We start from the raw sequence: 144,179 nt of genomic DNA, 5'->3' as shown, positions 1-144,179 counted from the left end.
CAGGGCTACTAGAGAAGCGCCAGGTTTGTCTGGAGGCAGAAGGAGCCAGGGGAAGGCATGACCAGAGCCCATATTGTGGTTCCCAGGGGAAAAAATGGGAGAGGCATGTAGGCAAGCTTAGGATAGGATTGTTTGAATAATTTCAGCAAGCTCTGGACTATGCTGGTGGTCTCTAGTTGCCTGGTACCTGGTCCTGGGGTGATTTAGGGCCTGTGAGTTAGATAAAGGAAGCACTTTGGATTGTTGAGTTTGCGTATTAAAGGCACACTTGCAGACAAACGGTTTCCAGTCTCTAAGATGAGAAGGGCAGTCTCCCCCAGGCCAACAAAGCATCAGAAGATCATAAAATACTGAAAATAAAAAACATAACTAATACAGGAGCCTTACGGGGTGCGGATAAGCTTCTCTACACATGTAGAAAGATTCATTGTAAAGATCTGCTAAATACTGTTACTGAACCAAACTTGGGTCTTCTCACCCCCAAGCAGTAAAGCCAATCTACTGACACCAGGTTGTGGTGAAGAAAGTGCAGCATTTTATTGCAAGTGCCAAACAAAGAGTCTGGGTGGCAAATACTCAAAAGACCAGAACTTCCTGATGGCTTTCAGGGAAAGATTTTTAAAGATGGGGTTTAGGGAATGGGTTGTGAGATATGTGATCAGCTCATAGACATTCTTCACTTTGGTTTGATATGAAGTAATCAGGAGTCAACATCAACCTTCTGGTTCCAACTGGTCTGGGGCCCATGCGCTTGTGGGCAGCATACAGTTAACTTCTTCCACCTGATGGGGATTCAGTAGCTGCAAAACAGCTCAAAGAACAGCATGGCTCAGAATATTATCTATAGCCTTTGAGAAGGAGCTAAAGGTCCTTGACTTGATTTAATGGCTAAACCAATATTATTTTGTCTTGCTTGACTGTTTTCCTTTGTTTCTGCCTTTTCTCACTTCTCTGATTAAATTTGTTCTTTGGAACTTGGGCAAGGCCTAGGAGGCTAACGTTTTTCTATGAACAAGAGGCAGGTGGAGGACACAGGGGCAGGGGGAGGGGTCTGTCCCAGGAAGGCCCAACAGGGTTCTGCTTGGTCACAATGTCAGTGCGCTTTATGCATTTTGTCATGATACCTCAATTTTCTAAGAATTCAATTGGAAGAAACACAAAGACAAGGAAACTCATTAACTCTCATGCCTCACCACTCAGACCCCCCTCCGTGCTCTTTCCAGGAGCAGAATCCTCTTCCTCATGCCCAGACTTTAGTCCCAGGGGTCCAGGCACAGTTCCATCCGCTTCTAGGCTCAAGCAGATTGGCGCATTCATGAGAGCACTTCAGCCTCTCTCCAGCTGCCAGGTTAGAACTTAGAAAATTCTCTCTTTGACTTACAATTTCTCCTGAACCTTTCTGTGAGCAAAGCGAAAAAGAGGGAAAGTGCACTCTAGGGTGCCACCCGCTGCCACCTTCCCCAGTCACTGTCCCCCTTCCAACCCTTCTAGGATGCCAGGGGGCTCCATCACCCCTTCCCAGAAACTACTCACTTAGCAGCATGGATTTTTTTATCCCATTACTAGAAATGAGGCTAGAAGCGCTCACTAAGCACACAGGGACTGCAGCTCTGCTTCGACCCCTAGCCTGGGAATCTCCATATGCTGCAGGTGAAGCCCCAAAAAGAAAAGGAAAAAAAAAAAGCACACAGGGACTACTCTTGAGGTGAGGAGGGGGCAGAAGTCAAGCCAGGACAGCCATGATTAAACCAAGCCTGAAGGCGGCCTGGGTCAGAGAAGTGTGGCTCAGCACTCCCCACACAGGAAGGGACCTCTGGGGGATGCCGCCTCTACTCTGGACCAGGCATGACCTGCTCAAGTCAGACGCTGGACTCCCTAGGCCCCTGACCTCCTCTAGCAATCATGTTCTCACATGCGGGCGCCAGTGTCCCATGAGGCTAGAGCCCCTCACCTCTCTTCCTGGAGCCAGCACAGAACCTGCTTAGTGCAGAGGAGTGGGCTGGAACCATTGTGGGTTGAAGCAGTGGTTGGGTTTGGGGTTAGTATGGAGACCATCAGAGTGACATCTGAGAGATGAGGGCACTTTCTCTGGGGTATCACCCCTGCCATTACCAGCTAAGCACTGCCCAGGGCTGATTTTTCCAGGGGATCCCTTCCATGACACCATATTACAGGATTCCAGTGCTTCCAGCCCGGAACAAGCTCAACAAAGTGGTCAGCTTGACTTTGCAATATTACTACGAAATGCCTAGTTTGGTAGTGGCCAAGCCCTCCGCAGCCAAGGACAGTCTGGGAGAGGCAGGGCCAGCCCAGACAGCACACACAGATGGGCACACAGGTGAGACAGCCCGCAGCCAGGGGAGCCGGCTCTGGCCCGCTGCAGAGAGCCCTGGTCCAGGGGCTGTGTCAAGAGCCTGCTCGGACAGTCCTTCCTCGAACCTGGAAGGGAACAGCCTAATTATAACAACTTCTGGCCGCCCAGCTCTCAGCCTAGAGGAAGTCTGGTCTGCCAGATGGGCTGGCTCATTAAGTTGGGGAGTGTGGTATTTCTTATGCAAATGAGGGCAAATAAATCCATCAGAGAAATGTGAACAACAAACATGAACAGGAGCAGTGGACTTTGTAGGTGCTGGCTGAGAGAGGGGAGGGAAAGGTCACCAGGGAGACCCCCGGTGTGGCCCTGGGCACCCCCGGCCCAGGTGCTCTGGATTTGCCCACCCAGGCTGCCCAAGGCACCACCCCCACCCCCGGGGGCCCCGTCCAAGGCCAGACCCAAGGGTGGCGGCTGGGCCTGGCCTGGGCCACAGCTGAGTGCAGGAATAGGCTGGGGGGCACCTGGAGTTGACAGGCACGAAACCAGGCCCACCTCTTGCAGCTCGAGTGACCCCACCTATAGAAGGATGCTAGCCAGACACAGCCAGCTGCCGAGACGCGAGGGAAAGGACCCCAGACCCAGTCCATGGGACCGGCCCCACAGGAGGCAGGGCCTGTCCAGACCTCCTGGGCATCTCCAAGACACTACAGCCCAACATACTCAGGATGGGAGTTCCCTGCTTCATCTCAGCCCACCTGACAAACAGTCCAGACCTAAGAGTCATCTCAAACGTCTCTCACCCTCCTCCCAGGTGTCCTGCTCATCACGCAGTCCTGCTAGCTCCAGCTCCTAATAATGCTCAGCAAACTCACCAGCTTTTCCATCTCTACCGTCTCCACCCCCCACCCCCATGTTCCCATAACAGACCTCACTGGCTCACCTACCTAGTGCCTGCAATGTACCTTCTCAATGAGGCCTTACCTGACCACCCTTTCTAATGACAAAAAACTGCCTCTTCACCCCGCTTACCCTACCCTTCTTTGCTGTTCCATAGCACTGATCATATTCTAGCATGTTAGATAATTTCCTCATTGATTTTGTCCAGTGTTTATTTCCTGCCTTCCCCACTAAGATGTGAGCTCCTCGAGGGTAGGGATCATTCATTGTCCGGTTTGACCCTTGATGTATCCCAAAGGCTTGAACAGTACTTATACACAGTAGGTGCTCAACACTTATTATTGAACTGAGTAAACACAAACTGCCCCGTTGAAGAGCAGGTGAGGACAGCTCTGGGTCTAACTAACTTCCCAAGCTTGACTTAAGACAGAGATGAATAGGGTGGAAATGTTTCAAGTGTCTCCTCGTTGCAAGTGAAGAACTTAAGATGACATAGCCAAAAAAGGTTCATGCAGCTTTAAAATCTAAGAGTAACTGGCTGCAGGTGTGGGGCTGTAGCCTGATAAGCGAATGATGCAGGAATAACTTGGTGTCATCATTGCTGGTTTGAGCCTCAGGAAGGTGGTTCTTCATGGGTGACCCCAGCAGTTTCAGGGCAACTCCTTCCCCAACCCAGGTCCACAAGGCAGAAATGTTCTCATTAAAAAAAAAGAGTCCCAAAATTAGCTTTCCTGGGCCTGGCTTGAATTGGGTGCAAACCCAAACTCCTGCCCCAAACCAACTGCCATTCCCAGGAAATGGAATATGGTGACTGGCCAGACCTGGAGTACTAGAGTCAGCCTCAACCACATGGACTCAGGGGGTGAGGGGAGGAGTGAGTTCTGCTACCAAAGTAGGGGTCACCGATGCAGAGCAAGCGGGAGCAGCTGTCCACCCCTGATGCCTCTGCCAGGGGTGCAGGAATAGTTCCCAGATGGCCTGTGAATCCCAATGCTGACAGCAGTTGACCTGAGGAATAGCCTGCCTTGCCCAGAAAACCTAAACTGTCTTCTCATCACCCCAGACTCCATCCAGATGAGAAGTAACTCGGAAAGGCCAAGATGTCAATTACCCCTTTAGGCAGAGTCTGGCCTCAACAGCAATGCTGTTTTCCACATATTCTCCTGACTCCCCGCTCCACCAGCCCCCAAAACCAGAAACCAGGACTGAGAACAATGACCACCACGATCACCATCATGTAATATTGTTCTAGAACAATAAGATCATGCAGTAAGACATGAGAACAAAATATGAAGTTTAAATATTCGGAAGGAGTTGGCAATAGTCTCATTATTTGTAGATGATACATTTACAAACCTGAAAAGCTCAAGGGAACTGACTGAAAGGTATTAAAAATAATAAGGTAATTCAGTGAGTTATAAAATCTAAATCCAAAACAAGATTGATTTCCTATAGTTCGTTTTAGGAAACAGAAACAATATCAGCTAGGTTATGTAACTGAAGAAGCTATGTCGTTCACCAAAAGGACAAAAAAAAATGTTTAACTGGGACTAAACTGTATGAAAAAAATATTAAATGAAGTAAAAGAAGACTCAAATAAATAGACGTCTTGTTCTTGAAGGCAGTATTGTTACAAATTTTAAAGGTGTCCTACAAGAGTTCTCTTATGAAACAGCAGGTTAAGGATCCAGCATTGTCACCGCAGTGGCCCCGGTCGCTTCTGTGCATGGGTTCAATCCCTAGCCCAGGAACTATTATATTCCACAGGTGTACCTCCAATAAATAAATAAAAATTAGACAAATATAGATGTTCTACTGGATTTGTCCTCCCAAAATGCATGTCCTTCCCGAACCCTCAAACTGTGACGCTGTTAGGAAATAGGGTCATTGAAGATATAATTAGTTAGGAAGAGGTCATACTGGAGTTGTGTGTGTCCTTAATCTAAAATGACTGGTGTCATAAGAAAAGGGCAAGACACAGAGAGACACTGGCAGAGGCAGAGATTGGAGTCATGTGTATACAAGCTAAGAAATGCCAAGAACTGGGAGTTCCCATTGTGGCTCTGCAGGTTAAGAACTCAACTAGTATCCACAAGGATACAGATTCAATCCCTGGCCCTGCTCAATGGGTTAAGGATCTGAGCTGTGGTGTAGGTCGCAGACACAGCTCAGATCTGGCATTGTTGTGGCTGTGGTGTAGGCCAGCTGGCTACAGCTCAGGTTCGACCCCTAGCCTGGGAACCTCCACATGCCATGGATGCAGCCCTAAAAAGACAAAAAAATAGTAACATTATCAAAAAATAAAAGCCAACTTATGGAAGGATTGGGAGTTTGGGATTCGCAGAGGCAAATTAGCATATACTTTTTTTTTCCTTTTTATGGCCACACTTGTGGTATATGGAAGTTTCCAGGCTAAGAGTTGAAAAGGAGCTGAAACTGCAATCTACACCACAACCACAACAACATTGGACCTGAGCCGCATCTGCACCCTACGCTGCAGCTTGCAGTAATGCTGGATCCTTAACCCACTGAGTGAGGCCAGGGATAGAACCTGCATCCTCATGGAGACTATGTTCTTAATCCACTAAGCCACAATGGGAACTCCCAAACTAGTGTACAATAGGATGGGTAAACAACAAAGGTCTTACTGTATAGCACAGGGAACTATATTTAATATTGTATGATATTTTGATATCATAAAGTAAAAGAATATGAAAAAGTATATATGTATGTATAGTTGAATTACTTTGCTGTGCAGCAAAAGCTAACACATTATAAATCAATTATACTTCAATAAAATTTTTTAAATAGTTGCCCAAAAATGTAAATACATGCAATGCCACTGAAGAGTATGCTTAAAAATGGCAAAAATGGTCAATTTTCATATTAGGTATATTTTATCACAACACAAAATATTAAAAGGTATAATAAAAGATAAAATTTTACATATAGCATGATTTAAATTATGTAGAATAAAAAAATTTGAATCCTAGGGGGAAAACTCCCCCCCAAAATTTTGAAAAAGCCAGTCAATCAGAAAGGAAATAAAGTTATACCTGGGAAATTTCCAAAAAGCAAAAGTAACAGAGCAGAACCAGGACTCTCTTGGAATGATGAACCCATCTGGTACCGCTGCCAAGAAGGAGAAATGGGGGCAGACAAGGAAATCCAGAAATAGTCTGAGTACAAGTGAGGATTTGATTTGTGATAGAGAAGAACCATCAAATCAGTGGGCCAACGGAGCTCTTTCAATACACCGAGGCAACTGGAAAGTTAACCAGTTAAAAATAATAGTAAAGGAGTTCTCGCTGTGGCACAATGGAATCGGCAGGGTCTCTGGAGGGATAGGTGGAAGGTTTGATCCCCAGCCTGGCACAGTGGTTAAGGATCCAGTGTTGCCCAGCTGTGGCATAGGTCAAAACTGTGGCTCGAATATGAGCCCTGGCCCAGGAACTCCATATACTGTGGGGTGGCCAAAATAAATAAATAAAATAATAATAATAATAATAATAATAGGATTTGGCATTGCTGTGAGCTGTGGTGTAGGTTACAGATATGACTCAGATCTGGCATTGCTGTGGCTGTCTCGTAGACCAGCAGATACAGCTCGATGCAACCCCTAGCCTGGGAACTGCGATATGCCATGGGTACAGCCCTGAAACAAAGACAACATAATAATAACAGTAATAATAATAAAATTAATGCCAGGTCACAGCCATACTCCCTTCACTAAAATAAAATCCTCATGGATCAAATATGTAAAGCTAAGTGAGTCAAACAGAGATGGCCAATTCGGTATGGTGAGTCATATTCATATCATACCTCCTACTTCCAAAATAGCTAAGAAATGGCATGAGAAAACAGCATTTTCAACTGAATAAGTGCCCCCAACAATATGGGGACAAAAGAATGCTACTCTTCAGGGACAACACATTATGAGGAATTTCTGGAGAATACAAAAAGCAAATGAGATCTGGAGTTCCTGTCGTGGCGCAGTGGTTGACGAATCCAACTGGGAACCATGAGGTTGTGGGATCAATCCCTGCCCTTGCTCAGTGGGCTAGTGATCTGGCGTTGCCACGAGCTGTGGTGTGGGTTGCAGACGTGGCTCGGATCCTGTGTTGCTGTGGCTCTGGCGTGGGCTGGCGGCTGCAGCTCTGATTGGACCTCTAGCCTGGGAGCCTCCATATGCCGCGGGAACAGTCCTGGAAATGGCAAAAAGACAAAAAAAAAAAAAAAAAAGGAAATGAGATCTGACTTACAAGAGAAACCAGAGCAGAGGGAGTTTCATTTAGGGTGAGGATTCATTCTTCACCCCAAACCTCTTTGGCTTCTTGCAATGGGATCCCAACGCCCAAACTCACCTGAAACTCAGGGTGTGTGCCCATGCAGTTACACTTTAGAAAGATCCTCAGAGATGAAACCCAGCATTGTAATAAAGAAAGATCCAGAGTTCCTGTTGTGGCTCAGTAGTTAGTGAACCCAACTAGCATCCATGAAGATGTGAGTTTGATCCCTGGCCTCACTCAGTGGGTTAAGGATCCGGTGTTGCCGTGATCTGTCATGTAGATCAGCTCAGATCCCAGTTGCTGTGGCTGTAGTGAAGGCTGGCAGCTACAGATCCAATTGGACCCCTAGCCTAGGAGACTCCATATGCCACAGGTGCATCCCTAAAAAGACCTCCCCAAAAAAGGAAGAAGAAGAAGATCCTATTAGTCAGACAGAATGTTCTATTCATCTTATAACCATTTATCATTTGCGAAGATTTTTGAAGACTGAAGCAAACTCCAGAATTCCTGAAATCTTATTCAAGTAAACCAAGATATAAGCGACACTGTCTAAAACACTATGTAAACCAACACACACGTCACTGATTTATACGCCTGCCACACCAACCCCCCCCTGCCATGTTTCACAGCTCTGTTCAAAAGAGGGAAATAACTAAGGGCACAGCTGCTGCACAGACACCCCACAAAAGAAGGGACACAAAGGACACTGGATTCAAGCAAAGCCCAAATTCCTTTCTCCTTCTCTCCGCCTACATAAATGCCTTTCAGAGAGTTCTGAGGCTTTTTGTAAGCTATCCTCCAAAGACCTTCCCCCGCGAGGACTGCATCTGCTGAAATGGAATCATTCTCCTGACAGTGTCGCTGAGCTTGGCCGAGTCCTGCTGATGTTCCAGCACTCGAGTGTGTCCTTTGAGTTGGTTCCAGAAGTCGTGATGGATTTTCACTTACCACTTTCTCGGCCCCTCTAGGGCAGCCTGCAGACACAGAGCTGGCCCCGTGGCAGGAGCAGAACACACTGGCCTTTGCCGCACAGCTGGAGTTGTGCTCTGTATGTTCTTGAGAAAAGCACCAACCACGTGGAGGCCAGGCCCTGTGCCCCAGTCCTTTGGTAGAGTCTGAAAGTAGCCCCATGGGCAGCATGGGATAAACACAGGCATCGCCACGTGAGAAAGAGCCCGCACAAACAAATCCATAGATGTTTTCATCCCTTGTTATTAAAATTAAAGCAATACTGGTGTTCCCTGGTGGCTGAGTGCATCACTGCTGCAGCTTGGGTCACTGCTGTGGCGCAGGTTCTATCCCTGGCCTGTGAACTTCTGCATGCTGTGGGTGCAGCCAAAAAGAAAAAAAATAAAATAAAGCAACATTGGGGTTTCATGTTACACCCTTTCAATTAACCAAGAATAAGAAAGTTACCTGCATGCTGGCAAGAGCACAACAAAATCATGCACTGGTACACGTGGGGCTGCTGGGCCTGGCCCTTCCCCCAGGAGGCCTAGGGACCCATTTCCCTCAGCTACTCAAGTCATCTTGGTCACCTGCAACCAAAGAGTCCTGACTGAAACCAGGACTAAACACAGAGAGGCTTAGAGCATCTTTGCAAAATTAGAGACAATCTCAGTCTACCACACCAGGTTTATTGAAAAGCACCAATGACACGTCGACACAATAGAATGGGATGCAGTCTTGAAATGGTATAAAGACTAAGAAGCACATATATCAACTGTACACCTAAAACTCATACAATGTCACATGTCGAATATATCTCAGTAAAAACAATAATAGGGAGTTCCCCTTGTGGCTCATGGGAAACAAATCTGACTAGTATCCATGAGGATGCATGTTCAATTCCTGGCCTCTCTCAGTGGGTTAACCATCTGGCGTTGCCATGGCTGTGGTGTAGGCCGGCAGCTGCAGCTCTGATTCAGTCCCTAGCCAGGGAACCTCCATATGGGGCAGGCACAGCAGTAAAAAGAAAAAAGACAAAGTAAATAAAATAGATCATATAGGGAGTTTTTTAACAGCCCTAAAAACTAATATGTTTTTGGCCATGCCTGCGGCATGCATAAGTTCCTGGGTGAGGAATTGAAGTTGAACCACAGTGGCAACAATGCCAAATCCGTAACCACTAGGCAACCAGGAAACTCTCTAAAAACTAAATTACCAGATAGAACTAAGACAAAACACACTTGTCACAGGGTCTAGTACCCAGATTAAACACACAATCAAAAATGTTGCAAAAAGCAAGATCCCACTCCATGTTATGTACAAGAGATATCACTAAAACAGTAACTTGAAAGATAAAACATAAAAGTATGAACTTATATCAGGGAAATGCAGCAGAAAGCATATAAAGGAGGTTGGAATCATAGCAAAAAACTTTAATTAATATAAAGAATAACCCCTTTGTTCCAGCCAAAGATGAAATTCTGAGTGTAGATATCGATATCTAAATCACAAATAATATACCTCAATTTTCATAAAGCAAAACTTACAGAAGATATAAAGAATCATAGTCACACAGAGTTCCCATTGTGGCTTAGTGGGTTAAGGATTAACTTTTTCTCAGTGAGGATGTGGGTTCAATCCTGGCCTCATTTAGTGTGTTAAAGATCTGGCATTGCCACAAGCCGCAGCGAGGTTCACAGCTGCGACTCCAATCCAGTGTTGCTGTGGCTGCAGTGTGGGCTCCAGCTGCAGCTCCTATTGAACTCTTGTCCCAGGAAGTTCCATATGCTGTAGGTGCAGCCATAAAAGGAAAAAAAATTACAGATGTATGGATATGAAAAGCATCAGCTCACATCTCTTTTCCATGACAGAGCAGGAGACAAATTTAAGGATTAATTAATTAATTAAAAATAAATTTTAAAAAGCTTAAAGTACATAAATAATCCCTTTTGTGCCTCTTCCCACTAAAAATAAATAAACAAATAAATAAATTTCATGATTTCTTTCACTTAACACAATGTTTTCAAGATTTATCCATATTGGCGCATATTTCAGTAATTTATTCCTTTTTATTGCTAAATACTATCCTATTGCATGAGTATACCGTATTTTGTTCTATTGATGGATTTGGGTGTTGTTTGCACATTGGGTCTATTATGGATACAGCTGCTATGAATATTCATGTAAAGGCAGATCTTGTTTTATTGCACTTGGCTTTATCACCTTCACAAATAGTGCAATTTTTAACCAGTTGAAGGTTTGCGGCAATCCTGTGCTAAGCAAGTCTGTTGATGTAATTTTCTCAATTCACTTCATGTCTCTATGTCACAGTTGGGTAATTCTCCCAATATTTCAAAACTTTTCATTATTATGTTTGTCATGGTGGCCTGTGATCTGTGATCTTTGGTGTTACTACTGCAAAAAGATTACGACACTGAAGGTTGATGATGATTAACATTTTTTAGCAATAAAGTGTTTTTCAGTTAAGGTGTGTACCTTGCTTTTTTAAACCTTAGGCTATTACGCACTTAACAGACTACAGTAGAGTGTAAATATAACTTTTATATGCACTGGGAAACCAAAACATTCATGTGACTCGATATATTGTGATATTCAGAAACCAAACCCACAATACCTCCTGGGTATGCCTGTACAAGTTTTGGGGGTGAACAAGGATTTATTTTTGTGGGGTGTATACCTAGGAGCAGAACTGCTGGGTCATACTGTAACTCCATGTTTCATCTTTCAAGGAATTATTGACGTATTGTCCTCCCAAATGACTGCAGTGGCTTATGTTCCCACCAGCCGTGTATGAGGGTTCCAGTTTCTCCACATTCTCACCAGCCCTTGTTGTTGTATAGAGTCTTTATTTGAGCCAAGCTACTGAGTATGAAGTGGTTCTTCCTGTGGTTTTAATTTACATTTCCATGATAGCTAATGATGTGGAGCCTCTTTTTGTGTGTTAATTAGCCACTTCTTTGAAAAAAATGTATGTTCTGATCATTTTTCCCATTTTTAATTGGGTTGTCTTTTCTTAGTAAAATGTAAGAGTTCTTCATATATTCTAAATACAAGTCCCTTATCATAGATGCAAATATTTTTGCATAGTTGATGATGTCCGTAACAACATAAAAGTTCTTAATTTTGACCAAGTCCAATTTACCTATTTTTCCTTTGCTTTTGGTATCAATCTGCTTATGTGCCATAGGTCTATTCTGATTTTCAATTTCCTCCTGAGTCAGTTTTAGCAGTTGGTCTCCTAGAATTTGTTCATTTCATCTAAGTTATCTAATTTATTGACAAATAGTTGTTCATAGGATTCCTTTATAATCTTTTTAATTCTGTAACACCAATAGCAATAGCCCCTCTCTTGCCTAGGAAAGTTTTATTCATCTTCTAAAATCCAGCTAGGACTTGGTGAACCCCCCGCCTTCCCAACACACACACTCACACACCTTCCTGAGTGTTTCTCTGTGTTCACTGCCTACCTCAGTCATGCTGTACCTGGGCACTTTGTCACTTACTGTCACAACCAGCTTGCTTACATAAGGAGGCTGTGAGCTCTTCAAAGATCAAGACCTCCCCACTCATCTCTGAGTACCGAGTTACCAGGGCAGGGCTGGCTGGACTGTCACTGGATGCCACCATGCGCTGGCATCAAAGAAGGGGCTGTCCTTGGCTTTCTCCAGCAGTGCCAAGGAGGCAAGGAGTAAGAGTAGAGAAAGAAGGCGTGAAGGAAGGTGAGATGAGAACTGGTAAAGGGACTCCTTCCCAAATGTGAATGGCTCCCCGAGCCCTCAAAAAAGCAAATGCTTTCTAGACCATATAAATTAACTGCTAAGGAAGCACAGTAAGTGGAAGGCCCTGGGGGCAACACTACACTATTAGCTATTCATAAAGTGCTCTTATGCAGCCTTCTTTCTTTCTCCAGAGGTATTTGGCATAGGGGACCTGACAGATAAGGTTTGAAAGTTAAAACCAGTTCCCACTAAAGTAGCTCTGAGGTCCTTCGGACACTATCTCCAACCATCTGAGTCTGTAATAAACACCAGGGCTGAACAAACCCTGGCAGAGCTGTTTCGTCAAAGCTGGGGAGGTTTTATGGGATCCCTTTGCTAATTAAAATGCACTCTTCCAGACAGCTGTGATCTTTGGTGTCTTATGCACCTGAAAAATATATCTTGACATTTAAACCACACTCACTGGGATGGTGTTGGTAGCAGTAATAAGCCACAAAATGAAAATGCTAAATCCTATGTTGGGGCTTGATTTGAAGGGCAAGAACACCCAAACTCCTAAGGTTTGTCATTAATCCTTCACCACCCAGAGGAACAATCCCTCCCCCTGTCCTTAGAATGACAAAGCCAACAATCTAAGGCTGTTGCCCACTCCTGAAATTTAAAGGCTACAATAACAACAAACCACCTTTTCGGTCTGGATGATTTGGGATGTTGTTATGGGGCAATTGGCATATAGTTCAGAAATTTGCTGGGCTATGCGAGGTCCAGTAGGCCGAGTAAACAGAGTCCCCAGCCTTGCTCGAGCCTCAGCCCCAAGCCCACTGTGGCAAATAGCCATCACCTCTGCCAAGATCCCACAGTCCCAAACAGGATTCAAGAGACTGGGGAGCAGAGGGCTCCTGGCTTTCTGCCAGATCTCTGCTCCCAGGCTTTCCTATCTTGGGACCCTGACCTTTTAGCCACCCACGTAGGCCTCCTCCCCAGGCCCCCTCCAAGTTCCGCAGGAGGGAGCCCACATGGGGAGGAAGTGCTCTGTGAATGCAGTGGGGCCCACCACGCATTCCTGACCAGGGTAGCTTTGAACCCTGTCTGAAATATGGGCCCCAGCACACTTGCCCTTCATGCTTTTGCAGGTGATGCTGCAGAGAATGCCCCTCCCCATCTGCCCCTAGATGGGGACTGTACCCTCATGGTGGCTTCCCTCCCTTGCACCTTACCAACCAAGGAAGATCAACCACCTCCCTTCTGGGCTCCCCCATGTCTCTGGTGCAGATAACCTAATGGGTCATCATGCTCCCATGGTCAGCCATTGCCCAACCACTCACGCACGGAAGCAGAGAGGTCCCATGGGGTGGGACTGGGGTTGGGAGCACAATGGGAGATCGGCCCTGGAGCTTAGGTAGATCCACCACTGCTCATCAGGTGCAGGGAATCAGGGGAACCAGGCTGTATTCTCAGGTGGGAAGGCTGTTCAAGGAAATACTATCTTTTTTTTTTTTTCTTTTCTTTTCTCTTTTTTTTTTAATACAGCTGCACCTGCGGCATATGGAAGTTCTCAGGCAAGGCATCAAATCAAATCTGCAGCTGCCAGCCTACACCACAGCCACAGCAATGCCAGATCCAAGCCCCATCTGCTTGCTGCAACACCAGACCCTTAACCCATTAAGTGAGGCCAGGGATTCAACCGGCATCCACACAGAGACAACATCAGGTTCTTAACCCACTGAGCCACAGCAGGAACTCCAGAAAATGCTATCTTTGTTCTTCTTGCTTCCCCTAGGAGGTTACCAGAGAATGTAGTTTTTACAGGAGACAGGGTCAAATGATAAAGGGAAGAGTGAGGGAACAAGGCAATTACTTCAAAGGAAAAGGATGCTGGGACAGGAGTTCTGAGACAGCCAGTGATGCTTAGTCCAAACAAGTTGCCTCCTAATCCAAGCTTGGGGCCCCATCTGCGACCTGCCACCAAGGTTTTGGGTTTGATTTGGCTTGGTTTGATAATATAAATGTATTACTTATCCACAAAATTAAATGCATCTTAAAAATATATGTGAAAGCATGAGGCCAGAACATACTAGGCTGGCTGCCAAAGCCCATTTTCACTCTTGGACTTGGCAGTCATGTCTGGCGAGGGTGAATGGTCCAAGTGTGATCAGACCTGCCGGGTCAATGCCACCAGCTGCAACTAGGGGAAGGCAGGCTGAAGTGGTCCGGCTTTTAGGATAGTTGCTGCTGGGCAGCTTCCTACAACCTCTACTTAGTATTCTCTATAACTCAAGATATTCTGACCCCATCTTGGAGGCTGATACAGCAAAATCCCCCCAGCAGGAGGCTGTGTGGTTGGTCTGAGGCTCCAGCCCCAGGCTCCACCTCTGTTGCCATGCCTGGGTTAGACCCAAGCCTGTTGGGACTGTGACAATTGCAAGTCCCTTGCAATATAGTTGGTGGCTTTATTGTTAGGCACCGCATACTTTTTTGTTGCTTTGTTAAATTTACTTTCATTGGTTTTTTTTTTTTTTTGGAGCACGCAAAGGCAATTGATTTTTGTTTATTGATTATATATCTAGCAGGTTGCTAAACTACCTTAATAATTCTAGATTTCTGTCTGTAAATGGAGGGGAGGGGTTATTTATACAAGCATATCATCAGACAATAATTACTATTTCGTTTCCTTTTTTCTTATCCTGATAGGCTGAATTTCTACTTCTTCTTTGTCTGTGCTGTCTGGGACCTCCAGGACAATACTGGATGGAAACACTTGTATCCAATCTTATTCCTGATTGGCTAAGAACTACCACCAGCATTTCACCCTGAAGAGTAATGCTTGCCATATAGATTGTTAGTATATAGCCTCTTCTCTTTTTCACTTGCCAAGCTTTTTTCATCGTGAGTAGCTTTTGAATTTTATCAAATTCTTGGTCTGCACCTATTGAGAATGTCATTCGTTATTTTCTCCCTCAGCCTATTAATGTGTTGAATCCACTAGTAAACTTTCTAATGTTAAGTCTGCATTGAGTTTCTAGAATATTACAACCTTGATATGCTTGTATTTTTATATGTATTGCTCTGATTCTGTTTGCTGATATCTTACCTAGAATGTTTTTGTACCCATGTTCAGGAGTAGATTGGCCTATCATTTTCTTTTCTCCTAATTTTGTCCAGTTTTAGTATGTAGGTTATTTTAGCATTAAAAAACGAATTGACAGGTATTTTTTTTCAGAAGATTTTTATATAAGACTGAAGTGATCTTCTCCTTCAAAGTTTTCTTAAATTTACCTCAGTCTGGTGTTTCATTTATGAAGGATTGTTTACAGATGGTTGAGTTTCTTTAAATATTAGACTATTCATTCAGGTTTTTTTCTTTCTTCTTGAGCCAGCGTTGTATAACTGTGTTCTCTAGATGTTTTTTGAAAGTTCTGGATATAAGTCATCCATGTTCTTTTGAAAGTACGGGCAATAAGTCATCCATGTTCTTTTTCCATCGTCATTTTAATCTTGAGGCTATCTTCTCTTCACTCCTGAAATCTTGTGTGTATGTGTGTCCCTTTTTTTCCAACTTTATCTAGACATATTTCACATGCCATAAAATTCACCCATTTAACGTGTGGAGTTCAGTGGTTTTTAGCATATTCATAGAGTTGTACAACCATCAACCACCACCTAACTTCAGAACATTTTCAGATCCTTAAAAGAAACCCTACCCACATCAATAGTCATCCCCCATTCCCACCTGAATTGCTTTATAATATGTTGTATTTTACTTGGCTCAAAAATCAAAAGGGGGAGTTCCCGCTGTGGCTCAATGATAATGAACCTGACTAGTAACCATGAGGACGAGGGTTCAATCCCTAGCCTGGCTCAGTGGGATAAGGATCTGGCATTGCCGTGGGCTGTGGTGTAGGTTGAAGATGCAGCTTGGATCCCAAGTTGCTGTGGCTATGGCATAGGCTGGCAACTGCAGCTCCCATTTGACCCTTAGCCTAGGTAATTCCATCTGCCACGGGGGTGGCCCTAAAAAGACCAAAAAAATAAAAAAGTCCAAAGGACATCAAGTGGTATAAAATAGGTATAAAAAATATACACAGGATGGAGTTCCCGTCGTGGCGCAGTGGTTAACGAATCCGACTAGGAACCATGAGGTTGCGGGTTCGGTCCCTGGCCTTGCTCAGTGGGTTAACGATCCGGCGTTGCCGTGAGCTGTGGTGTAGGTTGCAGACGCGGCTCGGATCCCGCGTTGCTGTGGCTCTGGCGTGGGCTGGTGGCCACAGCTCCGATTAGACCCCTAGCGTGGGAACCTCCATATGCCGCAGGAGCGGCCCAAGAAATAGCAAAAAGACAAAAAAATAAATAAATAAAAATAATAAAAAATATATATATATACACAGGAGTTCCCTTCGTGGCGCAGTGGTTAACGAATCCGACTAGGAACCATGAGGTTGCGGGTTCGGTCCCTGCCCTTGCTCAGTGGGTTAACGATCCGGCGTTGCCTTGAGCTGTGGTGTAGGTTGCAGACACGGCTCGGATCCCGCGTTGCTGTGGCTCTGGCATAGGCCGGTGGCTACAGCTCCGATTCGACCCCTAGCCTGGGAACCTCCATATGCCGCGGGAGCGGCCCAAGAAATAGCAAAAAAAAATAAAATAAAATAAAAAATAATAAAAAAATATATATATATATACACAGAGAATTCTAATTCGCACTTTCTCCTTACAGGTAACAATTTCATTTTTTTTCTATTGATTTTTTCTGCATTTCTTTATGCAAATGTAATGCTTTCCATCTTTTCCTTACAGAAAGATAACATAATTTACACACTATTCTGCACCTTCCTTGCTTTATTTACTATAACCTACAGCACATCCTCATTCTTTCCTACAGAGTGGTTCATATTTATTTATGCAGTTCCTTCTTGACAGACCTTTTGACAGTTCCTTTCCAGTCTTTTGCCATCACAAACAATGCCATAGTGAAACTGACAGAACAAAGAAAATCAATTATCACAGAAAAATATTAAAACCTAAAAAAATAAAATAAAAAACAAACAATGCCATAGTTCATAGGTCATGCCATACCTAAGCATTTCTCTCTTGTAGAATAGATTCCAGAGGTGGGATGGCTGGGTCAGAGAATAAATGCACTTGAATTTTTTATAAGCAATGCCAACTGCTCTCCATCAGAGTTGTACAATTTTGCATTCTCCACCACCAAATCTATTTCTTTATAGCCACACCAACTATGACCTTTTAAATTTTGGATTTTTGCCCATCTGATATATGAGAAAAGGTGTCTAAGTGGAATTTGTTTGTTTTTCTTTTTAGGGCCACACCTGTGGAATATGGAAGCTCCCAGGCCAGGGGTCAAATCAGAGCTGCAGCTGTCAGCCTATACCACAGCCAGAGCAACTCAGGATCCAAACCACATCTGTGACCTACAGTTAGGTAGGTCAAGTAGTTATGGCAACGCTGGATCCTTAACCCACTGTGCAAGGTCAGGGATGGAACCTGTGTCCTAAGGGACACTGTGTCAGGTTCATTACCATTGAGCCACAACGGAAACTCCTAAGTGAAGATTAATTTGTATTTCTCTTATGAGTGAGGTTGACCATCTCTTAATGTTTAAGGATTATTTGTATTTCTTTTTCTATGAACTATTTTTCCCTTTGCCATTTTTCTATTGGGTTCTTGGTCTTCATACAAAAGAAAACGTTCTATTTAAATTATCTATTACTGTGTATGACATTACAATTTATAATGAAAATATATATATATTTGGTCTTCAACCCCTTTTCTAGCACACCTCCTAAAACCCTTGGAATTCCTAAATAATGAGAGTTAACAAAGACTGTGTTAATGAGGTGACTTTAGGACCCCACCCTAGGATGGGGGCTGATTGCCAGGAGAACCAAACCTGTGTGTGAATATGTGTGTGTGAAAATGAGTCAAAGAGCATGTGTGAGAATGAGTGTGTATGTGAGAGCATGTGTGAGAATTTTCACTTCCAATTCCCAGGACTAGAGGTTGAGGGTTCAATTCCTTACCTTGTTCAGTGGTTAAGGATCCAGTGTTGCCCTGAGCTATGGTGTAGGTTGCAGACGCTGTGGCTCTGGTGTAGGCGGGTGGCTACAGCTCCAATTAGACCTCTAGCCTAGGAACCTCCATATGCCGTGGGTGCAGCCCTAAAAAGGCAAAAAGACACACACAAAAAAAGTGAACTTTTAATTTTTAATTTGAAAATGGTTCTTAGTAATAATAGAGCTAAATAAATTAACTACTTCATATTGAGTGAGTGTGGAATTTGTGTCTTCAGTGAAGCAGTCCATTTTATGTGAGTTGTCAAATGTCTGTGTGCACAGTTGTTCATACAACTTTCCTAATCCCCTTTCATTCTTTCAGTATCTGCAGGATCTGCCTTATTCCTGATCTTAGTAATAAGTGTCTTCACTCTTTTTTCTTTGTTGGCCTTGCCAATTCTTTGTCAATTTTATTGATCATTTCAAAAAATTAGCTTTCTGTTCACCGATTTTCTCTATTCTTTTTCCATTTTCAATTTCACTAAATTTGGATCTGATCTTTATTATTTCCTTCTTTCTGCTTGCTTTGGATTATTTTTCACTTCTTTTTCTAGGTTATTGAGTGAAAATTTAGACTATTCCCCTCTTTTCTAATGTAAGCATTTAGTGCTCCAATTTCCTTTTCAGTATAGCTTTAGCAGCATCCCAGAAATATTGAAACTGTATTTTCATTTTCAATGTATTTTTTACATTTGCTTTAAGATTTCCTCTTTAGGAGTTCCCGTCGTGGCGCAGTGGTTAACGAATCCGACTAGGAACCATGAGGTTGCGGGTTCGGTCCCTGCCCTTGCTCAGTGGGTTAACGATCCGGCGTTGCCGTGAGCTGTGGTGTAGGTTGCAGACGCGGCTCGGATCCCGAGTTGCTGTGGCTCTGGCGTAGGCCAGTGGCTGCGGCTCCAATTCAACCCCTAGCCTGGGAACCTCCATATGCCATGGGAGCGGCCCAAGAAATGGCAAAAAGACAAAAAAAAAAAAAAGATTTCCTCTTTAATCCATGGATTATTTAGAAATGTGTTTAGTTTCTGAGTGTTTGGAGATTTTCCTGTTACTGATTTCTAGTTTGCAGCATAGTTGGAAAACATACTCTGTGTGATTTTGGTTATTTTACATTTGTTGAGGTTTATCTTATCACACAGGATATGGTCTATTTTGGTATGTAATCTGTGAATGCTAGAAAAGAATGTGTATTCTGTTGTTGTTGGGTGGAATTGTATAAATGTCAGTTAGATCTTGTTGGTTGATGGTATTATTGAATTCTTTTATATCATTATGATGTAATGTCCTAGTAATGTAATGTCCTAATTGTCCTAGTAGTTGTTGAGGAGGGGTGTTAACGTCTTCAACTATAATTGTGGAGTTGTCTATTTCTTCTTTCAGTTTTTTCGGGGTTTGCTATGTATGTTTTACAGCTCTGTTTTTGTTTTTTTGTTTTTTGTTTTTTGTTTTTTTTCTTTTTGCCATTTCTTGGGCCACTCCTGCGGCACATGGAGGTTCCCAGGCTAGGGGTCGAATCGGAGCTGTAGCCACCGGCCTATGCCAGAGCCACAGCAACATGGGATCCGAGCCGCGTCTGTGACCTACATCACAGCTCACAGCAAGGCCGGATCCTTAACCCACTGAGCAAGGGCAGGGACCAAACCCGCAACCTCATGGTTCCTAGTCGGATTCGTTAACCACTGAGCCACGACGGGAACTCCTACAGCTCTGCTGTTTGAAGCATACTCACTTGGGACTGATAAGTCTTCTTGACAGACTGGTCCTCTCCTTTGGTGGATTGGCTTTTCTATCACTATGTGATTTCTCTGTCCTTGGTAATTTTATGGGTAATTTTATTTGCTCTGATGAATACTTTATCTAATATAAATATAGCCACTCTCGCTCACTTTTTTTTGTCTTTTGTCTTTTTTGTTGTTGTTGCTATTTCTTGGGCCGCTCCCCGGCATATGGAGGTTCCCAGGCTAGGGGTCGAATCGGAGCTATAGCCACCGGCCTATGCCAGAGCCACAGCAACGCTGGATCCGAGCCGCGTCTGCAACCTACACCACAGCTCACAGCAACGCCGGATCGTTAACCCACTGAGCAAGGCCAGGGACCGAACCCACAACCTCATGGTTCCTAGTCGGATTCGTTAACCACTGCGCCACGACGGGAACTCCTCTTGCTCACTTTTAATTAATGTTTGTATGGTATATCTTTTTCTACCCTTTTGCTTTCAACTACATCATTATAGTTGAGGTGAGTTTCTTGTAAACAGCATGCTTACAAGCACCATGCTTAAAAGTAGTTGGGGCATGCTTTTATAATCCACTTTACCAATTTTTGCCTTGTAGTTGGTATATTTTAAACCATTTATATTTGATGTAGTGGTTTATATGTTAGGGCTTAAGTCTGTCATTTTACTTTTTCTGTTTGTTCTCTGGTTTTCATTTCTGTTTTCTTATTCCCACTTTCCTCTGAGTTACTAGAACTTTTTTTTTTTAGAATTCCATTTTAATATATCTTTGGTGCTTTTGAATGTTCTTTTTGTATAGCCCTTTGGTGGTTTATGTATTATATTATACATACATAATTTACCACAAACTAATGGTTTTGCCAATTTATCTACCACCATTTATAACTGTCTTAAACATTATCTGTATATGCATTGAGACCCACATTAGACAGTGTTATAATTTTTACTTCAACCATTAACATAATTTGGAAAAAATAATTTGGTAAACTTGAGAAAGTCTATTGTATTTATCTATATTTTTGTTCTTTCCTTTGTCTTTTTTAGGATGTTCCAAGATTCCATCTTTTGTTATTTGCTTTCTGTTTAAGAAACTTCCTTAGCCATTTTTTAGGGTAAGTCAGCTGGCAACAAATTCTTAGTTTTCCTTCGTCTGAGAATGTCTTGATTTTCCATTTATTCTGGAAGCATATTTTCATTGGACATAGAATTCTGGGTTTGCAGTTGTTTTTTTTTCAGCACTTGAAAAATATTGTACCACTTCCTTTTAGTCTCCATGGTTTCAGTGAGAAATCTGCTGTTATTTAAATTGTTTTCCCCATAGGTAATACACTGCTTCTCTCTGGCTGCTTTCAAGATTTTTTTCTTTATTTTTAGTCTTCAGATGTTTAACTACGATGTGTACTGTCAAGGATTTCTTCAGGTTTATCCTATCTAGAGTTCACTTGGTTTCTTACATCTAGGTTATGAGGAGGGTGTCAAATTTGGGGATTTTCCCCCCCTTATTTCTTCAAACACTTTGCAGTTTCATTCCTTCTCCCCTCCTGGAAATCTGATGACATAAATGTTATATTTTTGTTTCAGTCCCACATGTCCTGAAGCTCTGTTCTTTTTTCCTCAGTTTCTCTCTATGGTTTAAATTGGATACTATATATAATTCTATCTTTAAGTTAACAGATTTAACTGATTCTTCCCCATTTCCTCTCCATTCTGTTGTTAAGCCCATTCACTGAGGCTTTTGTCATTGTTGTTATTGTATATTTTGCTTATAAAATTCTCCACTTAGTTCTTTTATTTCTTTGCTGAGACTTCCTATTTTCTCATTTGTTTCAAACATATTCATAATTTGCCTGCTTTAAGATTTTTGTCAGATAATTCTAATATTTATGTCATCTTGGTGTCCGTTGTCTTTTCTCATTCATGTTGAGATCTTCTTGTTTTTTGTTGTGATGAATTTCTCTTGTAACCTGGATATTTTGGTTATTATGTTAAAGGACTCTGGATCTTTTTTAAAATTTTATTCAAGTATGGTTGACTTACAATGTTGTGTTAGTTTCAGGTGTACAGCAAACTGAATCAGTTATACATATACTCATTCTTTTTCAGATTCTTTTCCCATATAGGTTATTTCAGAGTTTTGAGTAAATTTCCCTGTGCTATACAGTAGATCCTTAAAAATTTCCCTGTACTATATGGTAGGTCCTAATTAATCATCTATTTTATATATAGTAGTACGTATATCTTAATCCCAAGCTCCTAATTTATCCTTCTTCCCCAGTATTTCCCCTTTGGTAACCATAAGTTTTATATCAAAATCTGTGGGTCTGTTTCCATGTCATAAATAAATTATTTTGCATCACTTTTATTAGATTCCACATGTAAGTGATATACGATATTTGTCTTTGTCTGACTTACCTCATTTAGTATGATAATCTCTAGGTCCATCCATGTTGCTGCAAGTGGCATTATTTTGTCCTTTTTTATAGTTGAGTATTATTCCATTGTATATATGTACCATATCTTCTTTATCCATTCCTCTGTCAATAGACATTTAGGTTGCTTTCACGTCTTGGCTACTGTAAATAGTACTGCTATGAGCATTAGGGTGCATGTATCTTTTCAAATTGTGCTTTTCTCCAGATATATGCCCTGGAGTGCAATTTCTGGATCACATGGTAATTCTATATTTTGTTTTTTAAAGAATCTCCATACTTTTCTCCATAGTGGTTGTACCAATTTACATTCCCACAAACAGTGTAGGAGGGTTCCCTTTTCTTCACACCCTCTTCAGTCTTTATTTTTTGTCGACTTTTTGATGATGGTCATTCTGACCAGTGCAAGTTTTGATTTGCATTTCTCTAACAATTAGTGGTGTTAAGCATCTTTTCACGTGCTTTTTTGGACAAATGTCTATTTAGATATTTTGTTCATTTTTTTGAGTTTTTTTAATAGAGCTGCATGAGATGTTTGTATATTTTGGAGACTAATCCTTCATTGGTGACTTCATTTCCAAAGATTTCCTCCCACTCTGTTGGGTTGTCTTTTCATTTTTTTTATGGTTTCTTTTGCTGTGCAAAACTTCTCAGTTCAATTAGGTTCCATTTGTTTATCTTTATTTTCATTACTCTAGAAGTGGATCAAAAAATATATTTCTGCAATTTATATCAAATAGTGTTCTGCTTATGTTTTCTTCTAAGAGTTTTACAGTATCTGGCCTTATGTTTAGACCTTTAATCAATTTTGAAGGGTTTTGTGTGTGTGGTGTTAAAGAATGTTCTAATTTCACCCTTTTACATGTAGCTTTCCAGTTTTCCCAGCACCAGTATTGAAAAGACTGTCTTTTCTCTATTGTATATTCTTTTTTTTTTTTTTTGTCTTTTTGCTATTTCTTGGGCCGCTCCCACGGCATATGGAGGTTCCCAGGCTAGGGGTCAAATCGGAGCTGTAGCCACCAGCCCACGCCAGAGCCACAGCAACGCAGGATCCGAGCCGCGTCTGCAACCTACACCACAGCTCACGGCAACGCCAGATCCTTAACCCACTGAGCAAGGGCAGGGACCGAACCCGCAACTTCATGGTTCCTAGTCGGATTCGTTAACCACTGCGCCACGATGGGAACTCCTCTATTGTATATTCTTACCTCCTTTGTCATAGACTAATTGACCATAGGTACCTAGGTTCGTCTCTGCTTTATAGCCTGTTCCACTGACCTATATTTCTATTTTTGTGCCAGCACTAAACTGTTTTGATTAATTTTGCTTTGTAGTATAGTCTGAAGTCAGGAAGGTTTGTGAAACATTCCATATTTTCACAAGCAAAAGCTAAGAGAATTTAGCACCACAAAACCAGTTTTACAATAATGCTAAAGGAACTTCTCTAGGCATAAAAGAAAAAGTCACAACTATAAACAAGGAAATTATGGATAAGAAAGCTCACTAGTAATGGCAAACATAAAGGTAAGAAATCATCCATGGACATATATGATATCAAAATCATCAATCTTGAGAAGAGCAGAGTACAAATGAAGGATATTGAAAATGCATTTGGAATTAAGAGACCAGCAGCTTAAAACAATCATGTATATATATCGACTGCTATATCAAGTCCTCTTGGGAACCACAAACCAAAAGCTACAATAGATACACACAACACTAGACAGTCATCAATTCACAAGTGAACAAACAATCCAATCACAACACTAGATAGTCATCAATTCACAAGTGAACAAACAAGGAAGGAAAGGAAAAAGACCTACAAAAATAATCCAAAACAATTAAGAAAATGGCAATAAGTATATACATATCAATAATAATCTTTTTTTTTGTCTTTTGTCTTTTTTGTTGTCGTTGTTGTTGCTATTTATTGGGCCGCTCCCGCGGCATATGGAGGTTCCCAGGCTAGGGGTCGAATCAGAGCTGTAGCCACTGGCCTATGCCAGAGCCACAGCAACGCAGGATCCGAGCCGCGTCTGCAACCTACACCACAGCTCACGGCAACGCCGGATCGTTAACCCACTGAGCAAAGGCAGGGACCGGAACCCGCAACCTCATGGTTCCTAGTCGGATTCGTTAACCACTGCACCACGACGGGAACTCTCAATAATAATCTTGAATGTAAATGGATTAAATGCTCCAACCAAAAGACAAAGACTGGCTGAAGAGATACAAAAACAAGAATCATATATATGTTCTCTACAAAAGACCCACTTCAGAGCTAGGAACATAGACATACTGCAAGTGAGGGGATGGAAAAAGGTATTCCATGCAAATGGAAATTTTAGAAAGCTAGATCTTATTTAAATCTTGTATTTTAGCAGATCACCCCTGACATTGCTCCAGGAGGGAAGGGAATGCTGTCTCATTGATACCAAGTGGGATAAAAGTTCAGGTTCTCCACTCAGCCTCCATTGACACCCAGGTGGGATAAGGGGTTCCCTGTTACAGCTGGGCAAGGATGAGAATTCAGGCTCTTTGTTAAACCTCCAATGAACCACCTTGCCTGGAGGGCAAGAAGTGCCTCACTGCTGCAATCCACATCTGGCTCCTTGAGGAGGTGGCCTCATTACTGCTGAGTAGTGGTTAAATTGCTAACCCTCCCTCAGGCCTCCTCTGACCTCTGACAACACCCCAACAAGGAAACAAAGTAGTGCCCTGTCACTGTCGTAGTGGAGGTGGAAGTCCAAGCACCCCATGTGGTCTCCACTGACACACCAGGGTGTTGGGGTAGCAATGCTTTGTTTTCACCCAAGGATAGAAGTCCTGCCTCCTCACTTGGCCTCTCTGCCACCACTCTAGTGATGGGGACATGGACTGAGATACCTTATTACAGCATGAAAGTCTAAGCTTTCCTCACAGCCTTTGCTGATGGAGGTGGGGGTGGAGTAGGGCCACCATTATTTTCTGTAGAGTTTGGCTGAAGTAGAGTGATTATTGTCTAAAAGTTTTCTGTCTTGCTAGGCTGTCTCTTTCTGGTCCTTTGGCCACAGAGAACAGGCTTTGTTGAGGTTTTTAGTCAATCTGCTTTTATCTCTTGTTCTGTTGTCTTCTTATGTCTGTTTTAAAACTTCCAGGAGTTTTAGTTGACTTACCAGGAGGCATAGACAAAAGTACATCTACTCCATCTTTTCAGAAGCAGAGTGGAAGATTCCTTTTAATATAGTCACATGCATTACCTATCTTATGGCTTTTAATTTTGAATGATAGAAGAGATGTCTCCACTTCAAGGTTGTAAAGAAATTTGTCTTGTGTTGTTCTAGTGATTTTATAATTTCATTTTTAAAATTTAATCCTTTGACTCATTTGAAACATCATTATGAGCACTGTGAGGTGTGAATCCAACTTTATATTTTTCCAAATGGTTAGTACCCAATTTTTCAATAATTTCTGCTATTTGGTATGTAAATATTCATAATGATTATATCTTTGTTGTGAATTTTGGCCTTCAGCATTATAAAATGCCTTTCTTTGGCTCAATTAATACTTTTTACCTAAATTCTATCTTTTCTAATATTGAGTACAACTTTTTTTTTCATTTAGCTGGTATGCCTTTGCCTATTCTTTTATTTTTAACTTTTCTGAATCTTTGTTTTCAGTCCCTCTAGTAAGCAACATAGAGTAGATTTTACTTTGTGATCTAATCTGAAAATCTCTTTTAAAAGATGAGTTCAGCACATTTATATTTATTGATATGAGATATATTTATTCTTAGTTCTGTTATAATATGTTGTACTTACTTTTCACATATATTTTAAATTATTTCAGTATATAGTCTGTTCTCTTTGCTCATTTTATTACTATTCTAATTTTGGCAAGGCTCATATTTTTATTTTAGTGGTTACTAAAGTTATGCATGAGATTACACGTTAAATCTTTATGTAACTCTTCCTCCTTCTTCTTAAAGATGGTATTCATTACTTCCCTACTATGAACAGTTAAAGGAAAAAAAGTGCTTCTAGCTTCGCCCTTCCCATTCCCTCCCTCTCTACATCTCAGTTTCTGACATTAGCATTCTCTTTCTCTACCCATCTTTTTAGGGCCACACCCAAGGCACATGGAAGCTCCCAAGCTAGGGGTCAAACTGGAGCTAGAGCTGCCAGCCTACACCACAGCCATAGCAACATGGGTCCCGAGATGTGTCTTCAACCTACACTACAGCTCGCAGCAACACAAGATCCTTAACCCACCAAGTGAGGCTGGGGATCAAACACACATCCTCATGGATACTAGACAGGTTTGTAACCCACTGAGCCACAACAGAAACTCCTTTTTGTTTACTTTTTGACCTCTTAAATATGCTTAAAATTCTACCACTTGATTTGTTAGTTTTAAAAATATCTTTTAACTCTACTTCATAGGAGCCAATCACAAAACTTATTCTATTTTCTACTTTCTACTTTCTTTTTATTTATTAATTTATTTATTCTATACTTTTTTATTTCCATTTTCTCATTTTCTCCCATTTTTAAATTGATTATATCTACTTGTCAGGACATAAGACACTAACATTCTACTCTGTTGTCCCTTGTGCCCAACTTTTAGTATTAGCTCTACAGTTACTCATACCCACTGCTCACCATTGGACCTTTTGCTGATGTTAACCTCCTGTCATCTCTTGCTTAGTTAACTTTGTCCTCTAATAGATTTCTCAGCAAGTGCCCATGAGAACCCTATGGTTGATCTTCCTGAACATTTAAAACTTGCCTGTAGCTTTCATACAGTTTAGCTTGGCTAGAAAAGCCTTACCTCACATTTTCTTTTATTGACTATCTTATGACTGTTCCTCCACTGTCTTCTGACTTTATGTGTTGATGTGGAGAAGTGTGATGCTAACCTGATCTTCTTTCCCTCAAGTAATATTTTTGCTTGACTATGCAAAAGTCTTCATCTTTACAGTCCAGTCATTTTCTAGGATATGTGTCCATGTTGGCTTTCTATGTCAATTTTCATTGGAATATAGTGAGTTCTCCCAATATATAGACTAAAGCCTTTTTTTTCAGGAAAGCTTTCATAAATTATCCATATATATTTTTAATTTTTGCCACAGCATGCAACAGCTCGATATAGATCTCAATTCCCAGACCAGGGATTGAACCTGGGCTACAGAAGTGAAGATGTCAGGAACTATTTTAAAGTTTGCTTGGAAGCACAAAAGACACAGAATAGCCAAAGCCATCCTGAGAAAGAAAAATGGAAATGGAGGAATCAGGCTCCCTGACTTCAGAGTATACTACAAAGCTACAGTCATCAAAACAGTATGATACTGGCACAAAAACTGAAATATACATCAGTGGAACAGGGTAGAAAGCCCAGAATTAAACCCAGGCATCTATGGTCAACTAATCTACAAAAAAGAAGACAAGAATATACAATGGAGAAAAGAAAGTCCCTTCAATAAGTGGTCCAGGGAACACTGAGGAGCTACATGTAAAAGAATGAAATTAAAACACTCCTAACACCATACACAAAAATAAACTCAAAATGGATTAAAGACCTAAATATAAAACCGGATACTATAAAACACTTGGAGGAAAACAAGCCAAACACATTCTGACATAAACCCCATAAACCATATCTTCTCAGATCCACCTCCTAGATTAATGACAATAAAAACAAAAACAAACAAATGTGACCTAAACTTATATGTTTTTGCACAGCAAAGGAAACCATAAACAAAATGAAAAGACTACCCACAGAATGAGAAAAAAAAATTTGTAAATGAAGCAACTGACAAGAGATTAATTTCCAAAATATATAAACACCCCCTGTAGCTCAATACCAAAAAAAAAAAAAACCACCATCAAAAAATGGGCAAAAGGAGTTCCTGTTGTGGTGCAGTGGTTAACGAATCCGACTAGGAACCATGAGGTTGCGGGTTCAGTCCCTGGCCTTGCTCAGTGGGTTAATGATCCGGCGTTGCCGTGAGCTGTGGTGCAGGTTGCAGACGTGGCTCAAATCCCTCTTTGCTGTGGCTCTGGTGTAGGCCGGTAACTACAGCTCCGATTCGACCCCTAGCCTGGGAACCTCCATATGCCGTGGGAAGCAGCCCTCGAAAAGGCAAAAAGACAAAAAAAAAAAAAAAAGGGCAAAAGATCTAAACAGACAATTCTCCAAAGAAGACATACAGATGGCCAAAATACACATGAAAAAAGACGTTCAACATCACTCATTATTAGAGAAATGCAAATCAAAACTACTATGAGGTACCACCTTATACCAGCCAGAATGGCCGTCATCAAAAAGTCTACAAACAATAAATGCCGGAGAGGGTGTGGAGAAAAGGGAATACTATTACACTGTTGGTGGGAATGTAAATTGGTACAACCACTATGGAAAACAGTATGGAGATTCCTCAAAAAACTAAAAATAGGAGTTCCCGTCGTGACGCAGTGGTTAACGAATCCGACTAGGAACCATGAAGTTGCGGGTTCGGTCCCTGCCCTTGCTCAGTGGGTTAACGATCCGGCGTTGCCGTGAGCTGTGCTGTAGGTTGCAGACGCGGCTCGGATCCCGCGTTGCTGTGGCTCTGGCGTAGGCCGGCAGCTACAGCTCCGATTCGACCCCTAGCCTGGGAACCTCCATATGCCGCGGGAGCGGCCCAATAAATAGCAACAACAACAACAACAACAAAAAGACAAAAGACAAAAAATAAAAAAAATTAAAAAAAAACAAAACTAAAAATAGAATTACCATTTGATCCAGCAATCCCACTCCTGGACATCATCTATCCAGAGAAAACCATGACTTGAAAAGATACATGTACCCCAATTTCATTGCAGCACTATATACAATAGCCAAGACATGGAAGCAACCTAAATGTCCGTCTTAGAGGAGTGGATAAAGAAGATGTTATACATATACACAATGAAATATTACTCAGCCATAAAAAGGAATGAAATAATGGCATTTGCAGCAACATGGATAGACTTAGAAACCATCATGCTAAGTGAAGTTAGACAGTGAGACACAAATGTCATATGCTATCATTTATATGTGGAATCAAAAAAAGGATACAGTGGGAACTCCCATCACGGTTCAGCAGAAAAGAATCTGACTAGTGTCCATGAGGATGTGGGTTCAATTCCTGGCCTCACTCAGTGGTTGCCATGAGCTGTGGTGTAGGCTGACAGCTATAGCTCCAATTTCACCCCCTAGCCTGGGAATATCCACATGCCAAGCCTTGCAGTCCTCAAAAGCAAAAATAAATAAATAAATAATTAAAAATAAAAGCTATAAAAAAAAAGAGCTGTCAAGGCTGAGTCACTTGGCTGTACAGCAGAAATTGGCACAACATTGTAAATCAACTATACTTTAATTTTTAAAAGTTTTAATTTAAAAACCACTGTCAAGGGACTTATTCCTCTCGGCTCAGAAGAATAGGCAATTCCAAGTCCAGGAAATAGGCTGGTCATTAGAAGAAAACATTCCTCCCACTTGAAGCCCTCTAAGAAAGCAGTGGACTAGCATGTAAGCCAGTAGCTGCCATCCCTGACAGCATCCTGGGCTCCATGTGATAGGGATCTTGGAAAGACCCTGCTTCAGTAAAGGAACCAGGTGATAAGGATCACGGCAACTCACAGGGGCTCAGCACAGATTCCAGACCTCAACACACACTCAGCAAACACTCTGTCAGTCTGTGCTAACTGCTGGTTTTGGAGCAATGGGGGAGCCTACCGTACAACAGGATGCAGCATCACAATTGCATTGTCGGAGTTCCTGCTGTGGCACAGTAAGTTAAGAATCCAACTGCACCAGCTAGGGTCACTGTAGAGGCATGGGTTCAATCCCTGGCAGGGGGTTAAAGGATCTGGCACGGCTGCAACTGCAGTGTAGGTTGCAGCTGTGGCTCAGATTCAGTCCCCACCCTGGGAACTTCCATATACTGCAGGTGCGGCCATTTATGTTTTTTTAATTGCATTGTCTGCAAAAGCCCCTCTGAGAAGAGCTCCCTGGCCATTTATCCTACTGACGCCTCCTCTTGCCAGGAGCTGTGTCTACTCCTCTCTTCTTCTCCTGCAGCACCAGCCTCTTATCCTCAAATTCCTGTATACAACCTCAAATGAGGCTCCAGGACAACCTCCGCTCAACTAAGAACCCACCCTGATAACCTGGATGGGCCTCATCCAATCAGATGAAAGGCTTTAGAGTAAAACAGGTTTCCCCGAGGAAGCAACTCCACCTGTGGATGCAGTGTCTGTTCCTCCTTGATGGCTCCAGCCTGCCTTCTTCACAGCCTGCCCGACAGATTGCAGACAATGTAAGCCTTGCAATAAATCAGTCTCTCTCTTTAGTATCTTGCTGATTCTGTTTGTCCAGCAGAGCCCTGACTGATACACTGCCGAATACCATTAATTAAACTCAAACTCATCATTCTCCCTCCCTCTGCCCCACCATCACACCATCTAGGCGCCCTGCCAGGGTCCTATCCTGATGGGCTGTGTGGCCTGCCTTGCAGTTGCCTGAGGCAGAAGACTTCAGGTGTGACCTCACTCCTCCCTTCCCTCCCACTCTTCCCCTACCCAGCCGGCCCTCAGGAAGCAGTGTGTCTATGGTCCTCTTGAGTCTGTGCACAGCCCTCCACCCCTACCCCTACCTCTTCTCCCTCTGGCTCTGACAATAGCCGTCTCACTGGACTCCCTGTTCCCACGACAGCCTCACTCCCCTAGCCACAGCGATCTCTGAGAAACCCACCCATTTAAAGCCTTTCCCATGTGCAGCATGGAGGCCACACCCCAAGCCTGCAGCCTCTGCCCGTCTCTCACCACAGCTCTCACTCCAGCCGCTGCCCACCTCAGTTCTATGCCTGGAATGGGACCCACTCTTTCACTTCCACACTTTTTTTTATTCTTTTTTTTTCTTCTTTTTAAGGCCACACCTACGGCATGTGGAAGTTCCCAGACTACGGGTCAAATCAGAGCTGCAGCAGCCCCAGCCATAGCAACACCAGATCTGAGCCACATCTTTGACCTACCCCAAGCTCACAGCTACGTGGCAACACTGGATCCTTAACCCAGTGAGCAAGGCCAGGGATCATGCCTGATCCTCACAGACACTTTGTCGAGTTCTTAACCTGCTGAGCCACAAGAGGAACTCCACTTCTGCACTTTTTTCAACTTTCCCACCTCCCCACCAGCTCCACCTGTCCAAGGCCAGGTCATCAGGGCTCCAGCTATCACCTAGTTAGCTGCTTGCTTTCCTGAATCCCCAGCAAACTCAGCTCCTGGTGGCAAGGATTTGGGCTGGTTTCACTCAGTTCCTACTTCAGAGCCAAGAAACACGGTAAGTGCTCAAAAAATATTTACCCAAGGAGTCAGCAAATAGACTAATTTACCCACGCTTCCCTTCTCCCCTTTTCCTTTCACTGGTCATGACACGGAACCAAAGAAATGCATTTAATTAGCTGAGGGGGTTACCAAAGGGAATTTCATTGTCTCTGTTCACGACTTAACTGCAGATGATTAGGACAAAGAATATTTCTCCCCTGAAGAAAATGAAATAAATTTGCTTTGACTCTTATATAGGCTTAAATTGAGTTTTAGCTTCTGTTTCCCAGTGGCACTTAATACTAAAATATGTTCCACTCTGTTTAGTGATTTTTCACCATGTCCAAGGAGAGTATGTGGCTTCAGAACCAAGTCTTTGGGGTCTTAAGCAATTGAGAAGAGTTTTGTTCTGCTCTATGTCCCTGTGGGCCCTGCCATTTGCACCATCATGATTGTTTTGGATGAAGCCCACCCCAAGCATCTTCACTTCCAAAACCAGTTCTTGTCCCTTACCCCAAGCCTTTTTTCATCCCCATAAAGGAATTCTTCTAAGCATTAATTTGTCAGATAAAGCCTGGTCCACCAGAACTCTCCCCAAGGGCAAAGCCCCAAGCTTGGTGTTCTTGCTGGGTGGAGCCCAAAGGGTCCCCTGCCTGTGGAGCTGGCGGGTTCAAATGCCACAGGGCTGCCAGTATATCAGCGGCAGAGTGCTGGCATGGAAATCAGAAGTACTTGCTGAAAAAGCACAGGTGAAATTGAACCTGACTTTGACATCCTTCTCCATGTGAAAGCTTTCATTTCCCTTCCATGACTGAATTCCTAGTAATCCTGTGATAGTATGTCCTCACTAGAAAATTATGGACAATGATTAGACTGACATTTCTGGGCCGCAGCAAGTAACTGCAATACAGTCTACTGAAGTTAATTAAATGAAGAGATCAGATGAAACAATGATGTCCAGACCCTGAATTCTAACAGCCGAGCTCCAGTGACATCTGTGAAGAGCATCCCGTGGCCTTTGTGGGGGGCGGAGGGGGGGGTGACCCTCTCTTCCCTCTTTGCAAAGCGTCCTCCCGCCGCCCCTCTGCAGGAAGCTCGACTCTCGGAATCTGCCTCACCTCCGGATTCTACCTCCTTTCAGAGAGATGTGCCATCTCCCGGTACTTTTCCACCCTCGCATTCTGAATTCCTGCCTTTCAATCGCTTAGAGATAAAGTCGCCCTTTTTATAAGCTCAGAACTTTAAGGTTCTCTCACAGAGATCAGACTAATAAAGGGAGTAACAAAGGAAATCCTAAAGCTCTAGGATCGAAGAGGAGCGCAGCGGGTGGCTGCCAACTGCAAAGCAGGTGAGCAAGTGCCTCGGAGCAAGCGAGCCACCTGGCCGGTCCCCGCGGGTGCCCGCCGCCCACTGCCATGGAAACCGCACACAACATCGCGCTTCCTCGCACCCTCACCGAGCAGGCTACAGTGTTTGGCAAGGCCACTCGGTGGATAGCAAACAGCCGATCGAAACCTGGGGAGGCTGGCTTTCTTTTCTTGGATCTGACATCTGCTCTTCTTCTGTCTAGAACGAGGGGTTGCCCCATCCGGACCGTCCCTCCCTCAAGAACAGGAAAATAACATCACATGTCTAGAGAATAAGAAACCTTGGTTCAAAGGCACCAGCTGCTCTGTTAGCTTAAAGGAACTCAGTGTTTTGATTACTGTGCATTGAATGACAATGATGAAGACAACTCTGAGGGGCCAAGTGGGAAAGTGGCCCCTCCCCCTTCCAGTCAGAAAGCATGAGAGAGAAATTACCCCTCCTGGCTAAGGCATTCTCCTCCCACCCCAACGCCTTCATGAGATGCAACAGACAACTGCTAAATAGCAATACTATACAAGTCTTACCATAGCAAGCCACAGCAGGTACCTGTAAGAATTAAAAATTGCAGTCTTTAGTTTCTTCCCCATCCTGAGACCTCAGAATTAAAATCTGCCTTGACATGAATCTAACCACCTCCTCCCTCTACTGTGAAACCAGTGGCTGCCCCGTTGCCTGCAGGAAAAATCCGAAGCTCTTGATGTATGGCAGCTCAAGTTCTCCACAATCTGTCCCGGATTTTCCCTCCCACTGCTCAGCAGCTTGAACCTGGACCCCAGCCACCCCACACTCCACATCATCCCTAAAATATTCTGGGTTCCCTTCAACGATTCCTCATCTGGTGCACCACAAAGCAAATATAACACAGAATCTACTTATGAATGGTGTACTTGTGCTAAAAAACACTTGGATGATACTGGAGAACAAAGACAACATTGGGGGGAAATGGTGCAGAAGTATTATTTGGTAGTAAATAACAAGAAATGATTAGAAATATTCTCACCCAGGAGAAAGAGGTGCTCTCAGACATTGCTGGGGGAGGGGAAGGTGGCTCAACCCCTGTAAAGGGAGAGTTGGCAAAACCGACCTGTACTGATGCAAATACCATTTGATGCACCAGTGCCACTTCTGGAAATCAACTCTGCAAATACCCCTTCATGCACACAAATTTCAGACACAAAATTATTCTTAGGGGGGTTCATTATAATGACAAAAGGTTGGAACCATCTCAGTAGGGGGCTGGTTTGAGTTCCCTTGTGGCTCAATGGGTTAAGGACCTGGTGCTGTCACTGCCGTAATTCAGGTCACTGCTGTAATGCAGGTTGGATCCCTGGCAGGGGAACTTCCGAATGCTGCAGGTGCAGCAAAAAAAAAAAAAACAGGGAGCTGGTTAATGTAATATGTACATCCACCAAGGAGACTAAGATTTGTGAATAACAATGAAGGAGCTCTGTGTGGACCCATATGAAAAGATCTCCAGGATATACCGATAAGTCTATTGCATGTCACCCTTGTTAGGAAGGGAAAATTAAAATATGTATCCATATATAACATGTAAGGAAACACCAGAAGTAGAAATAAGAATCTAATAAAAATGGTTAACTAGAGAAGGAAAGAGTGGATGTGGATAACTTTTCATGTCATTTTGATTTTTGAATCCTGTTAAGTCTCTCCTGTTTGAAAATTAAACAAAATTTTTATTTTATTTTTTGAACATAATTTTTAAAGGATTATACCTACACAAATAAAATTTTTAAAATTCAAAAAAAATAAATAAATAAAATTCAGTAATCACAAAAACATATCAGATTGGGCTCCACTTGCCGGATGATCAATGGAACCTATGGATTTTGCCTTTTCTTTCCTTGAGGAAAAGCATTTTGTCCTATTGACTTTTTTTGTCTCTAGGACTGAGCACATAGTAGGCATTCAACACGTATTCATTGATTCAATGGCTGTTGTTTTGTGGAAACTAACAGCCACAGAGAAAATGCCAAATAAGGTGCATTTGATCGAGACTGTTCACTTTATTTAACAAGAATCACCATAGTGATGAGAGACAAGTGAGAGAAATGGCTTTGCGGTTGCTAACAGCAGCAGCCTGAGGCTGGTGGGCCCTCTGAGGCAAAACCTGGACTAGATCCAAATGAGGGGTTCATCACTGCCTAGAACTTTATGCTTTGGGGGACGGGGGTATCTTATTGTAAAGCTTTATTCATTTTAACAGCAAATGCTGAAAATGTTTAAATATGTATTATCCCTTAAAATGCATAGCTAAAATATAGGAGATTTGGTTTTCTTGCCATTTTTCCTTAGCTGATTAAAAAAAAAAAAAAAACAGGAAATGAAATCTGGTTTATATATAATTTGTCACACATGTAATATATCCAACTTTGTAAGCACTCCAAGTTTTCATTAACTCTGCTGAAATATATTTACATTAAGAAATCTCTCAGTCCTAATGTCGTTAGTTTCAAACTTCCAAACTTGGTTGTTTTGCTAAAAATGCAGATCAGAGCCAGATGGAGGACCAAGCACCCCCATTTGACCTCCCTCCTAATCAAAATCCCATAAATGACAGAAAAGACTTGTTTAATTGGAAGAACCAAAAAAAAAAAAAAAAAAGGGAACGAAAAGGAAAGGAAAAAGAAATCCATAATGGCAGCCAAGAATCTCTAAATATTGCAGAAAAATCAACACCATGATTAAAAAAAAAGAGCTCAAACATAACAGAAGAATCAATAGAGAAAGACATTATAAGAACCATAATTTCTACCTTCAGAGGGATAATAGAGGATATTTCATCCACAAAAATTAATTGAAAATAGTAAAAACTGAAGATTAACTTCAAAAACTTGGGTGTTCCCAAAATAACACAGCTCAGAGGAAATTAGTGACATGAAAGATCAAACCAAGAAATTCTCCTAACGTTAAGTTTGAAGGACAAAGAAATAGAAAATACGGATTAAAAGTCAAGAGATATGAAGGATAGAGCAAGAAATTCCAGTAACTGAATAACAGAAGTTCCAAGAGGAGAAAATAGGTTAAATGAAGTGAAGAAATACTCAAAGAAATAACAGGGTGATGGGTGGCAATTCCAGAGCTGAAGACATCAGCCTTCAGACTAATGGGGCTCATTGAGTAATAAGCAGAGTGAATGAAAAGCAAAATAGAATTTCATACGCTAGGGAGTTCCCTGGTGGTCTAGCAGGTTAAGGATCCAGCATTGCCACTGCTGTGGCTCAGGTTCAATCCCTGGCCCAGGAACTTCCCTATGCCACAGATATGGGGTAAAAAATCAAAAATATAGACATATTGTGGTAAAATTCTGAAGACAAAGGGTGAAAGGAAAATCCTACTAGCTTCCAAAGAGAGAAAATAGGTTATCCCAATAGAACGAAAAATCGGCTTGGCATCAGGCATCTCCATTATCAACTCTGAATGCTGGAAGATAGTACGGCATTTTCCCTAATAATCTGAAGGAAAAATCATTTTTAACCTAGAATATGATATCCAGCCAAATTGGCATTCAAGTGGGGATGCAAAATAAAGACATCTTCAAGCATGGGTAGCTTCATACTGTCTAAAGCGCCCCCAAAGAACCAAGAAGGTGGAAGATTGAGAATCCAATAAATAATGGAGGGGGAAATACAGTGAAAATTAAGAGTTGGTGCACTAGGCTTAACAAAAAGTTAAATTTCAATCTGAAATTATGATCTCGAATGAGCTCACTGTGGCAGGGAACTGGAGTGCAGGGTTAATGGAAGGGGCTGGGAGGGAAAGACGTGAAATTAAGCTCAAAGTGCATACACTACTGTCCAACTGCAAGAACAAATCTTTTTGACAAAGTGTCCAATTATATAACTGTCCTACTTCTAAAAATAATCAATTTGGGATTTTTTTAATAAATTGCACTGATTCAGTAAATAATTGGACAAGTAAACCAGTTTTCCTTTTTTAAGCTAATGAAAGTATGTATAAATTGCGTCCTTGAACTCACTCAAGGGCAGGAATAGGGAGGAGAGCACATCTAAGAGATGTTGAGGTGTATTTCCTCTATGCCCACTTTCTGGAGAGTTTTTATCATAAATGGGACGTTGAATTTTGTCAAAAGCTTTTTCTGCATCTACTGAGATGATCACATGGTTTTTATTCTTCAACTTGTTAATGTAGTGTATCACATTGATTGATTTATGGATATTGAAAAATCCTCACATCCATGGAAATACCTAGGATTAAACCTACCTAGGGAGCTAAAAGGCCTATACTCAGAAGACTATAAAACACTGATGAAACAAACAAAAGATGACACAAAGAGGTGGGAAGATAGATTAATTCTTCTTGGATTAGAAGAATTCATATTGTTAAATGACCACCAAGGCAAGACACATATTCAGTACAATTCCTATCAAAATACCAATGGCATTTTTCACAGAACTAGAGGAAATAATTTTTAAATTTGAATAGAAACACAAAAGACCCTGAATAGCTAAAACATCTTGAGAAAAGAACAGCGCTGGAGGAATCACCCTCCCTGACATCAGACTGTACTAGAAAGCTACAGTAATCAAAAGAGTACGGCACTGGCACAAAAAAACAGATGCATAGATCAATGCAACAGAATAGAGACCCAAGAAATAAATCCATGAATTTATGTTCAACTAATCTACAACAAAAGAGGCAAGAACATACAGCAGGAAAAAAATAGTCTCTTCAGTAAGTAGTCCTTACTGAACTGGACAGCTACATGTAAAAGAATAAAATTAGAACATTCTCCAACACTATATTCAAAAAGGAACTCAAAGTGGATTAAAGACCTAAGCATAAGACTGGATACTATAGGAGTTCCTGTCGTGGCACAGGGCAAACGAATCTGACTAGGAACCATGAGGTTGCCAGTTCAATCCCTGGCCTTGCTCAGTGGGTTAAGGATCTGACGCTGCCATGAGCTGTGGTGTAGGTCGCAGACACAGCTCAGATCCCGGGTTGCTGTGGCTGTGGCATAGGCCAGCGGCCACAGATCAGGTTAGATCCTTAGCCTGGGAACCTCCATATGCCGAAGGTGTGACCCTAAAAGGACAAAAAAAAAAAAAAAAGACTGGATACTATAAAATTCCTAGAGGAAAACAAAGGCAGAACTCTTTGACATAAATAATAGCAATACTTTTTTTGATCCATCTCAATGTAAAGGAAATAAAAGCAAAAATAAATGAATTTAAAAGATTTTGCACAGAAAGGAAACCATAGACAAAATGAAAATACAACCTACTGACTTGAAGAAAATATTTGCAAATGATATGACTGGATGAGGGGTTAATAGCCAACATATATAAACAGCTCATACAATTCAACATCAAAAAAACAAACAACCCGATTTTTTAAATGGGCAGAAGAACTGACTAGGCATTTTTCCAAAGAGGAAATACAGATGGCCAACAGGCATATGAAAAGATGCTCAGCATCACTAAGAATCAGGGAAATACAAATCAAAACCACAATAAGATATCACCTCACACCTATTAGAATGGCTATCATCAAAAAGAACACAAATAACAAATGCTGGCAAGGCTGTGGAGAAAAGGGAGCCCCTATACGTCACTGGTAGGAATGTAAATTGGTGTATCCACTATGGAAAACAGTATGGAAGTTTCTCAAAAAGCTAAAACTAGAACTACCATATGACCCAGTAATTCCACTGATGGGGATATAGCCAAAAAAAAATGAAAAACACTAATTCGAAAAGATACATGCATCCCAATGTTCATAGTAGCATTATTTACAATAGCCAAGGAATGGAAGCAACCTAAGTGTCCATTAGGAGATAAACGGACAAAGAAGATGTGGTATATATACAATGGAATATTAGCCATAAAAAGAATGAAATTTTGCCATTTGCAGCAACATGGATAAACTCGGAAGGTATCATGGCAAATGAAATAAGTCAGACAGAGAAAGACTAATATTGTATGATATCACTTATACATGGAATCTAAAAAATACAACAAACTGGTGAATATAACAAAAAAGAAGCATATTCACAGAGAGAACAAATTAGTGGCTACCAGTGGGGAGAGAGAAGCTGGGGAGAGGAGTAAGGGATTATTTTAAAAATACACAGTCATTTTTAAAAATATTTGAAAGCACATCGATATAAAGCAATATAGAAAAAATATAGAAAGAAAATTAACTCCCTAAAATCCTTAGAATAAGGCAGAATTTAAATATATCAATACATAAAAATAAAATAAATGTATAAAATCAAACATATGTGCAATTTAAACTATATTACTATACATATACCAAGATGCTCACATTAAAATGATGTATAAATTGATACAAGCATTGTGGAGAATTGACAGCTTCTTACACTGTTAGACATTATCTTACCTTATGACCCCATAATTCCAACCAAGAGAAATTAAAACATGTGTCCATATAAGTACTTATACAAGAATATTGATTGCGGAGCTCCCGTTGTGGCACATCGGAAATGAATCCAACTAGTATCCATGAGGATGCAGGTTTGATCCCTGCCTCTTTCAGTGGATTGGGGATCTTGTGTAGCTGTGTAGCTGTGAGCTGCAGTGTAGGTTGAAGATGTGGCTTAGATCCCACGTTCCTGTGGCTGTGGTGTAGGCCAGCAGCTGCAGCTCTGATTGGACCCCTAGCCCGGGAACCTCGATATGCCGCAGGTGAGGCCCAAAAAAAGGCAAAAAAAAAGAATGTTGATTGCAACTTTAGTCATTTTTTGTGTCTGCATTTTTTTTTTGTCTTTTCTAGGGCCACACCCATGGCATGTGGAGGTTCCCAGGCTAGGGGTCGAATCAGCGCTATAGCTGCCGGTCTACACCTCAGCCACAGCAATGCGGGATCCGAGCCACATCTGCGACCTACACCACAGCTCACAGCAAGCAAGGCCAGGGATCGAACCCTCAACCTCATGGTTCCTAGTCGGGTTCATTAACCACTGAGCCACAATGGGAACTCCGCAAATTTATTCATAGAAAAAACTGAAACACCTCAAATGCTCATCAACAAGAAAATGGATAAATGTGATAAATTCATACAATGAAATACTACTCAACGATTTCAAAAAGGAATGGCTTCCTGATACAAGGAAGCAATTTAAAAGCAGTATTTTCAGCTAAAGGAGCCAGATACAAAAGAGCATATATTTTATGGTACATTAATATGAAACTCAAAACCAGAAGAAAAAAAAAACTAACTTTTGGAATAGAAATCAAAATAGTGGTTGCTTGGGGAGTGGGGGTGGGGGTAGAGGGTGGATAGACTAGAAAGGGACAGGCAGGAATGCTCTATATCTTTTTTGTTTTTTTAATGGCCACTGCCACAGCATATGGAAGTTCCCGGGCCAGGCATCAGATCTGAGCTGCAGTTGCAACCTATGCTGCAGCTGTAGCAATGCCAGAGCCTTTAACCCACTGTGCCACACCAAGGGATCAAACCCATGTCCTGGTGCTGCAGAGACGCCACTGATCCCCTTGTGCCACAGCAGGAACACCCAAGCAATGTTCCATATTGCTATACAAATAATTGGCTATACAAATAAATATTTGTCCAATATCAATGAACTACACTCTCAAGATCTGTGCATTTGACTGAACTATACCTCAGTTTTTTTAAACGTACATGTGTGGAGTTGAATATGGTGTCTGGCTTAAGCTGAGGGGCAGATAGGGCCATCTGTGGAATTGGACAGCCCACAAGAATCAGTGGGCTCTGGGCAGACAAAGCTCAGCTCTCTCATGAAGAGTCTGAAACACTTTTCCTGGAGCTCAGGATCTGGTCACCTCTTTAGGTTTTCTAAGGGCCCAGACAAATCATGGGGAAGAACTTCAATTGGGCCCACAATCACTATTTTTTTCTTTTTAGGGACACACCTGCAGCATATGGAAGTTCCCAGGCTAGGGGTCAGATCAGAGCTGCAGCTGCCGGCCTATACCACAGTCACAGCAACACCAGATCCTTAACCCAATGAGTGATGCAGGGATCAAAACCACATCCTCACGGACACTAGTCGGGCTCTTAACCTGCTGAGCCACAACGGGAACTCCCTACAATCTCATTTAAACGTGTCTGCTGCATGGTAGGGAAGGAGGCCCAAGAAGGCAGGTGAGCAGAGGGAACCACAGGGCATGTGCTGGTGAGCAGAAGCAGCAGGAAACTGGCCCTGAACCCTCCTGGGCAGCCCTTCCTGGAGTCCCAGGGGCCCTGGGGAGGCAGGGTGGAGCCCCCTTCCCTGGCCACTCTGCTCAAGGACTCTCTTTCCCACCTTGGCTGCCAGAGTCTTATGGAGCTCTGCAGTTTCAGCTATCCATCCCCTCTGAGAGGTAAACATGGACCAGGCAGTGTTTCTCAGCTCTGTCACAGGAGAGAGCTGCATGGGAGGTCCTGGGAGCTGGCCCTGCTACGGATGCCAAGGAAATGGACACCGTAGGGCCCACAGGGTACCTGAAAAATAACGTCAGCAAGACAGCAGGTTTGAGCAGGGGCCCTTACCCCGGAGGGCAGAGCAAACCGAGGTCAGAAGAGCAGGAACAGGGCCCCGAAAAGGCCATGGCCCCCTCACAGGATAGGAGGCGACACCCTCCACACCCCACGGAGGCCAGGAGGGACCAAGGCTGCTGCCCTCACCTGGGGGGACACACCTTAGCCAGTAACCACAGGTAACAACCTAGAGGTGACTGGGGTTACTCAAGTAAGACCCCTCAAAGCCCACAAAAATACAGAGGAGGTGTCCTGCCCAGGAGTCTGGGCTGCAGCATGAGCAAGTAAGGACACCAAGCCACCACACGCTCACATCAATATCAACAAGATGGGCGTGGCTGGTGCAACCCAGGGCTCTGAGCTCACACCCACAACACAGCAACTGTGCAAAAATACAACTGGAACAAAACAGGGCAAAACATCAAAAGCGATCCTCTCTGGTTTCTTGGCCACACCCTGGAACTGGCTCATCCCTGTGCCTCTTCCCATGTACAGGAGACCTTCAAATGACCTCCAAATGGGCAGACAAGTCACAGCCACTGTGGCAAATAACTCGTGTTTATTTTGCATAAGAACTTAATCTGTACATTTTTGTGATTTATTTCAGCATGTATGAGTTTGACTCTCAGGGAGTTTTGTGTTACAACCCTTGTCTTTTGTCCCAAAACAATGATTATATTTGCTAGAAATACATGAAATTTATTTATGATTGATAATAAAAGTGAAATACATTTGTTTTTTTCTTTTTCAGCTGCCCCGGTAGGGCCGGGGAGCAAATGCATTCCACAGCTGCTGGATGCTTAAGCCACTGCACTGGGATAGGGATTGAACCCACCTCCAGAGAGGCAAGCCAGATCATTAACCCACTGTGCCACAGAGGGAACTCAAAAATGAAATACATATTTTCTAAAAGTGATTTTCCCCTTCTCTGAAATGTGTTGGTTCTTTATAAGTTTACAATAAGAGAAAAACTTTGAAATGTATCTGCGGACATGTGATTACATATAGAAGAGAGCTGTCAGACATTTTTCCCTCAGGATAATTTTATACTTTTAAAAATATATATTGCAGACACCCTACATAACTTTTGTTTATGTGACTTATATCTATCGATTTTAACTGTATTAGTAAAATTGAGGAAATTTTGAAATATTTATTTTTAAGTAGCAATAATAAACCCATTGCATGTTAATATAAATAACGTTTTTATGAAAAAATAACTATATCTTCTAAAAACTTAGTGAAAGGGTAGCATTGTTTTACATTTACAAGTCTCTTTAATGTCTGGCTTAGCAGAAGACAGCTGAATTCTGAGCTATGCTTCAGCCTTCAATCTACTGCAATGCCACACATCATGTGGTCTCTGGAAAATTCCACTGTATACTCCTGGGAGAAAGAGTGGGAAAAAAGCAAATGATATCTTAGTATTATTATGAAAATATCTCTGGCTACACTTTGAGAACTACTAACAGAAAGTATAATCACAACTATATAAAAATAGGCAAGTGAAAATTCCTGAATAGAAGTTTCATGATGCCACTTGGTGGCATCTCTAATTATTGCAATTCCCAGTTATCACACTTGTGTGTGTGTGCGTGGAGTATATGGAGTGTTATGTACATGTGTGGCAAGGTATGTGCATGTGTGTGTTCACAGGGGTGTGTGATGTGGTATATTGTGTGTGTATGTGACACAAGTGTGGGGGGGCAGTATGTGGTATATGTGAGGGACGGGGCATATGTGCGTGTGCTGCATGTGTGTGGTGTTATGTGCATGTATTGTATGTCTAGGTGTCTGTGTGTGCATGCATGTATGTGGTGTCTGTGTACGTGCATGCACTGTGTGTGGTGTGTGCATGTGTGTGTGTGTACCGAGTCTTATGTGGTATGTGTGCACGTAGGGTATGTGTGTGTGTGTTTGTGTAATATTTGTACATGGAAGAACAGAATTACTTTCAGCATCTTCTGATTATGTGCCTGGCCCTGTGCCAGCTGCTTTACTGTTTAGAAAATACCTATAATCGGGAGGTTGGGATTAGCATATACACGCTACTGTATACAAAATCAATAAGTAACAAGGACCTGCTGTATAGCACAGGGAAATAGCACAGGGAAATCTACTCAATACTGTCAATACTCTGTGATAGCCTAAATATGAAAAGAATCTGAAAAAGAATAGATATGTGTATACAAACACATACACACACACACACATATACACACATATATAACTGAATCACTTTTCTGTATGCCTGAAATAAACACAACATTGTAAGTCAACTATACTCCAATAAAATTAAAAAGAAAACACTTTTTTTTTTGTCTTTTTGCTATTTCTTGGGCCGCTCCCGCGGCATATGGAGGTTCCCAGGCTAGGAGTCGAATCGGAGCTGTAGCCACCGGCCTACGCCAGAGCCACAGCAACGCGGGATCCGAGCGGCGTCTGCAACCTACACCACAGCTCACGGCAACGCCGGATCGTCAACCCACTGAGCAAGGGCAGGGACTGAACCCACAACCTCATGGTTCCTAGTCGGATTCGTTAACCACTGTGCCATGACGGGAACTCCCAGAAAACACTTAAATTGTCCAGCACAGCTCCAGGCACAAATATGTCAAGAACATTTCCTTGCTCTCCACCAGCTTCATGAATCAAGCATTATCTTCATGGACAAGGAAGGCCCTTGGAGGTAACATACTTGCTCAAGTTTCCACATCTAGTGAGTTGGGGAGCCCAGGATCCAGACCTGGATCTCCTGATCAAAGAGGAAAATAGTCTCCTGTGCTAATGATTATCTCTAAGTTATAAAAACCATCTATATGGTATGATCCAAAATGTGTAAAAAGGCAAACAAATTTCTGAATGAAAATGGTATGACAGCATCACCTGGGCATTTTCTCTGCTCCATTACTCTTTACACTGGCATGTGTGCACATATCTAGGCTACATGCATAATTGGAAAAACATCAGGAGTTCCCATCATGGCTCAGTGATTAACGAATTCGACTAGGAACCATGGGGTTGCAGGTTCAATCCCTGGCCTTGCTCAGTGGGTTAAGGATCCATCGTTGCCATGAGCTATGGTGTGGGTCGCAGACGCGGCTCAGATCCCACATTGCTGTGGCTGTGGTGTAGGCCGGCAGCTACAGCTCCGATTCGACCCCTAGCCTGGGAACCTCCATGTGCCACAGGTGAGGCCCTAGAAAAGACAAAAAGACAAAAAAAAAAAGAAAATATAAGACATCAACCAGCACCTACAGGACACCAGCTATATGCCAAGCCCTGTGTAAGACACTTCCACATTCAAGTATAAACATAACAAGGACTCAGTCTCAAAGTCACATGCTCAAAACCTGACTCTATTTTTCAGATATAATTTGAATTTCTTTTTTTTATTATAGTTGATTTACAATGTTCTGTCAATTTCTGCTGTACAGAAAAGTGACTCAGTCATACAAATATATACATTTTTTTTCTCACATTATCCTCCATTATGTTCCATCACAAGTGACTAGATAAAATTCCCCATGCTATACAGCAGGATCTCATTGTTTACCCACTCCAAATGCAATAGTTTGCATCTACAGACCCCAAACTCCCAGTCCATCCCACTCCCTCCCCCTCCCCTTCTGCCTTAGCAAACACAAGTCTGTTCTTCATGTCCAGGAGTCTGTTTCTTTTCTGTAGACAGGTTCATTTGTGCCATATATTAGATTCCAGATATGTGCTATCATATGGTATTTGTCTTTCTCTTTCTGACTTACTTCACTTGTATGAGTCTCTAGTTCCATCCATGTTGCCTCACATGGCATTATTTTGCTCTTTTGTATGACTGAGTAGTATTTCATTGTGACAATGTGAATTTCTTTTTTTTTTTTTTTGGTCTTTTTAGGGCTGCACTCATGGCATATAGAGGTTCCCAGTCTAGGGGTCGAATCAGATTTGCAGCTGCCACCATATGCCACAGCCACAGCAACTCAGGATCTAAGCTGCATCTGTGATCTACACCACAGCCCATGGCAATGCCGGATCCTTAACCCACTAAGCAAGGCCAGGGATCGAACCTGAGTCCTCATGGACATCAGTCAGGTTCGTTAACCACTGAGCCACGATGGGAACTCTGACAATTTGAATTTCTGAGTCCAGTTTATATACACCTCATCTAATCCCTTGAAGGAACACTCCATCCCATCCATGGTCACTCAGGCACTTCAGGCAGATTCCCCGACCCCCTTTCCTCATATCCTCATTTCCCCAGCATCTTCCCAGGAAGCACGTGATGGGCTGGCTCTATACCCACCAGCGTCCACTGAAGCCCCCAGCCATGGCCACCTGCTGGAAGGGGAAGCAGCAGGGGAAACCCAAGAAGTGGGGAGCCAGATTTTTGTGGGTCAGCTCTCCCACCACGCTCTTCCCCCAACACCCCTAAGGAAAGCAGGACTTGCTTCCATGCCTCGTGCCAGTCCCTGGTACAAACTGGCCCAGAGCCCCCAGTCCTCAGCAGTGCAGGTCTGGAGAGGCCCAGTTCCCTGACCCGAGTAGAATCCCTGGGGAGCTAGTGAATATGCCCATTCTGGGATCCCACCCCTAGAGATTTGACTCAAGTGGCCTGGGCCAGAGCCTGAGCATCTGCCTTCCCAACAAGCTCCCAAAGTATGCTGATGCCCTGGTCCAGGACCACACTGAGCAGTACTGGTGCAAAGGACCCAGGGGCTGAGGGAAGGGGACAGAGGCCAGCCACCAGAGCAGGTGGCTCTGGGAGAGGCAGATTTCAAATAGGAAACAAAAACAGCATTGAGAGAAACACTGTAATGAGAACACTTAAGGAAATTGATATATCAATGTAGATAGAGATTAGATATAGATTTAGAAGATATATATTCTAAAATCTTGGGTTTTTTCTTATTGTTTCTTTGTAAAATCTTCTTGACTCTCCTCAAGAGTTCTCACTGTAATTATTTTTTAGGAGTTCTCCTGTGGCTCAGCAGGTTAAGGATCGGGCATTGTCACGGCTGTGGCATTTGCGGCCTATGAAAAGTTCCCAGGCTAAGAGTCAAATCAGAGCTGTAGCTGCCGGCCTACACCACAGCCACAGCAACGTGGGATCCTAGCTACATCTGCAACTTACACCACAGCTCAAATCAACACCGGATCCTTAACCCACTGAGTGAGGCCAGGGATGGAAACTGCATCCTCATGGATGGGTTCATTTCCTCTGCACCACAACAAGAACTGTTTTTTGTTTAATTTTTATTTTTTTCCCTTGTCTTGAAACCTACTTCCCCCGCCAGCATCTACCCCATTATACTTGTCTCAAAGTCCTCCCTACTCACCATCTCTCTTTAACTCACTTCAACCAGGCTCTGACAAATTGCTCTCCTCAAGGTTACAGGTCATTTCCACCTAGGTCCCATGGCCTGTCCCCATCTTACTGCCCCATCCAGATCACTCCCTCCTTCTTGTAACATTTTCCTCCTTGGGTCTCAGGATACCATCTCCTGCTCCTCCTTCCATCTCTCTGAACATTTCTTCTCTGTCTCCTTTGCTGGCCCCTCCTCTTCTCCATGACCTTCTTTCCCCCCCTCTATCTACCTGGTTTCCTTGGTGACCTCGTTCACCCATATCTCCTCCCACCCCTTCCCGGCAAGGAGAAGACCATATGTGACCAGCTCTGGTCAACAGGCTGTGCGCAGAAGAGACGGGTCACTTCCCAGCAAAGCCTGGCACACAGCTCACCAGCTGTCTTTTCTCCTGCTGCTGCTATTTGGAGAAATCCTCATGTTGATGTGCAGGACCAAAAACCCAAGCAGCCTGATTGCTGAGTCACTCTATGAAAGACAGATGTCCTGGAAATGAGCCCAGACCTGCCTCAAGCTTCATATGATTGAGCAATAAACTTCTGTGTCTCCAGCTACTGGGATTTGGGAGATCTTTGTTACTGAGGCAGAAGCATGGCCTACCTGACCAATACAGTTACCTCGTCCAGTTTTATGGCTTCAAATAATATCTTATACCAGTAACGCCCAAATTTCTAGATGCAGCCAAATTTGTCTCCTGGAATCCAGACTCAAATATCCAATTACTCACTCAACATCTCCATGTCTATGATGTTAGACATATCAATATTAACATATCCAAAAACAAATTCTGGATTTTACCCCAAGGGCATTTCTCATTTCAACTCTGCCAACCACCATAATATACTGCTACCAACCTCCACTGCTACCACCCTGATCCCAGCCACCAACACCAACAGCTAAAGAAGCACTGCCTATTAGATCTCCTGCTTCGAATATATTCTTTAGAATATATTCCCATGCAATCTATACTATACCCGTATCGTTTGTGCCTAATAGGTGAGCCAGAGAGATCCTTTTAGAATAAGTCAGATCACATTACCCTTCTGTCTCAAAACCCTACCATGGCCTCCCATTTTAGGCAAAGTAAATCCAAAATCTTTACAGTGGCCTACAAGATCCTACGAGAGCTAGATTTGCTATCCATCAGAACGCCCTTACCCACTCTGTACCCGTCACACCAGCATCCGTGCTCTTCAACCAACACACAAGGACACTCCCTTCTTAGCTGCATTCTAGAATTTTCCTCCATCAGGTCCTACAAGTCTCACTCCCTCACCTTGTTTTCTTAAATCTCACCTTTTCAAGAGGCCTACATGAACACTCCATTTAAAATTGTAGACTAAATAAATAAATAAACAAATAAAAATAAAATAAAATCGGAGATTATCCCCATATCACCACTCCTAACTCTCCTGACTCTACCCTAATTGTCTCTTTCTTCCTAGTTCCCATCCTCTTCAAATATATTATAGAATCTACCTCTTTATTTATCATCTATCTCTTCCCACCAAAATGTAAGTCCCGCGGAGATAGGGCTCTTTGTACTTTTCATTGATATAACCCAAGTGCCTGAATTTGGGCACAGAGGAGGTGATCAAAAATGTCTGTTAAATAAATACAAAAATAAAGAATTCATTCATGGGGGGAGAAAAAGCAACATGGAGAACAACCAATGAACGATAGCTCTGAAATGAAAGAATGGAATGGCAGAGAATAGTAAGATACAATACATGAAAACTTCCCAATCTGAAATAAAACCTTGAATTTTCCTACTGAAAATGCCAAGATAATTACCAGGCAGAGTTAGATTCTAAAGTCATAAGTATAGACATTTCCTATAATTTTTTTTTCTTTTTTGCTTTTTTAGGGCCACACCCAAGGCATATGGAGGTTCCCAGGCTAGGAGTCCAATCAGAGCCACAGCTACTGGCCTACACCACAGCCACAGGAATGCCAGATCCTTAACCCACTGAGCAAAGCCAGGGATCAAACCCGCAACCTCATGATTACTAGTCAGATCTGTTTCCACTGAGTTTTTGAACTACAATGATCCAAAGAAAATCCTATGAGCTTCCAAAAAGAAAAAAATAGGATACTAACCAAAGAAAATCATACTTTTAACATATTTCTCACAAAATTCACCATAAATATGTCCCTTCTGAGGAAATAATTCAAGGATTATTCTCATAAACATGAAAATTAAATCAGAACAATGACCTCAAGATAGAAGACAAAGTGTGCAAGAAATACCAGTGAATGATAAATCTCATAAAAATATAATCTGGGAGTTCCCATCACAGCTCAGTGGTAATGAACCCAACTAGTACCCATGACGACATGGGTTCAATCTCTGGCCTCGCTCAGTGGGTTAAGGATCCGGTGTTGCTGTAGTTGTAGTATAGGTCACAGTCACGGCTCGGATCCTCAGTTGCTGTGGCTGTGGCATATGCCGGTGGCTACAGCTCTGATTAAACCCCTAGCCTGGGAACCTCCATATGCCTCGGGTGCGGCCCTAAAAAAAAAAAGACAAAAAAATAAAAATATAACCTGCTTTATGAAATAATTATAACAAACTGCCCATTAGGAACTAGGTGCTATCTGACCCACCAAATCATAAAACTGGGGGGGGGGGGGTGCCAGGAGCATTCTATTATAACATAGAGGTGGTACATTGTAGATGGGTCTGAGTGGATCCAGACAACTCCAATAAACTACCTGTGAGTCAGATCCTACAGGACCTGCCCCTACTGGTTTGCTGCCATGTCTGCAGCCAAACTATGGTCTCATGGGGATCCCCTATGACCATGAAGCAAAGAAGAAAAAAGCACAACATGCCAACACCAGCCCAGTGTGGACAGACACTCAGGGAAGACCCTGAAAGACAGTAATGAGAGGAGATGTTCCCCAAAGACAGAACTTCAGATTATGCATCTGGTGGTCCACATTGCATGGAAGAAAAGATGGCTTGTGATATGGATCTACAGTGATTTATAGGTAATGGCTAACAGACTGACCACCTAGTCAGGGACTTAGAAAGAAGCTGACTACCCGGAAGACAGTGTCCATCCCCTGCGGAGAATGCTCTTGTAACCTTCTGTGGATGTCAGCTAGCCTCTTCCCCAGCTGCCCAATGCTTGTTATTTAGGTCTGGTGCAAAGCTGCCATGGCATATGGACTTTCCTTCATAAAGGCTGCCCTGGGCACAACCACTCCCAATTGCCCACCCTGCAAAAGACAGATGCAATGGTGGCACCACTTCCTGAGGAGACAACTTAGTCCACTCCAGGTGACTACAGTGGGCACTGCTCTTGTGGAGGGGACAGCAATTTGTCCTCACAGAGACAGACATATTTGGGGTTGAATATGAATTCGCCTTCCCTGACCACAATATGCTTGGAGGCTGCCATAATCATAACACCCAATCTAGATAAACAAGGACTTGTTTTTTAAAAGAAAGAAAGGATTTCCCTGGTGGCTCAGCAGGTTAAAGACCTGACATCATCACTGTGTGGTGCGAGTTCGATCCCTGGCCCAGGAAACTCTGCATGCCGCAAGTGTGGCCAAAAATAAAAATAAATAAATAAAAGGGAAGAAAGATGGAAGGAGGGAAGGAAGGGAAGGAGGGAAAATATCCCTACAAACACAAAAGCAAATTTTCTAAATAAAATATTAGTAAATAGAAGACAGCGTTCTACTAAAAAAATAATAGTTACCAAGCAGAATTTATTTCAAGAATAGAAGGATAGAGGATATATCAGATATTAAACTGATACGAACAGATACTACACCTGATCTTAGCCAAAAGGCCAATGTGATAAAAAGAATATGTGTGTGTGTGTGTGTGTGTGTGTGTGTGTGTGTGTGTATAAAACTGGGTCACTTTGCTGTACAACAGAAATTGACAGGACACTGTAAATCAATAATAATAAAAAAAATTTTAAATAAAGTAGAAAAAAGAATATAGTTTAAGAGTAGAAAATCTCCACTAAAAAAAAAAAGAGTAGAAAAATCTCTTCTTTCCACATTAACAGATCAGTGAAAAAAGATTTTATTTTCTTGACTACAGGTTTCTCCCTTTATCCAAAAGTGGAGCAATCCTATGAAATCTTTCAGAAACGCAAAAAATATGGTCATAAAACCAAAAAGCAATTACACATCTTGCTAGTGGATGCACAAAGTAATCGCGATAGAGCACAGATGCTCACAGACACGGTTCACAGCTATGGCAGCTCAATATTGAGGTGTTGAGTGTCATTCCTGGGAAAAGATCTTGGCGGGGCCATTCTCACAGCTGGGGGCACCTCTGCTTCTACAAAGCAAACACTGAACCCTATTTTTGCCTTTTTTGTGAAAGCAAAAATCCTCTTGAGTTTCTTCAGTTCAAAGCAAAAACACTAATGTTTTAATGTAATAATGTAGATCTTTGTAAAAATGAAGTGGTGTAAAGAGAGGAATATCTCTCTACATTTTATAATGTTTGATCTCATTCCTGATTTTATTTTCAACTTGAAGAATAGAAAGACGCTTGCTTAACTTCATAAAATTAAAAAACTTCTCCCAAAAACCTATAGCAAGAAACAAGTGCCATAGCCAGAAGTATGCAACCAGTAACAAGAGAAGCAAAAGATACAGATATAAATGTTGGAAAAGAAAAAAAAGACAATATTTTGCAAAAGATGTAATTGTTTGCCTAGAAAATTCAAGAGAATCAGTTGATAAATAAAGAATTAATAAAAGAATAAAGTGGAGAGGTATAACCTCAACATACAAAAATCGATATTGTGCATTTCAGGTAAGTGGAGGAAAGATGAAGTATTGAATAAATGTTTAAATAAACAGCTAACATTTTGGGAAGAAGTTAAATTACTGCATCATATCACAGACACAGAAATAAATCCAGACAGATCGATATACCAAATATAAAGGATAAAACAATGATAGTACTAAAGGACTATTTAGAATCTTGTTTAGAATCGTGAGATGGGGGAGGGCATTTTAAGAAAACCTAAAAGATGGGGAGTTCCTGTTGTGCTCAGCAGAAACAAATCTATTATCCATGAGGTTGCAGGTTTGATCCCTGGCCTCGCTCAGTGGGTTAAGGATCCAGCGTTGCCGTGAGCTGTGGTCTAGGTCACAGACATGGCTTGGATCCAGCATTGCTGTAGCTGTGGTGTAGGCTGGTGGCTATACCTCCAATTTGACCCCTAGCCTGGGAACTTCCATATGCCACAAGTGCAGCCCTAAAAAGACAAAATAAAATAAACTAAATTAAATTAAAAAGATAAAGAAAAAACAAAAACAAAAAACAAAAAAAACGAGGCCACAATAGCTCTGCTTCCTGCCAAGTTGGCAAACCAGCAGGGGCTGCAGACTTGCTCTCTAGAATGAAGGAGGCATGAATACCACGAACTAACGCCCCACCTTAAAAGATTCCCGAGAAAACTCTTAAGAAATTAAAATTTAAGCCAAAAGTTGCAATGAGTAGACAGGTTGGAGGAGAGCTTTTCACCCCCGCCCCCCAGCCCCCAACAATTTCTTTAGGATACCATGTCCTCCTAGAAACCTGTGGGAACTGCCTGGACCATGGACGCTGCAGATCATGGGTTGGTGTTAGGGCAGTGTTAAACCCTGCTTAGACGACAGCTGATGAAGAATACTCTTCCACCATAAAAAGGAATGAATTTGTCTCCAGCAGTATTGAGATGTAATTGGTATATCACATTGTATTTGTTTGCGGTAGAACATAATGACTTGTAATGCACATACACTGCAAAAAGAGTGCCACAATAAATTCAGTTAAATTTTGATATTTGCTGTAACACAGATGGATCTTAAAAACATGTCTAGTGAAATACCCAAACACAGAAGAACCAAACATTATCTGATTCCACTTAGATCAGGTACCTAGAATAGGCAAATTCACAGACAAAAAGTGGAATAGAGGTTTACCAGGGGCTGGGTAGAGGGGGAAGGGGGACCTAGTGTTTAAAGGGTTCGTTCAGAGTTTATGTTGGGGAGGATGACAAAGTTTGGGGTGTAAATACTGGTGCTGGGTACACAACACTGTGAAATTTAATGCCACTGAATTCTATGCCTACAAATGGTTAAAATGTTAAGATTTCATTGTGTGTATTTTACCACAATTTTTTAATTGCTATGCATAAAAGTGGAAGAGAGGTGTACGCTCATGGGGCATCGTGCCTCTGCTCTTCTCCTCCAATCCCCATGACTAGAGGTTTACAGTCTATGGAAACTGCCTCTTCTTGGTGCTACCTTTAAACATAGGGATTCAAAGGTTAAAAAAAAAAGCTGAAGAGATGCCTGGCAGCAAACAAGGAGTGATCAGTGGTGGTTCGATGCGATCCCAGAGCCCATCTGGGGGCCCATCCCCCTCCACTCCTTCATCACCAGTCTAGGGCCTCATCTTCCCCAATCCCATGGCCAGCCTGAGAGTCTGATACCCTCAAAACAGCTCGACATTCAAGGAGAACAACCAGCTCAAAAGAAAGACACCAACATGTAAGAGAGAGCGAGAGAGACAGATAACATACCATCTGAAATGGAAGAGTTAGAGAGGACAGAGACTTTATTCATTTTTTTTAAAACAGGAGAATTTTAATATAAAGAATCATTTACTATAACAAGACTTTGGAATGATAAAGGATTGGATAGTAAGTAGTAAACATTTTGTAGTGTTAAAGAGAAGGGAGAGGCTAGAGTACTTTTAAGATTTTAGACTCTAAAGACTTTATTTATTTATTTACTTGGGTTTTTTTTTTTTTTTCCCTGCTGTACAGCATGGGGACCAAGTTACACATACATGTAAAGACAGAGACTTTAAATCAGCATGCTTAAGGAAATAAAGGGCTATATTAGCAACAGGATATGAGAACAACAACAAAAAAGAAACTTAAAAAAAATAAGGAGTTCCCCCGTGGTGGTGCAGTGGGCTAAGGATCCGGCATTGCCACAGTTGCAGCTTAGGTCCCTGCTGTGGGACAGGTTCGATCTCTGGCCCAGGAACTTCCACATGCCGAGGGTGTGGCGAAAAAATAAAATTAAATTAAAATTTAAAAATAAGTGGAAAGATTAGGTATCAAAAACGTAATCATAGAAATAAAGATCACAATAGCTGGTACAAATAATACAAGAAAAGAGAATTGGGAGTTCCCCTTGTGGCGCAGTGGTTAACAAATCTGACTAGGAATCATGAGGTTGCAGGTTCGATCCCTGCCCTTGCTCAGTGGGTTAAGGATCTGGCATTGCTGTGAGCTGTGGTGTAGGTTGCAGACGCGGCTCAGATCCCGAGTTGCTGTGGCTCTGGCATAGGCCGGTGGCTACAGCTCCAATTAGACCCCTAGCCTGGGAACCTCCACATGCCATAGGAGCAGCCGTAGAAAAGACAAAAAAAAAAAAAAAGAATTGGTCAGAAGGACTTCTCCCAGAAGTATGCTAGAAAGGGTAATGGGTTAGAGAATATTAAAAGGAACAGAGTTCTCCTGCATCTCAGTGGGTTAAGGAACTGGAGTTGTCACTGCGGCAGCTTGTGTCACTGCTGTGGCACAGGATGGATCCCTCACCCGGGAACTTCCACACGCATCAGACATGGCCAAAAAATAAAAACTTAATTTTTCCTTTTTTTTCTTTTTTTGCTTTTTAGGGCCGCACAGCCACAGCCACAGCCTCAGCCACAGCCACAGCAACGTCAGATCTGAGCCATGTCTGTGACCTACACCACAGCTCACGGCAACACCAGATCCTTAACCAACTGAGCGAAGCCAGGGATTGAACCCGCAACCTCATGATTTCTACTGTGCCATGACAGGAACTCCAAAACTTAAAAAATTTTTTTAAATAAAAAGAACAGAAAGAGATTTAGAGGATAGTGTCAATATCTAGATAAAAAGAGTCCCACAAAAGAAAAAGCAGAAGGAATCAGAGGAAATTCTTGAAGGCAAAAATGGATATAAATTTCCCAGAATCAATGCAGGATAGAACGTCTTGGATGAAAAAGCCACAGGGTGCCACAGAGAAGACGTGAGGAAAAACACCACACATACAGTACAATGTCATTTAAGCAGATCAAAGACAAAGAGAAAATTTGAAAAGCTTCCAGACAAAAGAACAGTCCATTTTCTATGGAATAATAATCAGACTGACATCAGACTTTTCAATGGAACACTGAATGACACAAAACAAACTAGTCAAATTTTTCAAAGTAAGAGAAACTAGAACCTAGCTTTTCATATCCAGTCAAATTTTCACTGCAATATGAGAGTAATAAAAAAAGAAATCACCTCAGGCACAAAGGTCCTCAGAGATTTTCTCACACAATGACTCCCATCTGAAACAATTCTGATTTCCTATCTGTGACTCAAAATCCAGAACCAATAGGACAAAGACGTATATACTTCATTACTTTAAAGTACAAACTGCACGGCAAAAAACACCACAAAGTGAAGAGATAAATGAAAAAAATATTTGCAACGTATAAGACAAAGGATTATTATCATTAATATGTGAGGATCTCCGAAACACTGAAAAGGGAAAAAAAAGCAACAACCCAATAGAGAAATGGACAAAAGAAATGGATAGATCACAGAAAAAGAATTTAAAATGCCATGTAAATCTATGAAAAAAAAACTCAATCTGGCTTATAATAAGAGCAGTGCAAGTTAAAACTACATTAAGATATAATTTCTCACTCATCATGGTAACAGTTCTCTGGCACCAAAAATCTCTCTCATACTTCTCCTTTTTAGCTAAACCCTTCCTCCATCCCTCACCCCTGGCAACCACTGATCTGTTTTCTATCCCCGTAGTTTTGCCTTTTCCAGAATCTCCTGTAAGTAGAATCATAAGCATGTAAGCTTTGGATGGACCTATTAGAAAACTTTTACAGATGTTTGAAACAATTCAGGTATATAGATCACTTTTCCAACTATAAATTTATGGGGAATTCCCAGTGTAGCTCAGCGGTAATGAACCCAACTAGTAACCATGAGGATTCGGTTTCGATCCCTGGGCTCGATCAGTGGGTTAAGGATTTGGCATTGCTGTGAATTGTGGTCTAGGTCACAGACACAGCTTGGATCTGCGTTGCTGCGGCTGTGGCGTAAGCCGGCAGCTGCAGGTCTGATTAGACCCCGAGCCAGGGAACTTCCAAATGCTGCAGGTATAGTGGCCCTAAAAGCAAAAAAAAAAAAAAAGAAAAGAAAAGAAACTATAAATTTATGAAGTCTAAATACAGATCAAATATTTCTTACAAAAATATACAAATCAATTTATTCACACTAGCATAGACCAACACAAAATTAAGGTAAATAAGACTACTATAGGGAGTTCCCGTCATGGTGCAATGGTTAACGAATCCAACTAGGAACCATGAGGTTGTGGGTTTGATCCCTGGCCTTGCTCAGTGGGTTAAGGATCTGGCATTGCCATGAGCTTTGGTGTAGGTTGCAGACTCGGCTTGGATCCCTCATTACTGTGGCTCTGGCGTAGGCCAGTGGCTACACCTCTGATTAGACCCCTAGCCTGGGAACCTCCATATGCCGTGACAGCAGCCCAAGAAATGGCAAAAAGACAGAAAAAAAAAAAAAAAGACTACTATACACAAAGGCAAAGATATATGTGCATATAAAAATTATTTATAAGTTAACCAATGTGTACAAGACCACTATGAAGGAAATTTAAACTTTCTTTTAAAAGCTATAAAAGGTCATCTGATGAAGAAACATACCAATGTCTTCTTCATATTAATCTATAAATTGAATGCAATTCTATTATAATCTCAGTCAAATTTATTACGGAACTTGATAGATTTATTTTGAAATATTTTGATCCTAGTAATGGCAGACTAATTTATTCAAATAAAACTTCCCACCAAGAAAAATTATAATACAATTTAAAATGTCTCTCAAATCTCCTTTAAAACAATTAAGAGATTCTGGTTCCAAATAAGAGAGTCAGCCCAGCCTTCCCTACGTCTCCCACCGAATGCAGCTAAAAATCACGGACACAATCTGGAGTTTCCACTGTGGTAAGAAGGGATCCACTGCATTTCTGGAGCTCTGGGATGGAGGTTCAATCTCTGGCCAGGCACAGTGGGTTAAGGATCCAGCGTTGCTGTGAACTCTGGTGTAGGTCACAGATGCGGCTTGGATCCTGCGTTGCTGTGGCTGTGGCGCAGGCCAGAAGCTGCAGCTCTGATTCAACCCCTGGCCTGGGAAATTCCATATGCAGAAGGCTAGGCCCTAAAAAGATCAAAAAAAAAAAAAAAGCCACACCCCTGCTCCTTCACGGGGAGATGGAGGTGACACTTAACCCCAGCATTCCTTCAGCACTGTTCACGTGGCAGGCGACACACTCAGCCAGACTCCCTGAGCTCTGAGGGGTCCACACATCCTGCCCCCTCGTGGACCGCTCCACCTGGCTGTCCACACTGAACAATTCTTCTCCCTGCCCCTACCACACATGTACTCAGGTCAGAAAACTGAGTGCCCCCTTCATTCCTCCCTCCCCGTCTCCCCCGTGGCCTTCCAGTAACAAGTCCTCTAGACCCTCCTTCTTGAACGTCTCTGACGTTGGATCAGTTTTTGCAAGCCCGACTGTTCTGCCCCAATTCAGACCTCCTCATCTCTCACCTGGATGACCCTGAAAGGTTTCCAGGGGGTGGCTCACCCATCTTTGCTCTCATATGCCCTCTAACCATGCCACCTGCCCTCACACTTTAATTTCTCGAGCACAATTCTAAACAAGTCACTCCCCTGCTTTACAAGTGTCACTGTCCCTGTAACTCATAGGACAAAGTCCAGAATACTTAGAGTCTCAATCAACACCCTCGGAGGTCTGCACTCAGTTTTCCAGACTCACCATCACCCATTCCATCAGTCAAAGCCCATCTCCCATTCTGCACAGAGTGCAGGTCCTGCAGCTACTCCAGGCCTCTGGGCTTTACTCTGTCTGCTTGCTCTGTCCACCCCCCGCTCCGATGGAGGTGAGCAGCTGCTCATCTTTCAAGACTCGGGCCATATTCGATCCCCCGGGAGCCCTTTTTGTCACATCCCCACCACCACCCAAGAGCACGAGCACTGGCTCTTTGTGTATCAGGAGGTATGCCCTGCCACCCCTTCCAGCTGAGCCCCTGTGGTGTTTCCATTTGTGTCTGTTCCGCCAAGGTGGAGATCATCAGTCTTGGTCGCCTCCAGCTCTGGCTCTTCTAGGCACAGGGTGGGACTGTATTTCCCACCCCCTTAAATTTAGGCATGGCCAAGCATCCACTCCGGCTGATGAAATGTGATCAGAGGATCGTGGTTCAACTCTGTGAGGAAGGCTTTAGGGGCAGGTCACTTTTTTCTCTGTCCCCTTCCCCCTGCAGGGATAATAAAGGCTGTTCCAGGGGATGAGACCTGCCAGCCGGGACACTAAGTGAGAAGACTGGGGAACGGCTCTGCCCATCGAGATGGCCGTGCGGTGTGAGTGTGAAATAAACTGTTGTTGTTTAAAATCTCTAATTATGAGGGTAGTTTGTTCTGAGCAGGGGGATACATCCGTGAACAAGAGAAATATGCTCCCCCTCTGAGCCACATTCAAGTGAGGGGAGGAAACAATACTAAATAAAACCCTAAAAGGAAAATGTCAGGAAGTGATAAGTACTACAAAGGAAATACAACTGGGCGAAGTGACAAAAAGGGACTGGGGGCTGGAAGGGTGTATATTTTAGATATATGCCCCTTCCTATGAAGGATGATGATTTAATAATTTAGTCATCCTCAGTCTGGGAGAAATTCATTCCCAGCAGAGGGGGAAAAGCACGTGTAAAGAACAAGTGTGATGTGTTTAAGAAACAAACAAGGAATTCTCATTGTGGCACAGTAGGTTAAGACCCCAACTAGTATCCAGAAGTATGTGGATTTGATCCCTGGCCTCACTCAGTGGGTTAAGGATCCAGCATTGCTGTGGCTGTGGTGTAGGCCAGCAGCTACAGCTCCAGTTGGACCCCTAGCCTGTGAACTTCCATATGCCTTGGGTGTGGCCCTAAAAAATAATAATAAAACAAATAAATAAGTAAAATCATATGGAACTTAACAGATCCACATATAATGATATGAAATGGAGGCAGAAAGATTGGCAGAGGTCACATCACACAGGGCCTTATAGGATGTAAATGGATTGAAGGATGGATGGGAGGATGGATGGGTGGATGGATGGATTCATGGATAATTGATAGGTGGATGGATGGATGGGTGGGTGGATAGACTGATGGATAGGAGAATGGATGTGGATGAATTGAAGGATGGATCAAGATAAATGAATGGATGGGGTTCTCTTGTGGCACAGAGGGTTACGGATCCAGCATTGTCACTGCAGAGGCTAGGGCCCAATCCCTGGCCCAGGAACTTTCACATGCTGCAGGAACAGCCAAAAAGAAAAAAAAAGATAAATGGATGGATAAGCATGGATGGATGGAAGGATGCAAACTGTCAAATCTTGGATAGTCAGACACTCAAATCCATTTTAGACCACTAGATGGAGCCAAACTGATATTTGTTACATAGTCGTAGTGTGTATTTATTTTGGCATAAATTAAAAAGTATTCATGAAACTCCTCCCTGGGAAGCAGAAAAGGCTTCATCTCTCCATAGAGCAGAACAGAGCTTCCAGGATAGTGAGACTGTTGGGCTATTAGCTGTTTAGAGATACTGATGCTTTTGGTCAAGGGGCGACCCAATGAAGTCTGGGGAAGCCAGACTCCCCAAGTGCAGCAAGAAACCCTCCATCCATTTATAACGTTGTGTTTTACAACAAACATCATCATGTTCCGAGTCATAATATGAAAAAGATTAGAAGACACAGCCTTAGAGGAGAATGAGAATTTCTCATACTGATAAAGAAGTAAAAAGACAAGAGTTTGAGAATCTTGGTTCAGGAAAAGGCCTGGAGGAGCCATCGACACTAAAAAGTAAATATCCATCCTGGACTCTCCATTTTTAAAATAATTTGCATATGGAATTAAATTATATCGTTCATTCTTTCGAAACACACTTTAACAAGCACCCAATCTATGTCTGCTCGGCCAAACAGAAGTGGGCAGGATTGTCAGGTGGTCCCTTTCCTCAAGGAGCTCCCACTATAGAGAGGAGCCAGACAGGCAAACCAAGGACTATCACACAGCAGGATACACACTGTGCAACTAGTACACAAAATGAAGTTCAGGTTCACTAGGTACATCAATTAGGATTACTTGCAGCTCCAAGTAAGAGATTTACTGTGGCTTAAGCAAACAATTATTTACCTTGACTATTGCCTCATGCACATCACACTATGATGCCCAAATGGCTGCCATGGCTCCAAGCATCATGTTTACACTCAAGGCAGGAAAAAAGGGAAAGGAACGTGGATCATCAGCAGACGAATACACAGACAAACACAGTAAATATTACATGCTTTCCCACTTATCAGGAAAAGCAAAAGACTTCCCAAAAGCCCCAACACACTAGTTATAGCTCATCTGTCAGAACTATGCCCTCCTAGCTGCCAGGGAGGTAATAAATATAAGTATCCTGGAGTTCCCGTCGTGGCGCAGTGGTGGCGCAGTGGTTAAGAATCCGACTAGGAACCATGAGGTTGCGGGTTCGGTCCCTGCCCTTGCTCAGTGGGTTAACGATCTGGCGTTGCCGTGAGCTGTGGTGTAGATCACAGATGCGGCTCGGATCCCGTGTTGCTGTGGCTCTGGCGTAGACCGGAGGCTACAGCTCCGATTGGACCCCTAACCTGGGAACCTCCATATGCCGCGGGAGCGGCCCTAGAAATGGCAAAAAGACAAATAAATAAACAATTAAATATATATATATATATATATAAGTATCCCACCTAGGGCTGAACCCACTAACAAAATGAACATTCAATTAGCAAAAATGAAGAGGGAATTGATCTCGGGCATGCCATTAACATTGTGCCTATATTACTAATCAAAGAAATGCAACTTAAAAGTGAGAGATCTTTCTTGCTTATCAAATTAGGCCCACATTTTTTTTTTTCCCCACTGTACAGCAAGGGGGTCAGGTTATCCTTACATGTATACATTACATTTTCCCCCCAGCCTTTCTTCTGTTGCAACATGAGTATCTAGACATAGTTCTCAATGCTATTCAGCAGGATCTCCTTGTAAATCTATTCTAAGTTGTGTCTGGTAAGCCCAAGCTCCCGATCCCTCCCACTCCCTCCCCCTCCCATCAGGCAGCCACAAGTCTCTTCTCCAAGTCCATGATTTTCTTTTCTGAGGAGATGTTCATTTGTGCTGGATATTAGATTCCAGTTATAAGTGATATCATATGGTATTTGTCTTTGTCTTTCTGGCTCATTTCACTCAGTATGAGATTCTCTAGTTCCATCCATGTTGCTGCAAATGGCATTATGTCATTCTTTTTTATGGCTGAGTAGTATTCCATTGTGTATATATACCACCTCTTCCGAATCCAATCTTCTGTCGATGGACATTTGGGTTGTTTCCATGTCCTGGCTATTGTGAATAGGGCTGCAATGAACATGCGGGTGCATGTGTCTCTTTTAAGTAGAGTTTTGTCCGGATAGATGCCCAAGAGTGGGATTGCGGGGTCATATGGAAGTTCTATGGATAGATTTCTAAGGTATCTCCAAACTGTTCTCCACAGTGGCTGTACCAGTTTACATTCCCACCAACAGTGTAGGAGGGTTCCCTTTTCTCCACAGCCCCTCCAGCACTTGTTATTTGTGGATTTATTAATGATGGCCATTCTGACTGGTGTGAGGTGATATCTCATGGTAGTTTTGATTTGCATTTCTCTTATAACCAGCGATGTTGAGCATTTTTTCATGTGTTTGTTGGCCATCTGTTAGGCCCACATTTTTAAAGGTTGATAATATCGAGTGCTGTGAAGATGGAGGAAAGTGATCATTTTCATAACCTGTTAGGAGAAGTGCACAATCTTCACTTGGCAGTCTACTGCAAAGTTGTTTTTATTTTGTTTTGGTTTGGTTTTTTTGCTTTTTATGGCTGCACCCTCGGCACATGGAGATTTCCAGGCTAGGGGTCTAATCGGAGCTACAGCTGCCGGCCTATGCCACAGCCACAGCAATGCCAGATCCGAGCCGTGTTTGTGACCTACCCCACAGCTCAAGGCAATGCCGGATCCTTAACCCACTGAGCAAGACCAGGGATCAAACCCACAACCTCATGGTTCCTCGTCGGATTCATTTCTGCTGCGCCACGACGGGAACTCCTGCAAAGATTTTTTTTTTATATATATTAAATTATTTTGACCCCAAAATTCCACTCTCAGAAAGTTTTCTAGGAGATAAGAACACAAAGAGTGTTATTTAGATATTGAAAATTAGAAAACTATCTACATATCCAACAATAGGGAACTGATAAAATAAATGAGGAAAGCTCCATGTAACTGAGTTGGACGCTATGGGCCCTTCCCAGGGCAGACCTCTCCCGAATATCCTCATGCTATAGCTCCTCTCTGACGTACCTAGATAATAGTATCTGATGCATATTTCCTGAGTTATTCAGATGCTAAAACCACTAGGTTCCGGAAGAAAGTAACTACTGATAATGGTAAGCACCTAGCTCCCAGACCTTCTGACACTTTCCAACCAAGCAGAGAATGTGCATGAGCTGATCACACACTCCGGGACACCCCTCCCTCACTTTGTCTTTAAAAATGCTTTGCCAAGGTCTCTTGAGGAGCAGCAAGTTAAGGATCCCGAGTTGTCACTGTAGCAGCTTGGGTCAACTCCTGGCCTGAAAACTTCCACATGGGGAGGGGGTCAAAAAAAAAAAACTTTGCTGAAGCCCTTCAGGGTTTTGGGGTAGGAGCCACCAATTCACCCTGCAGGAAACATTTATCTGCTCCAAACTCTGATGCTTCAGTTTGTTTGGCTGCAAGCGTCCAGCCCATGAACTTGTAACATCTGCACAGTGTTGTGCAATCTTTTTTTTTGTTTTATTTTTTTATTTTTCTGTATTTTCTAGGGCCGCACCCGTGGCATGTGGTGGTTCCCAGGCTAGGGGTCCAATCAAAGCTGTAGCTGCCAGCCTACACCACAGCTCACAGCAACGCCAGATCCTTAACCCACTAAGCAAGGCCAGGGATCGAATCCGCAACCTCATGTTCCTAGTTGTTTCCACTGTGCCAGGAAGGGAACTCCCATTTTTTTAAGTTAGGAATTAATATAAATGTTTCAATGTTAAATACACTGAAGTTGATAACTTTACCACAGTTATAAAAGAGAATATCCCAGTTCTTAAGAAATATATTCTGAAGGGTTTAAGGGTAATGGGTCATGATGTATGTAATATGCCCTCAAGAAAAGTCCAGGGGGGAAAATGTACATATATAAATACAGACAGAGAAAGAGCACATGCAAACGATAACACACATAAAGTAAAATGTTAACCACAGGTGAATCTGGGTAAAGGGTATACAGTTGTACTCTGCTATCTTTATACTTCACAACTCTGCTGTAAGATTAAATTATTTCTTTTGGGGGGGGTGGGCACACCCACAGCATGAGGAAGTTCCCGGGCCAGGGATTGAACCCATGCCACAGCAGTGACAATGCCAGTTCCTTAATCCACTAAGCCACCAGGGAACTCCTGAAATTATTTCTAAATAATTTTTTTTAAGTATTAGAGGCTGGAGTCTCCTTTGAAATACATCAAAAACTGAGATGGATTAATGGATGGACATAGGGATAAATACATAGATAGACCTGGTAAATGTTATACATACTCTACGTTTAAATTTTTTCATAATAAAATGTGGGGCGGGGGGAGTATTATGCAAATTTATGTGACTTGTTATGGGAAATGCTACCAAATCAGAAAGTCCATTGTTTTGAAGTCACTGGTAGGGGCTTGAAAGGCCACGTTTCTTGGTATCTCCTCTGAAAGCACAAGTTGAGCGGCACTCAAGATTCTCTCCACCACTACACAGCCATGGCAGGCTGCCAAGCAGGAAACGCGTAGGTCACTCACTGACATAATGAAGTCTCTCTCTATTAGGGACACATTATGCAAATTCACTTTCCAAATTCTCAGCTCAACGTTTTTGCAAGTGAGCTGACTATTTTTGAATGAACACAATATTATTTTCATTAAATAACTGTTTTACATATTAAGAATGGTATACTGGGAGTTCCCATCGTGGCGCAGTGGTTAACGAATCCGACTAGGAACCATGAGGTTGCGGGTTCGGTCCCTGCCCTTGCTCAGTGGGTTAACGATCCGGCGTTGCCGTGAGCTGTGCTGTAGGTTGCAGACGCGGCTCGGATCCCGAGTTGCTGTGGCTCTGGCGTAGGCCGGTGGCTACAGCTCTGATTCGACCCCTAGCCTGGGAACCTCCATATGCCGCGGGAGCGGCCCAAGAAATAGCAAAAAGACAAAAATAAATAAATAAATAAAAGTGTTTCTAAAAAAAAAGAATGGTATACTGAAGGAAGCTCCCTTGTGGCAAGGTGGGTTAAGGATCCAGCGTTGCCATAGCTGTGGCCCAGGCCTCAACTGCAACTGCACTGTGGGTTGGATCCCTGGCCTGGAGATTTCCACAGGCCAAGCGTGAGACCAAGAAAAAGAAAAAAAAAAAGAAAGGCATATGTGATCTCTGCTTCTAGTTCCCAGCACAGAGTTCCCTAAAACCCCTGTAATTTCTTGAGTGAAAAAGAGATGGGAACATTTTTTGTTATTTCTAATAAGCCCTATTTCAACCTACTTGAGTTTATGCTAATGAGGTGACTCTTTAATGAGGAGGATAAGGGCTGACTGACAGAAGAATCAAGTAATTAGGGAATTGGAATGTTCATGCCCACCCCACCCCGCCTTCTGGGAGGAGGGGAAAGGGTAGAGATTGAATTCAATCACCAATGATCAATAATTTAATCAAACATGCCTATATAATTGACCCTCCATTAAAACTGAACAATAGGGTTCACAGCAAGGTGCTGGCAGGGTAAAGCTCCAAGGGAGGGAATGAAAGCCCCAAACCCCTTCCCACGTATCTTGCCCTGTTCATCTCTTCCATTTGACTGTTTCTGAGTTATATCCTTACAATAAACAGTAATAGTTAAAAAAAGCATTTTCCTGAGTTCTGTGAGTCATTCTAGCAAGTTACGAAATCTGAGGAGGGGGTTGTGGGGATTGCCACATTTATAGCCAGTCCGAAGGACCTGTGTCACCAAGCAAGGGCTCTTGTGTCTGTGGCACAGAAAACCAAAGTCTGACAGCAGGTGTTCGCAGCAAAGTAAGGATTTATTTAAAGGGCACCGGAGTTCCCGTCGTGGTGCAGTGGTTGACGAATCCGACAAGGAACCATGAGGTTGCAGATCCCGTGTTGCTGTGGCTCTGGTGTAGGCTGGTGGCTACAGCTCCGATTAGACCCCTAGCCTGGGAATCTCCATATGCCGCGGGAGCAGCCCAAGAAATAGCAAAAAGACCAAATAAATAAATAAAGGGCACCAAGTAAGGGAGTAGGAAACCAGCCTCAGATCCACTCCAACTTGGTCTTTGAGTCAGGGATGTTTTTAAAGGGGAAGAACAAAGAAGCTGGGATTTAATCATCATCTTGTGATATTTCTGTGACATTTCTTAATCATAATTTCAAAGATCAGGATAGGATGTCTCCAGCTTAGGATTCTCTAGCCCAGGTGGTCCACAGCCTGGGGAGCTGTGAGCTCATCTTGCCCTGGAGAAACCACCTAAGCTTGTACATTAAGGATGAAATCTACAACAGTGATTTTAGTCATTATTGATATTACAGACAATAGCAATTTTAGTCATCGACTCTGGTTGATCAGGATTCAGCTAGCACAAGATTGAGGTGAGGGGACAAGAAAAGGCCTAAAGTTTTGGATAGCGCCATCACAAACTCAGTAAGTGAACTAGGTTTTAGGGGGACTCGGTTTTACGGTAGGCCTAGATTGCTGTCTCAATGAGGGGACAGTCTTGTTGGCCTAAGCCCTTACCCTGTGAGATCTGCACTAACTCTGGGCAGTTAGTGTTAGAAGTCTTGCGAGGAGGGAAACAGTGTTTTCCTTTTAGTTAGTTATCCTTTAAAAAGCCATACTTCGATGCCATCTCAGCAACAGCATCTACATCAATTCAGTTATAACCACAAGTTCTACAGTTCTAAACTGAAAATAGAGGGCACCCTCATCATCTGAGGATATTTCACCCAAGTCCCTGCAGTTCCAAAGTCACTGAGAGACTCAAAATCTCTGCAATGTTGGAGTTCCCATTGTGGCACAGCAGAAATGAATCCAACTAGGAACCATGAGATTGCGGGTTCAATCCCTGGCCTCCCTCAGTGGGTTAAGGATCTGGTGTTGCCGTGAGCTGTTGTGTAGGTCGAAGACATGGCTTGGATCTTGTGATGCTATGGCTGTGGCATAGGTCAGCAGCTGTAGCTCCGATTTGACCTCTAGCCTGGGAACCTCCATATGCCATGAGTGCAGACCTAAAAAAAAAAAAGTCTCCATAATTTTAAAATATTCACTAGTGACTATATTAAGAGTATCACTTATAAAATCAGTCCCTACTCAAAGTTCACTTCCTGCTGAACCCCAAAACATCATTCCTCCTGTACTGGGCCTGTGACTAGCCAGTCTGTAGCTAGCTGTCAGATATCTACAATGCAAATCAACTGTACAGTGATTTACAGTGAAGCTGTAAATTTGCACACAGATGCAAGATTCCACAGAATTAACAAAGCTATGCTCAAGTTCACCCAATCCCACACAAAGCCACTGCCACATAAGAGCGGCAGAAAAGAAAACCAGTGCTGCTGATCCAATAGGAGTTTCAAAATAGAATGATTGGAAAAAATAATAAACTTAAAACAAAAATGAAGAGTAAGTTTAGATAGGCTCAAACATAGAGTAATTAATATTTCAAAATGGCTTGTTTTTTGCTCTGAGACATCCCACAAACATATCCTGAAGGATGAATAGCACGGAGTTCCCTGGTGGTTCAGTGGGTTAAGGATCCGGCATTGTGCCTCCTGTGCCTTGGGTTTGATCCCTGGCCCGGGAACTTCCACATGCAATGGGCATAGCCAAAACAAAAACAAAAACAAAACAAAAACAAAAAAAGAAAGATGAAATAGCATAGAGAATGGAATATTACTTTACTCTTCTGGCCAATTAGCTTGAGCACTAACTATATGAAAAGAGATACAAACAAAACAAAAAGGTAGCCAAAAAAAAAAAAAAAAAAAGACAGCTACCACAGGATTAAAGAGGCCTTGAGAAAAAAGATGAAGCCTAAATATTGTTGGACTCTCTTTCTGACTCACCATGAGTCAGATATGAAATGAACAATGTTATATCTTTTTCAGAAAATTGTGCCAAAAAATCAGCAATTATCAGCACTTGTTCATTCTTTATGCTTTATGAAAACTAGCACATGGTTGCAAACACATTCCAAATTTTGTTAAATATAAGATAAACTTATTTTCATAATTTTTGTTTTCATTATTCAAAATTAAATCTCAATCAAACTTTTTCTGAGGACTTTTCAGTCTTTCTGAAATGCTGGCTCCTGTTTCACATGGATTCAGTTTTTTATGTATCTTTTTATTTTTTTATTATGAAAAGTCAGACATTCAGAAGAGTAGAAATACGTAACAATTCTCCTATACTCAGACCTAGATTTCAAAACTGTCAAGCTCTTGCCATGTTTGCTCCAAATATTTTCTTGTGCTGAAGTATTTTAAATTATAGACATCATGAGGTGTTACCACTTGATACTCCAAATCAGCTCTCAAAATCGAGGCCTTTTCGTAGTTCTCATCATGGTGCAGCAGAAGCGAATCTGACTAGAAACCATGAGATCAAAGAATGCTTACCCTGAGGACAACCAGAAACCATCACCAAACTGACGCCGGGCTTGACGACTCTGAAATGATCTATGGAGGGAGAATAATGTAGACGCTTTAATCAATAAACCTGTCTTCTGAGCTAAACCTATAAAACCCTTTCTATACCCTCTCAAGGCAGGACACAGTTTTGAGGCATTAGCCTACAATGGCTTCCTTTGCCTGTCAAAGCAATAAAACTGTTCTTTCTGCTTCACCCAAAACTCTGACTCTGAGACTTAACTGGTGCAAGTATACCGAGGCCACTTTCCAGCTACACTCTTTCAAACAGAAAACAACTGGCCTTCAGTGGCCAGAAAGATCATAAAAGCTGGTAACAAAGATACCAGGAAAACCTGGGCTTCTAAAAGGACAGCCATCATCCACTCCATCAGTTCACTGCAATCAGAGAATATACTGAGTTGCAAAAGCTTCCAATGTTTCAAGACCAGGCCAAAGTCCAGACTTCTTTTCTTTCTTTCTTTCTTTTTTTTCTTTCTTTTTTTTTTTTTTTTGGCTTTTCTAGGGCCGCTTCCCGCGGCATATGGAGGTTCCCAGGCTAGGGATCCAATCAGAGCCGTAGCGGACGGCCTACATCACAGCCATAGCTACACCAGATCCGAGCCACGTCTGCGATCTACACCACAGCTCACGAGGAATCCTTAACCCACTAAGCAAGGCCAGGGATCGAACCTGCAACCTCATGGTTCCTAGTCGGATTCGTTAAGCACTGCGCCACGACGGGAACTCCCCCAAATCCAGATTTTTATGTGGAATCCTTTGATTTCTAAATATCTGCAATAGGAATTCCCCTCGTGGCTCTGCGAGGTAAAAATCTGAGAAAGTGTCCATGAGAATGTGGGTTCGATCTCTGGCTCCACCCAATGTAGGCTACAGAATCGGCTCAGATCTGCGTTGTTCCACGTGCTGCAGGTCTGGCACTCAGAAGAAAACAAAAAACAAAAATAAAAATAAATAAATATCTGCAACAACTTTAACTTTAAACACTCTGGGAGGCAAACAAAACAGTCTCCTGGTTTGATAAGGCCCAAATGCAGCACTTTGCAAACAAAGCGTCAAATGCTAGTGAAATTCGAATTTCTATTTAGACATAATCCCTTCATGGGGAAAATAGACTGTAATACCCTATGAGTGGAGAGTATCTTGTCCAAGCCACACCCTTCAGTAAAAAACAACTAATGTTCCTGTCATGTGTGACTTACTTAGTAATGTGCTAAGTTTTATAAGTATTACCATTTAACTAATTAATTAATAGCAGAATCCAGACCTTCTGATTCCCAGTCCACCACTGTGCTCTTTCCTGCCAAGCTGTCCTATTTATTTAATTAAAAAAAAAAAAAAAAACTGCTTTCCTGCCTCACCTGTCCCAGAGTTTCCTTACTCGCTTTTTTAGGGCTTGACGACTACTCCAGAAAAATGACCAAGTAGAAAAAGTTCTAAAATAAAATGAAAATGAGGGTAAAGTGTCACAAAGAAAACAACGGCCATGTGCGCTGTGTTCTAAGCCGGGCTGGATGCACCAAATAAAAGGAGAAAGTCCAAGAATAACTTCCACGGAAACAAGTCCTCCCAGCTGATGAGAATGTGGGTGCTTCTTACGATTCGTATTTTCCCCAGCTGTTTTAAAGTAAAAAACAGGAAAGGAGGACGGGAAAGAGGAAGAAGACCGTCACGAACAGGGAAACAGAGCAGCAAGAGCGCGAAAACACCCGCCCGCGCGCCGGCCTCGCCGGGTCAGCCGCCCGCCGGGGCCACGTGACATGACCAAGATGGCCGACGGGGAAGACGGCTCCCGGGCGGGGCAGGAGCCCGGGCCAGCGCCGGGGCCGGAGCCGGGAGAAGAGTTTGAGATCGTGGACCGGCGCCAGTTGCCGGGCCCAGGCGAGCAGCGGAGCGCAGCGAAGGCCCGGGCGGCGGCGGAAGGCTGGTCAGCCCCCATCCTGACCCTGGCGCGGAAGGCCACCGGCAACCTGTCGGCGAGCTGCGGGAGCGCGCTGCGCGCGGCCGCGGGGCTGAGCGGCGCGGATGGCGGCGCGGATGGCGCGGTGCGCGCAGGTAGGCTCCGGCCAGGCGCGCCCTGCTTGCATTTCGCCGGGCGGTTGCCGGTTTCGCAGTGAGAGACAGGTTGGCGAGTGTGTTTAACCGACTCCCCTGTTAGACGAGTTGTTAAAAAACCATCCTGTTAACACGCCTTAACCTATACCGTGCGTTCAAGCCAAGATAAATTGGTGGGCGTGGATGGCCTGAGATTAGAGTGACTCCACCTCCAGTTATGTTCCCCAGCAGCATTTTTATTCTCTTTTGGTGTCTTAAGATTTAAAAATGTACGCATTTAAGCTTGGGAAGTCTGTGTTAATTTTAAAAGGACTTGAAAAGTGAATCCGCACCATTCTCTTCTTTAAATCCCAAAATGCCATGCCGGCTCACACCTCCAAGTTGTCGACCGCATGCATCCCTGCTCTCCGCTGAGTCAAAGCACCAAGGCGGAGGTCAGGGATTGAGGGTTCCGGGCGAGCTCTACCACCAGCTGCAGACAAGTTATCACATTTCCCAGCCTGTAAAATAAGAGATGTTTTTGATTGATCCAGTGATCTCTTACACTTTTTCAGCCTTTGTCATCTAGAATAGAGTTTCAGCAGGTGAGAATAGAATGATTATGATAGAATACGACTTAGAAAGTCCTATAAAGCCAAATATTTAGAGCTATGCTAATCAATACAGTAGCCACTACCTACATGTGATATTTAAACATTAAAAATTTAGTTTCTCAGTCACAACAGCCACATTTTAAATGCCCAGTAGCCTCCATGTGGCTAGTACAGTGAAAACATTTCCATCATAGAGAGTGCTGTGGGGCACAGCTCACTAAAGACTGAAGTGCTGTCTATGAAGCATTATAGTGTGACTGAGTTTTTTTGATTCCATCCTATCCACTGGTAAACTGGCTGTAGAAGTCAGCGATGGCACCAAAATAGTGATTTGGGACCAATTCAGTGGTTAAGAAAGATTAATGAGTAAAGTTTAAAATCTGACTTTAGATTCCAGCAGTGGAAAGTAGGACTGGAAAGTAATGAAGAAGCCTGTTCAACTCAGGAGTCTAGTTCCCACTATCTCGCCACCCTTACACACATCAGTAGATACTTAATTATATGCTCAGAGTCAAGGCATAGGATCTTCTGGAGGCCTCTTAGGTAGTAAGCAAGTAATACATGTTAACTGTTTGGCAGTAAATAAAATGTGCCAGTGCCTAGAACTGTGCCTAATGCAGAATAATAAATATTTGTTGAACAAATGCATATTTGAAAAACACTTGTTTTCCCCACTTATGGTCATGCTATAAATAGCCAGCACTTATATTGTGCTTCCTAGGTGCCAAATATTAGCCTTAGATCTGTATCTATATTAGTTCATTTCATCTTCACAATAATCCTGGGTGATAGCAGAACTGGCTTTATGGTGTACGGATCAGTGCAGGCTTGGATCAGTGTGATCACATAGGACTAGGCACTCATACGTGCCCCACAATGGAAAACCTTATTAATTTTATCCTTGAATTTGTATTTTGTAAGTGGAGTCTGATGGAACTGAGGAGCATTCGTGGGGGCCTTGGAGCTGGGCTGCCATGTGGTCCCACCTGCTGCTGCCTCCCTGGGACAGGTTCTCAGCACCCTGGTCCACTCTGACTGCACCTGGGCCTCACCCTACCCTTCTCTGACTGCACTGCGTCACCACTGCTGGCTCAGGGAGAATTGGGGGGGTCAAACTTTAAATCAAACGACAGGGCCAGATATCCACTGGCCTACCCCAGGCTAGCAGCGCCACAGCACATTAGGCAGGTACTGGGCAGGATCGCCCCCAAACAGACAGGAAGTTGCATCCCTGCCGGAAGTTGCAGTCCTCTAGGGCCATGAGAGGGCGAGATTGATTTCAGACCTCTGCCCACGTGGCCCGCCCCATGTGACAGGTACTCTTATTTTCCCCTGTTTATAAAGAGGGAAGCTGAATTAAAGAGAAGTAACTCGACCAAGTTACTTAGAAATGGCAGAGCCGAGAAAGACAGGCTGCCTGTTAAACCTGTGCTCTTTCTTAGTCACATCACCTCCATGCCTCAATGCCTTTAAATAACTTTATACGTAAAATGCCAAAATATATACTTAGGATTTTAAATTAGTCAATTTAAAGAAAATATTAGATAACTGCCACTTAGATCTGGCAAAAATTGTGAACATGGCTTAGCAAAGGCAGAAGTGTGGGAACCAGCTTGGGATGAGCTATGTAGCTAGTCCCTAACGGTGACCCAGCTTTGAAGCCATCAAGTAGCGATGGGGAGAAGGAAATGGACCTTGGGTAGCATCCTCTGCAGAGGCCTCAGAAAAGCAAGTCAGGAGAAGACAGTGGCTACCACTCCAGCCAGGACCGGCTCATCTTGTCTCTTTTTCATTGCTCTGCTTATCTGCTTGCACAAGCTATGGGGACAGAGATTGTTGAGAGGCAGCAGTGGAGGAGCAGAGACTGAATGTGAGCAGCACTCTTGCCAGATAAAATTTGTTGAGTGATACAGGTTTAAGGAAAATGCTGTGGAATGTTGTGGAATGCTCTGAATACTTGTTTTAAAGTGTTACCCCACGTGGGCTCTGGTAGCCCAACTTGCCACAATGATTGCATTCTCTGAAGTTGTCTTGTTTGGCTTTTTGGTATTTTTTTAAAGGTAATACATGGTAAAACAAAACAAACCCTACAAAAGAACACTCAGTGTAGAGTAAGTGCTCCTTCCCTAAAACTGTCCTCAATCCTACTGTATTTCAGAGTGTCTGTGCACGACATAGCATGACATAGTATGTGCCTTCATCTCTACCCTCACAGTTTTCACACAAACCACAGGACATACACACACACAAGGTTCTACATTGTGCTTTTTAGACTGATTCCTCCTCCTCCTCAAGGTTGAATAACAAAAGTCACTGAAGAAGGCACTCCTTTTTAAAATTTGTTTTATTGAGGTTTAGTTGATTTACAGTGGTGTGTTAATTTCTGCTATAGAGCACTGACTCAGTTATATATATACACACACACACACACACTCTTTTTCATATTCTTTTCCATTATGGTTTATCACAGGATATTGAATGTAATTCCTTGTGCTACACAGCAGGACCTTGTTGTTTATCCATGAAGAAGGCATTCTTTAATTTTAAAATTATTTAGATATATATTTGCTATTAAGTAGGTGGTATGTATTATGCCTTTCTCCATTGTTTTTCATGGCAAATTTTATTTTTCATGTATCAGAACACCCCTGTACAAGTGATATAGTTCCTTCCAAAATGAAACACAAATAACTTTTTCATTTCACATTGCTGAACTCCTTAGGTTAGCCTTTGAGATAAGGGAAAATCCTGAAAATTAGGAAAGTGATGGTTTTATTGTCAGTACAGAATAATACTATACTGTATCATAAGATCTTTTGAGACACCAAGGGCTATTCAAAACAAACTCAAATTTATAAAAAATCCAGTCACTTCTCTATAATTCAGAACCAGAACCCCCCACCACATACACACACAAAAAATTCTATAGAACTCACTCCCTGGAGTACCTATTGTGGCTCAGTGGAAATGAATCTGACTAGTATCCATGAGGATGCAGGTTCAAACCCTGGCCTTGCTCAATGGGTTGGCTCGGATCTGACGTTGCTGCGGCTATGGCATACACTAGTGGCTACAGCTCTGATCGGACCCCTACCCTGGGAACCTCTATATGGCACCGGTGCGGCCCTGCAAATAATAAAAAAAAGAAAAAATCTCACTCCCTGACCTGAATACCAATTGTCTATACCAAAGGTTACAACAAATTGGCAACCCTCTAAGATGTCTATGGCTCATAGTTGCATTTTTTTTTCCTATCTTGCACAGTATAAAAGCACTTAAAATTCGCATAAGAAATGCTAGAAGATTCTAAACGTGAAAAGCTACTTGACAGCTGTAATAACTACAAACTAAAACATTATCCTTACCCCACCCCCACCCCACCCCAATCCCAAGTAGCAAACATTTAAAAGACTGAATGAGCGAGCGGCTGCGGAGAGGTGCGCGCCGGGCCGGGTCTTATTTTTTCTGCCAGGACTGTTAAGGTTTATGGTCTACATTTTTAAATTATAGAATGACAATTTCCAGGGCTTGAGAGGACACTTCGTAAGCATTTGCTAGGAGTATTTGTATTGATTGCAGACTTTTTTACTCTCAAAGCGACGACTGATGGAGTTGAAATGGGAAAGCAGCTGAGTTCATTTAATGCCAACGGTTTCATTTACAAAACGTGTGTAGAACTCGTAATTATCCACTAATTGTGGACGAAAGATGGGCAACGAGAACCTGTGGAACTAAGGGGCGTAGGCTTCCCCGAAGACACCGGCTGTCACAGTCGGACGAAAGGGCTGACCCACTAAGCCGTCCCGACGGTGTGAAGACTAACCCAACCCATCCCGAAAACTGCCACCCACTGTCCCGGGGCAGAGGAGTAAACATGGCGCCCACAAACTCCGAGGGCGTGAGCTGAACGCCCCCAATAGGAATGAGAGTGGGTGGAGCGCTTTCCCGGCACGCCTTCCGGCTTGGGGCAGGGCTTCCTAGAGTTTCAGCCTTTTCATTGGTGGGAATTGGGCGTGGGAGAGACCAATCGCGGAGAATCTTGGTAAGGGCCGTCGCCGTAGCAACACGCGGAGCTACCTGGGAGAGGCCTCTGGAGTCTGACCCACAGTCCTAGCTGCCAAGGTGCGGCTTTGACCTCCCCGGGTCAGAAACCGGCTGGCTGCTAACCCCAGTTAATCCGCACATCCCGCGCTTGGAGCAGACCGCCTGGACTGTCTTCCCTTCATTGTCCCGCATGTACCTTCCTCACCGGAACAACACTCAGACCACTAACGAAGCTGTCCCTGCTTCTTGCCCTACAGCTTCCAAGAGCCAGATAATGGAGGAGCGTGCCAACCTGATGCACATGATGAAACTCAGCATCAAGGTCTTGCTCCAGTCTGCCCTGAGCCTGGGCCGCAGCCTGGATGCCGACCATGCCCCTTTGCAGCAGTTCTTTGTAGTGATGGAGCACTGCCTCAAACATGGGCTGAAAGGTGAGCCTTAGGGGGGCGTTTGGGGGGCGTGGAAATTCAGGCTAGCTGTTTGCTCAGTGTGTATTCATCAAAGCCAAGCATTGTTTTGGGTGCTGGGATGACAGCAGCGCACAAAACAAGAGGGGACATTCTAGAGCAGCGCTGTCCAAATGAAATGCCATGCAAGCCGCATATGCGATGTCTAATGTTCTAGTAGCCACGTTTTAAAAAAAAGGGCGAAAACAGATGAAATTAGTTTTAATAATACATGTTATTGAACCCAATATAGACAAAATATTATCATTTTGACACATAATCAGCATACACCTTACTAATGAGATTTTACATTCTTTTTCATACTAAGGCTTAAAATCCACCATGTGTTCTACACTTACAGCACCTCTCCATTGCATTGGCTGCAGTTGAGGTTCTCAGTGGTGCTTGTGGCTAGTAACTGCCTTGGACAGCACAGTTCTAGAAGAGGAGACAGACGATAAATTCGGAAGCAAACATAATTACAAAGTGCTACCAATTCACGGAAGCAAAATGGGTCAAATGATAGGAAATCAAGGGAAAACCTTTCGGCTAGAGCGAGAGAGGAAGGTCTTCCTGGGGGGAAATGTGAGCTGAGACTGTGTTTGAGACTCATTGAGAAATGTGAGAAAGGAGTCAATCATGCAAAAGATTTGGGGCAAGAGCCTTTCTAGAAAAACAAAACAGGCACAAGTACCTGAGAGGGACTAAACTTGCTTTGAGGAAGACACCAGGTGACTAAAGTGGGCTGAGAAGGAGGAGGGGAGGTAAGTCAGGGAAGTTGGGGTGGGCTGGATCACATAGGTTTTTATAGGTCAGGTGAGGAGTTGGATATTATTCCAAGGGTATTGGAAGGATTTTCAGCAAGGAAAAAACAAGATCTGACTTAGGGTTTTTTGGGGGGGGGGTTGTCTTAGGTTTTTTTTTTTTAAACCTTGACCTATGTGGAGAACAGATTGCAAAGGTGGAGAGGTGACAATATTAAGAGCAGGGACCCCCATTAGAAGGTTATTACAGCAGTTCAGATGAAAAATGGTGATGATTGAAATCAAGCCTTGATTTTGGCATCAGGTAGGAGAGAGAAACGGGAAGGATTTCACAGGTCATCATTTGAGCTGGTATTTTATTTCATGGATAATAAATACTTGGGAGAAGGCATAGTGAGTAGATCAGAGATACCCTGTCATCAGCGGAAGGGAGAGCTCATTTGGTACCTGGCCTCTCCGAGTCCCCAAGACTGGATCAGGAGTAACCAGGCAGCTCTGCAGCATTCACTGGGCTTTGGGGAGAGAGACTGTGGGCCCCTGAAGATATTTTGCAACTTGTTCTTATGAATAACACTTCTGTTTTCCCTTTTAGTTAAGAAGAGTTTTATTGGCCAAAATAAATCTTTCTTTGGTCCTTTGGAGCTGGTGGAGAAACTTTGTCCAGAAGCATCAGATATAGCCACTAGTGTCAGAAATCTGCCAGAATTAAAGTGAGTGAGAAGTAGTTACATCGATTTGATGTTAAAAAAAAAAAAAAAAAAAAACTCCCTGTATTTATCAGTTTCTCAATTCCTTGCCGATAAAGCGTTTTCTGATTTAGAACAAACTAGCAAAGCCCCTCTTTCACTTGGACTTTAGTTCCAGCTCTGCTGTGCATCAACACTTGGGCTTGAGCAAAATTTGCCCCTCTCTGAGCCTCAGTTTCTTTAAAATGGGGATAGGGATTCCTGCTTTTCACACAAGGTCAAATAGTTTGAAAAAGTGTTGTTACCCAAAGAGTAGTCCCAGGAGGAAAAGAAGTTGTTACACTCCTGGAATCACTGCTTCCAATGCCACTGGGCAGTTTTCTGAATAATACAGTGTGGGCCAGATTTTAGATTCCAGGACAAGGGACATCTGTGAAAAGGCTGGGACTAATGAATCATTTACATTGTCTAGGTTTGTCCTTGGGATCCCTATGTATAGGCTGAAAATAAAAAACTGGACAGAAAACAGGCATATCACGGAAACTATTTAGAAGGAGCCCTGGAGATCCTTAGGCCAATGCAAAAGAGTCCCTGCAGGGTCTCCCAGGGGAGTCAACTATCCAGCCTCTGTTTCACCTTCTGCAGAGCCAGCCTGTTCCATTTTCAGGTAGTAATAATAGACACCACCATTAGCTAAAGGCCTGCCATGTGCCAGGCATGGTGCTGAGGAAATTTCATTATCTCATTTTATATGCCCGTGACAAGCCTCTAGGAACTAAACTGTTGGTACCCCTGTCTCCAAGTACGGAAACTGAGACTCAGAGTGGTTAAGTCGTTTGCCCAGGGTCTCGCAGCAAGTGAGTGGTGGAGCCAAGAAAAAAACACAGGTTCATTGGCCTCTGAAATCTCTCAATTCCACTCAACTCTGTTGTTGCCGAGCCCTGTGCATTCTTCTCAAGATAGGGTTTAAGCCTTCTGCTCCATCCCTGGTTCAGCTCTCTGGGCCTCTACCGCTTAAGGTGAAAACCTTTTGCAGGTGATCACCTTTCACTTGTTTATTTGGTGCCCCTCTCTTGAGCCTCCCAAAAGCCTTCTGCCTTGTTTCTCCAGTTCTTTATGTGGTCCTATTGCCCATCCCCTTCCGACCAGCTCACTCCCTCGGGAGTACAGCACTAGACCTTGTCCCTGGGTCGTCTGATTGGCTGGACTCACCCTCCTCCTGCACCCAGGTCTCTGTTCCCACTTAGGCACGGAGGCATTTTTGCGATCTTATTATGCTAACAAAGAGCTTATTGTCAGCTGAACTCACTGCCTCTGCTCTCTCATTAACCCGGTGGATACTAAACAAGTAACCTGCTTAAGCGCCAGAATCCTGCCCCGTCTGCCAAAGAGGAAAAACACAGTAGAGCCCTCCTCTTCATGCCTCTGCAAGAGTAGTCTTGTTGGGACCCATGTGAGAAAAGGCTACTGCTTTCCTCCATAAAGGGTTGCGGTGTTTTTACTGTTTCATGAAGTAGTAACAAAAGTTCTGAAATTTCTATAGTGTTTTGGAAATTATAACTAGTATTTTTGAGAGGGGAGAGACTGCGTGCTCTAAGGTGGTTTGAAACTTGCAGGATGAACTTTGCATCCTGAGAGGCATCTCTCTAAAGTTTAATTTCCTTGTCTAATTGAAACAAAAAATATCTTTTACAATATGGCCTATCACCCCAAATTTCTCATTGTTTTCATGTCATGGTTTATTATTAAATATACTGTTAACACAATGAATAAGAGTTCATTGAGTTCTCATCATGGCTCAGCAGATGAATCTGACTAGCATCCATGAGAACGCAGGTTCTATTCCTGACCTCACTCAGTGGGTTAAAGATCTGGCATTGCTGTGGTGTAAGTCACAGACTCAGCTGGGATCTGGTGGTATTGTGGCTGTGGCTGTGGCTGGCAGCTACAGCTCTGATTCGACCCCTAGCTTGGGAACCTCCATGTGCTGCAGGTGTGGCCCTAAAAAGACCAAAAAAAAAAAAAAAAAGGAGTTGACATAGTAGCACTGAGACCCAGGCAGCAGATAAGTCTTCTCTCTTTCTTTAAAATTAAAAACACCTGTTTCCCTTATTACATAACTTTTAATTAGGAAACAAAGCCAAGCAAAAAAATGCTTCTATACTCAGGAAAAAAAAAAAACTGCAATTAAATTATCTTGGTCAAAATCCTTTTAGATGCTTTCAATGCATAGTCACACAAATACATAAGATTCTATTTTTATTCCCCTGCACCTCCCCCAGTGGCACCATTATTGCACTCCTCATGGAATACAGTTTGGCACTACCCACCAAAACCACCAGTGCATCTACCCTTTGACCCAGGATTCCACGTTTAGGTGTCTTATCCTGTAGATCTAACCCATGAAAATGACCATTGCAGCCTTATTTGTAGCTACATGAATGGTGCAGTCCAATACTGAAACACTCTGATGAAGCTATGAAAAAAAATAAATGAGAAATGTCCTGTGTATGGAAAAACTTTCCAAATGACAGATACTAAGTGAAATAAGCAAGTTGCGTAACAGCATGTATAACATTATTTTTTTTGTAAAAAGGGGAGAAAATCAGAATTTGTATTATTTTCATATGCATAGCAATGTGGAAGCGAACCTAAACTAAGAGCAGTGTATTAGTGTATGGAGAAGTGCAACTGGGGGGAAAAAAGTATTATACTGTACATACTGTTTTGTAGCCTTTTTTCCCATTTAATATAATATTTTAAACCTTTTTCCATATAAAGTATTCATCCACAACATCACTTTTAAAATTTATTTTTATTATAGTTGACTTACATTGTTCTGTCAATTTCTGCTGTACAGCAGAGTGGCCCAGTTTATATATATATATATATATATATATATATATATATATATTCTTTTTCTCCTTCGTCATGTTCCATCACAAGTGATTAGATATAGTTCCCTGTGCTGTGCAGCAGGACCTCATTGCTTATCCACTCCAAATGCAGTAGTTTGCATCTACTAACCCCAAATTCCCAGTCCATCCCACTCCCTCCCCCACAACATTTCTGAAATGAGCACATAGCTTTCCGTTGTATGGCCCTCACTTTGGGCTTTGTGATAGTCTTCAAATTCTCATTATCTGAACAGTGAAGTGGTGACCATCCCCAAACATATATCTTTATGTATATCCTAAATTATTTCCTTGGGCTATATTACTAGATGTAGAATTTGGATAACTTGCTGTCATCAAATTGCCGGCTGGAAGAATTGTACCAGTTTATGCTCCCACCATGCAGCACATGTCAGTGTTTATTTTTCACATCATCCCAACATTAAATGTATTTTTTTTCCTATTTCATTTCCTTTCTTTTTTACTCTAGTTTAACTTCATTTATTGGCAAGGGGGAATCCAAATCAGCTTATTAAGTTGGGTGCTCTCTGATCTTTTTTTTTTTTTTTTTGTCTTTTTGCTATTTTCTTGGGCCGCTCTTGCGGCATATGGAGGTTCCCAGGCTAGGGGTCGAATCGGAGCTGTAGCCGCTGGTCTACACCAGAGCCACAACAACGCGGGATCCAAGCCGAGTCTGCAACCTACACCACAGCTCACGGCAATGCCGAATCCTTAACCCACTGAGCAAGACCAGGGATTGAACCTGCAACCTCATGGTTCCTAGTCAGATTCGTTAACCACTGCGCCACGACGGGAACTCCTGATCTTTTGATGTAAATATTGACTACAGTCATACCTTTAACACTTTCTTGGATATTACAAATGTAGTTACTCTGCTTAGAAGAGAATCCTGTTTCTTCCTAAATAGTGTTATATGTACAATTAGGGAGATTTTTTTTTTTTCTTTTAATGTTTAAAACATATTTTCAAAATCACATGTGATTTGAGATTGGTTGCACAGCAATGTGAATGTACCTAACATTACTGAACTGTACACTTGAAAATGAGTAAGATGGTAAACTTTAGGGAGTTCCTGTCTTGGCTCAGCAGAAACGAATCTGACTAGCATCCATGAGGACACAGGTTCAATCCCTGGCCCTCCTCAGTGGTTTAAGGATCCAGTGTTATCTCGAGCTGTGGTGTAGGTTGCCGACTTGGCTCAGATCTGGTGTTGCTGTGGCTGTGGTGTAGGCCGGCAGCTGTTGCTCCAGTTCAACCCCTAGCCTGGGAACATCCATATGCTTCATGTATGGCCTTAAAAAAAAAAAAAGTAAACTTTATATGTGTATTTTACCACAATCAAAAATAAAAGTGCCCTTTTGAGCTAATGCCTTAGAAACCCTGCAACACTTTAACAACTATGTTCTCTGTTAGTCTTTTGAAAGAATGGTTATCCCGTTATACAACCTAACCTATTTTCTGGCTCCCCGTGAAATTAAATGAATACATGTAAAGTTTTATCTAATTGTTTTTGTTCCAGAAATCAGGTGTTTGTGGCTTAATTTTTTTTGTCCTTTTTTTGGTGTGTGTGTGTGGGGGGAGTACATGCCCATAATATAGACCTCAAACATTCCCCGGAGGATGCAGTGAGCCATCTCCTCAGCCTTCTGCGTTCACAGACATGTGTATGTGTTAACATGTATTTCTCCTTGGCTAAATTGGCTTTTTTCCCCTTTGTTTTTTGTTGTCGTTGTTAGGCTGTAACAGGCTCATTCTCTGTTTGAATTCCAGGACAGCTATGGGAAGGGGCAGAGCTTGGCTTTATCTTGCCCTCATGCAGAAGAAACTGGCAGATTATCTGAAAGTGCTTATAGACAATAAACATCTCCTAAGGTATTTCATTAGCTGTCTTTGCTGGTCTTTTGCTTTGTAATTAGTACACAGTTCTATAGATCATTTGGAATTCAAACAAGGATGTATAGTGTGCACAGTTCTTATTCAAATTATTACTGAATGTAACTATGTAACTATTCTGTGGCTTAGTTTTAAAATTGCAGTATTTTAGTTTTTTGAGCACTGAGGTCTAAAAGTCATTATGAACAAAGATTCACATTACTTTTCATTTTGAAAAGTCATTTTGAAGATAATTCTTCAAAAATACCTAAGATTAGGAGTTCCTGCTATATTGCAACAGGTTAAAAGATCCAGTGTTGTCTCTGCAGTGGCTCAGGTCACTCCTGAGGCTCGGGTTCAACCCCCAGCCCAGCACAGTGGATTAAGGATCAGGCGTTGCTGCAGCTGTGGTGTAGGTCACAGGTGCGGCTCAGATTCAATCCCTGGCCTGGGAGCTTCAGTGCAGCCCAAAAAAATTTTTTTTATTTTTAAAAAATTAAAAAATTTTTAAATACCTAAAGATAGGTAACTGACAGTCAACTCCATTAAGTTTCAACAAATTGGTATTTATTCGATTGGATGATAATGGGGGGGAAATTACTTTAACTAGATTCAGTGGACAATTTTAAAGTATAAAACCCTGCCTTTTGTAAGAGAACAAACCTAGATTACCTGTTGGGGGATTTCATACTCAGTTTGTAAACTTTTTTCTTTTGGCATCAGTAAGGATGGATTGTCTATCTCTGAAATTTATGACTGGGTTCAGTTTTTATATTTATAACTATATAAACATAAATAATTATTACAAGAGGAATTTTCTCCAGGGTATGGGAATTTACAAGGGAAAAATCTCTCTTGAGGTAATGCTCTTATCTGATTGAAATAAAAATGTAATTTACAGCGTGGCCTGTCACCCCAAATTTTCTGTTGTTTTCAAGTCATGGCTTATGATCAAATGTATCTTTACATGATAAATACTGATTTCAAATAGTTCATGTAGTTTGTCCTTTGAGTACAGTTACACTGAGTAACTTTGAGGTACAGATTTTGTTCTCATCAGCTAGTTCTTAAGACAGTGAGTTCTTATGTGTGCACACACACACACAAGATAGTAAATTAGCAAATCACTGGTAACCAGAGCAGTAATGAATGGGACAATGGATTAAGGTTCCAGTGTTGTCATGGCTCTGGTTCGGGTTCAATCCCATGCCCCAGAACTTCCGCATGCCACACGTGCAGCCAAAAATCAAAAACAGAGGAACAGCAGTAATGGATAGAGCCTCACCACACATGGCTGAGGTGCCTGGGAGGTAGGGAAGTACAAGCAGCCCATGTTGTTGGGCAGGACATGGGGAAGAGGGAAGAGTTTTCCTCTTGGATTGGGGATGGGGGGAGCTGTGGGATCCCACTTCCTGTTGACATGAGTTTGTGTGGAAATAGTTCACAGCCACACAAAAGAAGGAGCCCATGGGAACAGAAGGGGCAGAGTGATGTACAGGCACACAGGAGCCAAGAGGTGAGGAGGGCTGGGGTCCAGGGTTGGAACCGAGGAGTTAACCTTAGACCAGAGCAGGAGGAGCCCATTCCAAGGCACGAGAGAGAGGAGAGGCCAGAGAAGAGCTAGCAGCACTTAGAGTGGAGAGGGGATGAAAAGCAGAAGGGAGTGCCCACAGGGGAGCCTCTGGCCCCCAGTGAAGGTGGCAGCCAGGCCGTGAGCCCGGAGGGGGGAGAGGACAGGGCAGGTCTAGGAGAAGGGTGGTGAAGGCGTTCCCATCATGTCCATCTCTTGCAGTGAGTTCTATGAGCCCGAGGCCTTGCTGATGGAGGAAGAAGGGATGGTCATTGTTGGTCTGCTGGTGGGGCTCAACGTGCTTGATGCGAATCTCTGCTTAAAGGGAGAGGACTTGGACTCTCAGGTAAAATGGGAATTTTGGAATAGCTTCTTTGGGCCAGGAATTTTTCATGGCATCTGTAGATGTGTGCTGTACCTGAGGAGGGGGCATCTGGCCCAGAACCTCTCAGCGTGCTGTGCTGGGCAGTGGGGAGCACATCTGGCCAAGGTCCCCAGGAAGGGTGAAGAAATAACATGGGCAAAGGTCCAAAGGCCCACACAGAGAGCATGGCTTGTCTGGGAACAGGAAACAGTTCTCCAAGGCTGGGACACAGGATGCTGGGTGCATGAGATGAAGGCGGAGGTGGACCCAATTGTGAGACCATCATCGCCGGGCTTTGGCTTTTGTTGCTGGAGCTTTGGAAGCCATTGGCAGTTTTTAAGCAGTGCCCTGAAATGGTCAGGCCTGAGATTGAGAAAGATCAAGCAAGCAGCCATCCAGGCCATGAGTTAGAAGCGGCCAAGAATAGAGAAAGCAAAAATATTGAGCAGGTAAGTCTGAAAGACCCAAAAGGGTTCTTGGGGTATGGGAAGATAGACTCAGGAGAGATTTGGAAGTCAGATGATAAAACGGAGCAGAAAAGAAAGTCTGCAGTAAGGTGCAGAGTGCCTGTGGGGGGACAGCCCTCTTGCAATGGACTTTCCTTCTGCTCGGGAGCCAGGGGCCAGGGCCGAGGCCTAAAATGTAAATCAGGACCCCCTTCCCCATTTCACCCCCACCCCTCTTCAGGGCCACTGTGCCATCCTTCTTGCCATCACATGTTTAGACATGAAGCGTCTAAAGCTTCCCCAATCCCTCCATGGCCAGGTCAGGTATTTGGTCTTTTGGTTTTGGGGTGTTTTTTTGGTAACCTGTCCTCTCTCTCTCTCTCTCTCTCTCTCTCTTTTTTTTTTCCAATAGTTTTCTTGGTTTTGTGCATTGAAATTTTTTCAAAAAATATGGAGAAGTTTTTTTGAAAGGAAATAGTATCACATGTAATCCTAATACACAGAAACAGCTAAATCAGTGTTAACATTTTGGGATATAGTCTTCCAGCACATGAATAAAGGGGCACGTGTGAATTTATATTTTAGAGGCAAGTGTTTGGAGTTTTCTTTTTCCATTAAACCAAAATGATTATTTCAAGCACAATTTTGCTTTTGTTTGTTTGTTTGTTTTTGTATTTTAGGGCCGCACTTGTGGCACATGGAGATTCCCAGGCTAAGGGTCAAATCACAGCTACAGCTGCCAGCCTACACCACAGCCACAGCAATGCAAGATCCAAGCCTCATCTGTGACCTACACCACAGCTCACAGCAATGCCGGATCCTTAACCCGATGAACAAGGCCAGAGAGCAAACATGCAACCTCATGGTTACTAGTTGGATTCATTTCCACTGAGTCACAACAGGAACTCCCAATTTTGCAATTTTTTAACTTAGCATAATGTCCCATGTCAAGAGATATAAACTGGTTTAAAATGACTGCACAGTAATTCACTTTATGAATATACTGTAGTTTATTTAACCACTACTTATTAAACATAAGTTGTTGCCATGTTATAACAACATTATAAACATCCTCATGCTTCTTTTGACTGTTATCCGTTTCTTTTCTTAGGATAAATTTGGGAATTGCTGTGTCAGAGTGTACATATTCTTTTTTTTTTTGTCTTTTGTCTTTTTTTTTGTTGTTGTTGTTGTTGTTGCTATTTCTTGGGCCGCTCCCGCGGCATATGGAGGTTCCCAGGCTAGGGGTCGAATCGGAGCTGTAGCCACCGGCCTATGCCAGAGCCACAGCAACTCGGGATCCGAGCCGCGTCTGCAACCTACACCACAGCTCACGGCAACGCCGGATCGTTAACCCGCTGAGCAAGGGCAGGGACCGAACCCGCAACCTCATGGTTCCTAGTCGGATTCGTTAACCACTGCACCACGATGGGAACTCCTAGAGTGTACATATTCTATGCGAGTGTTGTGATGATGTGTGAGCATTCTTGGTCTTTTTCAATCTGATAGAAAAAACAACTCTTTAGGAGTTCCCTGGTGGGTCTAGTGGTTAAGAGTTAACAATTTCACCCCTGCAGATGGGGTTTAAATCCCTGGCCTGGAAACTGGGATTCCCACATCAAGCTGCTGCACACCTTGGCAAAAAAAAAAAAAAGAAAAAAAACAACTCATTTGAAATTTGTATTTTGAGAACTAGGGAGATCAAGTATTTTTTTTCATGTTTTATTTGTCATTGATGGTTCATCTTTTGTGATTACCTGTTCATATTCTTTGCCCATTTTTTGAGTTTTCCATCTTTTTCTACTCTTTTATTATAGATTAAGGCTATTCACCATTTGCTATGAATTTTTTTATCTGATTTCTCTGGGCTTGTTTTCCCTCTGAACCTTTTTTTTTTGTTTTGCCCACTCAAATTTAATGGACTTTTCTCATACCTTCTGAGGTATTATACTTAGAAGGTCCTTCCACATCTAAAAATAAACCTATTTTTTCAAACAAAATGTGTATTTTTTATATCTATAAATATTCTGCCTGTCATTTGTTTGACATGGTGTGAAATGGAAATCTGGATTTCTTATATAGGTAGTAAACCAATTTTACTCAATATTATATACCAAATACTATTTTTCTGCTAATTTGAAGCTCCACCTTTATCATGTGTTGAAATATCCATTATATGCTGAACTTTATTTCTGGACTTTGTTTAGTCTCTGGGTCTCTATTTTCATACCAGTAACACTGTCTTTTTTTAATTTATTTTTTTAATTGAAGTATAGTTAATTTATAGTGTATTTCTACTGTACAGCAAAGTGACTCAGTTATACACAAATATACATTCTGTTGTATATTCTTTTCCATTATAGTTTATCATAGTATACTGAATGTAGTCACCTGTGCTATACAGCAGGACCTCATTGCTTATCCGTTCTTATATGTAATAGTTTGCATCTACTAACCCTAAATTTCCAGTCCCTCCCCAACCCGCTTCCTCCTGGACAACCACAAGTCTGTTCTCCATGTCTGAGACCTTTTCTAGTCTGTAGATAGGTACATTTATGCCATATTTTAGATTCCACATATAAATGCTATAATGTGGTATTTGTCCTCTTTCTGACTTACTTCACTTAGTATGAGAATCTCTAGTTGCATCCATGTTGCTGCAAAGGTCATTTCATTCTTTTTTATGGCTGAGTAATATTCCATTGTGCATATGTACCACATCTCCTTTATCTGTGCCTCTGTCAATTTGGCATTTAGGTTTGTTTCCAAGTCTTGGCTAATGTGAATAGCACTGCTATGAACATTGGGGTGCATATATCTTTTTGAATTATAGTTTTGTCTGGATATATGCCAAGGAGTAGGATTGCTGGATCATATGATAGTTTTATTTTTAGTTTACTGAGGAACCTCCATACTGTTCCCATAGTGACGTACCAACTTACATTTCCCCAACAGCAGTAACATAGTCTTTTAATTACCAGAGGAGTGCCCACTGTGGCTCATCGGGTTGAAAGCCACGTAGTCTCTCTGAGGATGTGGGTTCAATCCCTGGCCTTGCTCTGTAGGTTAAGGATCCACCGTTGCTGTTAGTTGCGGCATAGATTGCATATGTGGCTCAGATCTGGTGTTGCTGTGGCTGTGGTGTAGGCCAGCAGCTACAGCTCCATTTCAATCCCTAGCCCAGAAACTTGCATATCTCCTGTGCATTATTCTCTTAGTGTTCTCCTAGATTTAATATGTCTGTAGTTTATTTGAAATTTTTGTGTTTCTACTTACAAGTGACACTTTTCTGAATTTTCCTTTTGTCCCTTTTCAGTTTCAGGATTGTATTAACCTTATAAGCTGGGTGTTATTCTTTTTGTCTTGTTTTCTACAACAGCTTATTAGAGCAGGAATTACTTTTATTTAAAGGTTTGTTAAAACTTAGTGGTATATGGAGTTCCCGTCGTGGCGCAGTGGTTAACAAATCCGACTAGGAACCATGAAGTTGCGGGTTCGATCCCTACCCTTGCTCAGTGGGTTAAGGATCCGGCGTTGCCGTGAGCTATGGTGTAGGTTGCAGACGCGGCTCGGATCCCGCGTTGCTGTGGCTCTGGTGTAGGCCGGTGGCTACAGCTCCGATTCAACCCCTAGCCTGGGAACCTCCGTATGCCATGGGAGCAGCCCAAGAAATAGCAAAAAAAAAACAAAAACAAAAAAAAAAACAAAAAAAACCTTAGTGGTATGAATATTGCAGCTTTATGCAAAAAGCTTTATGGTCCTCATTCTTTGACCACTTTAAGTTTTTGCAGCTTTTGGTCAATTTATTTTTTATTTTTTTTACTTTTTTGTCTTTTTAGGGCCTCATTCGCGGCATATGGAGGTTCTCAGGCTGGGGTCTAATCAGAGCTGTAGCCGCCGCCCTATGCCAGAGCCACAGCAATGCCAGATCCCAGCTGAGTCTGCAGCGTACACCACAGCTCATGCCAACACTGGATCCTTAACCCACTGAGCGAGACCAGGGATCAAACCCACAACCTCATGGTTCTTAGTCAGATTCGTTTCTGCTGTGCCATGATGGGAACTCTGCTTTTGGTCAATTTATTGGTTTCCTAAGTCATAGGACAATTTTTAGTCATTTCTGTTTTTCTAGAAATCATTTGTTTTATTCACATCTATTAGTTGTATGAGAGTATTCTCTTACGGCTTTTTAAAATCTCCCTTTTCTTTTTTCTTTTTTGTCTTTTTAGGGCCACACCTGCGGCATATGGAGGTTCCCAGGGTAGGGGTCGAATCAGCTACAGCTGCCGGCTTACACCACAGGTGACAGCAACACCAAATCCATAACTCACAGAGCGAGGCCAGGGATCAAACCTGCATCCTCATGGATGCTAGTCAGATTGGTTTCCGCTGAGCCACAGCAGGAACTCCAGGATCTCACTTTTATAACTTGTGATATCCAGCGGTGGCCAGTTAGCTCAGTTGCTTAGAGCATGGTGCTAGTAACTTATGATATTATGCACCTGGTGGAGATCTGTCTACTGTGTTGGACTCTAAGAACCAGGTCGTGCTTTTATTCATCACTCTGCTTTGGGAGGAGGGCTTTATCTGATTTCTAACCCAGTAATTTCTGCTTTGGGTGTTAATTCTTCCTATTGTTGCCTTTTTCCCCATCGAACTACATAGAATATATGTATTTCTTTTTTATTACTTAATTTTTGTCTTATAAAAGAAATGCATGCTTATTGAGAGAACATTAAGCAAGTACCGAAGTGGATAGGAGTTCCTCTGTGGCTCAGCAGGTTAAGGACCTGGCCTTGTCACTGCTGCAGCTCAGGCCACTTGGCTGAGGTATGGGTTTGATCCCTGGCTAGAGAACGTCCACGTGCCACGGGCGCAGCTAAAAAAAGAAAAAAGAAGTAGATACCAGGTGGTAAAACTTCAGAATGTTACCTTAAATTCTGAATTTTTAGTAAATTTTTCTTCCAGAAGGTAATGAGGTTATTTTTCTTTTGGTTTTTTACTTTGATTGCTACTTTATAAGCTGGTTAGCCTAACTGTAGGAAAGAGCTAAGAATGTAAATACCCTGAATTTTAAAGATCGTTAGGTGTATAGAAAGTGGGAAATTTTATTTTTCATTTAAACTTGTGCATTCTGGAGTTCCCATAGTAGCTCAGCGGAAAGGAATCTGACTAGTATCCGTGTGGACACAGATTTGATTCCCGGCCTCGATCAGTGGGTGAAGGATCCAGCATTGCCTTCAGCTGCAGTGTAGGTGCAGATATGACTTGAATCCCAAGTTGCTGTGGCTGTGGTATAGGCCAGCAGCTGTAGCTCCAATTCAACCCCTAGCCTGGGAACTTCTACATGCCACGGGAGTGGCCCTAAAATAGTAAGTAAATAAATCAATAAACAAACAAACTTGTGCATTTTATTTCTGTCAGGTTGGAGTGATCGATTTTTCTCTCTACCTCAAGGATGTGCAGGATCTTGATGGTGGCAAAGAGTAAGTTCTGCATTGTCTGCCTTCTTCACATTTTTAATAAGTCTCGTTACCATCCATCACCATATGTAGTTACAAAAAATTTTCTTGTGATAAATACTTTTAGGATCTCTCCTAAAAGTTTTTAGGATTTAGCAACTTGCAAATGTGTATTACAATATTGTTAACTGTAGTCACCATGCTGTACATTACATCCCTGGGACTAATTATTTTATAACTGGAAGTCTGTGCCTTATCACCACATTCACCCACACCCCCTAACCCAGCCTCTGGCAACCACCAGTGTCTGTGAGTTTGGTTTTTGTTTGTTTGTTTTTGTCTTTTTAGGGCCCCACCCACAGCATATGGAAGTTGCTGGGCCAGGGATTGAATCTGAGCTGCAGCTGCAACCTACGCCACAACTGTGGCAACTCTGGATCCTTTAACCCGCTGTGCAAAGACAGGGATCAAACCTGCACCTCCGCAGCAACCCGAGCTGATGCAGTCGGATCCTAACCCACTGTGCCACAGTAGGAATGCCCATTTTTTCCTTCTTTTTAATGCCTTGCAGGTATAAATTTGTCAGTAGCATAATTTGCTTTATGGTTTGTTTGGTTGTAAATGGGAAGGCATTATTATATACTTAAGTTGCCACTGGACTTATTATTTGATCCTAGTGTACCTTGGATGTCTTTTCATGCCACATGTAGCACTACTTCATCCTTGTTAGAGCATTAAAATAAGTTATCCTATAAAAAAAAAGAAAATGAAGCAAGCAATGTGTATAACATGCTACCATTTATGTTATAATAAAAAAGACATCTACATATTTATATGTTGTATTTCCATTCACATGGGTTACCTTTTTTTTTTTTTTTTTTTCCATTTCTAGAGAAGCATATAGGCCTGAAAACATGGCTGCCTGTGGGGAAAGGTTGGGAGACAGGCATGGAAGGGAGTGTCACTGGAAATCCTTGGGTTGTGTTTGCATGTTTTACCCTGTGTATCTGTCACACATCTCCCTGATGAGGACTCTGGTCTCAGTGCCTCGGCAGTGCGCATTACCGAGAAAGGGACCAGCAGAAACCCCATTAATGCTTCATGTGCCCAAATGACAAGGATTTACTCACTTGAAATTGAAATATATTCTTTTTTTTTTTAATTTTTTTTTTGTCTTTTTCTATTTCTTGGGCCGCTCCCACGGCATATGGAGGTTCCCAGGCTAGGGGTCGAATCGGAGCTGTAGCCACCGGCCTACGCCAGAGCCACAGCAACTCGGGATCCGAGCCGCGTCTGCAACCTACAGCACAGCTCACGGCAACGCCGGATCGTTAACCCACTGAGCAAGGGCAGGGATCGAACCCGCAACCTCATGGTTCCTAGTCGGATTCGTTAACCACTGCGCCACGACGGGAACTCCTGAAATATATTCTTAATGTCAAAAAGAACTGGAAATAAACTGATTATCCATCATCGAGGGAATACAGTCAACCCTCTGTATCTGCAGATTAGTCCTAGAACCAATCCTCTGTGGGTTACTTAGGGACTTCTGTAATTGAATGAATTATAGAACATCTAAAATATTCCATACAGTGGTGTATTATTCACACATAAAAAAAAAAAAAACAAATTTGACCTATTGGTATAGTAGATTTAGAGGGATTTCCACAGGCATTATTGAATGAGACAAGTATATACTGAGAAGTATATATATTCCATTTTTTAAAACCCCCAAGATCTCTAATATATTTGTTTTTGTCTTTTTAAGGCCGCACCCATGGCATATGGAGGTTCCCAGGCTAGGGGTCTAATCAGAGCTACAGCTACCCGCCTACGCCAGAGCCATAGCAACGCCAGATCCGAGCTGTGTCTGCGGCCTACACCACAGCTCACAGCAACAACACCAGATCCTTAACCCACTGAGCGAGGCCAGGGATTGAACCCCCAGCTTCATGGTTCCTAGTCAGATTCGTTTCCGCTTGGCCACTACGGGAACTCCTCTAATGTATATTTTATATTTTAATTGCATGTACTAATATAAAAATATAGATGTGATTGTGTGCACATAGGTTATTCAACAAGCTATCAAGACAGGTTACCCAGGAGAGCTATATATAAAGGGTAGAACTTGTAAAAAAAAAAAAATGATTGCATTGACCAACAAACCTCATCCCTATGTAGAATGATCCCATTTATATACATATATATGTAAAGAAGTTAGTGGGGGGAGCCTAACTTTACTGTGTTAAAGTCTCTCTCTCTTTTTTTTTTTTTGTCTTTTTTGCTATTTCTTTGGGCCGCTCCCGTGGCATATGGAGGTTCCCAGGCTAGGGGTCAAATCGGAGCTGTAGCCACTGGCCTACACCAGAGCCACGTCTGCAACCTACACCACAGCTCACGGCAACGCCGGATCGTTAACCCACTGAACAAGGCCAGGGACCGAACCTACAACCTCATGGTTCCTAGTCGGATTCATTAACCACTGCGCCACGACGGGAACTCCTCTCTCTCTTTCTTAACCCAGACTAATTAGCTTTGTGTTTTGAAAAGTCTTGTGGTCATCTTTTCTGAGCCAGCCTCCTCTCCTTCAGCGTAACAAGGGCTGCGTCATCTCCCCTCTTGAGAGCCGCTTGCATGTGGCTTTTGGTGTTTCCACCTTGCATGCTGGGAGCTTTCCCAAATGCTTGGTGTGAGCTGTGGTGGGGAGGCCGTCTGCAGGGAGGCCGCTCTCTGGGCAGCTAGTCTCCAGTGAGCTTCCGTGTCTCCCCAGCCAGCCTTGCTGGTTCACTCAGGACCACGCAGACATTACTAAGCTCTGACTGTCTCTTGGTTTCCTGATGACGTTGGCACTCCTACAAGGTGATGGGAAGGTTGGGGGACAATTAACAAAGTATTAACCCTGAGTAAAAAGAATGTCTCACTTTTTATGCTCTTTTTGAAAGGCATGAAAGAATTACTGATGTCCTTGATCAAAAAAATTACGTGGAAGAACTGAACCGGCACTTGAGGTAGGCTCCCTCCTTTTTCTAGCGTTGCAGTTCATTCTCAGTGCTAGAAAATTGCGTCACAGAACTCTTTTGAGTTGCCAGATATTTATAACTCCTTGTTTCCAAACCAAGAAAAAGTTATCATTCAGTGCTCATGTGTACGGACTAGAGAAGTATGAATTCTCGATGGAGAGCTTTGGGGAGTTCTTTGGTCCTTCGTTTTGTGTAGTTAGGTAATTTAGAGCATAAGAAATGGAACCTGCCTCTCCACCCATAGCCATTTACCTGGAAATCACTGCATGGGAAGCACTCTGGCTGCTGGGAATCAGCACACATCCCTCCACTGTGCTGGGCAGGCAAAAGGAGTTGAAAACCACTGGGCTAGCCCTTTGAGAGCAGTTCAGTAGTGATAGTGGGTATCTTTATTTGAGTTTTCACCTTAATTGGAAAACTGCTCCTGTGTCTCATGAAACACTAGTTGCTGCAAGTATTGATGGGGAATGGATGGAGATTCAGTCTAAGGTGTTTGGGAGATAGCATCCTCTCTCTCTGTACCCTCTTCAGAGTATACTGTGCACCTTAGCGCTGTGGCACAGAAGGTTCTCTGGCCCCACAACCAGTGAAACTGGCAGAGGAGCTGGCATGTCCTCAGAACATACCATGAGCTGTGATGTTGCCTTTTTTTTTTTTTTTTTGGCCTTTTAGGGCTGTACCCAAGGCACATGGAGATCCCCAGGCCAGGGGTCAAATCGGAGCTACAGCTGCCGGCCTGCACCATAGCCACAGCAACACCAGATCCGAGCCACATCTGCAACCCACAATACAGCTCACAGTAACAGCGGATCCCCAATCCATTGAGGGAGGCCAGGGATCGAACCCACAACCCCATGGTTCCTAGTCAGATTCATTTCTACTGCGCCACAACAGGAACTCCCTTTGACTCTTTTAAGAGCAAGAATCTTGATACATTCTTAGTTTATTTAGACCTTTTTTTTGGCCATGTCTGCGGCATGTGGAAGTTCCCAAGCCAGAGACTGAACCCGCACCACAGCAGCAGCCCAAGCCACTGCAGTGACAACGCCAGATCCTTAAACTGCTGAGCCACAAGGGGACTCTTTCCACTCAATTCTTGAACCTTGGTTCATTAGCCTTTGCTGGGTTTATTTCTTTGTGACACACCCCCCACCCCCAGTCTAGAAAGCAGCAGTTTTTGGCAGGAAAGTCTGTTGCCTAAAAATACAGACTGGAGCCAAACCACCTGTGCTCATCAGGATGTGAACTTAAATAAGTTTTTCTATATAAAGTTATGGCTTCCTTGTTTGTAAAACAGATTAACAATGAGATTTACCTCACGAAATTGTAGAGAGGATTACATGAGCTGATGCACGTAAAGTGCTTGGAACAAACAGGGCCTGGCACTGTCTGAAAAGAAAATTACTAGTATTGTTGTGGTGGTGGTTGTTTTTTTTATCAAGTCTATGTTAGCTTTTTATGTATTTTTTATGTATTTAGCTTTTTTATGTATTTTTCAGTATAAAAGTAGTACAGAGTATTTAAAGAATATTTGAAAAATGGAACAAAGCATTAATTAAAAAGGTTTAAAAAAATCACCTTTGATCCTACTGTACCAATATCTTGTTATGAATATTCCTTTAGATATATGACTGCCAGCACATTTGGTTTCCCATCTATCATGCTGGGGAATCATGCTATTTTCTTTCCAGTTGGCTGAAAAAGAAATGGGGGAGAAAACATTGAAAATTCTTCAATAAAAACACACATACACTTCATACATACATATTTAGAATTCTCATCTGTGAGTTAACTGGAAATTCATTAACACTTCATTTCATACAAGAAATCTAGGAATCTCTATTCTCATTGTTTACAGGTTGGGAAAGTAGCTTTTATTTTATTTTATTTATTTATTTTTAGGGCCTCACCTGCAGCATATGGAGGTTCCCAGGCTAGGGGTCAAATCAGAGCTGCAGCTGCCAACCTACACCACCGTCACAGCAATGCTGGATCCTTAACCCACTAAGTGAGATCATGGATTGTACCCGCATCCTCATGGTTACTAGTCGGGTTCTTAACCCACCAAGCCACAACGGGAACTCCCCTGAAAAGTTGTTTTTATAAGTTCACCTTTACTTAATTTTTTTTTTCATCTTTTGTCTTTTTAGGGCCACACCCATGGCATATGAATGATCCCAGGCTAGGGGTCTCATTGGAGCTGTGGCTGCCAGCCTACGCCACAGCCACAGCAACGCAGAATCCGAGCAGCATCTGCAACCTACACCACAGCTCATGCAATGCCGGATCCTTAACCCACTGAGCGAGGCCAGGGATGGAACCCGCATCCTCATGGTTCCCAGTTGGATTCGCTTCCACTGTGCCATGGCAGGAACTCCCTAATATTTTATTTTTTGCAGCTGCACAGTCGGGGATCTTCAAACCAAGATAGATGGCTTGGAAAAGACTAATTCAAAGCTGCAAGAAGAGGTTTGTAACTTACTGAAATTCTTAAAACAAAATGACCCTAAGGCTAATACAAGAAACAGTGCAGTTGGTCTGTCTGACAGGAGCTTCTTGCTGGTAGGAATGGAAATTGCTAACCTTGGGTTGAGCTGCACGTGGGACAGGCACTCTCAGAACTTTGCATCCTCAGACTGTCCGTGTTCTGGCCCATCCACAGCTCCCATGAGCCGTTGCACCTGACCATGAACCAACTCCAAGCGACCTAGGTTTTATCACCTCACAGTAGCCCAGTATTGGTTGGAGTCCTAATTGGAAAAGCCCCGCTCCTGTCGTGAACATGCTGTCTCTTCCTCTTTCTGACCTTCCTATGGTGGAGTGTGTCTCCCTGCTGCCCAGAAGGCACAGGCTCTGTCATGGGTCACAGTACTCTCACCCGCCCCTTCTGTATTTCGGCCCCTCAGGAGCATGGACCAGTCTCCCCACAGTGTGGTCTTTCTCTGCTTTCTCACTAGGAAGAGAGAGAATGAAAGGACAGGAAGAAGGAGGGCTGAGGCCGAGGAAGAAAACTTGCTGCCAGCTGCCCGGCAGTCTCCTTGGCGGACACATCTTGTCTCCTCTTAGCAGGAGGGGGGTTGCTCAGCCTTTCTGAGGCTTTCCACAGGTAGCGGTCCCTGGCTGCTCGGGCCTCCCCACCAAGTCTCACAGAGGAGGAAGAGGGCTGTGAGGGGGCCGAGAGTGACCCCCCACGGTGTGGAGAGCCCTAGGGCACACCTTTGTAACGGAGGCCCCCAGTCTAAAGCTCACTCTAAACTTCCTGCTCTCTCCTGAGGGGCCAGCCCTGAACAGCTTTCAGGAGAGGAGCCCAGATTTGTGACAGGAGAAGGAAATTCAGAGACGGCATTTGTAGGTGGACCACACGGGAGAAACCTCAGCACACTTAGAACTGAGGGGCCCAGTCTCACCAGGGTGGGGTGGAGGGCCCTTCGGGCCTCAGGTTGGTCTTTGAGCGTCACTTTCCTCATCTCCAAATTGGATGAAGCCTTGCAGTAGTGGTATAAAGATTAAATTTGCTTAATACCACATGAATGTGCCTCACCCAACACTTGGCATGTGGAGGAACTCAAGAGACCTTAGTTGATTTTAGAACAAGCAGATTCACTCTTTGTTCCCCCAGATAAGGTAGCATGCTTTGAACGAAGGTGTAATTGAGCTTTTAAAACTAAAAAAAAAATAAATAAATAACTGGGTTTTTTGGGTTTTTTTTCAAAGACAAACAATTGTAATAGAAAATGTACTTTAGAGAAAAGCATACCTCTGTCTTCAGGATGTGCTGTGTCCAGAGAGTAGAATGGGAACTAGCTTATGGGTTTTGCCTGCTTCTTCCCTTGTAGCAACTAGCACCTCCTTTAAAGCCTTAAAGTTTCTGACTTGGGCACAGCTGTTATGCTGAGAAACACCCGTCCTGGGTCCGTGGACCCGGACGCTATTGACCAGGAGGCAGTGAGGAGTTCATTAGCGAATGATGCTGAGAACACAGCCAAGTACAGAGGGCAGATGTCTTGCTTCTTTCTCCTTCTCCAGCCTCACCTTCTCTCTCCAGGCTGGTTCAGAGGCTGGATAAGGGTGGGGTGGTTGGGGATTTTGCTCCCCTACCTTGCCTGTCCTGCTCGCCTCTCCTCAGCAGGTCCGTGAAGGCATTCTGCTCCTATAGGCTTTTCCCTAAACTACATTGACTCATTCAAGGCAAGGAAGATGTCTTCCTCGGGCAGGCCTTTAATGGTTTGGTTGCAGTTCCTCTCCCAGACTCTCTAATTCTCTCTCCAGTGATAAGATATCCTTGTGCCCATTGGCTGGAAAAACTAAAAAGAAGGAAGAATCAGAAAAAAAAAAAACCCATAATCCCTTGGCTAAGTGATAGCTATTTTTATCCCTCGGTATATATATATATATTCCTCATCTCTTCTTAAGCATTTTGAACACGGTTGAGTTTTTATTTTGTTTTGTTTTTTAATTAGAGGTGAGAACATTCTCTATGACCTGCTTTATTTCCATACTGTAGGTGTTATGTTCTCGAATCTTTAAAAGCTTTTGTGAACATTTTAATAACTACCTATTTCTGTTTTATGCTTCCTCCAGGATGTATTAAACCATTTCTAATATTGAACATTTAGGCTGTTTCTAGTATTTTGTGTCCATAAATCTTTGCCCACATGAAGGAATATGCTATCATTTTTGTAAAAAAGATTATCTGGGGAGGGCAGAGATGGCTAGGAGCAGGGGTGGGAGAGCGCTTTTACTGTTTATGTTTTTATGTCTTTGGAATTAGGAACCATGTTATTACCATGTTATTACCTATTCAAAACAAGGATATAAAATAAAAAATAAAATATCCCATATGTGAAAATAACACAGCAGTTGCAAAGATGTCATTTGAATGGCAAGATTCATTTTGATGATAAGAAATATAAAAATCTCTCTTAATCAGCTTGCAGCTGCAACAGACCGGATTTGTTCACTTCAAAAAGAACAGCAACAATTGAGAGAACAAAACGAATTAATTCGTGAGAGAAGCGAGAAGCGAGTAGAGGTGAGAAGTTGGCCTCAGCTGAGCGGCATGTTCCTCACACAGACGCGTCCCTCGAAGATCTCAAGCTCAGAATGTGCAAAGATGTCCCATTTGACAGCAGAAAGTCCTGCCTGCTGCTGTGCCCCTCTCAGGCCACCTGACCTCCTGTGGTTTCCCGAGCACACCCTCCCTCGCCTCCAGGCCTTTGCGAGTAAACGTTTCTGAAAGTTTCTGTTCCTTCTTCAGCTCTTCTCTGGTCCCCAGTGGTGCTGTCCCTCATGCTCATCAGTCAGCCTGGGACCTTCTCCTCTGTTCCCATAGCCTTTTGCACCTCCTCCCATTATAGAATCCGTTTCCTGTTTTGTAAATCGCTGGCTTGCAGCTGTTTCACCTGGCAGCTTGAGGGTAAAGACCATATCTGATTCATCTCAGAATTCACCCAGTACTAAAAACTTGCTAGACAAGGAGTTCTCTTGTGTCGCAGCAGATTAAGGAGTCAGTGTTGTCACTGCAGCAGCTTGGATCGCTGCTGTTGTGTGGGTTCGATCCCCAGCCCAGAAACTTCCACTTTTTTTTTTTTTTTTTTTTTGCTTTTTAGGGCCACACCCACAGCACATGGAGGTTCCCAGGCTAGGGGTCGAACTGGAGCTACAGCTGCCAGCCCACACCACAGCCACAGCTACACCAGATCTGAGCCACGTCTTCGACCCACCCAACATCGCATGGCAACGCAGGGGTGCGCCTCCCTCCCTAAAAAAAAACCTAACTCATGCTAGACAAGTACTGAATGGTGAAATGAGAGGGGCCTTTCCCACTAAGAATGACTCCCTCTATTTTAAAGAAAATTAAATAGAAATTGTTTTCTAGGGAGTTCCCGTCGTGGCGCAGTGGTTAACGAATCCGACTAGGAACCATGAGGTTGCGGGTTCGGTCCCTGCCCTTGCTCAGTGGGTTAACGATCCGGCGTTGCCGTGAGCTGTGCTGTAGGTTGCAGACGCGGCTCGGATCCCGCGTTGCTGTGGCTCTGGCGTAGGCCGGTGGCTACAGCTCCGATTCGACCCCTAGCCTGGGAACCTCCATATGCCGTGGGAGCGGCCCAAGAAATAGCAACAACAACAACAACAAAAAAAAAAAAGACAAAACAAAAAACAACAAAAAAAAAGAAATTGTTTTCTAAACCTACCTTTTCAAAAATCCATTGGCTTGCTCTCATCCTTCAAGTTCACAGATATTTCAAAATATGTTTAAAATTTTAACCTCTCTCAATTATGCTTTAGAAAATAGAAATGATGCTACTTTTACAAAAAATTATGGTACATTTTAAAATACTCTGTAGCTAGCTTGCTTCCATAAACAAACCATTCTTCTAGTGCTCTTGTTTGATGACAGATAACAAAACAGGATACAAAAGTTGAGCTGGAGACTTACAAGCAGACACGGCAAGGTCTGGACGAAATGTACAGTGATGTGTGGAAGCAGCTAAAGGAGGAGAAGAAGGCGCGCTTGGTGAGTGTGGGATCCTGCGAGTCTCAGCTAGTAGCCCTCTGAGCTACTCGTGTCAGCACTTCGAACACACATACTTAAACTTGCTCTTAAAAACAAATGAGATTTTTATGCAAAGTTTTTAACATGGGAAAAAAAATACTCATGGGGAGTCAGAAATTATCTCTTAAAAAAAAAAAAGCCTATGTTTACCCCTCACTTCTGCATTTTTTTCTAATTGTATAATCCTTTTCAAGGGATCTCTGTGAGACCAGACTCATGTTTCCTTGACAATAAACTTCCCTCAGTCACAGCCTGCAGTCTGTTTATTTCCACCCAGTCTACGTGTCAGTGACCGGTGTTTTTTATCAAACATGGTTCTTGGGCCAGCTTCATTTCTTTTGCAGGGCTGTCGGGAACATGGGCAATGAATTTTCTGGGACAGAACCATTTCAAAATGGTTGCTACAAACTAGCAAACCACTCCAGAAAGTCCTGCCACAGCCTGTCACTTCTAGCACTTAGATATAAGGCAGACTTTCTTTTCTTTTTCTTTTTTTTTTAACGGCCATGCCTTGGCATATGGAAGTTCAGGCTGGGGGTCGAATCAGAGCCACAGCTTCAGGCCTACACCACACCCACAGCAACACGGGATCCAAGCCGCATCTGCAACCTATCCCACAGCTTGCAGCAAGGCTGGATCCTTAACCCACTGAGCAAGGCCAGGGATTGAACCCGTATCTTCACGGACACTGTGTCAGGTTCCTAACCCGCTGAGCCACAGCAGAAACTCCAAGGCAGACTCTCTTTCAGACTGTGCAGCCTGATCTCAGGGTCTGAAGAACATGGTGTGGTTGTTAGAATTCTAGGATCACATGGCCACCTATGCTTTCTATTGACTTGATGCGGAGCAAGTGTTCATTATAAAATGAGAAAAGGAGGAAAACTTAATCTAGTTATGCTTCAGACAGACTTGGCTACATCTCTCTAACCTATTCTGATCTTCTCTTTGTGTTTTGGCCTTGTCCAAGATACAACCTCAGTTAAGTTCATTTCTGTGATCTACTTGAATGTTTTCCTTATTAATATCCTTTTCAGGAACTAGAAAAAGAACTGGAGTTACAAATTGGAATGAAAACTGAAATGGAAATTGCAATGAAGCTACTAGAAAAGGACACCCACGAGAAGCAGGACACACTAGTCGCCCTGCGCCAGCAGCTGGAAGAAGTCAAAGCGATTAATTTACATATGTTTCACAAAGTTCAGGTAAGAATTGGCTTCCTAGTGTAACCTGGTTTCCTGCTGCTTGTCTACAGTGGAAGAGCTTGTCACGTGCTGCCTTTCCAGTCTTATGTCATCCTTCCTGCAGAAGGAGAGAAGAGACATCTCTGTGAGGTCCTGGCTTGTGCAGACCTGGTCCTAGGCCATCTCACATGCTATCGCATTTCTTTTGAGTCTCCCCTGGGAAAAGTTTATAAAATGGGGGGAAATGTCGGTGATAAGGCAGAATCGAATGGCAAAGTCACATGCCCCTGGTGGCACAGCTGGTAAATAGAGCTGAAAACTGAACTGTGTCTTTTTAATCCAGACTTGACCTTTGCCTCTCGTACTTTCACCGTCCCCCTGCTGTCTCCCTCTGCCTCAGAGACTAATTATGCGCCCCAAGAAGTGGACAGGTGGATTAGGATAGAAGTTAGTATTGCCTGTGCAAGCTTTGCCATCAAGTTAATCTTGCAAGTCTCCAGGCTGCACAGCTGGCTGCCCCCCTCCCTGCTCATTTCAGAGTGGTAGGAGGAGCTAGCCCAGAAAGAACATCTAGCAGTTCCCCCCTGTGGTGTGGTGGGTCAAGAATCCAACCGCAGCGGCTCAGGTCGCTGTGGAGGCACAGGTTCAGTCCCTAGCCCAGGAACTTCCATATGCTGCAGGTTCACCATTAAAAGACAGCATCTAAACATTGCAGTGCTTTCTTGCCCCAGAAACTTCCCAGAAGGATACCATTCTGTGTCCTCAAAACATTTCTCTTTTCGGAGTTCCCTGGTGGCTCAGCGTGTGAGTACTGAGCATTGTCACTGCTGTGGCACAGGTTTGATCCCTGGCCCAGGAATTCCTGCATGCCACCACAGGTGTGGTTATTTCTTTTATAGAATTTTTTTTTTTTTTTGTCTTTTTAGGGCCGCACCCTCAGCATATGGAAGTTCCCAGGCTAGTTCCCAGCTCAAATCGGAGCTGTAGCCACTGGCCTACACCACAGCCACAGCAACTCAGGATCCAAGCCACATCTGCAACCTATACCACAGCTCATGGCAACCCCAGATCCTTAACCCACTGAACGAGGTCAGGGATCAAACCCACGTCCTCATGGATACTAGTTGGGTTCGTTACTGCTGAGACACGATGGGACCTCCAAGGCACAGTTATTTTGTCCTGTCTTTTTTTAAACTATTACATAATCAATATTGTAATAGAAACAATGAAAATTGAAGCAAAAAGAGAAACGGAAGAAAATGGTTTTACCCTTCCAACAAATTACCTAATTTGATTTTTTTCATGTTTACTTCTGGTTTTGGTCAGCATGGAGACATACTGTTAATGCATTTTAGGAGGAACTAATCTACTGTAATAGCTTAGCAGACCCTAAAATAGAGTGGCTTACACAAATGGGAGTTTGGAATTTCCCATTGTGGCTCAGCGGAAATGAACCCAACTAGCATCCATGAGGATGTGGGTTCCATCCCTGGCCTCGCTCAATGGGTTAAGGATCTGGCGTCGCCATGAGCTGTGGTGTAGGTCACAGATGCAGCTCAGATCTGGCATTGCTGTGGTTGTGGCATAGGCTGGCAGCTGCAGCTCTGATTGGACCCCTAGTCTGGGAACTTCCATATGCAGCGGGTGTGGCCCTGAAAGGGGAAAAAAAAAAAAGCTGGGCATTCTTTTCTTGTTGCTATGTGGTGCCACCTTTATCCTATTCCAAGTTCCTGTGTACATGGAACTACCTCTGAGGTCTCTCTTTTGCTTGATAGTTTATTTCTCTGTTTTGATCGCCATAGTGTTGTGCTGTGGTTTAATGTCTGGTTGGTTCTGTTAGTTTGCTAGGGCTACTGTAAGAAAGTACCAGAAAGTGAAGGCTTAACAGAAATGTGCCATCTCACAGTTCTCAGGGCCAGGAGTTTAAGAGTGAGGTGAAGACTGTGAGCAGGAGCCCGGTGCTCTCCCTCTCTCCCAGCTTCTGGTGGTTGCTGGCAGTCTTTGGGGTTCCTTCACTTGGAGAATCATCACCCCCATTCTCTGCCTTCATCTTCACACAGTGTTCCCCCTGTGTGTGTGTGCCAGTGTCCACATTTCCTCTTTTTAGGAAGACACCAGTCATATTGGATTAGGAGCCCGCCCTACTCCACTGTGTCCTCATTTTAACCAATTACATTTGCAGCTAGTAACCCTTTTTCCAAATATGGTCACATTGTGTGATACTGGGGTTAGGATTTCAACACATGGATTTGAAAGGAACACAACTCAACCCATAATATAGGTCAAGCCCCCCCACTTTTGCCCCATTTTTCTGCTTTTTTTTTTTTTCTTTTCTTTTCTTGGTTGTACCCACTGCATGGAAAAGTTCCCAGGCCAGGTATGGAGCCTGTGCCATGCAGCAACCTGAACTGCTGTGGTGACAATGCCAGATCCTTAATCCCCTGCACCACCAGGGAACTCTTCCTCTTCTTTTTTCAATTGACCTATCTATTTATAAACTTTTATTCTTTTTTATTTCTTATTTTTATTTTTTTATTTTGTGGTCACCCTGTGGCACATGGAATTCCCGGGCCATGGATCAGACCCGAGCCACAGTTGCCGCCTACACTGCAGCTGCAGCAATGCCAGATCCCTAACCCACTGTGCTGGACTGGGGATCAAATCTGCATCCCAGTGTTCCAGAAACGATACTGATCCCGTTGTACCACAGTGGAACTCCTCTTTTATTTCTTTTTCTTTTAATTGAATTAAAATTGATTTATAGTGTCTCAGGTACACAGAAAAATGATTCAGTTATACATACATATATCTACATACATACGTATACATATCTGTATATATATTCTTTCAGATTATTTTTCATTACAGGTTATTACAATATGTTGACTATAGTTCCCTGTGTTATCAGGAAATCCTTGCTGTTTATTTTAAGCCCTCCCCTTTTCCCCTTTGGTAACCATAAATTTGTTTATGTCTGTGAGTCTATTTCTGTTTTGTAAATAAAATCACTTGTGGAGTTCTTGCGTAGTACAGCAGGTACTGGCATTGTCACTGCAACAGCTCAGCTCATTGCCCAGGAACTTTTACATGCCATGGGCTCAGCCAAAAAAAATAACAAATAAATTTATTTGTATCATTTTTTTAGATTTTTCATATAAGTGATATCATATGGTATTTGTCATTCTCTGCCTGGCTTCCCTTAGTATGATCATCTCTAGGTCCATCCATGTTGCTGTAAATGGCATCATTTCATTCTTTTTTATGGCTGAGTAGTATTCCATTGCGTATATATACCACATCTCCTTTATCCATTCATCTGTCAGTGGACATTAGGTTGTTTGCATGTCTTGGCTGTTGTAAATAGTGCTGCTGTGAACACTGGGGTACATGTATCTTCGTGAGTTAGAGTTTTCAGCTTCTGAAATGCATGCTTAGCTCATCTGTTTTATCTTTTTTAAATTTCATAAAACATTTAAAGTTAAAAATTGGGTGTTCCCATCATGGCTCAGACAAAATAAAGTTTAAATAATTATCCACAAGTACTGCTTTAGCTATGCCCCTCTTTGACAAAAGTATTCCATCTAAACACCCCCCCCCCCTTTTTTTCTTTGCTTTATAGGGCTAAACCAGCATATGGAAGTTCCCAGACTCAGGGTCAAATCAGAGCTCTATGGCTGCCAGTCTACACCACAGCATCACCAGATCCAAACCACATCTACAACTTACACTGCAGCTCACAGCAACACTGAATCCTTAACCCACTGAGTGAGGCCAGGGATCGAATCCTTATCCTCATGGATACTAGTCGGGATCTTAACCTGCTGAGCCACAATGGGAAGTACTGTTTTGTTTTAGCTCAATAGTTTTTAGTACTATGTTATTCCATTTCCAGATTTAAAGTGGTTTTTAGCTCTTCTTTTGTTGTTTATATCTCATTTTATTATGTTAAAGACAGAGAATACAGTCTGTATATTATTCTTTTTTTTTTTGTCTTTTGTCTTTTTAGGGCCACACCCACGGCATGTGGAGGGTCCCAGGCTAGGGGTCTAATCGGAGCTACAGCTGCCAGCCACAGCCACAGCGACACCAGATCCGAGCCCCATCTGCAACCTACACCACAGCTCATGGCAACGCCGGATCCTTAACCCACTGAGCAAGGTCAGGGATCAAGCCCACAACCTCATGGTTCCTAGTCAGATTCGTTAACCACTGTGCCACAACGGGAACTCCATGTATCCTTGTATTTTTAAAGTGTCTTTTATAGATGCACAGAAGCATGTTGCTTTTTTGCTGCCTCCTCATTACTCAGCACCTGCCATGGTTAAAAGCCTGAACTCAGAAAGTCACATGGTCATGGGTATGACCCCAGCTACACCGTATTGAGCTCTAGCCTTCACCCAAGTGCCTTCTCTTTCTGAGTCTCAAAGAAGTAGGGGCTAACAACACCCACCAGGAGAACCCTGCAAGGGTTGGGTGACCTCATGGATGTGCCTGGCACAAGAGGAGAGCTCAGTAACATTGAGTCAGAGCCAACTCTGAAGGTCCTTTTCAAAAAGGGCCGAGGACTATTCAAACAAAGGGCTTCATTTCCTTCCTCTGTCTTTTTTTTGTCTTTGTTTTTTTTTTCTTTAGGGCCACACTCGTGGCATATGGAGGATCCCAGGCCAGAGGTCACATCAGAGCTCTAGCTGCTGGCCACAGCCATAGCCACAGCAACACTGGATCCAAGCCACATCTGCAACCTACCCCACAGCTCACGGCAATGCTGGATCCTTAACCCACTGAGCCAGGTCAGGGATCAAACCCGAAACCTCATGGATGCTAGTCATATTCATTACTGCTGAGCCACAATAGGGACTTCCCTCTTTGCCTTTCTGATGCTGCTGTTGCTGATGCTGGGAGCCTTGGCCCAGATTGTCTTCCAGGGCTTTGGGGAAGAGCAGCAATGAACGAACCCCTCTTGAAAGTGTTGTAAAAATACAAGGTGAACAGTTGAACCCCCCTTGTAATCCAGCGCAGGTACAGGGTTGAGGGAGAAGCAGAGAATGACGCCTTTTCCTTGTGTTTATAGAATGCAGAGAGCAGTTTACAACAGAAGAATGAAGCCATCACATCTTTTGAAGAAAAAACTAATCAAGTTATGTCCAGCATGAAACAAATGGAAGAAAGGTAATCACTTCCCCTGGTAAATAGGCCCTAAAAAGTGTTGGGATTATCTGGTCCTGAGGACTTAATCAGAGTATCTCTCAAAAGTACAGATGAATTGGGATGACTGTCCTTCAAGTCTGTAGTCTTGCCCAGCAAAAGGACTGGATTCCCTAGCCTTGCTTAAGCATGTATCTACTTAATCAGCCTTCGGGCTACTGTCTTACATTGTCTTCTTGGAGTCAGAACCACCTAGTGAGCTCACTTTTAAATATCAGGTCAGTAAGGCCTCAGAATAGGGGCAAAAAATAGAGTCACACAAATATGCGTGACTGATTTTTTTTCCTTTTTATGACCTCACATGCAGCATATGGAAGTTCTCAGGCTAGGGGCTGAATTGGAGCTGCAACTACAGCTGAGGCCTATGTCACAGCCACAGCAATGCAAGATCCAAGCCACATATGCAACCTACACCAAAGCTTGCAGCAATGCTGGATCCTTAAACCACTGAGTGGGGCCAGGGATCAAACCTGTGTCCTCATGGACACTATGTCAGGTTCCTAACCTCTGAGCCACAACGGGAACTCCTTTTTAATTTTTATTTTTTATTGAAGTATAGTTGATTTACAGCATTGTCTTAGGTGTATAGCAAAGTGATTCAGTTACACATGCATATATCCATTCTTTTTCAGAATCTTTTCCCATATAGGTTATTACAGAATACTGAGTAGAGTTCCCTGTGCTATACAGCAGGTCCTTGTTGATTATCTACTTTATATATAGTAGTATGAATGTGTTAATCCCAAACTCCTAATTTATCCCTCTTCCCTTTCCCCTTATACTTCCCCTTGGTAACAAAACTGTTTTCAAAGTTTGTGAGTCTATTTCTGTCATATAAATAAGTTCATTTGTATCATTTTTTGAGATGCCACATATAAGTGATATTATATTTGTCTTTCTCTGACTTACTTCACTCAATATAATTTCTAGGTCCATTCACATTGCTGCAAAATGGCATTATTTCACTCTTCTTTATGGCTGAGTAATATTCCATTGTATATATGTACCACATCTTTATCTGTTCCTCTGTTGATGGTCAATTAGCTTGCTTCCACAGATAACTGATTTTTTTTTCTTTTTTTACAAAGATGCAAAAGCATTTCAACAGAAAGGATAGCCTTTTCAATAAATTATATCAGAACAATTGAATATCCGTAAGCAAAAAAAAATGAATCGCAAATTATATCTCACACCTTTATGTAAAAACTAAATCAAAATGGATCATAAATCTAAATATAAAACTTAAAGAAGAAAAGACAGGAGAAAATCTTTTGGGCCTGAGGTTAGGCAAAGAGCTCTTATACATGACATAAAAGTACAAGCCATAGAGAAAAATTTGGTAAGTTGGACTTTATCAAAGTTTAAAACTTCTGTGAAAGACACAGTTAAGAGAATAAAAAGCACCTTACAGATTGGGAGAGTGTTTCCAAATCACATATCTGACAAAGGACTCTTATATCCAGAATATATAAAGAAATCTCAGAACTCAACAAACAATCCAGTCTAAAAATGGACAAAAGCTTTGAACAGACTCTAACCATACAGGACATATGGATAGTAAATAAGCACACAAAAAGATGTTCAGGATAGCAGGATGCAAGATTAACATACAGAAAGAAATCTGTTGCATTTCATTATACTAACAAATATCAGAAAGAAAGTAAAAAAAAATACCATTTAAAATCACATCAAAAAAATAGTTCCCATCGTGGTGCAGCGGAAATGAATCCGACTAGGAACCATGAGGTTGCGGGTTTGATCCCTGGCCTCACTCACTGGGTTAAGGATCCAGTGTTGCTGTGGCTGTGGTATAGGCTGTCAGTTGCAGCTCCGATTCGACCCCTAGCCTGGGAACTTTGATGTGTCTCATATTCGGCCCTAAAAAGAAAAAAAAAAAAATCACACTGAGATGCCACTAGAGACCTATTAGAACAGCTAGTTGTTTGTTTGTTTTTTTTTTTTGGCCCACATCGTGACATGCAGAAGTTCCTTGACCAGGGATCAAACCCACGCCGCAGTTTCGACCTGTGTCACAACTGCAGCAGTGCCAGATTTCCAACCCACTAAGCCACAAGGGAACTTCCAACAACAGCCAAATTTTTTTTTCCTTTTTTGGCTGCACCTGCAGCAGATGGAAGTTCCCTGGCCAGGGATCAAACTGGCACCACCACAGAGAGAACACTAGATACTTAACCTGCTTCGCCACAGCAGGAACTCCTTTTTTTTTTTTTTTTTTTTAATGGCAATGCCAGGAGCTGGTAAGGTCACAAAACACTGGAACACTCGTGCATTACCAGTGGGAATGCAAAATGGTGCAGCTACCTTGGGAAACAGTTTCTTAAAAAGCCAAACAGAAATTCCCACTATGGCACAATGGGTTAAGAATCCAGCTGCAGCAGCTCAAGTCACTGCAGAGACTCAGATTCAGTCCCTGGCCTGGAGCATTGGGTTAAAGGATCTGGCATTGCCACAGCTCTCCTGGTTGTTTGCTCAAAAGAAATGAAAACTCATGTTCACACAAAAACCTGTACACAAGTACTTATAGCAGTTCTATTCATAATTGCCAAAAATTGGAAGCAACTCACATTTTTCATCCAATGAATGGATAAATTGGTACATCTATACAATGAAGTACTACTCAGCCATAAAAAGGAATGATTGCTGATACACACAAAATCTTGGATTGATCCCAAAGATACACTGAAAAAAAGAGGCCAGCCTCAAAAGATTATATGAAGTACAATTTGATGTACATGACAGTATTGAGAGATATGGAAAGAGGGTGTGGCTATGAGGGGCTGCGCTAAGGAGTTCACTATCACCTATTAGAGCGGGTTTCAGTGGTAGTTACATGAATTTATACCTGTGCTAAAACTCATAGAGCTGTATACACAGAGGAGTCGGTTTTACTGTATACTAATTTTCGAAAAGAAAAAAAAAAAAAACAAGGCAGCAAAAATATGCAAAAACCGTATGGTGAATTGCAAAGATTGACCCTTTCCTTACAAAGACTTGGTTCATCTGGTCCAGGTTACACCACGCAGAGCGGGCAAGGCAGGGCGCCGAGGAGCGAAGCCAGAAGCTGCAGCAGGAGCTGGGCGGGCGGACCAGCGCTCTGCAGCAGCAGCTCACCCAGCTACACCAGCAGTGGTAGGAGCCCTGGAGGCTGGAGGCGGCTGCACGGGAAGGCTATCTCCAGATGGGGACAGATAGTGTCCCACTTCACAGATGGCCCCTACCAGGCTCAGATTAGGATGAGGGGAGAGATGTCTGTTCCCTGTTCCACCAATGAGAAAACCAGCTTCAAGGGGGTTCAATATAGACCCAGGGCTACTCAGCTGGTGAGAGGGGGCATCAGCATTCAGCCGAGGCTCACTCCTGCCCCTGGGTAGCTTGCTCCTGGCCCCCAACCCTCCAGGATCCTCTCTTGTCAGCTGGCTCTGAGTTGGAGAAAGCAGAATATTACAGAATAAATAATTTTCTCCATCTCAGGGGAGGGCCCTGTGGATGTGGCCCCAAATGTTAGAGCACTTCCTTCGTCTCCATTCGCATGACTGTCAAGCGTGTGCCTGTGCCTGCTTTCCATGACCTGTTCCCCGTCTTTCTTATGGAGGGGTAGGTTGCCTCGGGGCAGAGGGAGCCTTACTTCCATGGTTGTAAGGTGGCAGTTCGGGTTCCTGCAAATCCCCCATTTCTTGTGTGGTGACCTGGGTTGTGAGTTGTCCGTGAAAATCTGTCTTGACACTAACTCAAATTCATGTTGGGAAAACAGCTCAAGTCTAGAGAAAGAGTTGAAATCAGAAAAAGAGCAAAGACAAGCTCTTCAGCGAGAATTACTACATGAGAAAGACACTTCCTCTCTCCTCCAAGCCGAGCTACAACAAGTAGAAGGATTAAAAAAGGTAAGGCAGGGAGTTCCCGCTGTGGTGCAGCAGGTTAAGGATCCAGCATTGTCTCTGTAGCAGTGCAGGTTCATTCCTGGCCCAGTGCAGCAGGTTAAGGATCTGGTATTGCTGCATCTGTGGCGTAGGGCACAGCTAAGGCTCAGATTCAGATCTTGGCCTAGGAATTTCCGTATGCCACGTGTGGGACCCAAAAAGAAGGACCCCCAGATCTCAGCTTTCATCAGCCTTTTGCTCGTCTGTTCTCAGGAAGTTTTGACCAGGTCTTTCCGGAAAACAGCTTTTTTTTTTTTTTTTGTCTTTTTGTCATTTCTTGGGCCGCTCCCGCGGTATATGGAGGTTCCCAGGCTAGGGGTCAAATCAGAGCTGAGCTGCCAGCCTACGCCAGAGCCACAGCAATGTGGGATCCGAGCCGCTTCTGCGACCCACACCACAGCTCACGGTAATGCCGGATCATTAACCCACTGAGCAAGGGCAGGGATCGAACCCGCAACCTCATGGTTCCTAGTCGGATTCGTTAACCACTGCACTACTATGGGAACTCCAAAACAGCTTTTTCATAAACTAGTTTTCCCTGATGCAAAACTGTCTCTTAATAGAAACTCAGGTAGGCAAAGCCTTGTTTGTGCTGTGAGGGTCTGTTGAGCATGTTTCCTGCCCCAGTCACTGTGGGTACAGTAGAGCTGTTCCTAGAGCACCCACCTGCCAGTTGCCCATTCTGCAGAGCTAGGCAAGCGCGAGGGAACCCATGAAATAATCCTGTCTTGAAATGAGGGTCATACAACAAAAGTTTCTTGCTCTTGAGAAGCATTCCAACCTGGTTCTCTCTCTGATCACTAAACCTTAAAAGTAAATAAATAAAGGTGCTCTGAATTCTGTGTCAAGTATCTGGTTTGTTCATTTTAGGAGCTGCGGGAGCTCCAGGACGAGAAGGCAGAGTTACAGAAGGTTTGTGACGAGCAGGAACAAGCCCTCCAGGAAATGGGTCTACACCTCAGCCAGTAAGAACCCCACTTCTCTCATCAACCTCCTAATCACCCTTGAATAGCCGCCAGGCCTCCCCTGGAGAGTCACACACCAGCCTGCACACTGCATTACTTAAGCCCCCATACCATCTTCTGTTGTCAGAGGTGGGGAGGCCTGCCAGCTATTCAAGGGGGACCTTCCCCCCAACCCCCTTAGGAAGTCTGGCCTTGGGGACACAGCGCTGCTTCGGGTTAATTAATTCATTAAGAATAACCTTTTCTGGAAAGTTCCCTTTGTGGCTTAGCAGTAGTAGCCTGACTAGTACCATGAGGATGCATGTTTGATCCCTGGCCTCACTCAGTGGGTTAAGGATCCAGCATTTACCATGAGCTGTGGTGGTCATAGATGTGTCTGGAATCCCAAGTTGTTGTGGCTGTGGTGTAGGCTGGCAGCTGTAGCTCCGATTCCACCCCGAGCTTGGGAACTTCCATATGATGTGGGTGTGGCCCTACAAAGCAAAAAAACAAAAAACAAAAAAAGGAAAGCCTTTTCTGGAGTTCTCTTAGGTATGTCACAATGGGTTAAGGCTCCAGCATTGTCCTTGCAGTGGCTCGGGCCGCTGCTGTAGCATGGGATTGATGCCTGGCCTGGGAACTTCCATATGCTGTGAGTGCGGCCACCCCAAAATAGAATAGCCTTTTCTAGTGACCAAAACCTTCATGTCCACTAAGCTAGTATCTAGGTCCCAAGGGAACCAGGTGGCTGATGCGAGGGTTGTGTGTTCAGCCTGCTCTCAGACCAGAGGGAGCACGGTGACTTGAGAATGTCAGCCTGACATGGTGCAAGTGTGGTAACCGTTTAGCTCTCTTGGGACTGGATACTCACGTCTGCTCGTCTGTCTGTCTGTTTCTGATGGGCGATGCTGAAGGAGAGCAGACCCTGCTGGTTCGGTGCCCCCTTTGTCTTGACGGCTCTCCTCCCTGGTGTCCCAGTCCTGCCAGGTTGCCCTGGACAGTCTGAGGGGTCGCCCTGGACAGTCTGAGGGGTCACCCTGCAGATTGTGGAACCTGCCCGGGTATGTGATTATTGCCTTTTTAAGCCCAGTGGGTAACTTTTTCTCCTCATGAGGTAGGACCCTTGATTGCCAGTGACAGAAATCCAACTCAGACTGGCTTAAGCAAAGAAAAAAAGTCATCAGGAATCAGTCTCTACCTCCCGCCTCTGTCCCTTACCTCACAGATGGGTCTGGCCCCTGCCAGGGCAGGATAGCACCCAGCAGGGCTGACTGTCAGAGGAATGGAAGTTCTTCCTTCCCCAGCCCGCCCATGGAGACCCAGGTTGACTCTGCCCGCACTGATGCCTGACGCGGGTGCGGTGAGCAGCAGAGCCTGTGTGGTCAAGATGGGAACTAACATGAGCATAAACACGCCGAAGTGGTACACAACACACACACGTGCGGAACCTTAGGGCTTTTCTCTCTGGGAAGCTGGGCGATCTGAAGCAGTGCTCTGGGTTGGCCCACAAAAATATTAGAAAAATAAGAAAGGAAGATGTTATGACACTGGCGGGAACGGGTCTTTCAATAGTTTGACGGGAAGTTGCCACCCATTTACCATCCTCTCCCACTCACCATATATTTCTAGACCAGCTCAAGGCTGCTGACCTATCCCCTTGCTCCGCGAGGGTTTCCTGCCACCCCTCATGTGCCCTGTGCTGAGGCACTCCTAGAGGGTAGGCGAGGCCAGGCACCCATCCCTGAGACAAATGAGAACAGGTGTGGAGGCTAGCACGGCACTGGCTTCTTGGGTTTGTCCTCAGGGCGCCCTCCACCTCGCTGGGTGGCTAGTACCATTTTCTCTTCACATTGGACAGACAGCGATCAGTCAGGGACACACTCCTGGAGGGACACAGACCTCAGAAACACAGGCAGGCTCTCATCTTGAAGACGCACCCCTGTGCTTGGCACCCACTGCACCCCCTACCCCCCACCCCCACACTGCTGCCTGCCCCAGCTTCAGAATGTCCCTCACAGCTGGGTTGTATAGGTCTTGCTGTCAGGGACGAGCATCATGGGCAGAGCCATTGCCTTCTCCCCTCTTCTCTTCTTGCCAGCCCACACTAGATGACAAAGAAGGAAAAGCCTGTTTTCAAGACACCCCCACCAGCTACAGACACAGCTGCTCAGTTTGTCCCAGGAACATCTGGATTCTTCCCAAATTGTGTTTCCCAGGGAAGTTCTTCCATGTTGAGGCTGCCACCTTGACCTCGTCTATCCTGGGCAGCCTCTGGTCCTCTCAGTGTGCCGGCCCATTTCTCTAGCCGCTCAGGGGTGGGAAGGAGTACCTGCGGATCACTTCTGAAGGCCACAGGATCTTATCTTTCACAGGCCCTAAAGTTCAGTTTCTCAGAGCCCTGCATCTCTGACGCTTAGATTAGGCCAATCCAGGGACAGTGCAGGCTAACCTCAGCTTTTAGAAAAGGGCTCTTACATAGTGTTTCACTTTATCTGGTTTAATTATGCCAGTTTAGACCATGTTCAGTCCTCCTGTCTTTTCTGTGGACAGCTAAGGAGTTTTTCTTACACTGACAAGACTGGAACAAGAACAGTTAATTGTGCCCCCCTGAGCCAAGCTATGCTAGACAGAGCAGGCCACAGGAAAGGGGTGGTGAAAGCCCTGCAGATTCGGGTTCCTGCTATAGGGGAGCCCACGCCAGCAAAGCCAGAAATATGGGCTTTTACGAGATAATTCTCCAGGCTAAAATGATTACAACTCTGAAAGTCGTGTTAAATTCTTGCCGGGTTAACAGTCTGTTCCTACCAGGTTTGGTCCACAGGCTCAGCCTGAGACCTTGCCAGACGTGAGCCGCTGCGGTGAGATGACTCCAGGATTATAGGAAGGTGGAAAGAAATCATGTTATCACTCATGCATTGCACTCCTGCTTCCAAGTCCTGTTGCCCTCACAGAGCCAGAAAGCTACTATGCTTTATTTCATTCGTGCTTGGAAGCCACTGTAGTTGAGCCTAGAATGATCTCTCTCCCTTTCTCTCTCTTAAGGTCAAAGCTGAAAATGGAGGACATCAAGGAAGTAAATAAGGCACTGAAGGTACTGGATTATTAATGTTATTAAAAATCACTACTCCTAGCTGTTTAGTCAGCTCAAGCTAATATCCTAGCATGCTGGCTCTTAGGTTTTCTCATAAGAGTCAGGGGAGAATGTGTGGTTGACCAGTGGTTGTTACCACTGATGTAAGGTAAGAAAATGCTGCTCAGAGCCACTTCACTTGGCTGAGATGGCGATACTGACAAGTGGCAGGGCCTGAGCTGGTTCTGGTTCTTCTGCTGTCAGCCCTAGTTTGACTCAAGGCCTACTAGATTATGGGTGCCCTAATGAAGGAAATGAAAAGTGGCAGAAAGAGATCCAGGGATTTTTTTTTTTTTTTCCTCCTGTTTTAAATAATGAGAGCAAGGGAGTTCCCATTGTGGCACAGCGGAAGTGAATCCAGCTAGTATCCATGAGGATGCAGATTCGATCCCTGGCCTTGCTCAGTGGGTCAGGGATCCGGCATCACTGTGAGCTGTGGTGTAGGTGGCAAATGCAGCTTGGATCCCATGTTGCTGTGGCTGTGGCGTAGGCCAGCAGCTATAGCTCCTATTGGACCCCTAGCTGGGAATCTCCATATGCTGCAGGTATGGCCCTAAAAAGCGAAATAATAATAATAATAATGAGAGCAAAACCTTTCCCTCCAGGTGAGGGGCCAGATGCCACCCTGCCACACTAAATACCCTGTGCTGGTTCTGGGGACCACTTAGGCCCTGAGCCAAGTTTGTGGATCATTTTGGGGAGGGGAGAATGGCGCACACCACTTAGGGATAACAGGAACATGTGGTCCAGGCGGCTTAGTGCAGTGCTGGGCTGGCCTGCTGGGGCCAGGACAGTCCACTGACCTGGGGAGGGCAGGAGCTTCTACCCTTCAGCCTCAACTCTGCTGCAGGTGCTCAAACAGCCTTCTTCATAGGGTGCTCTCCAGCGTATGCTAGAGCAGACACCCTAATGTCTCTAGGCATCTGACTTCCAGGGCACCACAGGTCAGAAGCAGCAAATTGTTACAGCAGCAAACAGCAGCCTGGACTTATAGTTCACATCAATTTATTTTATTGTCCCTTGTAGACCAAAAGTTTCTTGGACATTAATCCTGTGAGCTGTTTTGCCTTTATATCCCCTGGACTGCACAGAAGTGTTTGCACAAAATAATGTCAGCTCACAGTGCCAGAGGGAGGGTAAAAATCATAAAATAGGACTCTAGAGCTGCTATGGAACGCAGGTTGAAAGCCCTGGGCACGGTGGTGCAACTCCCAATCATTAGATTTCTGAGTTATCAGGAAAGTGATGGCTAACAGATACTAAGGAACCAGAAAAGTATCCCGAACCCTTGACCACCTCAGTCCCTGAGGCTGAATAAATCCTTTTTTTTTTTTTTTTAGGGCCACAGGTACGGCATATGGAAGTTCCTAGGCTACGGGTTGAATCAGACCTGCAGCTGCCAGCCCATGCCACAGCCACAGCAACGCAGGACCTGCATCACAGCTCAAGGCAACGCCAGATCCTTAACCCACTGAGCAAGGCCAGCGATCAAACCCGTGTCCTTGTGGATACATGACGGATTCATTTCTGCTGAGCCACAACAGGAACTCCTGAAGAAATCCTAATCTTATCTCTAAGAAAACCTCCCAAAAGGCATCTCTCAAAGCCTCAGTTGCTTCCTCTGCAGAATGGAGACATCTGCCTCCCACAATGCTCCAAGGACCTGGGGCTCAGTGTGTGTGGAGGTCTTCCAGCCTCTCCAGCACGTTGCCTTCTGTCTCTTGGTAGGAACCCGTCACAGATTTCTTTCCCCTACCAGTTTAGGAGGCACTTTGGATAATGTCTCAGCCAAGGCTGGGGTTGCAAGCACCAGATTGATTCTGGTTACCTCAGCCAAAAGGCATTTATTGAAAGGGGGTGGGTGAGTCTCAGGTTAACAGAATGCAGGAGAATCTGGCTTGAGGCCCAGGGGGGCAACCTGCGGAGACCAGGACAGGCGGTCTGCAGCATGTGCGATCCAGGGGGAAACAGTCCTGTGTGCCCCCTCTAGTGGAGAAGAGGCAGTCCCTAAGAAGGAAACCAGGTGCAATTAGGGACAGCAGATGCTGGGCTGAAGGGTAACTAAAAATTCTTTAGGAACCAAGCCATAAAGTGAGATTCTGTGGTGTTCTTGCCTCCTCAGGGCCACACCTGGTTGAAAGATGATGAAGCAACACACTGTAAGCAGTGTGAAAAGGAGTTCTCCATTTCCCGGAGAAAGGTATGTGGGGTAGGCCTCCACCTGCTCACCCTGTCTGGGCTTCCCTTCCTCTGGTTCTGGAGGAGGCCTGTTGGACTAGGCCCCCACATTGTGATCATGCTCACTGGTCTGCTGGTCCATACAGATGACCCCCCAGCCAGTTAGTCACAGGCCTTGTCTCCACTACAGTCCTCGCAATGATTTTGGAGTGGGGGCTGCTTACATACAAACTTCTCTAGGTGTGTGCATCAAATGAGAATTCTTCATAAGCAAGAGGACCAAACTCTGGCTACATTAGGTAAAAACAGTCTATGGGGAACCTATAGGCAGCAGTTCTCAGGACATGCATCCAGGTGGCACCTAAAGCACAATAGCATCCTGGGCAGGGCACTGTCCCCCTATGAATCGGCCTCTGCCTGTGTAGCCTGCCTTCAGGGTCTGGGATCATAAGGTCATGGGCCCAGCCTTTGGTCCAGCTGACAGGGCCTTGATTGACCAGTATGGGCAGGACAGGGGCAGGATATAGACCCCACAAAAAATAGCCTGGAGTTCCCGTTGTGACACAGCGAATCCAACTAGGAACCATGAGGTTGCAGGTCCAATCCCTGGCCTCACTCAATGGGTTGATCCGGCATTGCCGTGAACTGTGGTGTAGGTCACAGACGCAGCTTGGATCTGGTGTTGCTGTGGCTGTGGCATAGGCCAGCAGCAACAGCTCTGATTCGACCCCTAGCCTGGGAACCTCCATATGCAGCCAGTGGGACAAAACAGCCTTTACTAAAAGAAAAATGCCTGCCACTACCATGTGGATGCCTGTCCTCATCCGCCCCATTAACAGCCTCCCTGTGGAAAAGGGAACAAAACTCCCAAATCCCTGTCAGGGCCTTACAGTAGGTTTAGAGCTAGAAAACACCCTCCTGAGGCTGCCTTTGAGATCACGCTTGTCCACAAGGCCTGGCTGTCCCCACACCTGGGTGGTCCAGTTCAAGTCCACTGTCTATCCTGATTGGGGGGATGGGAGGCAGAACCTGGAGGAGTAGGGACCACAAGGGTACTTGTCCAGGCATCTGCCATGTGCCCAAGACTCCCCTCTCAGGAGGGGCTTAGCTAAATAAACCTTGGGTCACCACCATGGAAAGCAATTACAGGGGATATACCAGGCAGGCTTTAAGTAGCACAGACTACCAACTCATGGATGGAGTTGTCAAGTCCAGTTAAACAATTTAAAGAAAAAGAACTGTAGGGAGTTCCCTTGTGATGCAGCAGATTTAAGGATCCAGCGTTGTCACTGCAGTGGCATGGGTCCAGTCCCTGACCTGGGAACTTCCATATGCCACAGGCATAGCCCCCCCCCCACCCCCCAAGAGGGAAAAAGAACCTTACTCTTAGCACTGTATACCCCTCTGCCAACATTCCATGGATTAGTTCACAGGAACATAAACATAGAAACAAGAGGTCTACAAGAACCCCTTCCAAATGGATAAGTTCCTCTAAGGAGGGATTTTAAAGCATTAAATGGACTTTTAAAGGTTGGTAAAAATAAAATAGAGTGGGCTTTGCAGACCCAGGGAGCTCAGCATTTTGTGACTGCCTCTCTTCCATCCTCTAGCACCACTGCCGAAACTGTGGCCACATCTTCTGCAACACGTGTTCCAGTAATGAGCTGGCCCTGCCCTCCTATCCCAAGCCAGTGCGTGTGTGTGACAGCTGCCACACCCTGCTCCTTCAACGCTGCTCCTCCTCCACGGGCTCCTAAGGTGGGGGCATCAGCAGGGCCTGCTTTCTGAACCAGTTGCAACTTGTTTTCAGCGGCGTAGGCAGCCCTACAACAGTGCCAAACTCTTTGGGTCTCCAGGTGGCTAGGGGCTTGGGAGGTTGGTTTCCCAAGACAATTAAAGGATGAGATTCTCACCTGGGCTGCCGACACTTGGGAACAAAGCACATGGGACTGGAAGCTGCACACCTCCCTTTCCAAATTGTATGGAATCAGTTCCTCTGGGTTGAAACTTTTCTCACTCGCCATCTTTGGCTTTGGTTCAGATAGAACTTCATGATTTTGCTGTTGTCACCTTTCACTTTCCAATTAACCTGTTTTTGCAGCAGTCCCACTAGTGAAGTAATCATAATCAGTTCCTTCCTCTCCCTCATCCCTAACGCACCCCCCCAGTGTGCCCTCTCCGCTCAAAAGTCAAGAAATCTGCCATTTCCACACCCTTGTAAATATCCATCATTAGCCCTGCAATAAAATCATTTATTTTTCACTCTGGTGCAGAAAAAGAAGCATGTGTCAGCTTCACTGGAGGATGCCCAGAGCAACCCACATTTCAGGACTAGAGGCCTCTGGTGAGAGCAGCTGCGTGTGAGGTGAAGTTAAGCCTGCTGGGTTCTGGGGTACAGACTGTGCTCTGCCCAGTTGAGCCATCAACAGGCATGGAGGAAGTACCTGTCACCAAAGCTCAAAAATAAGGAATTAATGTAGGTGATAACAGACAGAGATACCTATAGGTATCAAAACGTCAGGGTCGTTTTGAATTTCACCAACAGGACAGGTGCTGTTATAGGCCATGGAAAACTGTTCAGAGCCTAGGAACAGAGGGCTGGAGCCCACCTGAGCCTATGCTCACCACCCCACCCGAGGTAATGGCCTTGAATGTCCAGATCACAGACTATAGCAAGTACTATAAAATGTAGTCAGACAAGTCAGTCCACCCATCTGTGGGGCCTCAGCCTATTCCATCCTCAGTGAACTAGCTCACAACTTGCTCACTGCCCATCTGTACCTCCCAAAAGTTCTCTAGCCTGGTCTTAGCTATCCAGCCCATTTGAGGCCCTAACTCTCTTCCTTTAGGGGCTCTGTCCCAGCAGGCTTACCCACAGCCTGGAAACATGGAAGTGGACCTTCCATGTTAGATCCCAGTGAACTGTGTGTACAGCACCAAAGCTGCAGATTTTCAAGCCCTTTTAGGGAGGCACATGGGCTGCAGAAGGGGCCTCCCTCCTTCTAATTTAATCTGAGCAGTTTTTTGGCACCCCATTCAGGGGCCAGCTTTTCTTAAAGTTTACATACCACTGCACTACCCCAACTGGTCTAGCATTAGATATATCTGTACCTTGTTTTCAGTGTACCCACTTTGGACTCCAGCTTGCTAGGAAGCCTTAGGCAAGTCACTTCACTTCTGAGCCTTAGCTCTCATCTGCACACATAAAAAAGCAAGATAATACCTCCTTACTCCAAGACTGTTCTGACAGCTCTGCCACTGCCAAGCGAAGTGCTATTTTCTTTTTCCAACCTGACCCCGCCACACACACACCCATGGCCCAATCATACTAAAAGATGTTGGACGACAAGCACTCACAAAGGATCCTTCTGCCAATAGTTAGCTATGTGGAAGACAGAGTTTTTAAGACCTAGAATAGGTACCTGAACTTTGGAACCGTCATTTTCTGGTTTAGCAAACTCCCCCCACCTAAGCAATGAGGGACAGATGGTCCAAGGTGGTACTTCTCCAGCTTAAATGCCAGGGTTGGTTGGCAGGGGTGGGTGTCTTGTTAAAATGAGACCATGTCTGGAGGTTCTGGTCATTCCTAAGAAGCTCCCAGGAGATGCTGGTCCAGAGAAGGTTCCAAAGAAAGTTTCTAGTTCTAGTCCCTTTTCCTCCTCCAACAAGCCATGTTTTTCAACAAAGATGTTCCTTATGAGAAACTGAAGGACCCAGGGAAGGAACCCTCCTAATACCCCAGACATAGAACAATTCAATAAAGATCTCAGGGGTATTACTAGGTTTAAAACATAGCTGAACACCAACGCTCAACAGTGCCTCCGAGGTTATCTCTAAACCTGCGGAAGACAAGCTACATGGTATGTTCCAAGTACACTTCAGTATCCCCAACTAAAAATGTGCACCCAGCCTTCAGAGAGCATGCAGCAAAGTAGGGTCTGTAGAGTCTGTAGGACCCTTCATGCATGTCTTCATGCAATACTGCCACATGCCTAAAAAAAGGCTATGGTCCTCCAACTTTTCAGAGTACACATCCTATTAACCTCACCCAGGACAAAAGAAAATCTTCAGCACTGTTACAGCAAGTAAAAATGTGCGTAACATTTTTACAATGTGTACAAATGGCTTCAATCAGCACAGGCCAATATTCACAGCTCAAGTTCTAATCTTAGTACAAGCTAACGCTATCCATTAGAGGAATGTGAGTGGCAATTACCAAAATGCAAGGTTATGTGCAAAGGCATAGTTACATGCAAAGGCAATTTCTATAACTGCTTACTACACTACTTGGAAATCTAACATGTCATTGAGTTCTTGAAAAATTTCAATTACTGACTTAAACTAGTCATTTTTTTTCTCAGAAGTACCAACTTGGCATTCTACCTCAGCATTATGAAAATGATCTTGCTCTTAAGCAGACTTTATCTTGAGGAAAGACAGAAAGATAGAGGACTTTAAAATTAGAGCTTCCATGAGTCTGGCTCCTAGAAGACGCCCCATATAAGCAAAATTCAAACACCACCAGACTGCGAAGAGCACCTCAGCCATGCTTAAAGGTGGCTTCCATGGACATGCAGAGCATGCAGTGAGGACACAGCTGCCTCCCCCTTGGCTTTGTGCAAGTCCTTAGCAAGTCAAAGGCGGTTCAGATCAGATCCTGTGCAGCCAGGCCAAACACAGCCCTTCCACAGGGCCCCAAAGCTGTTTACCTTCAGTTGCACTGGAGGGAAGAGTAGTCTGAAGACATCTACACAACAGCCTCAACTGGCGAGCCTGTCTGCCACAGCCAGAGACGTCACCTACGCCCCAGGCAGGAATAGAGCACCAAGAAACAGTCCACATGACACTGAAGTATAGACAAGACAAAGTGCAGTTTTTAAAAGGAAGATTTATTTGACAAGTTCACTTAGCGCAATACACCTAAAAGGAAATCACAATACAATGAAAGATTTAAATCAAGGCCTCAGAATTTCATACAAACACCAAGACCAGAATCCTAAAGTATTGGTATTGCGTCTCAAATTTTCCCCATTAACTTAAAAAAAAAAAGCTTAAACTTACGTGCCTTAGAGGTTATTAAATGAAAACTAGAATTAACAAACATGCCAAATGTTTCACTTTTAATTGTAGACACAGCTCCTATATTGAGTTTTACAAAAAAGCATGTCTTTCAACATGCACTCAAACAGTGTTCAATGTAATGTGGTATAAGAGCAACATTTAACATAATTCAACTGCTTTAACCTAAATACACTTACTGCTTAAGTACATCCTACAATATAACTAACTTGAGAAAAGCTGAAAATTATTTAACAGTTATAGTTTACTCAACTTAGTTGTTACATCCTAGATGAATGTTTGTGTTCAAAAATACTGAACCTTAAGTCTTTAAAACAATCCTGATTCCCACTTAGAGTAAGCATAAATCACAAGCTTGTATTGCAAAACTGTTAAAACTTAAGTTGTTTTTCTTTTTAAAAATGTCGACTAAGAGTCAGTGATCAGGACCAATTACATTCCCCATCCACCACTCATACTGGACATGCTAGACATCCCTCCCATTCCGTTCACTCCCATAGATGCTCGGCTTCCACTACTGTAGTAGCTGCTGTTCACTGTTCCTTGGCTGCCTGCAAAGACATCAATTTCACAAGTCAGAAGTTATCAGATTATCGGTCAACTAAAATATAGCATTCCAAGAAAAAGTTTAAAAGTATACGAGTACAAATGGCTGCTGTCCAAGTGGTGAGAAGCACGTTTGGGAAAAGGGACTCCCGACTCCAAACAAAGTCTCAGTTAACCCCTTTTCTCTGCAGTACCAACTTGCCAGACTCTTGTGCTACCATTTAAGTGGATGCTTCAGGATCAACGTGGAAAATTTAAGTTTAAAGGAAAACTAGTGTTTTTCAAAAATTGCAAAATTACTTCATGTTGTTTTTAAAAGCTAAACAAGGCATTTAAAAAAATTTACTGCAAACATTCACAATGTGAATATGGATATATGAATAGGGAGCACAGGGGCAGTCTCTTGCTTTTCCTATTCATGGTGGGCAGGAAGTGAGACAACAAAGTTGGTCTAAAGGCAACTCACTGTGCCCAAAATGGCAGCCTCCATAGTTAAGTCAGAGCCATTGAATGCTATAGAAATAGTATTATTACAACATATCAGTATTTGCTATTGGGAATTTAAATTATATTTTTCGAGAAAATATTTACCTATGCAATGTTTGATTGAAAATCACTGGAGTTTTCCTGTAAAACTTGGTCTGCAAAAGGATTTTGTAGGGTAAGACTATAATACCAAAATCACCATTCTTTAGACCAATTGAAAAAAATAAATAAATAAAACCAATCCTAGGTTAACTGACTAGTAAATACGGTCCTGAACCCAACCACCATTCTATTATTTAAAATTCTCCCTCCATCTAAAGTGGACTTAATGCTAACAAAAAAAAGAAGAAAGAAAAAAAAAACAAGAAAAAGTGAACTGTTTAACAAACGGAGGCAGATTTTTTTCTGGCTCGACATTATTTCAAGTTGCAATAATGACTATTTTATAGAATACTTCCCCCTCCCAATGACCAATTCTGAAAAATTAAGCTATTTGAATAGTTACATTAGAATCAAAAAGCATATGTATAATAACCCAATTTCACCAAAGAGGAGCCTGTATATTACCCCAACTAAAGAAACCTGTCTAAAAACTCAATCCTAAGTATACATAAAAATACACTTACCATATCCACTCATGCTGCTCTGGCCACCATAACCGCCTCCATAACCACCACTCAGCTGCTGGCTGGCTGGGCCACCATAACTGGACTGGTTTGCTGTTAAGTTAAGAGAACATTAGAACCTTGTTCCTTATGTAATGTGGTACCTGGTGGTACCGGGCTTGTAATTCTAAATCTACTATTTTCCAGTCTTGATATCACTATAACTCTCTGCCTCCTCTGCCTATTGTCTATGACCAGACTACCTTTCTACCCATCATTTGAGCTAGTCAAACATTTATAAACCACAAGGTCAACAACATACACTTCAGCAGGACTGAATCCACATGATTCCATAAATAGAGGCATTTTGACAGGAACTTATGACACTGCTTAACTGGATTTAGTGGGGTTCCCCCCACAATTCAATATATTATCACTGATACACAGCTATCACTGAACACCTAGTTATGCCCAACTAATTATGCCCCCAAATTTTAAGTTATTTTGATCATGTGTTTTGGTAAATACTAACTTTAGACATCCTTCATACTAGTTTCTTTCTACAGTCCCCCCTCCCCCCAAAATACTTCAAACTAATTAGATTATCTACTCTTAAGTATTTTATATAACTCACAAGGACTTAAGGCAAACATACAATTCAAAATTTCTTTGCCTAAATTATGCTAAGACTCATATATACACATATATATAAATTAACTTAACTTACATAGCCAACTTATATAGATATGTTTTGGTTTTTAAAAAAACTAACGATATTTACACAAGCCCATGCCTCCCATCATTTGGCTACCATAAGCACCACCGCTTGCTCCTGCTGTAGAATTCAAGAAGAGTTCTACATATCTGTGTTCTGAAATGAGAGAAAAGGCATACAAGGTTAGCTTAAAAAAAAGACACTAAAGTGATATTTACACAAACCCATGCCTCCTAGCATTTGGCTACCGTAAGCACCACCGCTTGCTCCTGCTGTAGAATTCAAGAAGAGTTCTACATATCTGTGTTCTGAAATGAGAAAAAACAAAGTTTGAAAATGTTTGTTGGTGAAAGAAAACAAGATAAGCACTTTTAAATTCTTTTAACTCTGAGAATTTTAAATACTTTCAGTAAAAAAATTCTAGCTCCATCTTTGAGGTGATTTACTTCATGCAGGTTTCAAAAAGCTTTTTTTTTTTTTTGGTCTTTTTAAGGCCACACCTGCAATACATGGAAGTTCCCAGGCTAGGGGTCAAATTGAAGCCGCAGCTGCCAGCCTATACCATGGCCACAGCCACACTGGATCCATCTGTGACCTACACCGCAACTCACGGCTCCTTAACCCACTGAGCAGGACCAGGGATCGAACCTGCATCCTCATGAATATTAAGTCAGGTTCATTACCACTGAGCCACAAAGGGAACTCTTCAAAAAGCAGTCTTTTAAACATTCATTTAAATTGCTCTGTCAATTACAGATATGTCTTAAGTCAGTGTTCTCAGCACAAATTCCTTTTAGTCATACTAACTTTAAAAACCCAAACTTCTTATAAACATCCTGTCTCTATCACTGGAATATTAATACCCTTACTACTCCTCTCATTAGTCACAGATCTATTTGTTAGAGAGATCCCCAAGATGCTTAAGTCACACTTACGCATATTTGCTTTGTCTTTTGACATAGCTGCCACTGCATCTTCATGAGTTGCAAACTCCACATCTGCTTCACCAGTTACTCTGCCATCAGGACCAATTTCAATATGTACTCTCACAGGGTTGAGTGGTGAAAAAAACTAAATGTAAGGCATTTCAGAGAATCAAGTCAAAAAGTGTTAGAAAAAAACAGAATTTTAACATGCTCTCTCACCTAAGTAGAACCATGTTTTTACTACTACACTAAAATAGACAACTTGTGAATTTATCCTACACTTACATTATAAATGTCATTCTCAGTAGCTCTGTAAGGTAATCCCCGCATGTGTACACAGTGTCCTGTTGTGCTCTGGAAAGTAGAGCCACCATCCCCGTATCTGTGATCTGACATTCCTGAAAAACAGTAATTGAGGTCTAGATGAACAAGAGTGTAAGTATCCCTCAGATGAGAAATTCAATTCTTACCTTACCTCTTCCAAATCTATCTGATCCAAATCCATAGCCATCATTATAGCCATTATAATCATCATAGCCTCCATAGCCTGAAAAAACACAAAGTACAATCAGTAAATGAAAACATGACACCTGACACATGATACCTAACACGACACCTGATATTTTCACGTACCTCCACCATAAGCACCACGCCTCATCCTTTCAAAGCCAGCTCCCCTGCCAATGCTGTTATACCCTCTGCCAGCCCCAGGTCTGTCATAGGGACCTGGTCGCTGCATGGCCATAAGTTTTCGTGGAGGATCATAGTGAGTTCTAACTTCAGCACGACTGCTCTTAAAGATTTCGATATACCTAAAGCATTGTTCATGAGGAAAGGGGGTGGGGAGGGGAGAGAAAACATTAGTTCATTTCATACAGGAATTTAGTTACACAAGAAAACAATGTAGTCATAGCCATGAAACTGACTAATATTTAAAGCCAGATTTCTTATTTGCATAGGCAATGACCAGAAATTCACTCAATTTTAAGATCATTTAATGTAAACTTTATAGAAAAAAAAAATTCACTCCTCTGAGGCAGAAAGCCCAACCTTAGGGGTAGAGAGGAGTACCATAAATATTTCAGGAGGGAAAGAATTCCACTCAACTTTCAACATTTCATGTCTTAAATCCATTGGCATCATGTATAGCAAGCAGGCCAAAAAGCCAGCCTTCACCAACAGTCTAGCCCACACTACACATTTTCTTTCGCCAATATATACCCCAGCCTATGCTTTTAGTAGGAATCAGCATAGGTAAGCGCATGCTTCAATGAAAAATAGTCACAAGCAAAGAGAATAAAACCTTTTGTGACAATTTCTTGAAAGCTATGCTTATTAATACATATGCAGAATATTTATACAGCAAGAAAGTTTGTTGCATTTCAACTTTAAAAACAAGATCAGAAAGTATCACATTTTCTTATGGTAATATTAATTTACTAGGTGGATGTTATTACAGCTAAAGCCAGGTTTGCATTAACATTTTTAAAGCCATAGTCTCTCAACTCCATTGACTGGGGGTTAATTAGGAATATTACAGAAGAATTATAAAGAAGAAGACCAAATTAGGGACAATTGCAAAATCTAAAATTTAATCTGAAAACATTATGGGACTTTGACATGGGAAACATTTGAAAATTACGGCAAAACAATTGGGACTAGGAATCAGATTTTCTTCCTAGATTCTAAGCAGAGAGAATATGGATTTAATTGTTTACCATAAGAAAAGTGACAAATCCAACCAACCATCCATCCCCACCTGTGCCCTATTCTTTCCTTGTGTTTCTTTAGAGCCTTTTCAGCTATTTCCTGTGAAGCAAACTGCACGAAGGCCTCCCCCGTACTCCTCCCCTGGAAGTCCACCGGCAATGTTATCCCATTTGGCACGATTTCCAACCCTTCAACCCAAGGACAAATAACCCCAGTAGGGGGGCAATATTAACATCACAAGCCCAGAAATGATTCTTCTTATAGCTTTAAATAAACCAGAATTTTAACTTTAGGTATGTCACGGTATGCTTTCAACAAGTACTCTTTAAAAATGCATTGTAGTAATATGAAGTTCCATTATTATTACAAACTATAATTCAATTCTTAACACACCCTATGGCACAGTATTCAAGAAAAAAACTTGCTGAACACAGGATGCATTAAGAATTCAACAATTAAGAACACTTATTTATCTATGCAATGTAATGCTGAGTTACACAAGAATTTAATAAATTTTCAAACATCAAATACAACAGTTTTACTAAATTCAAGATACACCTTTTACCTCATTTCGTATTTCAATGTTTTAAAGTTAGTGGAACTTCAAGTTTTAAAAAATTACACATTTAAACATTTTATATATAAATTGAAACATTGCTTAGTCATATAACTGACAAACATACAATCTAAACTTGCAACAAAACAACTGATCTAACACAGCACAATCATGCACTCTTATGCTCTAACAGTAGTATGATTCACTTCTGGAAATTCCGTCTATGAAAAATCCTTTCCGTGGATACATTCCCAAGCTTACAAAAAGGGCTTAAAGCACTTTCCTAGAAGATATGAAATTATGTTCATATTTAACGTTGACAGATAGCATTCAATTCTCACCAATTTAGACAAAAACAATCAAAACACTTGATTTCAAAAATTCTGGCAAAATATTAGGACTTGATACATATCTAATAGTCAAGGTTTTAATACATACTACACTAAACCATGAAAGGATTTGTTCTTAATTTCAGTTCATCACATCATGAATATTAAACAATAGTATTTAAAATATATGCTCTAACATTCTGCTAAACATGCAATTTATCAGCTCTTCAGCATAAAAACATTCAAATACTTTAGGCCCAAACATTTTCAAAACATTCTCTGTACTTCAGATATTAAGACTACATTCAACCTACACTCAGATTGACTAAGTTTGTAATTCCCTGACTGAAGCAATTGTTTCCCTGAGGTTTTTTTTCGCATAAATACGACTATCAGAGACATTTCTGCTCCTGTGACCCAGTGTGTCTTACAATATACACACTTGCCATAAACTACAACAACCTAACTAACATACTAATCTAATGTTTAGGGAGCTTACCTTTAACTTGAAGTACTTTGCTGAACAGCATTGTGAGGAAAGTAGTTAAGATGTTGAGGACAATCCTCAAAAGATCTACTCTGAACTACAATACTAAATATAGGCAAAGTTAGCATTTTGGAAGTACTTAATTAATCCACCTTTAAGATGGGCTTAAATTATTTGAAGGTCTCCAGGAAGAAGAAAACATTGATTCATCTGCATATACTCAGAACCTGTTTTAATATCTAAGCTACTCAACTTTTTAAGGCCTATTAAATCACATGTTGCCATGAGCTAGCCAGAACTCACTGCTCAGCAACAAACACGACTACATACCTGAGAAGAACTGAACAATTTCTTCCTTGCTACATCCAAAGGGGAGTCCTCTAAGCCGTACAAAGCCATCATTGGCCGTGTCAGGACTATTTGGACCAGTATGCTTCAACACCCAATCCATTTCAACGTTGTTTGACTTGAATACTGAAAAAGGTGCTTAGAATTAGTCAACTTTGGAAAGTTAGAGAATGAAGTTCAGACTTCCTGGGTCTTTAGATAATCTAGGAAGAGCTGCCATAAACTCTCTTAGATGACCATTTCCCATGCGGTCAAAACCTAAAATTCAGAAGGGGTAAGATAGAGCTCTATTTGTTTAATGTTTTATTTACTGTTACTAGGGCAATGTAAATCAAACCTTCAACATATCTGTGTCCCATAGTTTCTCTGTCTTTTTTCAGGGCCAATTTGACTTCATCTTCTGATTCAAGTTCAACAAAAGCCTCGCCACTCGGTCTGCCTTCTCTGGTGTAGATGAAACGAATACCTTGAGCCCCATTTTGAATTTTGCAGTCTGGAAAGAAAACAACCGTTAATACAGAATTTAAAACTAAAAACCACCGCTGGGTGATACAGATGAAATGCCCATTCACACCCCCACTACAAAGCAGATCATTTGCAAAGCCCAGAATGACCAAGGTATTACTAACTCCCAGTGTGTCTCTAGCAGTAATGAAGCAATTATTCTCCCATGACCAAACTTTCTTATTCCCTGAATACATTCCCAAGAAGATCCAATATTAGAAGCAGTTTCTTAATGAAGTTATCGCCAAGTCCTCACTACCCAAGTGTCTCCATTAACATTCTTTTCTAACTCCTCAGCAGACTGTCAAGTGTGTGATTTTATGGTATATTCTGAATAAACTTGGTATGGAATTTTGATTTGGAATATCTGATGGTTTTACCTTACCAGCAGCAAACACTACAATTTCTTACTCAAATCCAAATTGCAGGGCCAATACTCACCTGAAAGGGGATCAATGTTACCAAGCTAAAATGCTCCAAGTTGCACAGCTGAAGCCAAACCCAGTCTTGCCCACTGCAAGGTGGCTTCCCGTGTACTTGGTTCTTGTTCTACAGGTCGTTTTCCGTTACACAGGCTAAATTCAGATAGTAAATCAATACTACAAATATCCTTCCAAAACCTGTGAAGTTCTTCCAAATACATCTTTCAATCTAATCTTACACTAATAATAAAACAAGGTCATTTGGCAGAAATCACTCAGGAAATCTACATATTGGGAAAGAGCTACATAGGTAAAGAAACTTTCCTGGGCTTCAGTGTCCTCGACTGTAAAGTGAGCCAGAACAAAAGCTAGACAAAGAACTCTTCAATGAACAAATCTTAATTAGGAAAACTGCCTGAAATTAAGTGACATTTTTAACTTTTCGAAGCAAAATGCCCCGTTTCAAGTAAACATTGAAATTGAAAAGGTTTTATGCTTTAAGGTTTCCGAAGCTGCTGGGCAAATTTCTCAAGATTGAGGAGAAAATCACATCTATCCATTCTAAAAGACATCGACCGAAAAACCAGTACTCAAAGATTAAAAAAAAAAAAAAAATCCACCAAAGAGACCGCATTCTCCCTAAGAGGGCCGGCAGGGCGGGCGGAGCTTTCGCAATTTCCATTGCGTAACAGCGGCCGGCCGGGCGCGAGCAGGCCTGCGGGAACGGCTGCCGCCCGCGCCCCACCAGGGGGCGCCCCGGGCCGATCCCGGCCCGGCCCAGCCGCCGCCGCGGCCGCCCGCCCTGCGGCCCCGGCCGCTTAACTCCCGCCTCCACTTCAGACTCACCAGAAAAAAACCGCTGCACTTCGTCCGCCGAGCAGGACCAAGGCAAGCCCCGGACCTTCACCACGAATCCCTCTCCGCCTTCAGTGCCCAACATCATCGTCTCTTAGTGCGTTCGGGCGTCGAAAAAGACTGCAAGGTGGGGATGACGGTCAGCCCTGAGAAATGTTAAAATTAAACAGCCTTCCGTTCCGCTCCCGAGACGCCCCGCCGCGGCGCCTTAATAAAGGTCGAGCCCGTGCGGACTTCCCGACCCCAGATACTCCAACGCCAAACACCCCCTTGGCCAGCGGTCGGGCCCCCGGAGCCGCTCTGTGCACCAGGTACCGGTGCCCCAAGCCAAAGGGGAACCCGGCCTAACGCCAGCGTGGAAGCAAGGAAATGGCGGCGACCGCTTCCGCTCCGCCTCCTCCGACATCTCACACAATAGAGTCAGAGCGGCCTGCAGGCCTCAGCGGCCCTGCCAAGACTCGGCGAACCATTCCTCGCTCCCAACGGCAGGCCACACCTTGCTAAAGCCTCCCAGGTTCCACAGACTCCTGGGGGTAAACAATCCTCGTAAAAATGGCATCCTCGGAGTCCGCTGCGCGGTAAACACGGAGCAACAAACACTCACCTACACGAACAACTTCGGCGTGGCTGAGACGAAATGGCCAGCGGGCGCCTGCGCAACCTAAATAAGGCGCTTAGAACAAGCTCTGCGCACGCGCAGTCAGGTGGCCGCACCGCCCCCTTGCGTCACACAGAGCTTGGGCGCATGCGTAATCTTACGTTCCAGCCCATCTCCAGGCAGCAAGTTATTAAACGCTGGCGTTTTAGGCTCAGCCCCTCCCACCTCCTTAAACCCGCGGGGCTTTTATGCGCCTGCGCCTTCCCGCGATTATTGCGAGCTTTAGCGGTTTAATTTACTTTCACGCGCATGCGTCTTCCTTCAAACCGTTCTCTGATCTTACCCGCCAGAAGGGGGGAGGGGAATGGCGGCTCTCAGGTCCTTTATAGGAACTGTACTGTGTACTAGCCTCTGGGTTGTGATGAGGTGCCGCTTAGTCCATTATCTACAGTCCTGGACGACCTGAAGTTACAGGCGCTCCCCGCCCTTGTGCAGCCTATACACCTTTTCTTCCTAGAGCCAGCCCGTGGCAAACAGCGCTGCGGGACTGCGTGCTTCCCGCGCCCGAAGATATCCCGGCGGCGCCGGGAGCGAGTCCTGGGCCTTCCTGCCGCCACTGTTCCTTACCTGTCGTCGTTGGGCCTGGGGCCCCATGCAGGGTCCCTGTGCCCGTGCCTCAGTCTCGTACTCCGCTTTTGCCCTAACGAACTCGCGCTTTGTGACCCCCAGTTGCCCCGCCCCTAGACCTGCGGGCCCTGAACGCCCCGGGGCATTAGCACGAGAGGCGGGCGCCGAACGCCGAGTCCCGCTGCGCCTCGTGAGTGCAGGTTGAGCAGCCAGTGCGCGCTGCTCCGCTTTCTGGAGCGGGTTCCAGCTTAATTTTCCCAAGGCTAAGTAGGAACCGTTTTGTCCATCCCTAGATGGAGACACTCGCCCTGGCGAGACTCCAGGGTCATCTCGTGTGCGCACAGAACTGGAGGCTGGTGATGCTCGTGATTTCCAGTAGCACTGCAGGAATTGGGACCTTGCTCATAGGCTCTCAGTGCTCCCTTTGTCTGATCCCGCCTATCCTCCCCACCTCCAGCCTGGTGGACACAAGCAATAAACACGGAGTACCACAGCAAACACCTCTCTGAGTGCCACTACTCAGAGATGCAAGAAAGCATGTTTTCGCCCCTGCGATGGTCTGGAGGCCGTATCCAGTTTTAATAGGTTTGAGAAAACTGGAGAGGACATCAGTGGAATAGAGGGAGAAGATGATCCAAGGTCCCAGAAGTAGGCAGGGGCCGATCCTGCCAGGCCATTTAGGCCTTGGCAAAAGTGATAATTACAAGCACAAGAAAAGGTTCTGGCAGGTCTTCAGCAGGGCGCAAGAGGAGCTGTTTGAAAAGAAAAACTCTGCTGCTGGGTGTAAGGGGGACACAGATGGAACAAGCACGGTGAATGCAACTGCCTGCCCTTAGTTGCACATGGAGCTAGAGGAAATAGAAGGCATTTTGGCTAAAGTCACTAAGATGGGATTCCCAAATCGTCTAGATCAAAGGTCTATTTCTGAGTGATTCAAAAGCAAAGAGGAGTTCCCATCCTGGCTCAGCGGAAAAAAATTCGACTAGTATCCATGCGAACGAAGGTTCAATCCCTGGCCTTGCTCAGTGGGTTAAGGATCCGGCATTGCTGTGAGCTGGAGTGTAGGTTGAAGACCCGGCTGGGACCTGGCATAGGCTGGCGGCTGCAGCTCAGAATCAACCCCTGGGAACCTCCATATGCCGCAGGTACAGCCCTTAAAAAAAAAAAAAAAAAAAAAGGCAAGGAGAACAGTTTTTGCTCTTGGGCGATGTCTCTCCAAAACATCACAAGACTGTCTTAAGGTTTCCTAATAGGTTGCATCATTTGAGAGCTTTGGTCTTATTAAATGACCTAAGAACACTAGTTTCTGGTTAGATGAAGGAAAAAGCCTGACCCCCTCAAATCATGTCTTTACCTTTCAACAACCTGGCTACATGTCTAAGATGTCTATTTTCCCTAAAGTTTTCTGGGATTTTTTTTCACAGTAAGTAAATGTGATGTGTAATCATCATAGATAGATTTCTAGAAGTAAACTAGGAAGGACCTAAATATTTTTAGAGCCTACCCTAAATTAAAGGTTTGACACCCCCTCTCAGGGGCAGGTGAGGGTTCCATATCCTTTTGCTTTGCTGACACTGAAAATTCCCTTTCTTCTATCCTCTGCCAATATTTTTATTTTTTGGTCATGCCCAAGGCAGGTGGAAGGTTCCAGGCCAGGAATCAAACCCATGCCACAGCTGTAACCAGAACCACAGCAGTGACAGTGCTGGATCCTTAACCCACAGAGCCACGAGGGAACTCCCCAGAAGGTTTTCATTTTGATGAAGTCAAAGCTATGGATACTTTGTCTTTAAGCTTAGAAAGTTTGTCTTTAAGCTTAGAAAGCCCCTTCCCAGGAGTCTCCTTGTGGCTCAGCCAGTTAAGGATCTGGCATTGTCACTGTTGTGGTGCCCTTCCACATGTGAGATGTGGCTTGCGGGGGTGGGGGAGCTCTTTCCCATACAGAGATAAAGCATATATTTATTAATTATCTATCTTTTTCATCAATTTTAAACACCTTTTTTTCAGTTTAATCTCTCTAAATTACAGATGTGGGAAGTTCCTGTGCGGTGCAGCAGGTTAAGGATCCAGCATTGCTGCAGCAGTGACACAGACTGTAAGTGCAGTGAGGGTTCAGTCCCTTGCAGGGGAACTTCCACATGCTGGGTTGGGCCAAAAAAATAAAGGATGTGCCTTAAAAAATAATGGCATGTTGTGGGATTGGCTGGGAATTTGGGGTTAGTAGATGCAAACTATTACATTTATAATGCATAAACAACAGGGTTCTACTGTATAGCACAGCAAACTGGGATAGAACATGATGTACAAGAATGTTTTGGAGTTCCCGTTGTGGCACAGTGGTTAACGAATCCGACTAGGAACCATGAGGTTGCGGGTTCGGTCCCTGCCCTTGCTCAGTGGGTTGACGATCCGGCGTTGCCGTGAGCTGTGGTGTAGGTTGCAGACGCGGCTCCAATCCCACATTGCTGTGGCTTTGGTGTAGGCCGGTGGCTGCAGCTCCAATTCGATCCCTAGCCTGGGAACCTCCATATGCCGCGGGAGCGGCCCAAGAAATAGCAAAAAGACAAAAAAAAAAAAGAATATTTTAACAAAAGGGAGTTCCTGTTGTGGCACAGTGGAATCGAATCTGACTAGTATCCATGAGGATGTGGATTTGATCCCTGGCCTCACTCAGTGGGTTAAAGATCCGGTGTAGCCCTGAGCTGTGGTGTAGGTCACAGACTTGGCTCAGATCTAGCGTTGCTGTGGCTGTGGTGTAGGCTGGCAACTGTAGTTCTGATTTGACCCCTGGCCTGGGAACTTCCATATGCTGCAGGTACAGCCCTAAAAACCAAAAGAAAGAATGTATAGGAATTCACCCTGTGGCACACTGGGTTAAGGATCCAGCATTGTCTCTGTGGTGGCAAAGTTTAAATCCCTGGCCCAACGCAATAGGTTAAGGATTTAGTGTTGCCACAGCTATGGCTCAGGTTGCCCCTGTAGCTCAGATTCAATCCCTGACCCAGGAACTTCCATATGCCATGGGTGCAACCAAAAAAAAAAAAAAGTGTGGTATATTTATACAGTGGGATATTAGTCAGCTATAAAAAATGAAATAATACCATTTGCAACATGGATGGACCTAGAGATTATTATCTTAAGTGAAGTATGTCAGACAGAGAAAGGCAAGTATCATATATTGCTTATATGTGGAATCTAAAAACAAAAAAGATATAGGAGTTCCCGTCATGGCGCAGTGGTTAATGAATCCGACTAGGAACCATGAGGTTGTGGGTTCGGTCCCTGCCCTTGCTCAGTGGGTTAACGATCCGGCGTTGCCGTGAGCTGTGGTGTAGGTTGCAGATGCGGCTCGGATCCTGCGTTGCTGTGGCTCTGGCGTAGGCCGGTGGCTGCAGCTCCGATTCGACCCCTAGCCTGGGAACCTCCATATGCTGCGGGAGCGGCCCAAGAAATAGCAACAACAACAAAAAAAAAGACAAAAAAAAAGATATAAATGACCTTATTTACTAAACAGAAATAAACTCACAGACATAGAAAACAAATTTATGGTTACCAAAGGGGAAAGGAGGGGAAGGATAAATTAGAAGAATGGAACTAACATATATATACTACTGTATATAAAACAACCAACAGGGACCTACTGTACAGCATAGGGAATTATACTCAATATTTTATAATAACCTATAAGAAAAAATATGAAAAAGATATTATATATATACACACACATATATATAAAACTCAATCACTGTGCTTTCTATCTGAAACTAATACATCATTGTAAATCAATTACACTTCAATGAAAATAAATATAAAGTTGGAGGAGTTCCCATTGTGGCTCAGCGGGTTAAGAACATGACAAGTATCTATGAGGATGTGGGCTTGATCCCTGGCCTTGCTCAGTGGGTTAAGCATCTGCTGCAAGCTTCAGAGTAGGTTGCAGATGTGGCTTGGATCTGATGTTGCTGTGGCCCTGGGGTAGGCCAACACCTGCCTCTCTGATTCAACCTCTGGCTCTGGGAACTTCCATATGCCACAAGTGCAGCCCTAAAAAGAAAATAAATAAATAAAAATGATAAATAAATAAATGAATAAAAGTTGGAGTTTCCATTGTAGCTCAGTGGGTTAAGAACCTGACTAGTATCCACGAGGATGCAGGTTCAACCCCTGGCCTAGCTCAGTGGATTAAGGATCCAGTGTTGCTATAGGTTGCAGATGTGGCTTGGATCCTGCATTGCTATGCCTGTGGCACAGGCCAGCAGCTGCAGCTCCGATTCAACCCCTAGCCTGGGAACTTCCATATGCCACAGGTGCAGCCCTAAAAAGAAAGAAAAAAGAAAAAAAATATATAAATAAAGTTAAACATAGAATTACCATATGATTCAGCAATTCCACTCCTAGATCTATGACTTATCCATTTTATACTTCTCCCAGCAATGCACAAGGCTTCCAGTCTCTCCTCATCCTCACCAACACTTGTTACATTCTAGGGTTTGGGGTTTTTTTCGACAATACCCATCCTAATGAATGTGAAGTGGTATCTTAACAGATCCTTAACCTGTTGAGCCACCAGGGAACTCCTCCCTTGCATTTTTGAGGCTTTGTAATTTCATTCTTCCTTTCGAAGTTTCCTTCATCTACTGCTTACTAGTTTTCACATATGTATTCTATCTATTCATGAATTCATTTACCCAACAAGTGTTCCAGTTCATTTCCTGTGCCATGCTCTGGGCTAAACCCTAGAGGCATGATCATGGAGAAGAGATCCCTGCCCTGGAAAAGCTTTCAATCTAGAAGGGGAGGTGAAGAAAAAAATTAATATATATGTAATTCAGCCCATGACCACAGATTTTGGTAAGGGCTGTCCAGGATAGCTAGAGCCCCTAATGTAATTTGGGGGCCAAGAAAGTTGCTGAGAAAGTGGAATTTAAATTGGGATTTTACAGGTGATAAGGCCTGGTTACAAGAGAGTGATTTGGCAGAGGGTTAGAAGAGAGTAATGTGAGGAGTTTCCACTGTGGCACAAGTGGATTGGGGGCATCTCTGGAGCCCTGGTACACAGGTTAACCCCCACTGCCTGGAACAGTGGGTTTAAGATCTGGCTTTGCCTGCAGCTGTGTGGTAGGTCGAAAATGTGGCTTGGATCTGATCCCTGGCCTGGGAACCCCATATGCCACGGGGTGGCCAAAAAAGAAAAGAAAAAAGGAAGAGGAGTTCCCATCATGGCTCAGTGGTAAGGAACCCGACTAGTATCCATGAAGATTTGGGTTCCATCCCTGGCCTCACTCAGTGGGTTAAGGATCCAGTGTTGCTGTGAGCTGTGGTTTAGGTCCAAGACTCGGCTAGGGTCCCATGTGACTGTGGCTCTGGCTGTGGCCAGCAGCTGCAGCTCTGATTCGACCCCTAGCCTGACAACTTCCATACACCACAGGTGTGACCCCTAAAAAGCAAAAAAAAAAAAAACAAAAACAAACAAACAAACAAAAAAAGTAGGTGCTGGATGAGAAAAAGATTAAAGAAAGGAGAGAGAAGAGTTCCCGTCGTGGCGCAGTGGTTAACGAATCTGACTAGGAACCATGAGGTTGCGGGTTCAGTCCCTGCCCTTGCTCAGTGGGTTAACGATCCGGCGTTGCCGTGAGCTGTGTTGTAGGTCGCAGACGCAGCTCGGATCCCGCGTTGCTGTGGCTCTGGCATAGGCCGGTGGCTACAGCTCCGATTCGACCCCTAGCCTGGGAACCTCCATATGCCGCGGGAGCGGCCCAAGAAATAGCCAAAAAGACAAAAAAAAAAAAGAGAGAGAGAGAGAAAGACATATGAAGGTCATTGCACTGAAGTGGCTGAAGATGGGGAGGAGGCTGGCAGAAAGGAAAAAGCATGTCAGTAGATGCATCCTTTTTTTTTTTTTGGATTTTTAGGGCCACAGCCGTGGCATATGGAGGTTCCCGGACTAGGGGTTTAATTGGAGCTACAGCCGCCAGCCTACGTCACAGCCACAGTGATGCCAAATCCGAGCCGCGTCTGCGACCTACACCACTGGATCCTTTAATCCACTGAGCAAGGCCAGGAATCGAACCCGCAACCTCATGGTTCCTAGTCGGATTCATTTCCACTGCACCACAAGGGGAACTCCGCTTTTTAGGTTTAAAGCTGTAAAGAGTAGTCTAGGCTGGATACAAAATCTGGATGTCACTGGATACAGTGATATTTAAAAACAGGAGTAAATAGAGGGGCTCATCTTTCAGAAGCTCTTAGGTATCACACACATTACAGATTAGGAGGTTGTGTCAATGAAAGGATGAGTAAAGGATGGGAGAAAACAGCAAAGGAGGGAGGGAGTGGGAGTTTGGAGTTAATAGATGCAAACTATTGCATTTGGAGTGGATAAGCAAGGAGATCCTGCTGTATAGCACGAGGAACTATATCTTAGTCACTTGCGATGGAACATGATGGAGGAAATGGGAGAAAAAGAATATATATATATATGACTGGGTCACTTTGCTGTACAGTAGAAATTGACAGAACACTGTCAATCAACTGCAATGGAAAAAATAAAAATCATTATAAGAAAAAGAAAATAGCAAAGGAGGCTGAAAAGGAGTGGCCAGAGAAATAGGCAAAACCTGGGAAGATTTAGGATAACTAAGGAAACAAAGGGACAAGTTTTGGGTGTGGTTGGCGATATCAAATTATGGTGAGAGGACTCAGAGGAACCAAGGCCCTGGGATTTAGCAACGCCGAGGTCACTGCTGCCTTTGGCAAGAGCAATTTAGGTTGAGTGGAAGGGATAGAAGCCAGGCTAGAACTGCAGAGAAGATTAAGGGAGGGCAAATGCAATACCAGCCTACCCTTCTTAGAACCTAATAAATGTGTGTTGATTTAAGCCACTAAATTTGTGGTGGTTTGTTGCAGCAGTAGTAGGAAATAAGCAGGGTTTATCCCAAGAAGTGAAAAGGATTGTTCATTTTCTTTCAAATTAAGAAGAAAAACCATGTGATTATGTATAGCCAAAGACATTTAATAGATCTGTATCACTAATAAAATCGTATGTTAAATAGGAATAAAAGGAAAATACTTAAATATGAAAAAGACAATCACCAAAACCTAAAAGTATAAAGCAAACTGAATAAAAATGTCAAAGTTGTTTCCACAGAAATCTAGATCAAGACAAGGATTCCCACTACTTTTTTTTTAAATTGAAATATAGTTGATTTACAATATTATGATAGTTTCAGGTATACAGCTAAGTGATTCAGTTACACACACACACATTCTTTTTCAGATTCTTTTCCATTATATGTTATTACGAGGTATTGAATATAGTTCCCTATGCTATACCATAGGACTTTGTTGGTTATATAGCTGTGTGTGTCTCTTAATCCCACCAGATTTCTCTCTAATCCCTTTCTCCTTTGGTAACCATAAATTGTTTTCTATGTAAGTCTGTTTCTGTTTTATAAGTAAGTTCATTTTCATCATATTTTAGTTTTTTCTTTCTATGTCCATGCCTACAGCATGTGGAAATTCCCAGGCTAGGGGTCAAATAATAGCTGCAACTACAGGCCTACACCACAGCCACAGCAACACCAGATCCAAGCCACATCTGTGACCTGTGCCACAGCTTTCTGCAACATGGGATCCTTAGCCCACCGAGCAAGAGCAGGGATCGTACCCAAATCCTCAATGGGTTCTTGACCCATTGAGCCACCACATATGATCATCCATAGATCCATCCATGTTGCTGCAAATGACATTATTTCATTTTTTTATGGCTGAGTTGTATTCTATTGTATATATGTACCACCTCTTCTTTATCCATTCCTCTGTCAGTGGATATTTAGGTTGCTTCCATATTTAGGTTGCTTGTACATAGTCCTTCTATGAAGAGATGCTCACTACTTTCAAAAATTGTGTTGGTGGAGTTCCCATCGTGACGCAGTGGTTAACGAATCCGACTAGGAACCATGAGGTTGCAGGTTTGATCCCTGCCCTTGCTCAGTGGGTTAACGATCCGACATTGCCGTGAGCTGTGGTGTAGGTCGGCGGGCTACAGCTCTGATTAGACCCCTAGCCTGGGAATCTCCATATGCGGCGGGAGCGGCCCAAGAAATGGCAAAAAAAAAAAAAAATTGTGTTGGAGGGTTTAGCTAGAGCGGTTAGAGCTGGTATAAATGGTTTTAAAGTTCATTTGGAAGAACAAATGCCTGAGTAGATCCCAAAATACTGTGAATAGAAGAATGGTGATGGAGTAGGACCAGCCAAGAACTGGACAATAAGAACTCAGAAATAGCTACAGGAGTTCCCGTCGTGGCGCAGTGGTTAATGAATCCGACTAGGAACCATAAGGTTGCGGGTTGGGGATCCCTGGCCTTGCTCAGTGGGTTAACGATCCGGCGTTGCCGTGAGCTGAGGTGTAGGTCACAGACGCGGCTCGGATCCTGCGTTGCTGTGGCTCTGGTGTAGGCCGGTGGCTACAGCTCCAATTAGACCCCTAGCCTGGGAATCTCCATATGCTGCGAGAGTGGCCGAAGAAATAGCAAAAAGACAAAAAAAAAAAAGAAAGAAATAGCTACAGATATGCATTGGAAATTAATATATGACTAAGACGGACTTCCTGTCATGGCTCATCAGTTAACGAACCCGACTGGCATCTGTGAGGACGCAGGTTCGATCCCTGGCCTCACTCAGTGGGTTAAGGATCTGGCATTGCCATGAGCTGTGGTGTAGGTCACAGACGTGGCTCAGATCCCACATTTCTGTGCCTGTGGCGTAGGCTGGCAGCTACAGCTCTGATTGGACCCCCATATGCCACGGGTGCAGCCCTAAAAAGACAGGAAGACAGAAAAAAACTATATATATATATGACTAAGCATTTCTGTTGAGTGGGAAAAGAGGTGATTGATTTGATGAATGGCGCTGACATTATTCACCATATTTATGGGGAAAAGAAACAAAACCCTGGCTGTAAACGAGTGGTTCTGAACTAGGGGCCACTTTGCCCCCAGTAGACATTTGGCAAAGTCTAGTGACATTTTGATTGTCACCGCTAGGGGGCAGTGGTGCTATTGGCATGTAGTGAGTGGAGGCCAGGGCTGCTGCTAAACATTCTGCAGTACACAGGACTCACCACGACAAAAAAATTACTGACTCCAAATGTCAGTAGTGCCATGGCTGAGAAACCCTGCTCTGAAATAACACAGAACATCAAAATACTTTGCTGATGTATTAAAGATTTCATAATAAATATTTAAATATAAAACAAGATGGAATTAAAAATAAGAATTTTTAAAACCAAAAAAATAAAAAATTTAAAAAGAAATTTAGGAGTTTCCATTGTGGCTCAGCGGGTTAAGAACCTGACACGTCTCTCTGAGTATGAAGGTTCCATCCCTGGCCTCACTCAGCAGGTGAAGGATCTGGCATTGCCATAAGCTCCTACGTAGGTTGCAGTTGTGACTCGGATCTGGTGTTGCCACTGCTGTGGCGTTGGCCTACAGCTGCAGTTTTGATTCAACCCCTGGCCCGGGAACTTAGATATGATGCAGGTGTGGCTGTAAACATTTTAAATTTTTTGTTTAAAGAGAATTTTTCTTTTTTTGTCTTTGTCTTTTTAGGGTTGCACCCGCAGCATGTGGAAGTTCCCAGGCTAGGGGGTCTAATTGGAGCCATAGCTGCCAGCCTACACCACAGCCACAGCAATTCAGGAGCCGAGCCAAGTCTGTGACCTACACCACAGCTCATGGCAATGCCAGATCCCGGACTCACTGAGAGGCCAGGGGTCAAACCCGCACCCTCATGGATACTAGTCGGACTTGTTTCTGCTGCGCCACAATGGGAACTCCTAAAATCTGTGTTTTGGGGTTTTTGGTGTTTTTTTTTTGTCTTTTTGTCTTTTTGTTGTTGTTGTTGTTGTTGTTGTTGCTATTTCTTGGGCCGCTCCCTCGGCATATGGAGGTTCCCAGGCTAGGGGTCGAATCAGAGCTGTAGCCACCGGCCTACGCCAGAGCCACAGCAACGCGGGATCCGAGCCGAATCTGCAACCTACACCACAGCTCACGGCAACGCCGGATCGTTAACCCACTGAGCAAGGGCAGGGACCGAACCCGCAACCTCATGGTTCCTAGTCGGACTCGTTAACCACTGCGCCACGACGGGAACTCCCTAAAATCCGTTTTTTAACCTGTGTTTCTTTTTAAAAACAAGCCCCCATGGCAAATATCTCACCCATCTGTCTCCACAGTCAGAACTTGGCCACATTCTCAGCCCCAAGCAACCAAGGGCAGGGAGATGGTTCTGCCATGATTAGCTTAGACAAGTCAGAGTGTATCCCTGAACCAGAATAAGAGGCACCTTCTCCAAGGGGGCAGTCACAACCTGCTGGCAAGGAAGCAGGGAATAGAAATTATGCAGGCAACCCAGTGTGTGCTATAGAATGAGAATTGGGAAAGGGAGGAAATTTTAAAAAATGAGGAATTACCCAAAAGAGTAAATGAAGTCAGAGAGACTGTCACCATTAAAGACCAAGTCTGCTGTTTCCCTTCAGTAGGATGGGGCTCAGAACAGGATGTACTTAGATTTGAGGCTACTTTGACCTGCTATGTATTGTTCAAAAATGAATTCTGGATTCTTAGGGCTCATAGTCTCAAGGGAAATAATCTGCCTGCTTGCTAGTTTGTACTGTTTTGTTTCGGAAAGGGTAGGATGCATTAGCCAAGATATGCTAGGTTATGTTGCAATAACAACCCCCAAATCTCAGTGACTTAACCCAAAATAAGTCAGTTTCTCATAGATCAAGTGACACATCCATCAGGGGGTTCCACTCCATCTTGCTTCTTTTTTTTTTCTTTTTACCTTTTCTAGGGCCACACCCTCAGCATATGGAGGTTCCCAGGCTAGGGGGCTAATCAGAGCTATAGCTGCCGGCCTGCATCATAGCCATAGCAACACCGGATGGGAGCTGCATTTGCGACCTACACCACAGCTTACGGCAACGCTGGATCCTTAACCCACTGAGGGAGGCCAGGGATCGAACGCACAACCTCATGGTTCCTAGTCAGATTCATTAACCACTGAGCCACAGTGGCAACTCCTCGATCTTGCTTCTTTCTAGGACTTGGGCTGATGGAGCCTCTACCATCTGGAACCACCACTCTGGCCCTTAGAGACTTCTGGGCAGAAATGACACAGTTGCCAGCAGTTCATTAGCCAAATAAGTCACATGGCCAAATCTTTCCTCAGGAGGCCATTGTAAACATAAAAGGACAAGGAGTGTTGCCCACCATCCTGTTATAAAAACTGTTAAGTCACAACCCACCACAGTCACCCACCGACAGTGTACCCTGAGGAGAACTCAGAATGGAGACACACAGGATGAAGAATTCTGTGTTAGATATACAGGCCGCTAGATAGTTAAGATGCATATCTAAGTACCTGTAGTGGTGCAGTGGGTTAGGAATCTGATTGTAGCAGCTTGGGCCACTGTGGAGGTACAGGTTCAGTTCCCAACTCTTTCCAGTGGGTTAAGGATCTGGCATTGCTGCAGCTTCAGCATAGGTCATAGCTGGGGCTCAGATTCGATCTCTGGCCCAGGAACTTCCATTGGCCATGGGTTCAGACATTTTTAAAAAAGGAAAAATTTCAGTGATCCAGGATCCTTGCATCTTCCCATACATAGAAAGGCATTAAAATCATTAACTTGAGCTGTCTGTTCTTTGTGATTAGCAGTAATCTCTTACTAAGATGTATGGATGACTACCTTTCTCAGCCAAAAAAAATATGCATATACATATTAGTACCTCCCCTATCCCTCTAGAGCAAAAAAAAAAAAAAAAATTGCCTTTTTTTGACACCAGGAAATGAAATCTTTTGAGCCTGGAAGGAGAAGAACCAGAAATATCAGTGGACAATAGGAATGACCACCCTGGGTGATGTGGGGTGTCTGTGTTCATATACGCACATGGAAGAGGAAAACCTCTTGCAGATAAAAGAGCACCTGCTTAGTGGCACCACTATGTTTCATTCAGCCTTTGAGCGATTCACCTCAAGTAATATCCAGTCCCAATGGATTCATCAGTCAGGAGACATAGCAGCATTCCCAGAGAGCATGACCTTGTCAATAACACCCACAGTTTGCTAAAGCCCTTGTGTTTCTCACTTTCTATACCCTCTTCTCTGGGTTTTCCCCATTCAGGGCTAAGCCTACCAACTGATAAGACATAGTGTTTTGGTCTCGGAATTTGACAAATAATTATTTTAGAGTTGAGTTGTTACTAAGTCAAATGAATCAGAAGCGTAAGATTTCCTTATGACCCTGGGCTAGTATAAAAAAAAGTGAAGCCCAGGGTCAGGCCCAAGGGCTGGGCAGAGTCCCTTGCAGTGGTATAACAGGGAGTGGGTTTAGGTTTCCAATTGAGCAGAGGAATCAATGTTTGAAGGATAGTCACAAGCCAGGGAGCGGGGTTCAGGAAAGAGTGGTGGGAGGATATAAAAGTTCAGGCAGTTGGATTCCAGGATTTCTTAAAGAGTCATCAGACCTCATTGCTGGATGCTTCACTATATCTCATTGGGTCCTCTCAGCAATCCCAAATCTCCAAGAAACAGGCTCAGAGACATACATAGAGATCCAGCGAGTGGGCGGAGGGGAGTTAGACTCCAGCCCATGTCCAAATGGATGCCCCTTCCACCACTCCAGCCAGTGGGAGAGCCAAAAGCACCTAGCCAAAAGAACACTAAGAGGAGCTGCAAGCTCCAGAGAAGGTGTGACTGCACTCCAGGACTGCAGTGGGGAGAAGCCTTGGGTTTCGAGGCAGAGCCCAGAAAGAGGAGTTGAAGCAGTTTCAGGAGAAGAAATATGCAAGCCCGTGCAGAGCTCTGCCCAGCGCCAGGAAGGTATTTCTAGTGCAGCTCCGCCTGGAAGCACAAGGCACGCCAGAGTCCAAGTGACCAGCAGGGCGCGCCTGATCCTTGCGCTCCCAACCGAACCCTGGAGAAGACCCGTGGGTGGGCTGGCCTTGGGGATGTGATTCAGCTCAGGGAAGTCAAAGCACTTGGAAAGTGTCATTACGGGTTCCTACTTGGAACTGCATTAAGGCAGGATAAGGACTTTTTTTTTAAGGACTTTTGATTTTAAACCCTGCTCTTTAAAATGGTGCACATACTGTTTGACACATTTATAAGCTTATATTATTTTGGTAGAGTACATGTTGTATATCTGGCTTGTCCTGGGTTCCCCTGAGAGCAGAGCCGATGTGGAGTTGATTTAGGAGGTGATTGTAAGGAGTGTGAGCAGTAGAGGAGAGCGAGCCAATATAATCCCTCCTTAACAAACTGCTCTCACTGTTCAGTCCCCCAGGACATTCTGGGGCACATCATGAAATGTCTCCAAACCATCCTAGGAAGGAGAAAAGGAGCTTATCCATTGGCTCCTGACGCACATGCACACACACCCCCATCCGTTGTACCTGTCGAGTTGATTCTGTTCAGAAGTACCTGTGCAAGGCCTGCCCAGGATGGTCTCCCAGTGGCGGCTGGAATAAAAGTGAGAGTAAGAGAGTCTGAAGGGGTGCACCTGACCTCAGAACCCCACCTGAAAAAGAGACCTAAAGGAAACAAGAGGAACCTAAGGAAAACACCCACAGTTATTGGGAAGCTCTTCATCTCAGGGCCATTCATAACAGAAGAAAGTTGTGTGTAGTTGGGATGGGTCCTGAGAAGTGGGCTTGCTTGTTTAAAGGGTAAGGGCACATGAAATTTGCCACATATCAAATCTTCCTACTCAGCAGGTTGTACCATTTTGCTTTTCCCCCAACAATTTATGTGAGTGCCTGCTTCCCCACAGCCTTGCCAACAAAGTATGTTGCCAAAACTTGGGTTTTTGCTGATCAAACCAGTGAGAAATGACATCTTAATACACTTTCATTTTGCATTTCTGTTATATAAGTTAGATTGAGCACCCAGCTTATGCACACGGCTTTTCATTGCAGAATTAATTGTATTAGTTAATTACAGGAAACACAAAACTGCAACCAGAGACCTCACACTCATTAGGATAACTGCTATTGAACAAAACAAAAACATAAAACAACCAGGAGTCCTCTGTGGCACAGCAGGTTAAGGAACTGGTGTTGTCA

General features: G+C 43.5%; 2 protein-coding genes, 2 long non-coding RNA genes and 1 pseudogene across 23 annotated transcripts; 1 reads left to right on the top strand and 4 right to left on the bottom strand.

Annotated features, from left to right (window-relative positions):
• Nucleotides 1-50,680: 50,680 nt before the first annotated feature.
• Nucleotides 50,681-50,792, bottom strand: LOC125126622 (uncharacterized; annotated as a pseudogene).
• Nucleotides 50,793-61,807: 11,015 nt separating this feature from the next.
• Nucleotides 61,808-69,652, bottom strand: LOC125126018 (uncharacterized). The gene is made up of 3 exons (XR_007134495.1): nucleotides 69,256-69,652; nucleotides 67,865-67,924; nucleotides 61,808-61,924 (listed from the first exon to the last, which is right to left on the bottom strand). It is a non-coding gene; the product is annotated as an uncharacterized LOC125126018 (long non-coding RNA).
• Nucleotides 69,637-117,525, top strand: RUFY1 (RUN and FYVE domain containing 1). Of its 4 annotated transcripts, XM_047777884.1 has the most exons (19): nucleotides 69,637-69,949; nucleotides 74,844-75,017; nucleotides 76,389-76,506; nucleotides 81,168-81,269; nucleotides 83,062-83,185; nucleotides 89,074-89,135; nucleotides 92,054-92,119; nucleotides 94,531-94,600; nucleotides 97,062-97,163; nucleotides 98,532-98,648; nucleotides 99,722-99,889; nucleotides 104,940-105,037; nucleotides 108,104-108,223; nucleotides 108,846-108,975; nucleotides 109,882-109,976; nucleotides 112,998-113,046; nucleotides 115,208-115,285; nucleotides 115,504-115,562; nucleotides 116,874-117,021. In XM_047777884.1, exons 1-18 carry the CDS (start codon nucleotides 69,655-69,657, stop codon nucleotides 115,531-115,533), a joined length of 1,998 nt encoding a protein of 665 aa, XP_047633840.1. In that variant the 5' UTR covers nucleotides 69,637-69,654; the 3' UTR covers nucleotides 115,534-115,562; nucleotides 116,874-117,021. The 4 variants fall into 4 exon arrangements, with proteins under 4 accessions (XP_047633840.1, XP_047633838.1, XP_047633837.1 ...); XM_047777881.1 differs by lacking the exon at nucleotides 115,504-115,562 and having other exon boundaries at nucleotides 69,638-69,949; nucleotides 116,874-117,525; XM_047777885.1 differs by lacking the exons at nucleotides 69,637-69,949; nucleotides 115,504-115,562 and adding an exon at nucleotides 74,590-74,664 and having other exon boundaries at nucleotides 116,874-117,525.
• Nucleotides 91,582-98,536, bottom strand: LOC125126017 (uncharacterized). Its single transcript, XR_007134494.1, has 4 exons — nucleotides 98,326-98,536; nucleotides 95,889-96,435; nucleotides 93,710-93,826; nucleotides 91,582-91,963 (listed from the first exon to the last, which is right to left on the bottom strand). It is a non-coding gene; the product is annotated as an uncharacterized LOC125126017 (long non-coding RNA).
• Nucleotides 117,526-120,131: 2,606 nt separating the features above from the next.
• Nucleotides 120,132-130,075, bottom strand: HNRNPH1 (heterogeneous nuclear ribonucleoprotein H1). 17 transcript variants are annotated; one of them, XM_047777898.1, is made up of 14 exons: nucleotides 129,436-129,572; nucleotides 128,823-128,951; nucleotides 127,388-127,543; nucleotides 127,033-127,176; nucleotides 125,380-125,518; nucleotides 124,254-124,432; nucleotides 124,096-124,167; nucleotides 123,906-124,039; nucleotides 123,630-123,765; nucleotides 122,943-123,002; nucleotides 122,761-122,850; nucleotides 122,001-122,093; nucleotides 121,480-121,529; nucleotides 120,132-120,893 (listed from the first exon to the last, which is right to left on the bottom strand). In XM_047777898.1, the coding sequence occupies exons 2-13, from the start codon at nucleotides 128,917-128,919 to the stop codon at nucleotides 121,480-121,482; spliced, it is 1,350 nt and encodes a 449-aa protein (XP_047633854.1). In that variant the 5' UTR covers nucleotides 128,920-128,951; nucleotides 129,436-129,572; the 3' UTR covers nucleotides 120,132-120,893. The 17 variants fall into 17 exon arrangements, with proteins under 17 accessions (XP_047633854.1, XP_047633855.1, XP_047633850.1 ...); XM_047777899.1 differs by having other exon boundaries at nucleotides 122,791-122,850; XM_047777894.1 differs by lacking the exons at nucleotides 121,480-121,529; nucleotides 129,436-129,572 and adding an exon at nucleotides 130,057-130,075.
• Nucleotides 130,076-144,179: the final 14,104 nt, after the last annotated feature.

This window comes from Phacochoerus africanus, chromosome 4 (assembly GCF_016906955.1).
Source record: "Phacochoerus africanus isolate WHEZ1 chromosome 4, ROS_Pafr_v1, whole genome shotgun sequence".
In the NCBI taxonomy this organism is placed as follows: Eukaryota; Metazoa; Chordata; class Mammalia; order Artiodactyla; family Suidae; genus Phacochoerus; species Phacochoerus africanus.
Note: the sequence above shows the minus strand (reverse complement) of the source record. Positions and strands in the feature narration are given on the sequence as shown.

What these genes read in the sequence shown, in the direction of transcription:
- HNRNPH1 (XM_047777886.1), bottom strand. Translation starts at nt 127,751, where the DNA reads ATGTATTCAGGGAATAAGAAAGTTTGGTCATGGGAGAATAATTGCTTC. An exon ending in GGGACACAGATATGTTGAAG is followed by an intron (nt 127,177 to 127,387) that starts GTTTGATTTACA and finishes CACCTTTTTCAG; the next exon opens with TATTCAAGTCAAACAACGTT. An exon ending in AAAAGACAAAGCAAATATGC is followed by an intron (nt 123,003 to 123,629) that starts GTAAGTGTGACT and finishes TTCTCATTTCAG; the next exon opens with AACACAGATATGTAGAACTC.
- RUFY1 (XM_047777881.1), top strand. Translation starts at nt 69,655, where the DNA reads ATGACCAAGATGGCCGACGGGGAAGACGGCTCCCGGGCGGGGCAGGAG. An exon ending in GACAATAAACATCTCCTAAG is followed by an intron (nt 81,270 to 83,061) that starts GTATTTCATTAG and finishes CATCTCTTGCAG; the next exon opens with TGAGTTCTATGAGCCCGAGG. An exon ending in ATATGTTTCACAAAGTTCAG is followed by an intron (nt 99,890 to 104,939) that starts GTAAGAATTGGC and finishes TTGTGTTTATAG; the next exon opens with AATGCAGAGAGCAGTTTACA.